This window comes from Rosa rugosa, chromosome 2 (genome assembly GCF_958449725.1).
Source record: "Rosa rugosa chromosome 2, drRosRugo1.1, whole genome shotgun sequence".
Taxonomy (NCBI): Eukaryota; Viridiplantae; Streptophyta; class Magnoliopsida; order Rosales; family Rosaceae; genus Rosa; species Rosa rugosa.
In genome coordinates this window covers 65,798,127-65,940,443 of record NC_084821.1, presented here as the reverse complement: position 1 = coordinate 65,940,443, position 142,317 = coordinate 65,798,127, and the positions used below count along the sequence as shown (strand labels likewise).

Genomic DNA, 142,317 nt, shown 5'->3' with positions numbered 1-142,317 from the left:
CTGTTGATTCTGGATTAATGTCTCATTTCTTATAAATTCCATTATTGTAGTCTTCAGAGAAACGTGAAAGGAGACAAATATTGGAATGAATATAAACCAATTTATCAGCTCTTTCGGCATTCAACCTATTTCTCTTAACACTGTGAATGTATGAATACGTACTCCAATTCCTTTCGGCAGATGAACTTAATATTGGTTGAGCTAGTACCTGTTTATATGTAATATCATGTGAACAAAGCATACATATATCAAGTTAGAATACTTAACAAAAGAAAAAAAAAAAAAAAAAAAAACGGCACGTTTTTATATATGTTAATAAGAACCTACAGTAATAATTAAGAATACACACGGCAAAGTTAAAAAAAAATAAAAAATAATACCAATAATAATTAAGTATGCAGCACACGGCAAAGCCCAAAAAAAAAAATATAGCAATAATAATTAAGCATGCAGCATACTGCAAAGCCCCCCAAAAAATAAAAATTATATCAATAATAGTTAATTATGCGGCATGTTTTAATGACAATTATAAATGAACAGTGTCCAAAGATTAATAATAACAAAGAATTACCTTTTGCGCCACTTCTGCTAATTGTGGAACTTGTGAACCATATGTTGACCACCAACTAATAGCATCCATAGTTACAACATCTGTTTGGGCAGCTTGTGTAGCAAAAATACCCTTTCGTTGATGAAAAAAGGCATATTGATTACGTAATAACTCTGCTTCTTGTGGGTCTTCTGCTATCTTATCAAATGCTTCCGTGAGAGATGTAATCACTTCTATATCTTGATTAGGGCTTTTTCAAGTTAATCCTCCCGGTGCTGGTTTGTTGAGATACTCTCTATCATAAAATCTTGGCGTTAGAGCAAATCCAACACAATGGATAGGGTAATTCATTTTTTTCCACCTTTGGAGCACAATATCTTCGACTTGTGGAAAACATTCAGAGTACAGCCCGGTCCTCATAACTTCTTTTATTTCTCCAAGCATGTTGTCCATCATTTCATAAACTTCACCCATTTTTTGACCATCGCCATCACAATATTTAATTAGAAAATATATTGGCTTTGTGATATTCACTATAGCTATCACATTCTCCCAAACATTGTCTGACAACATAGCTAATGCTATGTCCTCCCCAAGTTTTCTTTTCCCGGCATCTAAAGTCTTCAACCAATCTTTCCATTTTTGAAGAACAACCGTACTTGCTAGTGCTTCTTTGCAATCAATAAGTCGCTTCAACAAGATATAATGTGATGCAAATCTAGTTTTCGCTACTTTTTTCAATAACTCCAATTTTGATTGACTTTTGAACATGACCAAAGCATGTGAGTGGTTCAAAAAGAACTTAACATACAATACTGTTAATGCTCAAAGTTCGGCAGTAGCCGAACCTTCGTTTAACGCGGGTCCGGTGGGCGGACCGCTACTCTGAGAACTTGGTAGTCTTCGCTAGCTGTCAAACGAAAGACAGGGCGTCAGAGGGAGACCGCGTTGGGCGATCTTCTCTTCTCCGATGCCTAAGTCAGTCAATGTATATAGACAGCATAACAATAAATGAGTAGTAAATGTGTAATTAATGAGGAGAGATGAGAGAACCTTTTATATATAGGTAAGGAGAGAGCTGATCTTCTCCTTGTTTTCGATGTGGGATTGATGTGCTTCAATTCCCAGCGTCTGGAGCTTCTGATGCTATCTTGGCGCGGCGCGTGGCGGCGCATCAGCGGTGATCTGGGGGCAATCCGGGGCTCAATCGGTAGTCCGCCTGGCTGTGTTTCCGTAGGTCACTCCTTTGGCGGGAGTCTGTACCGCTGGCGGTACTATGAGTGTGGCTCATTATAGCTAATTATGCTTGCAAATGCACATGTAGGTACAAATACTTTTTCCAATATTGTAAATTTCCTCAAACCATTCAAGCTCTTTTGCCAAATCTTTAAAAATCAGATTCAAGGTATGAACAACACAAGGAGACCAAAAGATATGTTTATATATATTTTCAATCTCTCTCCCAGCAGCTTCACAGTTTGATGCATTGTCAGTGACTATTTGGAGAACATTTGACGATCCCACCTCTTTAATTGCAGTAAGCATAAACTCAGCAATCACTTCACCAGTTTTTTGTATCCCAGAAAAATCTTGAGCATAAAGAAATATCGCTCCTCTACTGTTTGCAGCAATAATGTTGATAAGTGGTTCATGCTTCACGTTAGACCATCCATCTGATACAATCGAAACACCGTGAGTAAACCATGTATCTTTAACATGGGTTAATTCTTTTTCCAGACTTCGTCTACACTCATCAAGCAAAGTAGTTCTTGCAATTTCTTTTTCATAAGATGGAGCCTTATAACCCTTGGGTCCATTATTTATAGCTGAAATCATCTCATGAAACTGGGGATTTCTCAATACATTAAACGGAATTCCATTAGCGCATAATCCTCTCATCACCTTCATATCAACAGAATTTTTATCTATAATCTTGAACATATCATCAAGAGCAGTCGCGGTGGATTTTTTTGGTTGCTGCCTCAATAGTGTTGAGTCGATGACAAAAAAATTCACCGCGACTGCTCTTGATGATATGTTCAAGATTATAGATAAAAATTCTGTTGATATGAAGGTGATGAGAGGATTATGCGCTAATGGAATTCCGTTTAATGTATTGAGAAATCCCCAGTTTCATGAGATGATTTCAGCTATAAATAATGGATCCCTAAGCACCGGTCCAGAAGACGCCGGCTAGTTAAATATGCACCACTTCTGTAGTATCCGACGGTCAGAAGGTAAAGAATCTCTCGTTGATCCAAAGGGGAGTTAGTATTTTTGGCCATTGAATTATTAGCTGCTTGTAGCAGCACGTCAATTCCACGCTAGCTGCACATCTTCACGTTGCCTTAAGTGAACAACTGCCCAAGATAACCTCATTATGCTTTTGCTCTTGTGCTCCTCTGTGGATTCACGTTTGTTCATTGCCTCTGCAACTTCTCTCTCATATATGGATGATGTCTCGATCGCACCATGGGATGTGATCTTCTCCGGAGCTGAACAAGTAACCGACGGACTCGAAAACGTTGTTCATCATCTCTTCCATTTATCGATTCTCATAGGGACGAACGACTTTTGGGACGACGGTTTTAGTAACTGTAGTACATCTTTGACGTCCTATATTTATATATTTAGTAATACCTATACCAAAATATAGGAGGACCTGATTTCCTAATCCTTGCAGGAAAAGAAAATGCTTCTCCCACTCGATTTTGGGCGCGTTATATTCGTTCTTGTTTAATTAATCCCAACTTTTTGCCCTCAGTTTCAAATCCTTGAGGGAGAAGGTTTTCTTCTCCTACTCGATTTAGGGCTACCTAAAGCTATATAAACATATTTGTAATATTTCTTGCCCTCAATTACTACCAATTACTTACCCCATTCTCTTCATTCACTGATCTTGAACAATTTGTTGAGGCTACCATGTCAACCATCAGAGAAATATTCTTTACTTATTCCGATGCACGGCAAACCAACGAAAACACTGAATCCTACCTCGCCCACTTACTCTTCTTCAATCCACAGGACATAGTTCCCATCAGATTCAAGATTGTGGAGAAATTCAAAAGCGGCTGTGTCTCAGATTCTGAAGATGACGATCCTGTTTCTTACCCAACAGACATTTTCTTCGAAGAGATAGGATCCATAGTTGCAAGAGAAGAAGTCACTCTAGATTATTCTCTCTCGAGTCTCAAGCAAAAATCTGAGAGGAGTTCGCATAAGGAACACTTCGGCTACATTCTTTCCAGATCTTTGGGTGTCTCGGAAGAGTTGCATCCGCCTATCATTGAGAAACTCTTTGAGGTAGTTGATGATGAAGACGCTGTGCCCTTGCTTCCTATTGAAGTGGTTATCACTAACGTGACTTTGGCTTTGACTTCAAGGTGGTTAGAGAATTAGCACTATTTCCAAATAAAAAGTGACGGTCCTTAATTTTCATTTCCATGAACATATTAAGATTGTTAATTGTTGGTTAGTCAACAGTGTACCTACAGAAGGAATGAGTGTATTGGGACTTGGTAGTGTATAAAACTTTAGGGTGTTTCTATTTAGGGTTTTTGTCCATTTACCCAATTTCTAGGGATTTTTTTCCCACTAACCCCATTGAGTTTTTTTAATTCCCTCTTACCCAATACACTCTAAGGGAGTCTTCCCTAATACCCCATTAAGATTTTTTTTTTGTTTTTAATTTTTTTTAATACCATTTTACCCCTCACCCCTTATTTACTTAGAGAGAGAGAGAAAATAGAAGAGAGAGAAACCATAGGAGACTTCGCCGGAGCCCGTCACCGGTCGCCTGAATCCGGTCGCCGGATTCCGGCCAACTTTCGCCGGATTCCGGTCACCGGTCGCCGGATTCCGGCTAACTTTCGCCGGATTCCGGTCACCGGTCGCCGGATTCCGGCTAACTTTCGCCGGATTCCGATCACCGGCCGCCAGATTCCGGTCACCGGAATTTGTTGAAAATCTCACCAGAAAGGTTTTTTGGCCCCCAATAGACATCTATTGCCCCCCAATAGACCTCTATTGCCTCCTATTGCCCCCCAATAGACGTCTATTGCCCCGATAGTCTATTGCCCCCTAATAGACGTCTATTGCCCCCCAATAGACGACTATCAGCCATGTATTGCCCCCCAGTAGACGTCTATTGCCCCCCAATAGACGTTTAGATTACCGAAATGGTAATTAATCTTCCTAAAACTACACAAATAAAACTTTGATTAAAGAAAAAAAACGAGGAGATTACATCAATTCAAAATGTCTATTGCCCTGCAATAGACGGCTATTGCCCCCCAATAGCCATCTATTGCCACCCGATAATTTTTTTTTTCTCTTTTTTTCTTTCATTCTCATTAGTCAACCTGAAGTAATTATCATTAAATCACAAATAAAGGTAGAAAATGCTAAACCATCATGACCATAGATGCTAAATTTCTGCTTGAGGTTGTTTTCAATGCTCTTCATATTCACCAGTGACTGAGCACAAAAGATGATTGCTAGCCATGAGCACAGCTTGTACTACAGATCCTTCAATCAATCGAAGACTCGGTAATCAAAACGAAACGAATTAGCGACTGTAAACCATGCACATGTAGAAAAATAAACGAGGCCTGAGCCGGCTGCTCCGCCTCTGCCACCTTCAAGCTTCGGTCTCTGTCCTCCTCCTCCATCCTCTTCACCTTCAACTCGGAGCCTGCAGAGCTTGTCGACCATAAACTCCTGGCCGCCGTCGCCGCGCGATTCTGCTTCGTTTTGCTACGAAACGACGATGCAGTGTTTGAGGTCGTCGTGGATCTGCACCTTCACCGATGTATCACCTCCGGATGACGATGAGCTCCTCAACTCGGAGCCTGCAGAGCTTGTCGACCATAAACTCCTGGCCGCCGTCGCCGTGCGATTCTGCTTCGTTTTGCTACGAAACGACGATGCGGTGTTTGAGGTCGTCGTGGATCTGCACCTTCACCGATGTATCACAGCCGTCGAGTCATCCGGAGGTGAAGGCGGTGCGCTGACCGAAAGTGTGTGTGTGTGAGAGAGAGAGAGAAAGAGAGAGAGAGAGAGAGAGAGAGAGAGGAGGCAGAAGAAATCGCCGGTGAGGGAGGAGAGAGAGAGAGAGAGAGGAGGCAGAAGAAATCGTCGGTGAGGGAGGGGAGAGAGAGAGAGAGAGATAGGAGAGAGGGGCATTTGTAATTCATTAATTAGATAGAGGGTAAAATTGTCAATTTACCTTTAATTGTGTTAGTGGGAATAAAATTTTGTTGCTGGGGTAAGTGAGATAGTTTTAGAGTATTTTGGTGCATTGGGTCAAGGACCCTTCTATTTAAACCCAGCAAATTTCTTAGTATACCCAGCAAATAAAAAATTCTCCCATATTTTCCAACTTTGCCCTCGTTATAATACACCCAGCAAAGTTTTTCTCGTCCTCTTCTAGTTTAATTTGATGCTAGTGCATACCCAAACAATCATCATTAGGTTTGCTATTAATTGTTTGCCGACGACGACTTGAAACAAAAGAAACACCGAGATTGAGGCGTTCCTATTGCCCTTGAAGTCTTGAACTGAAACCACCGAGGGTCTTGAACTGATCTTTCCCAGAAATCCATCAACACTCCATTTGGTGAAATTCTCTAACTGAAGTAAAAACAGCCATGTTTCATGTTGGCATGATTTCAACAGTTGAGTAAATTCCAATTAGCTTGTTGAGGATTTTCATTGTTTAGGTTATTTTCTCTAGATGAAAGAATTCCATGTCAAGAGGAAAATACCATTTGAGATCCAATTGATCAAAAGCGAGTAATAGTGCCCACTGCCCAGTAGCAATCAATTGCAACTATATAAGAAGGAACTCTCCATAAACATCTAGATGCAACGAAGCAAACTAAGTTTCATCAAGAATCAAGTGGGCGTATGATTGCACTGCACTAAACTTTCATTGATGAAAATATATATGTCCATCCAGTTTTGGCCAATTGGAAGTCTGGAACTATTAATCTATATTTATGGGCCAATGATCGGAGCCTCGGAGGGAGAACACAAACTGTGGTTCTTCGAAAGAATTGAAGCTATGTGGAAGTGGAATCATGATGATGGAAGTTGGTGCTGGGTTCTATTAGGGGTAAAGTTGGAAATAAATGGTAAACTTTTGTGTGCTGGGTATACTAAGAAATTTGCTGGGTTTATTTAGCAAGACCCAAACTTTAATGGAGTTCGACTTTTATTCAGTTATCTCTTCAAAGATCCAAAACGCGTGTAAATTATTTGATTATAATCTAAAACTTTTTATTATTATTTTTTTTTTTTTTGAGAATAAATAATTCCATTAATAACCAAACAGATTACATAACATTAGATCCATAGTTACGGGACCGTCAACATAAGTGACTTCCATGAGCCAAAAAGGCTCAACCCCTAACCAAATTTTACGCTCATACCCTCGAGCTACAATGAGGAACCACCTAACATATACCGATACAACCCAGTCACCAACATAACGATGAACTGTTTCCACCCGTTCGGACACCGCGATCCAAAACTGCCAGACCACGTGTAAGGGTGATTCACCATCACGTTGATAACCAAAAAGCACCGACAAAAGTCCAGACCACGACACACCCATGAACCCAAAACAAACTAACCCTCGCTCAATTGAGGAGGGACTTATTATACCTAAACAAAAACCAAAACGGAAAAAACCTAACCAAAAACCACCAACTATAAGTAAATAACAAGCCCAGGCCCAGAGAGCTAAGGCAGCCAAGCCCCACCTCGTTAGCCCAGTCCAGGAAGGCACCTGAACCAACACGCCACCATACTCGCCGCTCCGCCCCCGATGTCGGACCTCAACCATCTGGGAGCCATCTCCGCCGTCGAACCACCGGCCAAGACTACCCACCCACTCCACCACCCCAGCCCCACACATCCTCACTCCGGATATCAGAACCAAACCGGACCGACCTCCGATCCCAACCGGTCCCAGCCAGCCTGTCCTTCCGCCTCCCATCTCCGATCTCCCACCTATCCATGGTAGCGTCGCCGTCAGTCCCACTGCAGCGCCATAGAGCCAAACAACATCGATCCCACCTAGCAGCCACCAACCCGATCCACGTTCAGCCGCCTCCTGCACATGAGCACGACGAGAAAAGCAGCTTCCCAACCCTAGCCACTGAGCCACAAGCATGCCAACGAACCAGACCACCCGTCCGGCCGCACGCACCGTGCACCGGCGAGGCCAGAGGCCAGCGCCAGCGCCGAGGCACAGCCGGACAGGCAAGAAGGACCACGCGGCTCCCAAGATTTTTCTCTCTCTAGGGTTTTTTCTCTCACCCGGTGTTTGAACAATACTAGGTTTTTTCAAAAAAACTTTTTATTATTTTGTCAAGTAATTTGTAAGAATAACATTAGTAATACATGCTTCACATTGTTTTTCCGATTGATCTTTCTCACTAAACTATAAGTTATGAAAATGTTGAGGTATGAGATGAATGGTATAAGATAATATGCCACAAAGCACGTACGTCTGATCAAAGAACTAAGAACAGTGAAAAACACTTTAAAGAATCAAAATCTTATTAGCAATGTTTGGCAAAAATATAATTATAAATGATTTATGGATTTTAGAAGATGAAGTCTTCTAATATGAAGAAAGCACTCGAAATTTTAATAAACGAAACTAGTTCGATCTACTTGAAGAAAAACACTTCCAACAAAAACAAACCCAAACCTACAGCCCATCATGTCAGCTAATTAATTTGATTTATTTATTTTTTAATTGCAGGTGTGATGTCAAACTCATAAATCAGTTTTTATAGATCACCACCTTTAATTATCTATACTATTATTAAGAGAAGAGAGCTTGCTCTCCAAAACTGAATTTTTTTACCAATTTAACCTTTATATATTAAAAAACTATGAAATGTAATTAATCAATAAGGATAATATGGTAAATTTAAAATAGAAAAAAATTATTAAAAAAAAAAACAGAAAATGTGGTAGTTGTACGGGAAGTTTTTCCACTACCTTTAACTTCTCTCCACACACATAGTGGGTGGGCCCTGCTAGTATCAATTAAAGGGAGAATTCTTGGGTACCTTGGTGTTTGTCATACCCTCATTTTGTTAAATATTTTGGACTATTGGATTAGTAATATATCCAATGGTTCAAAATATTTAATAAATTGGTAACTTGTTTAGCCCTTAGCCTTTCTAATTATGCTACTCATTTCCAATAAGCAAAAATGTTAACACAAACTACTAATTGAATTGAAAACAATAAAGATAGTGAAAACAATAAAGCCAATTAATGTTTGATTATCAATTGACAATTATGATTTTTCCTTTTTCAAAAAAAAAATTAAAAGAACCTTCTATCCTAAGTTCACCGAATTACTATTAGTTAAATAGTCTATATTACTAATTAATTTTTTATTCAAAAAAAAATTAATTTTATTATTAGTGAATTAATGTTTGATTAATGCTTGTTATTAATGGACAATTACACAATTGAAAATTATGTTTTTTCCTTATTAAAAACAAAACCTTCTAACTTACGTTCGTAAAATTAGTATTAGTTAAGTAGTATTTATTACCAATTAATTATAGGGCTAATTACTGTTTAGTACCCTGTGCTTTTGGTCCAACATCAATTCAGTCCCCCGACTTCCAATTTCATCAAAAACACCCCCACACTATTATTTCTCCATCCAACAGGTCCATCCGTGATAAATCAGTCAATTTCAGCCGTTTAGGTGCTGACGTGGCGATCCAACTCAGCCCAGGTGGGGCCCACACGGAAGTGAAATTCCCAAACTGACCCTGGCCAACCAAATATGAAAAAACCAAAATAAATTCCAATCTCTGAGGTTGGGGAGACTCGAACCCACACCAACACCTTTCATTTGCAAAGGCCCAACCACCCGACCACTTGCATGGTATTGCAATATTACAAACGAAAATAATATATGTATAATAGTTTAAAAAAATCTCCTTCTCCACCCACCTCTCTCCTCCTCCGGCGACGCTCGCGCTTGGTCCGCTTCAAGACGACGAGAAAGAAGCTGTTGGTCTCGCGACAGATCACGCTGAAGTTGATCTTGCTCGTGATGGGGATTCGCCGGTGGGATTCCGGCGAGGAGATGAACACCGAGAACTGGTTCGGTAAGATTCCGATCTTCTGGCTCAGAACCGCTTGAACTCCATCGCTGGGTAAATCACGACGTCTCCGATTTCCGACTCGCTCTCGCCGTCGCAGAACACGACCGGAAAAGAGATGCCTCCGATGGCCTCCATCATCTCTGGCACGATCGCTGGCGTGATGACGTCAGATCCTGAAAGCGTCAAAGTGGAAAGGTGTAGAGGGTAGAAGAAACAGAGAGCGATTTGATGGTTTTTGGTGCGAAAGGGTCGAACTGGGTTGCAGAAGAGGAGAGGAGGAGAGAGGTGGGTGGAGAAGCAGAGTTTTTTAAACTATTATACATATATTATTTTCGTTTGTAATATTGCAATACCATGCAAGTGGTCTGGTGGTTGGGCCTTTGCAAATGAAAGGTGTTGGTGTGGGTTCGAGTCTCCCCAACCTCAAAGATTGGAATTTATTTTGGTTTTTTCATATTTGGTTGGCCAGGGTCAGTTTGGGAATTTCACTTCCGTGTGGGCCCCACCTGGGCTGAGTTGGATCGCCACGTCAACACCTAAACGGCTTAAATTGACTGATTTATCACGGATGGACCTATTGGATGGAGAAATAATAGTGTGGGGGTGTTTTTGATGAAATTGGAAGTCGGGGGACTGAATTGATGTTGGACCAAAAGCACAGGGTACTAAACAGTAATTAGCCCTTAATTATATCATTAGTAGTTTCCTTAACCAAATATAATTCTTTTTACATGCATTTTATGACAACCACAACAATTAGTGTAAAAATAAATAATATTTGTTTTAAATGTAGTCAAATGAGAACCTACTTTAGGACTTATTTACTCAAATGAGAATATACTTTACTCTAATGAGAATCTATTACAATTATCACTTTTAGGACTTAATTACTCAAATGAGAACCTACTTTACTCTAACGAATACCTTATTTACTTTAATGAGGATTTTTTTTCTAATTACCACATGTGTCGTCACAGTGGTTACATGAGTCCTCAAAGTGGTAAATATTATATAAAATAGAATATGTATGAGAAATGTTAATGTCCATAGCTTTACCCGTCCTCATTTGTGTAATAAAGGTCTCCCTTGCGTAATGAAAGTAATATATTGTGTAATGTCCATCGTCGAATTAGTAATTACTTTTAATCGATGTAATTTACCACAAATTCCAACAATTGATGAAAAAACGAAAAAATTTGTTCTAATTATAGTAATTACTCCACCTAAACTAATGTACTAATTTATGGACAATTTAACAAGTATGACAACAAATTTGTTGTCAGAGTGGTAAATCTTTATGTTTTTATTATTAATGAAATGATTACGACATTGACTACACATTTTACCATAATCACAACAATTGATGTAAAAGCGGTAACTTTTGTCCTATTTATAGTAATTACTCAACCTAAACTAATGTACTAATTTATGGACAATTTAACAAGTGCAACAACAAATTTGTTGTCAAAGTGGTAAATCATTATATTTTTATCATTAATGGAATAATTACTCAATGACTACATATTTTTCCATAACTCGCAACTATTGGTGTAAAAGCGGTAACTTTTGTTCTGATTGCAATAATTCTTCAAAAACTATACCATTCACAAGATTACCAACCATTTTACAATTCCGACAACATTTGTGTTGTGAACATGGTAAAATTAAAATTAGACCAAAAGATACGTAACAACTTAGTATTGTAAGGAGCTTCTCCACTTGATAATCAAGGTTCTAAATTTGATAAAAGTTGTCCAAATAAGATATTTACATCTTTGACTACTCAATTACAATAACCACAACAACTGTTGTCATAAGTCGTAATTGTAGTTCAACTATGTGTAATTTTTATTTTAACAATACTTGTTACATGATTTTTAACAATGTTACATATCAAGAAAGAGTGTGTTGTTAATATGATAAATTTTATTTTTAAAAATGACACATGTCTATATTTAATTGGGTAACCTGTTGACCAGTTCAGTAGGTTTCCACTATATTAATTTACTAAAAGTAAAAAAATAAAGGTATGGCATACATCAAGGTACCCAAGACGACCCCCAATTAAAGCTTTCCAAAGTTTCAAGTTTTAACAACTATGTTTAGGTAAACTGACGACTGCAGTGAGATTTTGATATTGCTAACGTCTGGCTTGCTGTCTTTGATCTAAAAAAATGTTCCAAGTTGTTGAGATGTTGTGCTCTAACTATTATAATTTTGATCAATCTTTTCTCTCTTTGTTTATATTAAGACTTATGCATGACTCTAGATCTCAAAGACCGCAACGGGTTCAATACAAAAGGAAACAAGTAATTTCCTAATCCTTGCAGGAGAAGTAATCAAGGGCTTATCCTGCTGGCTAAGATTAATAATTAACAGACGTTATTTTCTTCTATCTATTCTCTGTATCTTCTAAAGTTCATACTTAACTGAGTGAATCTGTGTAATTAGTACTTGTGCTTCTAGCTTATATGATTGACCTAAAATTGATGCGGATCTCCCTCACCAACCAGATGATCTTTATCACCAACAATGAATTACATAGGCACTGAGGTATGAATTGAATGCTACTTGCTAGCTAGACCCACGGACAAATGATTCATGTGGCACCGATATATCCCATCAAAGAGACTAATATCAAGTAAAAACGTTTAACATAAAAGTTGAAAAAAAAAAATTCTGGTTATTATTACAAGCACTAGCAAAATCTTTCGTCGTGAAGCACTTAACATACGGTAACTTTGCGCTTACAAAACAAAAACACTTTCAACAATAACTCTCATCCCATACAGCCCTTAATCTCGTTCATTAGATTTTTGGTAATTGTAGCTGGGATGTCAACTCATAAATCAATTTATTTAGCATCATCATGACCCTCAGATTAATCAATGAGAACTTTTGGAAAGTTCCAACAACTCTCTTTAGCAAAAAAATTAGTGCTACCATGATATTGGAACACATGCATAAAGAATCAAATATGATGGTAGCCACGACCTTCCTATGATTGCATACAGCCATACACGTCCTTATCATAATTCTCTTAGTTATTAACCCAAGCCACCAATCCCAAGCTTTTATTTATATATCATTATCTCATTCTCTTTTTTCAGTTTGTATTATTGTTCTTGATTCTGTTTTTGCAAATGTCTGCCTGCTCTGAGTCTCAGCAGGTATCTTCTTCTTCTTCCCAACATTCAAGTCCAATGATAAGAGAAGTGCAGCTGGTTCCGAAATCGACTTCGGATCGTCTTCTCGAGAAGTTCTTTGATGCTACACAGTATGACTTTGATTATAATGAGCAGAGTGGATTGTGGTCTCCCCCTGTGCAGCGTAGTGTGTTCTTGAGTTCACAAGGTAAAATATTCACAGAAAATGAAATGCATGCCAAGCTTACAACTTTAATGGCTGCTCAAGCTCGTTCTACAACAGAGAACAAAATTCGTTGCCGAGTAAGTTCATTTCTAACTACCCATTTCATCTAGCAACAATGTGTGTTTTGTAATTAGATTCCTTTGAATATGAAAATTTTGATTTGCTGTAGGCATTCTGGTGCTCTTGAAGCATATCTTGGAAGCCAGCTTAACCTTATATTGAAGAGGATTGCAGGTCAAGACACAAGTAGGTAGCAAACAAGAATTAAGAAGATAACATGGGATCCTCAGAAATTTAGAAACCCAATTGTAGTTTCTTTCCTCTTTTGTCATGTAAATTGCTCGTTGTTCAAAGTTCTAAAAAGGAAAATGATAATCGAGGGTGCAAATATTTTGTCATCGACCCAATTGTTTTCTATTTGCGGCTTGTTCAAACAAAGTTTCTAATTAGCTAGTGATTCAGAACTACACAAATTTACTGCAGATTAGTGAAGGAATGATGGATGTGGTTTACCAAGAAGAAGATGTACGTCTGGTAGATGCGTATTAGCTACTATGTCAGCTTCATGATGACATACAGTAGCCCCAAATTTGACTACGACTTGTAGGGAGGTTGGTGTTTGCTCAATTCAAATTTGCAAGGGGAGAGTGGGAACTTGAGGGCAGGTTTCCCCAAAAATGTATTTAGTGATGTCAATGTCATGATGCAAATTTTGACAGACTCGGGAGACACAATTAGCCAATAGAAAATCACAGCTCATTCACAGACTTGTGGGTCCTTCACAGTAATATAGCAAATTAAAGGGAATATTTGTAGCATGCACTCTAGAAATCTGGAACATGATGTCCATATCAGACTTATTTCGGAATCCGTTTGATTCGTCAATAGTGTTCCCGGATATTGATCGATTCTTTACCATGTGGGAACAGTGCTGTTTGTGCTTCACAGACTTGTAAGATTACCTTTTTTTTTTTTTTTGGTCGAAGGGATGAATCAATTAAGAAGGCACAAGGCCGCAACAACAGCTTGTAAGATTACCTTGTGCAGAAATTTCCAGTGGAGATGCCCTGTTTTGGTCTGACAGAGAAGTTAAAAGGTTGAGTCTACATCAAATCAATGCTTACATTGCACAGAGAATCAAACTATGCGGCTCTTCCCATTCACACTTTAGCATATTAAAATTTTAAAATTTACAAGCTACAATGTAAGAGAAAATACAGTAATTGATGCTAAAACTATCAGCTGACAGCTGGAAACCCCAGGAGGCCTCAACCTACCACTTCAGTGCAGGGTATCCCTGAGATTTTAGGCTAAAGGCCATCTCCAGTAAGGAGGGGCTATATTGGGTCCAGGGCTATAATTTAGCCCCCCGAAATATTATTGTTTATTCATAAACAAGTGAATCATCTCCAGTAAGGGAGGGCTAAATTTTAGCCCTTTCAAGTATTTTATGATTTTGGGTGTGTGTGTTTGGTGGGGTGGTAAGGCTTTGGTCTCATATATAAGAGGTCAGGAGTTCGAGCCCCATCAAGGGTGGGAATGGGGTGGGGTTTTTTTTAAAAAAAAAAAAAAAAAAAAAAGTATTTTATGATTTTACATTATGTTTTCTAATTTGTATGATTTTATTTATTTTAATAATATTATAATTTAGACTAAAATTAATTGTTGAGGAAAAAATTAATTTTTAAGATGTATATTTGGATGAGGTATTTATGTTGTATTATTGATAACATTTTTGAATAGATGTTTTAAGTGCCACGTGCCATTTCGGAAGCAAATATGTAGATTCCCGATTGAATGATACAAAATATTACATAAATAAATATTACATTAACTTCATTAACATGATACAAAATAAATAAATTAAAAAATACATGCACTTAAAAGAAACTAATTTATATAACTAAAATTCATCTTTATAAAATATAATATATATATATATATATATATATATATATATATATATATATATATATATATATATATCTATACTATTATTAAGAGAAGAGGCTTTGTTAGTCAAAACTAAAAAATTTGACAAAAATGACCCTGAAATATTAAAAAACTTTGAGAATTAATTAAATCACAAGGGCAATTAGGACAATTACAAATTATATTTTTATTAAAAAAATATATAAAAAAATCTCATAACTCACTTTTGTCTCCCACTAACTTCTCTCTACAATAACTGTTTTAATCCATTATCTTTTTTTCTTTCTGAAAAAATAAAAATAAAAATACTTCCACATGCAGAGCATGTGTGGAGGAAGACTAGTATAATATTAAGTCATGCTTAATTACATACCGTTGGATTGCAAATGTTATTAATTATTGACCATTGGATCAAACCATGCATTGCCCCGCACCCCTTAATTGGGCTGATTTCCGTGGGTCCCACCAAGGGCTAAAGGGCCACCCATGGGCTAAATGTAGCTCTCTCCACCCCCCTCTCCACCTCTAGCCTTTGGACCTTCCCTTGTTGGAGTTCATTTTTTAGCAAAAAGGGCCAAAGGTTACCTATAGCCCTCCTTATTGGAGATGGCCTAAGGTCATTCTATATATTTTCATGTACTATTGAAAATTGTACATGTTCTTCTCATAGTGCTTTCGCATAATGAATGAATCTAGTGTTGTAAGATAATTCAATGTGATTTCACCTGCAGCACTCACAAAAGATTTGTATGCGCTATATATAATGTTTCATAACTAACAGAAAATGTTCACCCATTTGAAAGTGGCACGGGAAATTATTATATTTCACTTAAAACCTTTAAAGTCGAAAACAGAGAAGGGTAGGTATAGCAGTTAAAGAAAGTTAAGAAACTCAAAGCGCATTTGACTGATCAATATATATACGGATCAGTCAAAATCAAAGGCAAGATCAAGAACTAACTTGCATTTACAAGGAAATGACATATCTGTATTTTGAATCATATAGGTTCAAGAAAGTATCTAAACTCAATTTAAGGTTTCATTTGACACTACAAATGAGAACTAGCGCAGTTCTCTCATTTTGGTCGATCATTAAGGTTGTTTTGTTTGGTCTCAATTCTAGATAGGCATGAACTGAGCTAATTTCTTAATAGACCTTATTACTTAAATCCAAGTCTTATGTTCTTTCTTTCTTCTGAAAAATCTAATGGTCAATGTACTTAAGTTCTTGCTGCGTACCATAACTATATCAGACTCTTCTCGAGTGGTGAGTTCTTAATGTGTTCAAAGTTTAGAGACTCGGTGAGTGTTAATGATATATTTCTGCATATTTTTTTTTCATCTGCAATCACAGTACTGAGTTCATATTTGATGACTGAGAGGCTTTATCCCCTGAATTTAAGAAACTATTAGTTTTGATGTTTTGCCTCACATAATACTATCAAGATGTCAAAAAAAAATCAAAAGAGATGCATATACTGAATATATCATGTTTCTTAACAGAATATGTTCACCCTTTCAAAAGAATGAACCTATTATTTCATGTGAAAACCTTTTAAGTCGAGTCATTGTTTCTTACAGAACCCTATAATCTTCTTCAGTTATATGTTCCTCTAGAAACCTCTTCCTTTTCCTCCTGTAGGGGTATATATACACCTGCAATCAGAGACAAGGGTAGGGAGAGGAGTTAAAACAAACTCAAGAAGTAAATTGCTGGTATTACAAGGAAATGATATATCTGTACTTTGATTGATAAGTATCTAAATCCTAAAACTAATTTAAGGCTTTATTTGACAGTACACATGAGAAAAATATCTGTCAGATTTTCTTCTCATTGCTGAGAGAACTACTATCTTATAGAATAAACATGTTTAGTCATATTTAGCTCCGTAATACTTACAGGTTAATGTTGAACATAGCTCTATGCATATTGCATAAGCATTATACTGGTACAGGATTTTGTTCTAAGACTTCTTTTCCTGTAATTCCATCCTTCAAAGTTTTAAAGTAAACATCGTAGTCCTTCTCAGGGGGTGGATTTTCAGGGTCTACTGTAAATGGCTCGCTAAATGGTATAACACTTTTAACCTGCAAAAGGAGTAGTTATACACACATGACATTGTCCAGACTCTAGAAGTTTGTGACTAAAAAGAAAGAAACTGGTAATTGATCGAACTCCAAAAGCAAATTAACAGACAAAGTACGGGATACAAGTCAAGAGTGTAACCTCAAATGTCTTGCCAGTAGCATATGGGCTTTCTAATGCAGCAACACAAATTTGAGCAACCTCTTCTCTTGATATCTTACCCTGCATATAATATAACACATATTATCATAACATTAAGGAAAGCAGAGTATTAACAATTATATTCTGGCTAAGAGAGCATTCCAGAGTCTTTTAAAACACTATTCCATGGATGAATAAACTGAAAAATGTCGTTCATCAATTCAGTGAACCATTGAATTGTTATTCCCTTGATATCTTACGTGCATATATATATATATATAACACATATATGCCATTTCATTACCAACAGAGCATTAACAATTATTTTCTGTCCACGAACCAAAGAAATTCCAGAGTCTTTTGAAGCACAGTTCTATTGGATATTTTCAACATGAAAAATCAAATTGATATGAATGTTCACCAAGTATACAAGCAATCAGGAACACAAGTCCTCCATTTACCGTTATATTGTCTCCTTGGTCAAAAATGAGATCTGCTCCAGCAGGCTCCTCAGTTAATGCACAAGGCCTCACAATTGTATATGGAATTCCACTTTCCCGAATTAAATCCTCCCCCTGTTACTGACAGATGTAAGAAAAAGGAGAGAAACAAAATCTGAAACTTTTCTTTTTATTTAATTGCAAGAGTCAGTTTGTGACATGTAAACAGCAATAGAGTACTAAGATGCAGTAAACAAATAGTTCGCATTGGTTTAGGATAAACCTTCAATTTGAAAGTCAGGATAAAATCCAATTCCTTGTTCAACCGCACAGCAGGAGGTTGTTTACTTAGATCAAGTCCAGGTCTTTCAGGCCGGGTAACTCCTGCAGAGCCTACGTGTACAAACCTACATGTGAACAAAGGAAATGATGTAAAGAAAGAAGCAGAACCAAGCTGATTATGTTCAGCCATAAGAAAGTAGTTCAACACAAAGAAAAAGAGTGTCAAACCTGGGAGTTATAGGATCTTTCAGATATGCCCTTATGCTTGAAACTGGGAGCTTAAATTCCCCTTCCACAAAAGTAGGATTGAGTTTTCCATCATATTCAAACTTGCTGAACATAAGCTGCAAAAAAAAAAATTTGCATTTCTCATTGATAAACATGGAATAAGATCTTAAAGTGAGAATGAATGAGAAAAAGTGGCAGTAGAAAATTGCCTGCAGTGACACAATATTGCTCGGGTCAAATGGTGGTGCATCTGGTACAGTTTTTGCACGAAAAATCGGCCTCAAAGAAGAAAATGGAAGCCGTACCTGAAAAAAATGATAAAGAGTTTGAGATTTTATTACATTTGCAATATTTGATTTTTGACAATCTTGTAATCTGAAACAATTTCTAACTTTAATGCAGGTTGAAGTGTTCAAACATGATTCAATTCATGAAAAAATGTCCTAAAACAGATTTTGACAAACAAATCTGGACTCATATATCAACCCACTTTTCATAATGCAATTTCATTAGAACATAAATATCAGGTTTTGAAAGCCAATCAACTTGGAATTGTTTGCGAAGAGAACATTTTGTTACTATGATTATAAGAGAAGTCTTAAAAACCCAAAAGTTGAGAGGACCATTGTGATACTCACTGTCTGCCACTGGTCTTTTACAGTGTCAAAGCCTGCTGTGTAACCAACAGTATCCCAATCACCACTTGTCCGAACAATTAGTTTATAACAACGACCATCACCTTTAAGGCGCAGCTCTAAACCATCATATGCAGAGAGATCCTCAGGTGTTGATAGATTCTAAAAACAAGCCACAAGTAAATTAAGGAAAGCAAGCAATTTAGAATATCTTGTATCTTGACTGCCAAACTTAATATTACACTTGACAAGGACTTAGTAACTTCGGATGTCAAAAAACATTCATGACTGGGTAAAAAGTTCTAACAATCAAGAGAAAGCATCCCTGTTTACCTTTGTTCTGATGCTTGTAAACCCACCGTTATTTGCAGTGGAAACAACTCCTAAAGGAGACGTACAAAATATATTAAATGTTTGAGTTGATGCAACCCAATATGAAAAAAATAACTACTAACTACAGTTTTATAGAATCACCAGTAAGAAAACACTAGACAACCAAAAGTCTAGAGTTTACAAGGAACAGACCTTTAAAAAGTCCAGTTGGTCCACCATTTTCACTGCCATTTGGGTCGATCAGAAATGTACTTTCACTCACTCCACCCATCACAACATCATCTAAAGCTCCCCAAGTCAATTCCCTATAATTATTACCTGAAGATTAGAAGAAAGAAAATTATTAATTTTTGTTATTGGGTCAGAGAAAAGAATCATAATTATTTTTTTTTTGTATGTTTTTCCAAAGACGTTACAAGCATAAAAGATAAAACCAAAAATTTCAGTTCATTTTGATATATCAAATACTCGACTGTAGAATCCCATAGAAAAGTCAGTGACTTGTGCTGGCCAGACCAATATTCACATTCTTTCCTGGCTCAGCCAAGGTGTCTATGAATGACTGTTTAGATAATTCATCTTATGGAACTGGTTAAGCTTGATCTTACAATTTAAATTGTCAATTAGTGATTCAATTCAAAAAAGTATTCTATTTGATTCCAAGTTATTTGTACAAAAACTACTGGAAATGACACAGCATAGGATGATGATATAGAAGAGAGTACCTTCATATCCAAATAGTAGCTTTCCATTTTGAAGTCCAACACTTTGTTTTAGAGCATTAATCAAATTTTTCATCCCAATGTACTCCACCTTTTCAGGCGAATCTCCCTTGATCTGGTTCAATCAATAAACCAATGCTTCATAGTTACTAAAAGAAACTTACAAAATTAATGGGAATAGAACACTTCAAGTTCTAGTTTAAACTTTATACAAAAAAAAAAAAAAAAAATTCTGACTCCAGAGACAGAATGTAAGCAATCAATTCTTCCCACCTCTGGTTCAAAGAACTTGATACCCTGCAGCACATTAATTTAAAAGTCAAATACCTGCTTAAGATCAAAAAAAAGAAAGAAAAAAAAAAGCATGGAACATATGCTAGGATCTACGGTGTGAGGAATATATGCTAGGCAAGCTTATAATTTAACTATAGCCAACATTAGAATATGTAGAAGTTAAAATGGAGTTTTCTCATCTCAACAATGTCTAGAACATACTTGGCTGTATTTTTGCCTGTCAGGAGTGTCCCCTTCCTTTGGACCAACAATGACAGAAACAGCATTAATCACTCTCCTGACTCCTTTGAAGTACTCGGGGATCAAAGTACTCTCCTTAGTAATGTCTCCAACAATCTGAGAGTTTTGCAGGAAAAAAAAGTAGTCAACGTTAAATGTAACAGATGAAGCCACAACATAAACCAAATATGAATCACACAACTAAATTCCACCAAGGAAACTGAAGAACATAGGTTGCTAGCTCACCAAGTCAATGTCCGGGCCTAACATCTGTCTTGCTTTCTCTTCATTTCTAACCTGAGAGAATAAAATTTAAGCAGTAAAGGTCATTTAAGTGTGAATGAAATGAGATGGTCGCGAGTCGAGATATCATGCAATAAGTATGCTAAAACAAGGTAAGAGCATAATACCAATACTCGAACTGGCATTCCTTTCTTCCTTAAGATGTTGACTACCCTTCGACCTACACCACCAGTTGCTCCAGCCACTAGGACAGTGCCAGAAGTTTCCATTCTCTTTACTGGTTCACTAGGTGACGGGTTGGATAGTTTGCTGACTAGAGACTCAATGATCTTCACAAATACCAAATTTTTGTTAGTTGAGAGACATGTTTATCTTTCAATTTCTAAAATAAAGTCAAAAACTTTAGTAGTATCCAACCTTAGCAGGAGAGGGGGGTTCATTGAAGAAGAATAACGTTTTCAAGAATCTACCCAAGTCCCAACCCTGACTTCCAGATTGTGCTAATATGGATCTTTTCGACGTTCTCGGAGGGAGACGATCAGAGTTTAGTTGGTTGAGGAAGGTCTGCGGTCTGCCATTAAGTTGAAGAAATGGTTTAGGAAGTGAAGGTTTGTTAATCAGTTTCCTACCAACAGGTGATGAAAAATCCTGCAACCAAACCATCATTGGGTTATAACAAGTAAAATCACCAACTAATACTATTCTCCTGCACTAGTTTCTTTTTTCCCAGTATAAACAATTCTAGGCACAATTCAATGAAGACCCATATCAGTTCATCCTCAGTCTTTTCACATAAACATGCTCATTCACAACATCAAATTCCACTTGGGTTGCTTAATAAAGTATTGGCAGGGTTATTACATAGCAAATAAAGAAACCCACTTTCCCAATTAGATAGACAACCAGCAATGAACCAAATTGGATTAGAGTACCCAGAAACAAAAATGGCTAAGCTTTGTTGCTACACATGCTTATTAATCATTGATTCTACTAAAGACTACAACTTTATTGAACGTTTGCATATAGAAGATGAGGATTAACACTGGCAGTATGTAGTTACCTGAAGATTGAGAGCTGAGGAAGATGAGAGCTTAATGACACCAAGTTCCATTTTCCAGGAGAGTTAGAAAATACCTTCCAGTCTCTTCTGGGTATTTATCCTGTTGCTGACATTTGGGTTGGAGTAAATACCGACCACATACTAACAGTCAGTTTGACAGTCATGAACTTGGAAACGACTCCTAGTAGAAGCCTAACGCAATATGGTTCGCTCATTGAGCCATTGCTATTCAGTTAAGTAGGTTGGTACGGATATTTTAATCTCCACTAGAACCATAAACCATGAGGCCCATGACACATAAGATTTGAATGAACAGCCCTTGCGATGTACTAAGGCATAAAAATCAAACTCAGCCCAGACAACAAAAACTCATTCACCCAGTGGCCGAGCCCAATGGGTATTGCAGTCATACTCTGCCTGTGTAATTCACAGTGGAAATGATAACACGACGTGAAGTAGCGGCACTAGATAAAGCAAACCATTACTTGACATGAACACGAACGTGACACACAACTATAAAGCACGAATAATAATCAGGTTGGATTGGTCTGAAGCCTAAGCGAATCCGATATTGATGTTGACGTGATGAAAAAGTCTTAACTAGTATTATAGACAACAAATGACTACTTCAAATTCAGGAGGTGACTAAACTAGTTAATTGCCAACTTCAAACCATATGTCTCGAGACCTAGACCCACTAGATTAGTCACAAACCCTGAAATCCATCCACCTGCAATCTGGATTAGTTTCTGTGTGAAAAGAGAGGCAACATTTTCCTAGCTTTCGGTGTTTTTTTTCCAAGAGGAAACAAACTCACGTGTGCATCTGCCTCCCTAAATTGTCATATATGTATTTAGTGCCGCTGGCCACCATTAATTTCCAGGCCCTCTTGGATCAAATGTCAGAAATACTACAGTTCTGGAAAAGACCATTCTTGTTGAAATCGAGCGATGCAAAAGTACGTACTCTAGGTAGCTCATTGTATACTGTATAGTACATTTTGGAAATCTAATTGGTCTTTTAGCAAATGGAATATTATTAAATGACTGATCATGCTGAATTCTCTTATCCTATGAGTCACGCTAAACAGAAAAGATTAATTATATGAGCATTGTTTGCCTCGTGCAGAAACTTTATTGAATTTACATTGGTCAAAGAATTAAGATATATCAGATAAAAGTTGTCTAAATTAGACACCTGAGCAGCTGACACTGGTGAATGGTTTTAGGGTTCTCTGTTGACATTCTGCCCTACAGTTTCTTCTTTGTTGGGGACGTTCATGCCGACACTATAGGAAATTCAACTCGTTGCTTTGATTTTCTTTTGCTTTTGAGCTTATTTTTCTGCATAATGTTGGCAACTGAAGCATGTTTGGTTTGTGCTTGGTAGCAATTAAGTCAACAATATTGACATGGTTTTGTCTGTAATGAACATAGTATCATAGGTCCTCATATGGGAGGCCACGTACTGTGATTTTCTTTTTTTGAATCATAATCGCTTTGTGAATCATGCATATATATAAGCAATGTCGGAGAGAAACTACGTGATCCGAATTAAACTCATGTTTGTAATCAATTGTAAGAAAAGTGAGTAGTCATCCATCGGCAGATGAATGGTAAAGTAACGTTTAATTAATACTAAAACGTATGTTGTGAGAAAATCAAATCTCATTTAAATATATTGGTTTGTTGACGTGTGTGTCGAGAGCGTGAATTAATGTTGAACTCGCCAATCGGCTTTGCATAACAAAGTGATATCCAAGCTCAAACAAAGCTTGAGATTAGTGTATCTTGTAATTAATTTGACCGTTTAGATCATGAGGTGATGTTTAATGTGGCATACCTTGTTCTTATTCATTTAATTCTTGTCATATAGGTTGATTATAAGGCTTGCATATGTTCATGTTTTTCCATAATGTTTAAATAAACTATTAAACCCATCAAAACTAACAATATTTTTTTTTTTTATGAGAATCAAAACTAACAGCTCATAAAGGTCCTACAAAACCAAATAAGAATATCATATCTAATTAGGAGTAACAAGTAGACCCGTGAGGGATTGTCGATCACCAAAAATTTTATGAAATCTTTTGATATCTTCTGGGCATGGTTTTCTAAAGTTTCTCTTATAGTTGAAGTAAGAAGAAGAAATTCGATTAATTTACGAAAATGAGGGTCCATCTAATGTGTCTCATTTGATAGTTGTTGTTGACTTTTTTAAACAAAAACACAAATGAATCCCATACACTACGTACTACGCGACCATACTTTGTCCACGGTGAACGATATAGAAATAATACAAGGTCAAACACTCCAATCTTGTCAATGCCCTATTTGTTAGTGCACTACAATCATTAAGAAATAATTGTTGGATTACAAGAAGCCAAATCTGCACTCCCTAACTCCTAACCACTTCTTCTAAAAACTAACATGGAAGAATTTTGAGTATTCTCTTTAGTCCTATGGCATCCTAGGTACAAGTTATTTTGGGTAGTCAACTTTCATAACCATGTTTAATAATAAGAATTAATGTTTTTGTGACTCTAAATTGAAAAAGACTAGTCCACGTCTAGCATAGTTCATTGACGCCTTGTGGTGCTAAGATATGCTTGGACATAGTGACGGAATTTGATTCTTTATTTTCAATTATTATTCCTATTTTATATGATTTGTGTAACTAAACAATATTTTAAGTGGGTGATTGTTGCATAATAACACTACAAACTTCATAGGTAACCAACATGTCCCATGGCCTCTCCGCAAAAGCAGAGTCCCACAACCGCGTATCAACGCCTAATTTATTTCTAGCTATTAAGGGATCCCTCAAACCGAATAAGGGAATTGTTGTACTATATGTATTTCGTTTAATGCAATTTGTTTATATGTGAGTCATTATAATAGAAATATGTTAGGTTTTTCTAATTTTCAGTTTTGTTAATTTGAGTTATTTAGGATAACATGATAATAGCGTTACTCTTTACGCCTTCTCTACCTCTATTCGCTTTGAAGCCACTGCTACATGATCTTATTTCACCTTATCAAAGTGCATTCGTACTTGGGAGGCTTATCTCTGATTCTCTGATAATTCTCTAGCTGCTTTCGAGATATCTCATTTCTTGAAGAGGAGGAGAAGAGGACATGTTGGCTATGGGGCTTTAAAACTCGACATGAGCAAAGCTTATGATCGAGTTGAATGGAGTTTCTTGGATAGGGTTATGCAGCAGCTTGGTTTTTGCCCTAAATGGCGTGGTTGGTTGATGCGATGTGTGACGACTGTCTCCTATTCTTTTGTAGTGAACGGGACTCCTAGGGGACGCGTCGTCCCATCCCGGGGTCTAAGGCAAGGAGATTCCATCTCGCCCTATCTTTTTCTTCTTTGTGCGGAGACTTTATCCAGGTTGATGCTAAAGGCAGAAGACATGGGCAACATTCATGGCGTAAAAATTTGCACAGCCTATTTCTCATCTTTTCTTTGCTGATGACTCCTTCATTTTCTTCAAGGCAGAAACAGATGAATGTGCTGTTTTAAAGAGATTGTTTGAGCAATACGAAAGAGCTTCTGGTCAGATGATAAACTATGACAAGAGTTGTGTTTCTTTTAGTAAGAATGTCAAAAGAGCAAAGCAAGATGAGCTGGCTGCAAGTCTTAGGGTTCTGCGTGTGGACAAGCATGACAAGTACTTGGGTTTACCTACGGAAATTAGCTATTCCAAATCTGAGGCTTTTAATTTCCTATCAGAAAAGGTTAGAACACGCATGCACTCAGGGTTGGAGAGCGAAGACTTTAAGTGCTGCTGGCAAGGAGATCATGATCAAAGCGGTTGCGCAATCTATTCCAACCTATGTTATGAGCTGATTTGAACTACAAAAACATTTGTGCTTGGAGATGCATAGTCTGATGGCAAAGTTTTGGTGGGGAGATAAAAGCAATGATAAGAAGATACATTGGCTTGCTTGGGAGAAGTTGTGTGTACCGAAGGCAGAAGGCGGTCTTGGGTTTCGAAACATGGTGCAGTTCAATCAAGCTCTACTTGCATAGCAAGGTTGGAGAATCATCCAAAACCCAAACTCTTTGTTAGCAAGACTATACAAGGCGAAGTATTTTCCAAATTGTGAGTTCATGGAAGCTGAGGCAAGTAGTGGGTCTTCTTATGCATGGAAGAGTATTTTGTTTGGAAGAGAATTGCTACGTAAGGGACTTAGGCTACAGGTGGGAAATGGTAGTCAGATTGCAGTGTGGACGGACCCATGGTTGCCTTTACCTTATACATTCAGACCTATCTCACTGCCAATGGAGGGTTTGGAGACACTTCGGGTGGATGAGCTTATTAATCAAGAGGAGAATGAATGGAATATGTTCTTGTTACAGGAGCTTTTCATGCCTCTGGAGGTGAATTTGATAGCAAGTATTCCTCTTAGTTTGCGGAGCCCAGTGGATAGGTGGGTCTGGCATCATGATAAAAAGGGTATGTATGCTGTTAAAAGTGGTTAGCATGTTGCTAGAATTGTGGACGGTGCTACTGATCGTGCATCATGTTCTACTGGTCCAGTTGGTTTAAATGGAAAATATTGGAAGCTTGTTTGGCATGCTCGGATTCCTCCCAAAGTTCGGATGTTTATTTGGAGATTGTTAAAAGGCATTCTTCCCACAAAGCATGAGCTTCGCAAAAAGATGGTACTCCCAGACTTTGAGTGCGTCTTTTGTCATGGTGCTGTTGAGCATGGCCTACATCTATTCAGAGATTGCAGCTATATTGCATGCTTTTGGGCTCTTGGAGAGCTGGGCTTGAAAGTTGTTGATGTTATGGCTGCAAGTCTGGAAGAATGGGTGAAGAATGTAATTGATGTACTTACTGAGCACCAACGTAACCTTTTCTTTGTCTACTTGTGGGTTATATGGACAGAGCGAAACAACTTGGTGTGGAATGGTAGTGTCTTCAATGCGTACAATGCTGTACAATGGGCGTCCACGTTTCTTGGTGAGTATCAACAATTCCACCCAACACGGCAGAAGAAGTCGAGAAGGACACGAGCTAAGTGGGAAAACCCTCCTACGGGTAGACTTAAGATCAACATAGATGGCAGTTACATGCCCGAGTTTGGTGATGGTGGTATTGGTGTTGTGATACGTGATGACAAAGGTTCGTGCATGGCAGCTATGGCGCGATATTTTCCTAATGTCCTTTCTGCTTTCCATATGGAGGCAGAGGCCTGCAGGGCAGGTCTTCTCTTGGCTATTTACCAAGAATGGGACGAATTCATCCTTGAGAGTGATTGCTCACTGATGGTGGCTGCATTGAATCATAATTTGGAGGACCGATATGAAGTTGGGCGCATTATCGATGATTGTAAGTCATATTTGACATCATTACACTCAATTAAGATTTCTCATGTCTTCCGGGAAGCAAATGGTGTAGCTAATAGATTAGCTCATCTTGCTAGTTCAAATTTTCTTAATGACGTATGGTTAGAGGAGGCTCTTGTTATTATTCAGGATGTCCTCTATGAGGATTTTTGTAATTGCACTCGAGGTCAAGGCCCTACGTCCCCCTCGACGCATAATTTTAATTCAATAAGACAGGCGTGGGGATGAGACTCCCAGCTTGGCTGGGTTCCAAACCCCTTAAAAAAAACAAAAAAAACAAAAAAAAAAAATAATAAATTTCTCTCGTTTGGTCGAGAATTTACTTCGGTGACTGTTTTTTTTTTTTTTATGATTTATTCAGTGCTCTTAGTTTAGAATTTAATTTTCAGAATTTGAAAAAAAAATATTGAGTAGGGAACTCTAAATTCACGTTGTACTAATTTTAGAGTCTAAATTCACATTGTACCATTGTGGGTACTACCACTAGCTTCTTGTCTACGGCCGAAGGGTATGTACCGGCCTATTCTGGCTTGTGATGCAATATATTGACACCCGATTTAGGTTTGATTAAAAAAAAGAGTCTAATTCAAAATAATCAACTCTAACCACTACAAGTGGTCGAGTTGGTAAGAACCTCCAGGTGTGGAACCCCCACACCTGGGTTCGAATCCCGCCAACGCTTATTAGATCGAGTTAAATCTCTAAGAGCTAGGATGGAGGAAGCGTTCTGACATGATCCCCACAGATTAGTGTCTGGGCCTAAGAAGCCTTTGACTCTTTGAGGAACCGTATGATCTCGATAAAAAAAAAAAAAAAAATCAACTCATGATCCCCACCGCGGATTAGTCTCTGGGCCTAGGAAGCCTTTGAGGAATTGAGAAATGATCATTTACCCAATTTCATCTTAAAAATTAGGGCTGGGATCGGTTCTGTTTTTGTGTTTTTTTTCAGGAACCGGAACCGGAACCGGTAGCATTTTCCGGTTCGGTTATTACACTTTTGCATACCTGGAACCGTATTGGAGCCGAACCGATTTTCTCGGGTCGGTTCTGTACTGTTTTCGGTTCCTATACACAGAACCACATATGAAGGAATGGTGGAGATCAGAAATGGGGTTCGAAGCACAGACCCATAGATGAACTGGGTTTTCTGGGTTTTGCAACTTTTCAAACACAGCCACCACCAAAACAGCAGCAGCTCGCTCTGACGGCAACCTCTTCTCTCTTTGCTCGTTCTGGCAGTTAGGATCCCAAACGTCGTCATCTTCCTCTTTGACTCAGAGACTCAGATCCTGCAGATCGGCGTGGACGGAGATCGTTGCCGTCTCTAAGAAGCTGGGAACCGACGGTGGTGATGAGTCGGCGGCAGCGGCGTAGTCTCTATCTCATCGAGGAATCCTATGTCTCAGTAAGAGCAGGTGACAGAGACATCTTAGACTAAGTAAGAGACAGTGATGACTTCTATATCTCAGAAGAGTCGGAGAGTTTTTGAGAGAAGAAGACGATGAGAGAAGAGGGAAATTAAAAGAAGAGTCAGAGAGTTTAGGGAGAAGAATAAGAAATAAAAAAAAGTGATGGAGGAGGCCGAGAAGAAGAAAAGAGAAGAATAAAAAATTAATAAGTAATGGAGGAGAGAAGAATAAGAAATTGAAAAGTGATGGAGGAGGCCGAGAAGAAGAAGAGAGAAGAATAAGAAATTAATAAGTAATGGAGGAGAGAAGAATAAAAAATTAAAAAGTGATGAAGGGATGCCCTACACTTTACAGCAAATTGGGGATGAAAAAGTATATATATTTTTTCGATTTGGGGGATGAAAAAGTGTTGGTCGTTTCAACACATGTCGGATTACCTGTGACTTGGTGTATTTTAGGGAAATAAGCTCAGGCAAGTATCCAATTATAAGATGACATATATACTTCGGTTCTGCATAAATTTAAAAAATGAGAACCGGAACCGAACCGGTTTCGTTGTGTGAAAAACCGAACCGAAAAAAATGTGTGTTAATATGTTGAAGAACCGAACCGAACCGGATTTTTCGGTCCGGTTCGGTGCCGTTTTATCGGTTTTTCGGTTCTAAGTCCCAGCCCTATTAAAAATTGCCCACTTGCTCCACTAACAGTTTTTTAACCCCATTTACCCAAAACACTCTAAGGGATTATTTCCTTAATACCCAATTAATTCTTTTTTTATTATTTTTATTTATTTTTAGGACTTTTTTGCCCTCTCCTTCTTTCTCACTTAGAGAGAGAAGTCATCCTCCACCTTGCTGTGCTCCGGTGACCAGTGGCCTGCCGCGGTCTCCGGCGACCGGTGACGAGTGGCCTGCCGCGGTCTCCGGCGACCGGTGACCGGAGTCCGGCGTCCAGTGACCGGAATCTGACAACCAGTCACCGGAATCCCGAATCCGACTGCCGGACTGTTTACCGGATTCCGGCGTCTGATTTTATTACCCCCCAATAATCATATTATGACCCCCCAATAAACCTAATTATTTTGGTTAATGAATCTAGCAGCATTTTGTTGAAATGACCTGTAATAAATGAACCACAGTTAAGACATTATTGCGGGGCAATAATCTGTCTATTGCCTCCCAATAGACCACCCCAAAAATCACCAGTTTCTATCATTGACAGATTATTGTACTTTAATAAACTCAAAACAACATAAGACTTATCAAAGCTCTAATTTCAGTGATTAATTAACCACAGTTAAGAAATTATTGGGGGGCAATAATCTGTCTATTGCCCCCCAATAGACCACAGTTTTGACGTCGTCTGAGACCTGCAAACTAAGCCCAGACCCAATTCAGGCGTGGAGAGCTTCCTAGACATCTGACGAATAAAACCGGCGAAGCCCAGAGGGGTTGGGATCGTGGAGTTGGATGGCGTCATCCTCTGGTTGTCCGACGGTGGGACAGAGCGGCGGCGGTGGAGGCCATCATCGACGGTGGAGTGGTGGGCGTGGTGGCTTAGAGAGAGAGAGAGAGAGAGAGAGCCTGAGACGAGGTTAGAGAAAAAGAAAGAGAGAGAAATCGATGAGGGGGAGGAGAGAGAGATATGAGTGTAATTTGTTATTTAAAATGAGGGCAATACTGTCAAACACTGTTAGATTGGGTAAATGGGGTTAAAAAACTCTTGGTGGAGTAAGTGGGCAATTTTTGGACTAAAATTGGGTAAGTGGTCACGGCCGCAAAAAAAAAAATCAACTCTAGTCTAGACTGTCGTAACTTATATAAGTTATAATTAGGATATTGTTTTAGGGAAACGGTAATTAAGAGAGAATTGTTGTGTATGTACTTTCATTGATAATAGGGGCCTCTTTATATAAAGGATTGCAATGCATAGAATCCGAATGATACAAGGAAAGGTAATCATACATTGAATAGGAATCTCTAAGATTCTTCTAGTTAAACCCTATTACCACTAGGTCAAGTAACCTAGAGTTTGGGCTAGACACATAATCTGGATTTCCTTAAACACTCCCCTTGTGTCGCCCAAACGTGGTGCTTCTCTCGTTGCCTCATTAAAAACCTTGCCGAGTAACAAAAACCCAGTGGGACAAAAATAACCTCGGTCGAAGGGGAAAAAGAGCACAACACACCCTTCACGTTTCGAGACTATACATGTAGACATCTCCCCATGATGTCTGCAGCTCCCCCTGATGACTACGGTCATGGGAGTTCGGATAACTTCCGCAAATGATGCTACCAACATGTTTCTCGAAAGTGGAATTTAAGCAATGACTTAGTGAGCAAGTCTGCCACACTGTCCTCAGATCGAACATAGTTCATTTTGATCTTGAGGAGAGTTTGTTGTTGCTGATTATTCTTGGTGTTGTCGCTTTTTGATGTAGCATTGCTTCATTTGTTTAAAACAAGCAACATTATCCTAAATGCTCATAGGCTCATCAGTGGTGGACTTCAAACCACAATTGTTCGAACATGCGTACTTATGGATCCAATCCGTATACATTCACGAAGCTCTTCGTGAAGAGCGAAATATTTGCATGATTCGAAGATATAGCAACAAGGGTCTATTATGTAGACTTCCAAGATATCACAGTCTTTACCCATGGTGAACACTTAACCAGTTTGGGAAGACATTTGTGTGGGTCAGAGAGATACCCAACATCAGCAAAACCTTCCAAAACACTTATGTCGTTTTGGGGTGGGGATAGTGGACGCAAGCCAGTGTTGGCGGCGTTCCTGGTGTGTGATGGGTCTGAATCCATCATATCTCTGTAGGGATAGAACAAGCCCATATCAATCGTACATTTCAAGTACCGAAAGATACCTTTTACACTAATCCAATGGTGTCGCGTTGGCGCAAAGCTATATCTAGCTAACAAGTTCACAACATATGAGATGTCCGGTCTTGTGCATTGGGGTAAATACAATAATGCGCCTATTGTACTCATGTAAGACACTTCTGCCTCTAGCACATCTTCGTCATCATCCTCCAGGCGAAGAGGATCCTTTTCAGGATCAAGACTACGAACCATCATGGGGGTGCTTGAAGGTTTGACCTTGTCAAAATGCCTAAGCATCTATCAACACGATGCTCAAGTTCCAAACTGAGACATAATCGTGTTCTCCCAAAATCCTTCATCTCAAACTCGGATTTCAAGTGTTCAACGGTTTCCCTTAACTCTTTAAGGGCTTCCAATGAAGATCATGTCCAACATGAATCGCGATGGAATCCGAAATTTGTTATGGAAACGCGTGGGCATATCCCTTCCCAATCAAGTAGTCATTTTAGTGAGCGTTTCAACCTCTTTGTAAAAGTGCTCTGTGGTCTAGAGCCACTTGACTTGGGTAAATGAAGTTCACCATGAACCTTCATGTATATTCCGTATCTAGATCCCCATAGAGATACGTAGTGACCACATTTGTAAGCTGCATAATCAGTTATTCGGAAACTACCAAACTGACAGGGTAGTGGAGTGCAATGACATCCATTATGAAAGAATATGTCTCATCGTAGTCGATTCCAGGGCATTTTATGAGAAGCCTTGCGTCATAAGGCGAGATTGCCATCTCTTTTTCTCATCACGCTTTCTAACGAAGACCCATTAGTCAATAAGTTTTATGTGAGGAGGTGTTGGCATCACTGGCTCAAAGACCTTCCTCTTCGTTAGAGAATCCAACTTAACCTGGATCGCATATTTTCATTTAGGCCAAATTTCTCTACGTTGACATTCATTCATCAACGAAGCGTGATTTGATATCATCGGACTCAACAAACTCATGCGCGACGAAATGCGCAACTACATCATCAATTATGATGGAGTTTCTATCCCACGTCTCATGTACACTAGTGTAATTTTCATAGAGCTCTATATTCTCAGGAATAGGTTCTGACTTTGAGGCGTCCCCCAACGATAACCATAACCCAGAAGATACTCATGAGACGGATTTGAGTCTTCATGATCAAAGGATTGGAATGTGCCAAAGTATCATTCGAACACACGGGCCTCTCACGCATCCTAGCTGGGGCCATGACCTGTAACGCTAGAGTGCCACACTCTTTGGCATTGGCGCCATGCCTACCTCCGTGTAGGGTGGCGCTACGTCCTCTCGTAGGGACGTCCTTCCTTGCAGGCATGTTTGCAGCATATTTGTGTGATTTCGTCACTTTAGTAGGGATCGAGATGAGACATAGTGGGGACAGACAACGACAATTCCTGTCGTTCCTGCTGAACATCTGTGTTCTTATCTCTCCCTAACGATGGGAAGACTGTCTCATCAAAGTGACATCCGCAAATCTAGCGGTAAGGAGATCGCCTAGCAAGGACATAAAGTGGCGAACGATTGTTGGAGTCTCAAATCCAACGTAGTTGCCCATTCGTCTGTGAGGACCCATTATAGAGCGCTGTGGCAGCGCAATTGGCACATAAAGGCACACTCAAATATGCGTAAGTACGATACTTGTACCCAGTCACTAGCTGTAACGCAGAGGTAGGTTAAGTGGCGGTGGGTCGTAGACGAATTAGCATAGCTGCATGCGATATTGCATCACCCCAAGCGGATATAAGGAAATTAGTGCGCATTACCAATGTCCGGACTACCATCGTAGTCGTTTCCGCGAGACCAATTGGGTGTGTTTACGGGAATATAATGTCCAACATTAGTCCCAATGCAATAACCATCGAAAGTCTTCGATGTAAACTCTTTAGCAATGTCAAATCCAATTGACTGAATAGGATGATCTGGGGAGTGAGCCCGTTGTTATATGGTATATGGTAGGAGTGTAGAATAAGCAGCTTTTATAGGTGGACAATGGCACAACACGTGACCAGCGTGTTTGCGTGTCAACCAACATCATGAGATATTTAAATGTCCGCAGGTTGGTTGAATCAATCCACAGAATCCCTACGGATTCGATGTAAGAACAGAATGAGTATTTTCATATCCTTTTCATAGGACGGTCTCAGTCCTAATTTCCCGAAGGAACAGGCTTTGCAAAACGAGCGAGGGGCCTTAGAAGCAAGCAATGAGGATGTTGGTTGGATCCGAGCGTCCGTAGCGCTATTAGAAGCAAAATGTGTGACTACATCACCCATCATGGCGTTGGAACCATGGAAAGTGGCATCCATGGCATCTTGACCATGGGGAGAATCATCCTTGGCGTCATGACTATAGGAAGGGACTTCCATGGCGTCATGGCCAAGGGTAGCGCCATTTATGGAGTTGTGACATGGGACTTGGGCGGCCCTATGACGCCCCAAGATGGCTGCAGCGCCAGATGCTGCAATTGTTGCGGTCTTGCTAAGTCTAGGAATCAATTTTCGATTCTTGCTTCTTCTCACTCTGAAGAATGGATGTCCGTGTGAAGTCTTTAGTATACGGAGCATCATATCACGACCAGGATGTCCTAGTCGGTCTTGCCAAAGCCAGTATGTGTCAGAATCCAAGAGATTTTCTCTCATAACTTTATTGAATTTAATAGGTTGAATAGTGACATGGAGTACACTAGAGAGACACATAAACTTCTCTAAGATGCGCATTTGTTCGCAATCATTAGAGGTATTGCAAAGGAACTCATTTCCGTTCTCTACATGCATTTTCGCATGGAATCCGTTGGTTATTCATAGGTGCGATTTGCCCTAGGAGCGTAGAGAGTTTCTGTGACAGTAATCAAGGTGCCATTTGGCAGGGGGAACTTGGGCTATTCCATGTCCTTGAATTAATATTGATGGCCCGGCCATAGTAGTCACAAAGTCAATGCTCAGAATCAAAATAGAGTCATAATGAACAGAACTCGAAATTTTATTCATAAGCCAACAGAGTACATCATTGTCTCTGAACCATTAGGAGAATCTAACCCAAATGCAAGCTAATGAAAAATGGCAATTGCACATTACATCTCTTGGAAAAATAAAGACTTAAATAGAATTGGCGATCTATCGATCCCAGCCAAATTTGTAGTCTTCAACCCTTCACTCTAGATCATCTTCTTGATCTTCTTGTTCCACATAGTGAGCTTCTCTTGCTTCACAATATGCTTTGTAGGCGGTGACAATTTCTTCACGAGCTCTACAAATGTGTGCCCAATGATCAGACACTCCACATCGAGAACATACATCTCTTTACTCAAACTCCATTGATTGAGGAGCTTTGAAAGCGTCCTTTAGATGGCTCTTAGTGTTGGTGGCGCCACCAACATGGCCAGAGGCGTTGCCTCTCTCTCTCTTTCCACGTTGACCTCTTCGGTTCCGTGTTCGCCTATATTGGCGGTTACCTTCCCAAGTAGAGCGATTATATGGACCAGAACGTCCAGAAGTATCCCTAAGGTTAGGGTTTCGCTCTTGGCGCCTTCTCTTAGGGGCGTGACTATAATTGGATTCCGAAATAAGCTCTGTTTCTACGGATCTCGAATTATAGTTCTTCGCAAGGATGTTGTCATGCTTTTCAGCGACATTCATAGCTCCAACAAGCTCATGAAACCTTGTGATCTGTCCTGCAGTAACATCGATTCGATAGTTCTTAGCAACCATCAATGCAGAGACGGGGAAGGTAGAGAGAGTCTTCTCAATCAACATCGCATTTGAGATCTCTTTACCACAGAATTCCATTAAGGATTTAATGCGAAGTGCTTCCGAGTTGTAGTCAAGAACTGACTTGAAATCACAGAAGCGGAGGCTATGCCATCTCACTTCTAGGTCAGGAAGTAGGGAGTCACGGACGTTGCCAAATCTTTCTTCGAGTGAGACCCACAGCCTTCTGGGGTCTTCTTCATTCATACACTCGTACTGGAGCGAATCATCCATATGACGAGTCATTAGGATGGTGGCTTTCGCCTTATTTGCCTCTAAGGTTGCTCTATTTGCTTCCAAAGCTTCAGCTTGCTCAATAGTTAGCACGTCATGACTAGGCTCGAGAATCATATCCAAGATTCCATTGGCCTTGAGATGCTGGCGGACATCATGAACCCACCTGTGATATCCAGAGCCAGTTGTTCCCAATGGAGCGAAGTCCAGTTTGTTCAGGTTACTCATCCTGAAAGAGAACAAGAAATTAGGGTTAGTTTCGGAGCGAAAAAGGCTACCACGAAAACAAATAAAATTTCTGAGCGTAGTCGCTTTTAAGAAATTAGGAATTTCCGAGCGTAGTTGCTTCCAAGAAATTGGATTCCAAGAAATTGGATTCCAAGAGGGGTTGGATTAGATCGAAACAATGATGTTTGAGGTCGATCGTTTTCTTCTCAACAAACTCTAAGTTTGGAGGACTCTACAAGCTCCAAGCTTGGAGTGAGCACGAACCCCCACAGTTCGGCTATTAGTCTCCCCTATGAAGAAGAAAGGGGGGGGGGGGGGTAGAAGAAAGGATGTTTGAAGTCCCCGAGAAAAAGAAGAAGAAATTGAAAAACTTCAAAAACGGGAACTTTTAGAAAAGTTTACCTTGAAAAGATGCCGGAATTCTTGACCGGAAAAGGTGACAGAGATGGCCGGAAAAAGTTTGCCGGAAACTGGTAGCCGGCGGTGGTGGCCGGAGCTAGGCAGGGCTGCTGCAGGGGCTGTGTAGGGCTGGCAGGCAGATGCTTGGCAGGTGCTAGGCAGCTGTCGGCAGATGCAGGCACAGGGGTGCGCAGGTGTCGGCAGGTGCTCGGCAGGTGTCGGCAGGGGCTATGCGAAGCTTTCGACAGATGTCGACAGGGGCAGGCACAGGGGTGCGCAGGGCTCGGCAGGTATCTCGGCAGCTCTCGGCAGATGCAGGCACATGGCTCGGCAGATCTCGGCAGGGCTCGCAGGGGCAGGCACAAGGCTGGGGCCGGTCCGATTTTTTCGATGGCCGGTTCAGGGGTTTTCAGGCCGGTTCCGGTGGTTCCGCCGCCGGTTCTGGGCTCCTTGGGACTAGGGCTTTGATATGTGGGGCGGTGGTTGCAGGATTTTGAAGGTTACGAAATTAGGGTTTTCAGGATTAGGGCTTCGTGCTCATAACGTGTTCTAGGGAAACGGTAATTGAGAGAGAATTGATGTGTATGTACTTTCATTGATAATAGGGGCCTCTTTATATAGAGGATTACAATGCATAGAATCCGAATCATACAAGTAAAGGTAATCATACATTGAATAGGAATCTCTAAGATTCTTCTAGTTAAACCCTATTACTACTAGGTCAAGTAACCTAGAGTTTGAGCCAGACACATAATCTGAATTTCCTTAAACAGATATGTTATAAAAACCAAATATACAATTATCGTAAACTACCTTATTTATAAGATTCGAGTGGAACTTTTAGATCATTATATGCCTAAGATTACGAATATCTGCCGACTAAAACTAGAGAAATGGTAAAGTATTGGACGACATGTAGATGTCGTACATGGGGGTCTAATTTGGCATTGTGATTAATTATTAAACAAGTTCTTATGCAAATCCCACTGTTTCCGTTATTTGAGGTTGAAAAGGGACTCGAGGAGAGTTTCTGTTCTTGGCATCCGATTAATTTTCTGTTTAAATTCTGTCGATTCCCCTTGTTGTGAAACCATGTTTTGGTTTTCTTGTTTGCTTCTTTCGAAAATGATGCTGAATGTTGATACTTGGTAACAACTGGTACTAATGGCGCCAAAAATTAAAATACTATCTTTTTTTTTTTTTTTTGAAAGGTACTATCTTTTTTTCTGAATCCAAAGAAATAGTCAAGGTCATTTGAGTTATGGTTAATGCAAAACAAATTAGAGAGACAAAGAGAGGGATATTGGCTTAATTAATTAGTACATAACAGGTGCTCTACTGTTAATTAATATAAGCTCCATTTGGCATTTTATAACTTGGCAGCAGCTGGCTAATCAATTCTTCTGAACAGATTTTTCTTAATTACGTATTAAAGGATACTGAACCAACAAATAGAGAAGGGTTTACCCTGTATATATGCTTCAATTAAACAATTAATTTTTACTACTGTACATAGGAAAGACATGCTTGCACGTCAAAATGAGTACTAAATTAATTTTCTGGTGTGTGCGGAAAGAAACCTTTATACTGTATTGAAAGAGAAGGAAATCAAGGAAATATTGTTTTTCCATTGTTTTTCTACCATGATTCTCAGAGTAAAAGATATGTGGAAAAGAAAACTCTGTTCGAGGTTGGATGATATCTCGTCTCTATTTATGAATTCAAAAGCTTAAGTTATGTTATATGTAATATATTGTATTGACTTTGTATGGTTGTTTAATCTAATATTCTCTCAAAGATAAAAAAGAGTAGCAGATCAATAGAACAATTAGCCAGACCAAACCCTTTTTAACATTGCAATGTGACTTTGAGACCATTGACATTTAGGTAAAGTGGCCTCATTTTCTTCTCTTATAGATTTCATACAAATTCCAATTCTAATCTTTTCCACGTAAAGAGAGAGTAGCATACTTTTCTCGTTTTCTTAGGGGCCACTTGGATCTTATTTGTGTTCCTCAACTTCACGGCTTTGACTTTATCTTCCCATCCACAAGTTTCAGCTAGCTTCAGCTCATTCAATCAGCTTCAAAATCACAAAGCTAGCTTGGATACTACAAATTAATTAAAATGACAATAAATAAAAAGAACTAGATTTTGGACTATATTAATCAATTACAAATTAGCCACAGTTTTTCGATTGCTTAACGTATCTTGGGATATGATTATGATTGCATCGGATTCAGTTTTTCCAGTACAAATGATCTACGAATGGCATATGCTAACTCCCTTGCATGGCCATTAATTTGCACAAAGTAGCTTTATATGAATCAGCAATTCTCAAATTTAAGGCATTTATTATTCCACTTGATCCCAACAAGTAATTAAATAGAATGGATTCCACTTAATCCCAACAACTGTCTTTTACTAATTTTGGTATGAAATTAAGGTTCATGAAAATATATTTTGATACTATAATCCAAAAAGAAAATTAGAGCAGTAATTAATGTCGCCAGTTACATAGATTAGTCAAACAGTCTAATATAATTACTTGATCCCAACAAGTAATTAAATAGAATGAATTCCACTTAATCCCAACAACTTTCTTTTACTAATTTTGGTATGAAATTAAGGTTCATGAAAATATATTTTGATACTATAATCCTAAAAGAAAATTAGAGCAGTAATTAATGTCGCCAGTTACATAGATTAGTTAAACAGTCTAATATAATTACTTGATCCCAACAAGTAATTAAATAGAATGGATTCCACTTAATCCCAACAGCTTTCTTTTACTAATTTTGGTATGAAATTAAGGTTCATGAAAATATATTTTGATACTATAATCCAAAGAGAAAATTAGAGCAGTAATTAATGTCGCCAGTTACATAGATTAGTCAAACAGTCTAATATAAGAATCGGCCAAATTGGTCTGACCTTCTTACGCTCACCGTATACTTATAGTTCAAACAAATGATTCATTCATGCCTAATCCATATAACCCAAAAACAATCCATAAATATCGTCGTCGATCTAAGATCTTCTATAAAACACTAACATCATCCTCCATGAAGCACCTCAATTGGGCCACCTATAACACCAACCATGTTAGGTAACGAGATATGACGACACACTATCATATAAATCAAAACCAATGCTATTTTCTTCGCGCCTCACGCTCTAAGGCGCGCCTGACGTGCGCTTTTTAAAACATTGATCAAAACTCTAAATCCAACGAGCTCGAATATTTTTCAGACTCGGGAATTAGGTTACCCGGTGATGCAAAAAACCATAAACCAGGATGACACTGTCGAGAGCACAACAAAGCATAGACAATGACCCATTGGTCTAACAGAATAATTGTAGTGGACTAGAACGCCGGTGGTGAAAACAAATAGAGGCGATAATGACTATCACCAACAAACATTGTGAGAACCCCAAACTATGCCACATTGTTGCAACATTTTGAAAAGAACAAATGAAGCAATATATATAGGTAGCTACCTTCCCTTCTAAGGTTCATTGTGTCATCTCCGACTTTTTACAGGTGACCACACGATTGCTTATTTAAGTAATTTTATTAATCTTATTCTATAATATATAATTCACAATTGTTTTTATCAGACATGATAACTGAGTCATTGTTAATTTTAATAATCGTTAGTCGTTTTAACAAGCTAGTGGGTATCTAGTTAGTTTAATGATGTTTCTCTTCATAATAGTGAGATTACATTAAATAAGCGAAATTTTTTTAGGGTCCTTGACCCCAAGCACCAAAATAAACAAGAATTATCCCACTTACCCCAGCAACATATTTTTATTCCCAGCTACCCAATTTAATGTAAAAAGACAATTTCACCCTCAGCCAAATTAAACAATTACATTATGTCTATCTCTCTCTCCTACCTCTGATATGCAAATTCTCTCTCACCTCTCTCTCTCTCTCTCTCTCTCTCTATTTCATTCCTCTGATTCTGCACTCTCTCTCTCTCTCTCTCCCTCCATAAACCCTAAACTCCGAACACGGCAGAGACGCCAATTGCTAGTGCCTCCACTCCACTTCCCCCGCCGTCGTCGACCAATCCGTTCGCGAGATCTGCAGCCTCGTCGCCGAAGACGTCTCCAAAATCGATGTACGCCGTGGCTTGATGGCCGGAGCTCCAGTCCGCGCTCGAAGGTTCCAGTTCGAAGTTCGTCGACCTTTTCACTGCAGGAAGGTTCGAGTTTGAAGTTCGTCGACCTTTTCACTACAGGGTTTGAGCCTGGTTTGATCGAGTCATCTTCTGCGTCGTCGTCGTCATCTTGTGGGTACAGATCGATCAAAAGACATTATGATGGAAAAATCTGAAACCGGGGAAGACAATGAAGAAGTAAGGGTTCTGGTACGGGGTCTCCGACCAGGAAATAAGAGAGAAGAAGAGGACGGGGTGCCCAGAGCATATTCTGGGTGCCCAAATAAGTTTTTTATATATATATATTTTTTAAGTAATAGGGCAGGAGGAAAGAAACAAAAAATTTTGAATATCTATCGGGATGGCAATAGACGTCTATTGGATGGCAATAGACGTTTTAAATTGATATAATTTCTTCATTTTTTTCTTTAATCGAAGTTTTATTTGTCTAAATTTAGGGAGATTAGTTCCTATTCTGGTGACTGAAAGTCCTATTGGGGGGCAATAAACATCTATTAGGGGCAATAGACTATTGGAGTAACAGACGTCTATTGCCCCCAATAGACGTCTATTAGGGGCAATAGATGTCTATTGGGGGCAAAAAAACATTTCTGGTGAGATTTTCAGCAAATTCCGGTAAGCGGCAGCCGGTGACCCGATTCTGGCGAAAGTTGGCCGGAATCCAGTGGCCGGTGACCAAAATCCGATGGCCTGTGACCGGGCTCTGGCGAAGTCTCCTATGGTTTCTCTCTCTTTCTCTCTTTAAGTAACAAAGGGGTGAGGGTAAAATGGTATTAAAAAAAATTAAAAAACAAAAAAAAAATCTTAATGGGGTATTATAGCAACTCCAACAACTTCCCTATAATTTTTGTATAATAGGGAAGCAAAAGTCAAAGCTTTAGTATCTTTTTCTTCTCCAACTCCAATAGATTCCCTATTTTACAGCAATCTCTAAAATCTCCATATTCTTCCTTAAATTTTTAGAGATTGCTGTAAATATAGGGAATTTGGTTTTCACTTTCCATAAAATATGGATAGTTATAGGGAATCTGTTGGAGCAAAAGAGGCTCATTTTTCCCTAAAGTAGAGAAAAATCAAATTATGGGGAAGCTGTTGGAGTTGCTTTTAGGGAAGACCTCCTTAGAGTGTTTTGGGTAACAGGGAATTAAAAAAACTTAATGGGGTAAGTGGGAAAAAAAATCTCTAAAAATGGGATAAATGGACAAAAACCCATTTTTTTAACATCACGTATTTTTACTATTTTTTGAAGAAAAAAACTTATTAATGATAGCCGAGCCACCAGTATAGCAGCTAAGCCGACCGAAGAGCATTATTTGATGGGAGGGTTCGGTATTTGACGGTGGCGTATATGGAATATGCATATAGTCATGACTTTGACGGTGGCGTATATGGAATATGCATATAGTCGTGACTCATGAACTTACCGAGAAAGAAAAACATGGGCCGGCGGCTTAGCTCACAGTCACCGGACCAAATACCCCTCCACGCGGCGCTCTGATAGGTCCACAGTATCACTATGAAATGAAATTAAATTTTACGTCACATTACTCTGACTAATAATGCGACTAATTAAGCGACTTCATATACTTAGTAGTCCAATTCTCCCTTCCAATTTTGATCTTTGACTTGGCCAACACCAAACGTGATCCCCAAGCTGCTCCCTCGATCTGTTTCTCTCTCTAGCCGCCGCCACGCGGTCGCAGCACGTTAGCTTTCTCTCACTTGCTTCACCTATATATGCGGAGCCTCCCTGCTGCCTAACCCCAACAAACCACCCCCCATTTCGGCATTCGAAAACCTTGAAACACCAAACACCAGACCCTCAGTCCCTCTCTCTTCTCTCTGTCTCTCAGTTTCTGCACTGTTCACAATCTCCATGGCTCGCCTCAGCGCTTTGGCTTTCGTTTTCTTGACGGTGTTTGCCTCGGTTGTGTCTACCTTAGAAGGAAGAAGGCTTTTCGACACGAATGAGTACCAGTTCAAGAAGAAAGCTGCGTCGAATTCGTTGGATGGATCTCTGTTCCTGAGTGCCCTTCCGAAGGGTACGGTGCCGGGTTCCACCCCAAGCAAGAAGGGTCATGCGTTCGTCGTCGACGAGAAGCTCGTTGCTCGGAGGCATCTGGTTGGCAACGATCGGTTTCTGCAGTCTGTTCCCAGCCCAGGCGTTGGCCATTAGTACTACTACTACACCAGCCGGTTTTATGACTTTATCAACCATATATTTTTTCATTAGTTTCTATACAATTTTGGGGGTTTCTTTAGCCGTTTCTTTAGTGTTGGGTTTAGTTGAGAATTTCAGCGCAGTTGTTTAATTGCAATGTACAGACAGTGTAGTAGTGATTTCTCTTTCATCTCCTTTTAGTGGGATCCAATTTGTAACTTGGATCCCCTTACAATATTGAAGACACAGTTTACAAATATTTGTAACCAAATTTAACTTTGCTCTTCTTCTTCTTCTTATTTTCTTTCGGTTCAGATATATGAGTTCATTCTCGATAAACAGTCGCCGGCAAAATTTATCCTCAATCCAAAAGAAAACTAACAAGCGAATCATGATCTAGTAGCTCTTAGTATTTTTACTAAAAGTAGAGACAGTGACCAACATTAATTTTCAGAATTTTCTTCGCGATTTGGCTTGCATTTGGTTAACAGGGTTGGCATGTAGTTAATTAATTAAAGTCCTACGTTACATGTAATAGTACCTAAAATTACTACTGGAAAAATATATAAAAGATCATTTGGCCATGTGGGTTCTCCATAATAATTATGACCCATCTCTTAAAAAGAACTGTAGATTCACTTTCATACATATGCTAGCTGTATTCTATCTGGGTTGGTGGAGCTTCAATTCTTAGAGAACAAGGCGGTTTTGTCATTAATTCTTGTACTCATTCGTAGCAAATTGTTATAATCATCTTCTGCTATTGGGAAATTTAGCGTCTTCTAAACTAGTACAAATTAATAAAGCTTTCCTTGAATAAATGTTGAATTAAAATAAAGCTTTGCATGGACCATGTATATATGGCATTGCCATTTGGCTCCCAACTCTAAGGCAAGAGGCGCGTTTTTGAGAGTTGTCATCACAAAAGCCAATTGACTGATTGTTGTTGATGGTTATTGCTTGCTATAAAACTTGCGTAAGTATAGTCTAAAATCTTTAGTTCTTTACAGAAAGATTTCAAAAAAAAAAGAGGAAGAATTCTTTTAAAAATTTTAGGAACAGACTAGGATAAAACTTGTTAATTTGTTATGACGCTCCCTAATTGGTTGAGCAAACTGTTAAGAGCAAGTTCACCTGTTGGGTCACCAGGTCACCTATTATTCACTGCTTTTATGTGTTATTTTGCCCTCTAGGTCACGAGTACAGTGTATTTCGTTCCCTGGGTCACCCTGAATAGTGTTATGGGTCACCGTGGTAACCTGCACAGTGTATTTCGTGCCCTGGGTCACGGGCACCGTGTATTTCGTGACCCAGAGAATGAAAATATACATTAAAAAGCAGTGAATAGTAGGTGACCCAACGGGTGAACTTGCTCTTATGATCTCGCACGAGATAAACTAATGAGAGTGACGTCGACATAGCTTAGAATTACTTTTCCATAATAAATGTGCACATTTCAATGATTTCATGTTTTGAGATTCATTAAGGTTAGTGAGTTTACTTATGATCATCAATGTTAGTGAAACTCACAAAAGAGAGTAAGAGGAGATTGGTGCATGTACTAATGATCAAATGTTATTACCATGAGTTATAAATTCAATGAATGTGATTCGTAATGTTCATGCATAATCATGAAGTCTAATGATACAAGTCTTTACAATTATAAGTGGGATGTTCTAAGTTCGATCGATTCAAAAATGACCAACCATTGTGTAAATATAATTCACAATTTACTTAATATGCAAGACTTTATTGAGGTTTAAACTTATGTAACTGCATATTCTTTCTAACCTATGAAACAAAACAAATAATAAGAACTTATTTAACATGTAGATTAACAATAGAAACCATCAATTAATAGTACGTGTGTGTTGTGTGTGTGTGTATATATAAAATTAGACTTATATATGGTCAGAGCCCTTTTAGTGAGAGATTTTTTTTTTTTTTTTTTGCCATTTTAAGGGATCGATTATTAGACTAACTTTTTGATCACATATCGACATATCTACCATTTAGGTCTATATGGGTAGATCACTTCTGTAAATTTTCAGCCAAATTGATAATCGTTAAGGCGTTTATAATTGTGATTTACAATTATAAGCATGAACAGTTGAAGTTGGACAGATTTGGTTCTTTCATTGATTTAATCTAATTTGATACCTTAATGGAGTCCTAAGAATTAGACGGTCGAGATGCCGATATGTGATCGAAAAGTGAGTCACGCAAAGAATTCCTCAAAATGACCAAAAAAAAATAAAATCTCTTAATGGAAGGGCCCTCTTTATATGGTAGTTTATAACTTCAAACATACATAAGTAGCTAGAGCTACTTATGGTAGTTTATAACTTCAAATATACATAAGTAGCTAGCTAGCTTCAAGACAAGATTGATGCATCACTCCAGTTTTTTAACCGTCAAGATTGACTAGGATCAACCCGAGAAACCTGATATATATGAGAGCCTACATGCATGTTTCTCTCATTATCGATGACCATCTTATCTTTTAACTTTCAAATCATGGATTCTCTATCTAAGATCAAGTAGCTAGGTCACATCTCCTTCTTTCCACAACCATTATTTCTTCTAGCCTTCCTAAAAAGTAGAACAGGGATAAAAAATAATCAAACTAAAGAAAGGAATATTGATCGATGAGTAGTCACATTCCAAAGTTTGGCAGAAAAATTCATTTTGGTCCATCTTCCACCAAGACTTTTCATGATCCTTCTGGACAGAAAAGTTTCCAAATAAGAAAAACCTGTTAACCTTCATTTTCAGTATGATTAGACTAATTACCTCAGTCATATATTTTGGACACGACCGACACCAAATACATAGAACAAATCCTCCTAAAGTAGTTCATTTTTGTGAGCAAGCCATATTAAGCCTCTCCATAATTCTCTTTAATTAACCTCTCTCCTCGTTTAATTGGTCACAGAATCTTTTTTTTCTTTCTCTCAAAGCAAGTCTAGCCAGCTGAAAATTTCGATCAATGAATCAAAAACATGAATGAATCCACATCAGGCATAACGTACAAGAACGAACTAGCTAGCTATAAATAACTACAAGAGGAACCTATAAATTCCCCCCCCCCCCCCCCCCCCTCCTTTTCTTCTTTCATTTTCCTTCGCATTGTGAAGCTGATGGAAGAGAAACCTACAAACTAGAAGACAACTTGGCTTTTCCAACAAAAACACAGAGGCTCCACAGACCGCCCAATACTAAAATTATTTAATGTTGGAACTCCCCAAATGTACGTGTGGTCTTTGTGATTTTGGGCACTGATTAATTGGCTTCCGTTTTCCCATATACATTGCAGAGATGCTCAAGTTAATTTTACAGTCACAAATAATATAAATAGATGGAAGGCTCTGGGTTTCAAGAAATAATAATTATATAGTTTCCAATATTAATTATTGTTAGTCACAAAATCAAATGGTTTTCTGTCTATGAACATCACAAAATGAAATGGTAATGGTGTATGGAGTCAAGTAATGGGTATTACGTGCTAAACAAGTCACCTACTTGTCTTGATGGATCCACTGCCATCGATCAGGATAGCCTTGGTGCGTGGACAATGACTGGTTAGTGGGTGACCAGGATTCCTCAAACATAGGCAGCGCCACCACAGCCCACCCCACAAAGATCTTTTCACGGTTTGACTTCTAAGTTTTGATATTATTTGAAACTTAATTTCAGTGAAAGTTCTGCAAAGAAAAGAAAACTTTTCTTGCCATGTCTTCGTCATTTTGTTATGTTCTCTGAGGAGTGTTGAGAATAAGAGGCTTATTTGATTTGATATTCTCAACAGAGTAACCTCATTTGATAATCTGAAGCACCAAGTTCAATTTGCCCTTTTGTTAATGAGGTAAATTAAGAGACGTTAGCTACAGTACGATTAGAGCTGTGGGTAAAATGGTGCCAATGAAAATGCTGGCAAAAATTCTAGTTAAATGAACAATTTGTTAGTTATCCGAAGGTCAAGTGATCCCTCGATCTTATGCTTTGTTTCCATTAATTCTGTTCCAACAAAAATATAAAGAAAGTTAAATACAGAAAATTGCTGGCATTACTCTCATATCTTAATCTTTATTGTGTTCTTGTATTATGGCCGTGTTGCTTGGTTTGATGAAGATTAATTTCTTTCCATTCATCATATTTAAAGTCGAGCTCTTCACCAAGTGACACCAAATCAAACAGCCTCAAAAATGCAACATTCTTTACCAGTCGAGCTCTTTTTCCTTCTTTGGTGACACAGCAAAAAGCCCAATACAATCAACCCAGTGATTAGTAGAAACCTTCATGATATTCTTACAACAAAGAAGAAGCCCAATCTCCTTCAAAAAGAGAAGAAGCCCAATCCCCTTCAAAAAAGAAGAAGAAGCCCAATCAAGGCGTGAGTACTGATTAATTCATCAGCTACTCCCAACACAGAGGCTTATATACGTGTTTGGGGTTTAAGAAACAAGAGAGAACAATTAGGTTGACACGTACATGTCTATATTTCATTTTCAGGTGTCGATTTCCATTATATTCTACTGATCATATTACCTAAAATTATGCTACAGTTAACTGTTCATAAACAAGCATCTTCTTCAAGTGTAGGGTGAGTGAAAATTGACGTTGTTTATTGTACGTATACCGTAGCATATATTGTTTCCCATGCCAATTGCAGCATATACGTATATGCAAAGTATTCACAGTGAGATCAGCACAACATATATGCAAAGTATACGACAACTTTGGAGAGATAGCCTACTGTAGCTCTTTTGTTTTGTTATTGCGCAGTTTAACTTTGAGCCAGCTTAGTCTAATTTCCTAAGTGATCATTATGTATCAAGAATTAATTAATGTATACATAATTAGTTAAGAATCGTACAATGACGTAGCCAGGAATTGAAAATGAGTTGGGCTAATTTTAGCTATATAAAAATTTGGTGAACACAACCATCGTCTACCATCGTCTGCACAACAAAAGCAAGGTATTCAATTAACCTAAGATATTCAATTAGCCAACTAAACAAGTCACCATCTGCACAACTAAAACAAATGGCTAGTATATATATATATATTGATACCAGCATATATAGCCTAGTTGATGAAGAAAGTCAATGCAGCCATGCAGGCCTGATTCAATTAAAACAGATAGGCTATATATTGATACCAGCATATATAGTTCAATTATAGAAACAATCATAGATTGTGGGCACAAGTCAGACAAAAACAATCATAGAAACAGGAGGAATTGATGAAGCCATGAAGGTATTCAATACAGGCCTGATTCAATAGTTCAATTAATGTATTCAATTCGGCAATTCCTCTAAGTGACTAGCCGACTAAGCCTCTAAGGTATTCAATTAACTCCAAAAGAAGACAGAAGAAGAATCGATTAAGATTTAAGAGGACCTTGGGCTCTAGAAATAGGAGGCGTGGCCACGTGGAGCGGTGGAGGTGGCTCGGTGGAGTCTTGGCGGGACTGAGCGTTTGAACCTCAGAGTGTAGCCATGGCGTCGCGGCGAGGGACAGAGGGAGTCATGGTGAGGGACTGAGGGAGTCGCGGCGGGACTGAGCCTCAGAGGGAGTCGCGGCGACTGCGGGAGTGATTCTCACTATCGCAGCTGCTGCGGGAGTGATTCTCACTTCTCAGACGGTGATTGAGTGTCGAGACCTACACCTCGAGACCTACCCTAAAAGACAAAAAAACTCTAATAATTAATGGAACACAATTATCGGATCCGATTGGCCTGCAGCCTAGCAGTTAACCACAATACTAAGTGCAAAACATGCATATTTCCAAGGTACTGTTGATTTTCCATCTCCATTGCTCCTCGACAATGAAGCCGGCTGCATTCCAACCAGTCTTTAATTAGCGTATGCATACATTGACCTATCTCTGTGCAATAGTCAAGTCATTAGGAGTTATTGTGAATTTGCGAGGGATAAGTTATACGAGGCATGAGTACCACACAAGGCAACTATATGAGAAAGATCGATTTACGTCGAGGCCACAGCCAGCCACACAACAAGTTCAAATAACAATGGAGAGAACTACTCAGTTGCTCTTGTCGATCATCTTGTTGCTGTTGCAGTACTACCATTGTATCATTTGTATGGCTAGCTTAAGTGCTTAACCATCAGAACAGACTAACAATCTCACACCATGCTCTTCTAGCTTCCTCTCAAATCCCACATCACCAGTGACCCCCACAACATGATCTACAGTAAGGTATTAAAAAGCGTGCCTCAGGTGCGACTTGAGGGGTGCAAGGCGGGATTTCTCCATCAAAACGCCTGTGTTTTCACGGCAAGGCGCAGAGGGGTACAAAACGCACTCTTTTTCCCGTAAGGCGCAAAAAAGCGCAGAAAACATGATCAAGGCATACGCGCCGTCTGGTACTCTGGTGCTGCTGGCATGGCCTGCTGCAGATTGGAGGATTAGAACTTCTTTCTCTCTCCTTGGTGCAGATGGAGAGAAAAATGCAGAGTCCAGTACCTCAATACTCCGATAGACGTCGTTAAGGATCTTGGAGCTACTAGAAGGGGAGGACCAGATATACTCTCTCTCCACGGTGGAGAGAGAGGCTCTTATGTCATCTCTATTTGGGGAAATCAATCAGTTCATGGACTTTTAAATTCAACCTTATCCTATTATCCTATTTGATTATATGTTTATCGTTAGATGCTCCACTTATATATATACTAGCCTTCCTGCACGCGCCCTGCGCGTGCGGAAGGGCCGCGCTCGCGCGTGCGTTTAGCATTGTTGTTCATTATTGTTCTGTGGCTAATATTTCTCTCGAGTAGTATTGACTTTATTGATATTCTCGCCTTGGTGAAAGTATAGAGAGATAGAAAGCATCCACACACTCCAATAAAACCCGGCAACTATTCGTCCAGTTTCTTTTTTAATATATAAAGGAAACAAAGTATAATAGAAGAGGAGGACATCAGCCTTACCCATTATGACAGAAGAATTTCAATGAACATATCAAATGCCATCAGTTAACAGAATACACATAAAACGTGCTGAAAAGAACATAAGTCCATTTCTGTATTGTCTAATCTATCAAGTAGAGACAATTCGATAATATCTTTCACAGTTCAATTGTAACATCTCAAAGACTCAAGCACTTTTAGTTTATTAAACTACCAAAAATCAAGGCCAGGCCTCAACTTTTCACATACTTGATCCTCCCGAGATCTTACTTTCAACTTCGTGTTTTTTCACTCACTGACTACTGCACCATTGGCTGTTGCCCTTTCACCCACGGTACAATATTTCACCTTCCTTTGCGGGTCCAATTTTTAGTGTGAAAAGGAATTCACAATCGTCAAGAACATAACCATAAAGGAGGAGTGATATTTGATCAAAGTGATCAAACAACATAAACTGCACATCAGATACACCATAAAATGACCGAAATTGAAAAAAAAAAAAAAAAAAAAAGGTTTCCGACCTCAAAATTGGTTTAAGAGAGTTGTTCAAACATAGGGATTAATGGAAAAAAATAACTGCATAAATCAAATTTAATATGCATAAGCTACCTGGTCTCTTCGTTTTCCCTTCGGTCACCATTTGCTCTTCTAAAAGCAGTTGAAATTAAACCACTCCTAAACATGTGTAAAGTACTCATATTGCAGTACCCTACTTAGGGGTTCTCACACATTCTTCTATCTTTTCTGATTTGTTAACCAGCAAAATAGTAAAAAAAAATTAGTCAAGCAAAAGAAATATGCATTGAATAAACTAATCATAGAGAAAGAATAAATAACCTATGAAACCAAACTCAATGAACCTTATGCTTCAGTTGATTCAAGTTCCTAGGACAACTGGATTCATATTTGAATTGATATCCAAACAAATTCTTTAAAAAAGATTTCATGATCGTTTTTCCTTTTTATCACAATTAAAAGTGCAACACAAAAGATTAAAACTGAAATTCTTTGTTGACCATGTCCACATACATGAAAATTTTCCTTTTCATCGATATCAAATTTCACCAGCAAATTCTACATACTTGGAAAAAGATTTTGGATAGAAAGAAAGAAACAAAAACAAAAATAAAATACTGTGAACTGAAGAGAATTTCCCTAAACTTATATTTTCCATAGACATAACAAAACTGATGTTTGCTTATTCACACCTTTCTGGTTAGCAAAACAGAAGGTAAGGAAAAGGAGCACCTGACATAGCAACAACGTACTATATCTGCATAACCCACAGTACTGACACAAAAAAAAAAAAAAAAAAATTGGTGTAATGGAGAACATATTCAGTTGAAAGGAGAACAAAAGAAAGAAACTAAAACACACCTGAAATCAAATTACTCACAGAATAGTGCAAAGTTTTCAAGAGAGACTTATTCCTTACTCTGGGCTAGTTATCTGGTTTCCTCCTTTTGTATAAACCGTATGGGACAATTGAAATTGAAATAGAAATTTAAAGGAGCAGTTACCTCCCACATTGTCAATGCACCAAGAGATGAGGTAAAGGCAACCATACCAAGAAAATTAAGCACTATAGAGAAGTTTAAACGAAAAGAATCTGATCCAAAACGAAACAACAATCCTGGTAAAAGGAAACAAAGTTTATAGAAGAAGATTATAAAGCAGGAAAATAAATAATGAATTAATGATCAAAATATCAAACATGAGAACTCACTAAGCCACTGCTGGCCATTGTACTATTGCTCAAACCCATTCTCTCAACATCAATTCCGGTAACTTATCTAAGAAACCAAACTAAACCAAACATATGGGCCAGAGAAGACTCACCTGGTTTGAAGTTTGAACCCCTTATCTTCAAGACATGAAAAAAAAAAAATTAAACCTTCAATTGCAGGAATCAAACTTTAATCTGCAATCTGCACAACTGCATAAGCATGCCTTACCTTTGTATATTTCAAGTCTTTCTGTTTCTGTTTCGGTCATGACCCCTGCAAACATAGACGAAGAAAATCAAATTTAATCCAAACAAATCAATCTCATGCTAAACCAAACAGTATAAAGTAAAAACTCAACCAAACAGTGACGTAAGGGCAAGAATTAGCTAAAATGGGTGAGAATTTGTTCAGAAATTGAGATCAAATTGGAAAAATAAATTACAAAAGTATAGAGTTCAATTTAATTTGCAGAAACCTACCCGGTCTGTGTCCTTGTTCAATTTCTCAATTGCTCTTCTGTTTTCATCAGCGGCCTCCACTCGCTCTTTGTACGAAACCGCTATGGGCGGTTAAAATTGAACGTGGGTGAAGGCGTGAAATCCGTCTCCTACTCCGCTCCATTTTCTGCTCTCCCATGTTTTCACATCTTTTTCTAATTTTTAATTTGCTTTTATTTTTTTTTAGATTACCATGTTAACCCTCGTACATATTATTTCCTTCAATCTATTTTGTCTCTGGTATGGGCATTTTCGACAGTTTAAATTTTGGTGAAGCTTTTGACACCAAATCAAACGCTTCCATTTCTAATAGTAGAGATATAGGGTTTTTGTCTATTTACCCAATTTTTAGAGATTTTTTTCCCACTTACCCTATTAAGTTTTTTTAATTCCCCATTATCCAAAACACTCTAAGGAAATCTTCCCTAATACCCCATTAATTTTTTTATTTTTTATTTTTGAGACTATTTTACCCTCACCCCTTTGTTACTTAGAGAAAGAGAGAGAAAATAGAAGAGAGAGAAACCATAGGAGACTTCGCAGGAGCCCCGTCACCGGCCACCGGATTCTGGTCACCGACCGTTGGATTCGGGCAAACTTTCGCTTGAATCCGGTCACCGACCGCCATAAATGTTTATTGCCTCCAATAGACTTATACTAATAGACGTCTATTACCCCCCAATAGACATCTATTGCCCCCCAATAAAGGGGCATTAAACCTCTATTGCCCCCTAATAGAACTTTCAGTTGCCGAAATTGGAACTAATCTCCCTAAATTTAGACAAATAAAATTTTGATTAAAGAAAAAAACAAGAAGATTACATCAATTCAAAACGTCTATTGCCCCCTAATAAAACTTTTTCTTCTTCTTCTTTTTCCTTTCCTTCTGGGCTTTTTGCTCTCATTTTACCAAAAAAAAAGAACTCTGTTTTTTTTTCTTCAACTAGCAAAGAATCATTTCAGTTTCTTTTTTTTTTATTAGAGGCTCTAGATTTTAAAATAAAAGGAAAGTTTTTGTTGATACAAAAAACAAAAGGAAAGTTGTTAATCCAAAGCTGGACGTTTTTTTTTTTTGTATAACAATGCAAAGCTGGACTTTATGCATCGGCGCCGAACAAGTTAACAAACATGATACCTTCTATAATTAATTATAATAAAGCTGTAGAACATTGGACTAAGGTCTCGTTTGGGATTGCTTCGCTTTTAAAAAAATAAGCTTTTGTTCAAAATTTTAGATTTTATTGTGTTTGGTAAATAAATAAAAAACAGTTTTAATTGAAAGTTATAGGTCACTGGCAGCAGATTTTAAAAGCAGCCTAGAGGTTGCTTTTAGAAGCTGTTGTGGATCAAAACACACTCTGCAGTTGTTTTATGTACTGACAGCACTTTTAAAAATATTATTTACCAAACATCAAACTGTTTTAATTCACAGCTGATTATTCTCACAACACAGCAGCATCAGTTTTTTTTAAAAGTCACAGCAATCCCAAACTAGCCCTAAGAATAGAAGAGAAATCGAATACTTATTGGCTATAAAACCAGCAATAAGATCTGATCTGATCATCGCTCGTTGCCTCGCTCAAACTGAATCTTAGTACCAAAACGATGAAGGCCTATCCAACTTTGCTATCTGTCTTGTTGATTTGTGGATTACTACTAACACAGTACTCTAGAGAGACGGCGCTGCACGGAGCCTCAACAACGGTGTGGAGGAGAGAGACAAAGACTGCGTGGAGCCTTTACGACCGCGCGAAGGGTAGAGAGAGTCAGCGCCGCCTCGACGGCGAGGAGGAGAGAGAGAGAGAGAGAGCTTGGGATGAGAGAGAGAGATGAGAGAGTGGTGCGGTTGGAGTTTATTAATTATATTGAGGGCAAAATTGCCATTTCACTTTAAATTGGGTTAGTGGAAATAAAAATTTGTTGGTGGGGTAAGTTGGATAATTTTTGCTCATTTTTGTGTTTTGGGTTAAAGATCCTATATATATATATATATATATATATATATATATATATATATATATATATATATATATATATATATATATATATAATGTGTATTAATTCATGATCAACAAGGCTGACCTATATATATTTGCTAGTTAGGTATGTTTTTTACCATCCACTTATATATCGTAAGGCTTACGCCTTAGTGAGGCTTTCCCGAAAACGCGTCGGTTATGCCTCAACGTTTTAAAACAGTATTCTACACAACTGGTCGACCAAGATATCTGTTTGCAACTGGGTTGGAGTTAGTCGCGGCTTTGAACCTCTCTTTTGTGGCTCTCACATGCACCCTTCCTCCCAAGCTAGGTAACCTGTCATTTCTTGTTGAGTTTCTGATCATGAATAACAGTTTTCATGGTGCAAGGAATTGGATTCAACAACTTCGTTGGAGCCATTCCGTCATGATTCGGATCCTTATCCAAACTTCGTATCTTCTTTATGTATGGTAATCAGTTTTCAGGTTCCTTACCCAATGATATCTTTAACATATCTACACTGCAAGAAATTGATCTGAGAAACAACCAACTATCAGGTACAGTACTATAATGTATGTTTCTCTAGCTACAGTGCATTAATGATAATTTATTGACTTTAAATTACAGATTATGTATGTTTACTCTTATTTATTTGAAAAATTAAAATTCTCTCCACATCTTGTATATAATTTCTTCTTAGAGCAACAATAAATTTTTTTTTTCCTTCTCCAAGACTCCAACAGCTTCTCTAGTACTTTCTTAACTTTAGGAAAGGAAACTAGATGTCTTGCTTATTGTTGGAGCAAAAAACAAAAAAGGGGCCGTGACCACTTACCCAATTTCAGCATGAACATTGCCCACTTACTCCACCAAGAGTTTATTAACCCCATTTACCCAATCTAACCTATAGTGACAGTATTGCCCCCTATTAAACTCTATCCTCTCAGACTCCCCTTCTCCTCTCTCTCTCTCTCTCTCTCTCTCTCTCTCTCTCTCTCTCTCTCTCTCTCTCTCTCTCTCTCTCTCTCTCTCTCTCTCTCTCTCTCTCTCTCTCTTCCTTCCCCTGCCAAGCCGACTCAACGACCACTATAAGCCACGAAGATGCCGAGTCCACCAACCACCATCGGTCTCGAAGATGTGAGTTCACCACCATCTGCGCCGGACGACGAATGGACGTTGATCGATAAGGCGGTCGGTTGGGGATGGAGATCTCGGCGTCATGGAGATCTCCGTGATGCAGGAAATCGTTGCTCCCTTCTGGACGAAGACGACGACGATGATGAAGAAGAGAGGCGGCGACGAAAAGCTTCAGAGGTCTCACCGGCGCTGCCTTTGTTGGTGATGTCGTTCTTATCAGCTATTCCGGCGCCTAGGAACTCGGCGACTAGGTCTGTTCGACGGCGTCGGTGTGGATCCGGAGACGTGGGTGATCCGATATGGCAGTGGAGCTGTAGTGCGTTGCTGGGTTTGCAGGGGCCGCGCGGGGATGGGCTGCTGTGTCAGTGCTCGGTGCAGCAGCAGGTGGTGGACGTGGGGGTAGTGGGCTGTCTTGGATGAGTTGGGTGCCCAAGCGACTGGGTGCCCTTAGCAATTCGATGCTGGAGTCGCCGGAGGAGTGACATGGATTACTCCGGTTGCTGCGTTTTTTTTTTTTTTTAAGAATTGTTGTTCAGTTCATTTTTTTGGCAAGGAACATCATTTTTTTTTTTGAATGTCAATTGGATTGGAGGCCAATGATCTACTATCTGTTCAACAATGTGAGTAATCTGACATTGCAATGTAACTGTGGGGTTTGTTTGATGGTCTACTGGGGGGCAGTAGACACATTATTGGCCCCCAGTAGACTTTGATACGATGGACAGGGATCACTATAGTGTGGTGTTTTGATAAGTTACATGTTGTTTTCTGTGTATTAAAGTCAAATTATCTGTGAATCCTACAAAATGGTGCATTTTTGGTGGTCTATTGGGAGGCAGTAGAGACATTGGACTTTGTATTGGGGGGGGGCAATAATATGATTATTGGGAGGCACTAATATGATTATTAGGAGTCAATAATTTGATTATAAATTGATCAATTGTGCCTGTAGTGTATTCATTTTGGTTTTGGGAGTTCATACAATTCACTGGACGGCAATAACATGATTATTGGAGGCAATAATATGATTTTTGGGGGGCAATAATATAGTTACTGGTATTAGTAGGGACCGGTCGCCGGATTCCGATCACCGGTCCCCCGGATTCCGAGGCCGGCCACTAGTCACCGGAGTCCGGTCACCGGAGTCGGCGACTGCCACTGGTCACCGGAGCTTAGCAAGGTGGAGGATGACTTCTCTCTCTAAGTGAGAAAGAATGAGAGGGCAAAAAAGTCCCAAAAATAAATAAAAAGAATTAAAAAAGAATTAATTGGGTAAAGGGGAAATAATCCCTTAGAGTGTTTTGGGTAAATGGGGTTTTTAAACTCTTCGTTGTGCAAGTGGGCAATTGTTAAGCTAAAAATGGGTAAATGATCATTTCCCCAAAAAATCTCCGGCCTGTTGACAAGATGGAGAGACAGAGAGAAAAAAAAAAAAAAAGCTACAGTAAATGAGAAGAAAGCCTCTAAGAGCAAGTGCACCCGTAGTCAAGAAAAGGCAAAGTCGAGAAGTCAAGAATTCGACCGGTCAAGTTACTATTCACTGCCACTGGACATGGGTTTACACCCGTTGTTTTTCTTGCCCGGTCAACACTGTTCATTATTATATAATTTTAGGGGGGGTCTCGAAAATCGACTTTTTACACATATATAATTTGGGAAAACTTCCTTCATGAAAGTTATAGAGATCGTCGATATGAGTTCGTACATATGTGGAATGCAAAAATCGGAGTTTGTATGAATTTATTATGAATTTTTGAAATCTGAAAATTTTCTATAAATAGAAAAAAAAATTATATTTTATTTCAAAGGCAAAAACTGATTCACACGCAAGAAACAACTGCGCTCCCCCATTGGTCCGTGGAGAACACGCCCTCAATCTCTGCGCAGTACCTCTGACGTCAGCCACGAGCTGCTTCTCTCCAACCTTGCAGCAGCCCAAGCCTGCGCAAGAAAAAAGGCAACGGCATGGAATTATTCTTGCCCTTGGTCAAAGAAAGGCAGAGTTTGCCTGGTTGAATTTACACCGGTGGAAGGGAGATTTGACATTTGACTGGTCACCACATCATCATTCCATGGTTTTGCCCGGGCAATCCAACACCGGTGGACTTGCTCTAAATGTCCTTGTGAGCCCCGGACATTCAAAAACAATCTAATCATCATTGACGATTGTGTTCAGCAATAATCATCATTTTCCTTCTTCTTAGGAAAATGGCACTCAACCCTAGCCGCCACCGGCACGGGTTCCAATGGCGATCTCTAGCGCCAATAGCAACTGTAATCGGTGTCGTTTCTTTTCCCGGCAGGGGGAAGAGTGTGCGCTGCCCAATTGGTATCGAGGGTTGGCCCTTCAGGCTGAGACTCGGGTGCCAAAACCCAAAGTGCGTGGTTGCGCCGATTCCGAAAGCTGGGGGCGTGCAGTGTGACTGGTCTCGAACGATGGTGCGATCCAAACAAGGTTGGATGGTGGGAGCGGGTAGTTTGACCCTCCGAGACATGATAACAGAGATCAGTGGCTCTAATGGGGCGAGTTGAATCCGGCCACGCAGGGGCCACTTAACGGATAAGCCGGGATGGCTGTTTTTGTAGATGGTGGTCGAAAGGGGCTGGGTACTGGAGCCAGTGCGTATTCGATCGTGGCAGATGGTAGTGCGCTGTTTTTCCAGTGCGACGGAGAGGCCCAGATCCATGCCTCACTGTCTGTGGAAGGAAGTGCGTTGCTCTGCTGAGAGAGTGGCGGCGATAGGCGGTGTCCACAGACAGCGGCGGACGCAGAAATTTTTGTGAGTGGGGGCAAAAAACAAGGTTGAACAAACAAATATAAAATACTACAATGAATGAAGCATAATTTTTCAATCTTTCGATATTGATAATATTTTCAATGAATATATATTTTAACTTCCTAACAGATAAAATAACTTTAAATCAATATATTTTTTGATATATAGTTTATTTCCATCTATTTATTGTAAAGTACACTCGCTATATTTCCTAGCAAAACCGAAAAAAATGAAAATACAAAATCAGCGTGCATTAAAAAATAGTAAAAAATATTTCAAACTAGTCATGAAGATTGGATTGCTCGTGTAAGTTTCCAAAGGTATCAGGCAAGCACGTACCCTAAGCTAGCTAGCTAGGCTAGCTTGATGAAATTTTCATTTGTAATTTGTTGTTGGAAAAGGCGCGCCTTGTGGAGTTGTGGGTATTAATGTAATGCTTTGTTCAATTTGAACTTGGTAATGCAGAAAAAGCAGCGAACCTTCCCGTGTAAGATTATAAAAGCCAAATGCTTGCATTCATTTACACGTGTAAGTTTCTTTAGTTTAATCGTTGTGAGGCAGCAGATTACACTTCCTCGGGGGGCATGGCAGCATATTCCTCTTCCTCTGGGGGCAAAACCAATGAACATAACATACATATATCATATATGAAGCTGCTGAGCAAATGAAAAAAATCCACTGGGGGCAGCAGCCCCCACTCGTCCCAACGTGCGTCCGCCAGTGTCCACAGAGATGTAGAAGCGGCAAGGAGTTTGGCGGGGAAGAGACCAAATCTGGGTTGGGTGCTCATATCACTTTCGTGGCCCAACTCGTATTGGAAGCCCAATTCCGTCTGCGGCCCTATTTGGTTTTGGCAGGTTACGGGCCTAGGCCCTGTTGGACTAACTAAAGTAGCAGGAATTGTTTCAGAGTGGGTTTCTGCTACTACAATGTGGGCTACTGCGCGGCCCGCACACTTCGGGTTTCGCATTTGGGATCCAGGAGATTTTGGTTTTTTATACTTGGCCTATTTACTATGTCTTAGTGTTATCATAGTTTATAAGCTCATGAGCACTGAATGTCTAATGAGTGGTCTGTCCCTATGTACTTCTTGTCTGTCTTTAAATATCAGCGGAAGGGTATGTAATGGACATTCTGGCTTAAGTATTAATAGCAATCATTTATGGATTGATTAAAATATATATATATATATATACAGTCCGGCTACACTAAGGATGTCCTTACCTAGCCTTAGGTACGGATTTCCGGTTTTCACCCACTTTCCGATCACATTTTCACATCTTAACCGTTCAGTTTTTAGGTCCTAATGTATAGATCACCTCTGTAAATTTTCAGCTAATTTGGTGATCGTTAAGGCATCAAAAACTGCAATTTACCATTATAAATACAAACGGTTCCGGTTCGACAGATTCGGTCCGTTCGTGTAAATTGCAGTTTTGGATGCCTTAACGATCACCAATTTGGCTGAAATTTTGCAGAGGTGATCTATATATTAGGACATAAAAACTGAACGGTTAAGATGTGAAAATGTGATCGAAAAGTGGGTGAAAACATCAAATCCGTACCTAAACCTTAGGTAATGACATCCTTACCTGAAAAAAATCCTATATATATATATTCACATTAATAGGTAGAATACGTAGAGAAATCAGAAAGTCAACAATGTTGAAGGAGATAATTAAATTACAGTTAGTCAAGGAATATCATCTTTTTTTTGCAAATTAAGTTATCAGTTAGTCAAATTACATGAATTATTAAGGTTATCATCCAGCTCAGCTCAAGGCCGGCACATTATGCTGGTTAAGATTTCATTTCTATATTAGTCATAATTTCCTCGCGCTACTATTAATATAGTTAGTCAAGGAATGTATTTTCACAGTTTCCTAGTGATGTATGATCTATTCCTCACTTGTTTTCTTCTTGGTTTTCAGTCTAGAAAAACAATTCCACACATTTCGATCTCCATCTCCATCCACATATATCATATATGCGTACGATGGAGAGAACTCGATTCCTCATACTATCGATCACACTGTTGTTGGCTAACTTATTAGCAGTAGCAGCACAAATGAATGTCAGCACAGACCAGTCTGCTCTTCTTGCTCTCAAAGCCCATATCACTAGCGACCCTCAAAACATGATCTTCACCAACTGGTCCACCGCCACCCAACGCCACCTTAGAGTTGCGGTCTTGAACCTTTCTTACTTTGGTCTCACAGGTACTATTCCTTCAGAACTTGGCAACCTATCATTTCTTGTCGAGCTGCACTTGAGAAATAACAGCTTCCATGGTACTTTGCCTAAGGAATTGGCTCGTCTGCGCCGGTTGAAGTTGATTAGCTTGGTATGGAACAACTTTATGGGAGCCATTCCATCATGGTTTGGGTCCTTGTTCAAACTTGAAAGCTTCAATTTGTTTGGTAATCGGTTTTCCGGTCCCATTCCAGCTGCTGTCTTCAACTTATCTTCATTGCAAGTACTTGATCTAAGCTATAATCAGCTATCAGGTATGATACCAACATATTAACTATTGGGCATGAATGTTTTTAACACCTTGTAAATGTCTCGGGAACGTTGAACAGAGAAGATACAATTTATCGATAAAGATATATTTATCCTGTTCACTTAACAGTTTGAGTTGACTTCGCATGAGAGGGTTTGAAATTCTTCACCTATTTGATATGATTTTGGGTCAGATGCTTAAATATTTAATTTTTTGTATAATAAAGTGGGTGAATTTTTTTATGGTGGCAATATAAAATACCTGATATGTGAGGTTCAAGACAACACGTGTTTCATGTCACCCAACTTAAGTTACACATTCATGTGAGGGACAAAGTTTATGGCTTCTCTATCTACTTATTGCCGGTTGATTTGGATGTTTAGATTTCTTCATCGATCCACGTTTCTTAATTGAGTTTATGGTAGTGTATATTCTGCCTATTCCGTCAATATTTTTCTTATTTTACTTTGGTCTCACAGGCATTTTTCCTCCGGAGCTAGGTAACCTGTCATTTCTTGTTCGTCTGGCCTTCACAAATAACAGTTTTCACGGAACCATCCCCCAAGAATTGGCTCATTTGCACCAACTGGAGTTCCTTAGTTTCCAATACAACAACTTTCTAGGACCCATTCCATCATGGTTTGGGTCCTTATCGAAACTTCAAACCTTTATTTTGCGTGGCAATTAGTTTTCAGGTTCCATAACCGCTGTCATTTTCAACTTATCTGCACTACAAGCAATTGATCTGAGAGATAACCAGTTATCGGGTACATATATACATTGTTACATTACACACTAGTCCTCCATAATTAGTGTATATATATATATATATATATATATATTTTTTTTTTTTAAAGATGATCAAAGGATTTCACTCCTACCCCCATGGTGACTCGAACCCATGACCTCGATCTTAGGTAGTATATTCTTATATATTAAGCTTATATCTTATTAACAGGAAGAATACCAAGAGAAATCGGAAACTTAACTTTACTGTGGGTGATATACTTTGATGGTAATACATTCACAGGTATGACTGAGATCAGCTTTGTTGAAGTGCATAACTTACTGGATCATTAACCATGCATAATGCAACTTGTTTATTCATTTAGCTTAATATTATACCAAAAAGAATGGTTTTTTTAGCAATGCAGAGTTACATGATTGTGTACACGTTGATTTTTCAGAAATTCCCAACGAGATTGGCTCTTTGAATAAGTTGGAGTACTTGTTTGTGCAAGAAAAGGCTCTAACATGCACTATTCCTGTGACTTCTTCAACATGTTTTCTTTGATTATTTTGACCTTACATAGAAATAACTTGAATGGTAGTCTACCTGACAATCTATGTGAACACCTTCCGAGCATTCAAGAGTTAAATTTCAATTACAACCATTTCGATGGTACACTTCCATCCAAATTATGGCAGTGCAAACAGCTTATTCACTTAAGTTTGTACGGAAACAATTTTAGTGGTGTTTAAGAATAAAGGATTCGAGAGAGATTGATGAGAGAATTGTATTTAATTATTGAGAATAGGAGCTCTATATATAGGGATTACAAAGTACATGTTCTAATGGTACAAGGAAAACTATTCCGAATAGGACTAGGAATTCTAGAACATTCTCTCCTATTACAAACATGGAACTAATCCTAGTTTGATTAGGCACACATAAGTCGATTTCCTTCAACACTCCCCCTTGTGCAGCTCAAACTTGGTGGTGACGCTTTATCCGTTGCCTCGTTAAAAACCCTGTGGGACAAAAACAAGCTCGAGGAGGAGAAAAAGAGTACAACACGTCCTTCATTCTTCGAGATCGAACATGTAGACATCATAACTCCCCCTGATGTCGATATCTCCCCCTGATTACTGCAATCATAGGAGTTCGGATAACTTTCTCAATCCGATACTCTTCACATGTTTCTCGAAGGTGGATTTAGGTACCGACTTAGTGAATAAGTCCGCTACATTATCCTCTGATCAAATTTGATTCACTTCAATCTTTAGGAGTGATTGTTGTTGCTGATTATAAAAGAACTTAGGCGATATATGCTTGGTGTTGTCGCCCTTGATGAAACCTAACTTCATTTGCTCAATACAAGCTGCATTATCCTCATAAATGCATGTAGGTTCATCTGTGGTAGACTTCAAACCACAACTTCCTCGAATATGTCTAATTACAGACCTTAGCCATATACATTCACGCACGGTTTCATGTAGAGCAATAATCTCTGCATGATTTGAGGAAGTAGCAACAAGGGTCTGCTTTGTAGACCTCTAAGATATCGCAGTGCTTCCCATGGTAAAGACATAACCCGTTTGGGAGCGACTTTTGTGAGGGTCAGAGAGGTACCCTGCATCAGCAAAACCCATCAAAACATCATTGTCGTTTTGATGGAGGGAAGTAGGGTGACGCCGACCACCTTGGACGGTGGCGACGCCGGCGGTGTTAGCATGGCCGGTGGCAATTTTCCTCTTGGGGTCCAGTCCCAATTTTCAGTCATTCCTATTCTCTCTGTAGGGATAAAATAGGCCCATATCAATCGTACCTTTTAGGTATCGAAAGATTGTCTTTACACCAATCCAATGGCGGCGTGTTGGCGCAGAACTATGTCGAGCTAACAAGTTCACTGCGAATGAGATGTCTGGTCTTGTGCATTGAGCTAAGTACAATAATGCGCCTATTGCACTTAGGTAGGGCACTTCGGCCTCTAATAATTCTTCGTCTTCATCCTTTGGACAAAACGGATCTTTTCTTCGCTCAAGACTACTACCAATCATGGGAGTACTCACTGGCTTTGCTTTATCTTCATTAAAGCGCTTTAGAATTTTCTGAGTATATGCAGACTGATGGATCAAAATCCCATCACTACGGTGCTCGATTTCTAAACCGAGACAAAACCGTGTTTTTCCAAGATCTTTCATCTCAAATTCGGATTTCAAATATTTAGCAATTTCTTTTAACCCATCTAGAGTTCCAATTAGGTTCATGTCATCGACATAAACTGCTACAATTGCAAATCCGGAACTTGTTCTTTTAATGAACACGCATGGGCATATTTCATTGTTAATTTATCCCTTCCCAATTAAGTAGTCACTTAGATGGTTATACCACATCCGTCCGGATTGTTTTAATCCATATAGTGAGCGTTTTAATCTTATTGAAAATGCGCTCCGTGGTTTAGAACCACTTGATTTGGGTAATTGAAGTCCATCTGGAACCTTCATATATATCTCTAAATCTAGATCCTCATAGAGATATGCTGTAACCACATCCATAAGCTAGCTGCATGTCAAGTTTTTCGGAAACTACCAAACTGACAAGGTAGCAGAACGTTATAACGTCCATTACGGGAGAATACGTCTCCTCGTAGTCAATTCCAGGGCGTTGTGAGAAACCTTGAGCCACGAGGCGGGCTTTATATCTAATCACCTCATTTTTCGCATTACGCTTTCTAACAAAGACCCATTTATGGCCAACAGGCTTTACATTTGGGGGTGTCTGCGTTATAGGCCCAAATACCTGTCTCTTTGCTAGTGAATCCAATTCAGCCTGGATCGCATCTTTCCATTTAGGCCAATCCGCTCTTCGTTGACATTCTTTGACAGAGCGAGATTCGATATCATCATATTCTATAATTCCTTTTGCAACATGATATACAAATGCATAATCAATAGCAATAGAATTTCTATCCATCATCTCATGTACACTAGTGTAATTCATGGAGATCTCCCTATTCTCTGGAATTGGTTCTGACATTGGAGTGTCCCCCAATGATGTCTCTTGGACATAACCATAATCCGGAATATTCTCATGAGATGGATTATTTACATCGATGATTAATGGATTATTTTGTGCCAAACCCGCTTTCTTCCTTGGGCGAGAATCCATCGAACTTATGGGCCTCCCGCGCTTCCTGGCAGGAGCCGTGGGCCTAGCCACTGCGTCACCCATATAGGGGACGTTGGTGCCATGCTCAGGTTCCCTTGAGATGGCGTCATGTCCTCTAATTTTAGGGACATCAATCCTTGCAGGCACGTTTAAAGCAGGTATATGTGATCTCGTCACTTTAGCGATATCAGAAAACGCATCAGGCATCGATTCTGCTACGTTATGAAGATCGAGAATTCTCTGCACTTCAATTTCGGACTGTGCGGTTCAGGGATTAAGATGAGACAGAGTGGGGACAGACCTCGACAATTCCTGTCGTTCATGTTGAACATTTATGTTCTTATCTCCCCCTAACGTCGGGAAGACTGTCTCATCAAAGTGACAATCCGAAAATCTAGCGGTAAAGAGATCGCATGTCAAGGGTTCTAAGTAGCGGACAATAGTTGGAGAGTCATATTCAACATAAATGCCTAATCGTCTTTGAAGACCCATTTTAGTGCACTATGGCGGCGCAATTGGCACATAAATTGCACACCCAAATATGCGTAAATGTAAGACATCTGGCTCATACCCAGTCACCATCTGGGACGCAGAAAAGGGTTGAGTGGCAGTGGGCCTCAGACGAATAAGCACGGCTGCATGCAATATTGCATAGCCCCAAGCAGAAATAGGGAGATTGGTGCGCATTACCAATGCTCTAGCAACCATTTGTAGTCGTTTAATGGCGGCTTCTGAGACCATTTTGGGTGTGAACATGAGGAACTAGATGTTCAACTTCAATCCCAATGGACATGCAATAATCATCAAAAGTCTTTGATGTAAACTCCCCAGCATTGTCTAGTCTTATAGACTTAATAGGATAATCAGGGTGGTGAGCCCTTAACTTAATAATTTGTGCTAGGAGTTTAGCAAATGCAACGTTCCTTGTGGACAATAGCATGACATGTGACCAGCGTGTCGATGCATCAACCAACACCATAAAATATCTAAATGGTCCGCAAGGTGGTTGAATAGGTCCACAAATATCACCTTGGATTCTTTGCAAGAATGGTATACTTTCTTTAGTGTCCTTTGTATAGGATGGTCTCGATCCTAATTTTGCTAAAGAGCAGGCTTTGCAAAACGAATGATGGGCTTTAGAAATAACCAATGAGGATTTTGGTTGAGCCACGAAGTCACAGTTGACTTTAGAAGTAGAATGTGGATTCAAGGGGGTATGTATGGCGTCAAAGCCTTTCTTGGGCAGCAGGGGGATGGCGGCGCCGGCCTGTGAAGGCCGGTCTTGCAAGGGGACGGCACCATAAGGCGCAGGTAGCCCTATTTGGTCCAAAATTCGAGTTTTACTTCTTTTCGTTTTGAAAAATGGATGTCCGTGTGAAGTCTTTAATATACAGATCATCATATCATGACCTGGATGTCCCAAACGGTCATGCCAAAGCCTATATGTGTCGGAATCCCATAAGTCATCTCTCATAACATGATTGGATTCAATGATGCGAATAGTGGTTGCATACAACCCACTAGATCGACAAATAAGTTTCTCTAAGACTCTTTTATGTCCGTAGTCATTAGAGGTGATGCAAAGGAACTCTTGTCCATTCTCACAATGTGTTTCCACATGAAAACCATTGGCTCTTATATCTTTGAAGCTCAATAGGGTTCTTCCAGCCCTAGGAGCATAAAGAGCTTCGGTGACATTTATATTCGTGCCATTAGGCAACATAAATTGGGCTGGTCCTCTACCATGAATCAATTGTGATGATCCAGCCATTGTAGTCACAGAAGATCGAGTAGACGTCATCCATAGAAAGAGTTGCCTATTTCGAAGAATAGTATGTGTAGTTGCACTATCCACGAGGCATTCTAGCTCTCTGGGAAACATACTGAAAATAATAAAGTTTGAAACTAAAATATATTCAAGACATTGAATAGAATAAATCAAGACTTTATTAATAAAATAGCCAATGATTACATCAACGTTTCTTGACCAAAATCTAATCCAAAAGAAAAAACAAACCGTAGACAAATCATAGTCACTCAATCCGTTCGGTAACTCCAATTTGGTTGTGACCAGGTAAGGTAAGGCGAGATTTTGGTGGAGCATTACTCACTTTTAAAACCGTTCTCTTAGTTCAAACATTTCCTAGACATCACAATTACTCTTGGATGAGCCTAGTGAGAAAGAGTTAATACAATAAGTCATTTTATTGATTTAAGGCATAATTGCCATTACATAATTCTTGGAAAAATAAAAGACTATTCTAAATAAAAATCTGCTCCATTTTGTCTTCATCGCCAGATTTAAAGTCTTTTTGAACTCGATGTTTGATCACCATGATGCGGCTACCTTCTTAGGTACATTGCAAATTCAGGTCCATTGATCAGACGTTCCATATCAGAAATAGACACCATAAAGAGGATTCTCCCTTGATTGAGGTGTATTGGCGCAATGTGCATGGTCCCTAGGACCGGTGGCGTTGGAAAGTGATGACCATGGCCAACGTTGGCTCCATGGTTTCCAACCCTTCTTCCCTCAAAGTCACGGCTCCTACCGTCGCGTGATTGTCACCTTGGGCGATTACCTTCTTGAGCATTTCGATCGTATGGATTATGACGTCGATGGCGACTTTCTCTAGCCATAGGACGATGCTCTTGATGGCTATCTTGAAACCTATCAATTTCTCTTTTCACAAGTTCGTTGCCATGTATTTCAGCATTGGTCATAGCTTCAATAAGCTGTTGAAAACTTGTGATCCGTCTTGCATTTACATGAGTCTAGAATAAATCAGAGGACCTCATAGCATAGACAGGGAAGGTATTGAGGGTTTTCTCAATCAATTGGTCTTCTGTGATCGTCTTTCCACAGAGACGCATCATTGATCTGATGCGGAGAGCTTCCGAATAAAATTGCATGACCGTGTCAAATCCAGAGAAGCGAAGATCGTTCCATTTTGCTTCTATATTCAGAATGATGGAGTCACGAACATTTCCATAACATTCACGAAGCGCTTGCCAAAGCTTTATAGCGCTATCCTCATTTATGAACTTAAACTGGAGGTCACTATCCATGTGACGTTTCATGAAGGCGAGTGCCCTGGAATTATCGGCCTCAGTTTGAGGGTCTGGAGTTGTTGCTGTAGGACAAAGCTCTTGGATTGTATGCAATAAATCACGGGCAATAAGGTGGATCTCGACATCAACGGCCCATATTAAGTACATTTTGCCTGCATAATCCAATGGAACAAAATCGAGTTTGTTCGTGTTTGACATTTTGAAAGATGAAACACGAACAAGTTAGTTTCGGAGTCAATGCTTCCACGAAAACTAATAATAAGATTTCCGAGCTATGCTACCAAGAAATCGATTTCCAAGAATTTTTGGATTAGACCGAAACAATGATGTTTAGATGGTCATAAATCGATGCTTACGGACGCTCTTAGTCCGAAGCTTACGAACACTCTTAGTCCATAAAATTTCGATGCTCACTAACACTCTTAGTTCGCGGTTTACGAACGCTCTTAGTTCGTATAGCGTGAATCCCCACGATTCCGCTTTTTCAAGAATCGAACCCACATTATAAGAAAGGTGAGATGTAGAAGAAGGGAGGTTGCAAGTCCCCGAGAAAAAGAAGAACAAAGTAAATTTCAAAAGCAGGAACTTTAATTTTAAAAACTTACTTGTTTGTTTGGAGCTTGAAACCTTGAAATCTTGAACTTGTAGTTGATGTAGCTTCGGTGGGAGAGCCTTGGGTGGCTTGGTGGTGTGCGGCAGGTGTGTGGACAGCAGCAAGCAATTGCTGCCGAAGATGGGGGCCGACAGTAGCACTAGGTGGAGCGGAGGGGTTTGGTTGCCTTGCTGAGGCGCTGCAAGAGCAGCAGGCGCACGGGCGCGCAGGGAGGGCTGCGGGGGCAGCAGGCTTACGGCAAAGCTACAAGGGCAGCAAGCGGTAGGCTAGCATGAGCTAGGTGCAACGGTGGTGAATTTTGGTTTTGGGTTTTGATTTTTGTGGTTAGGGCTCGTGCTGATAACGTGTTTAAGAATAAAGGATTCGAGAGAGATTGATGAGAGAATTGTATTTCATTATTGAGAATAGGAGCCCTTTATATAGGGATTACAAAATATATGTTCTAATGGTACAAGGAAAACTATTCCGAATAGGACTAGGAATTCTAGAACATTGTCTCTTATTACAAACATGGAACTAATCCTAGTTTGATTAGGCACACATAAGTCGATTTCCTTCAACAAGTGGAAGCATACCCAGAAATATTGGAAACTTGACCTATATGCAGGAGATATTTATTGGCAGCAACAATTTGACAGGTACGGATATAATCAATCTCTATTCGCATTTTATTTTGGTGTTCCTATGAAAGAGTGTACTAAGCAAATTATTTTCTGAAGAAAACAAAGAATACCAAGCCTTCAAATTAAACTTGGGTTCTAAGTTCTGACATTGGCGCCTGCAGGTACTATACCACATGAGATTGGTGATCTTCCAAATTTAGAGCATTTGGTACTCGAGGAAATTAATCTTAATGGCCTCATTCCATCCAACATTTTCAATAGGTCCACGATCAAAGAAATGTTGTTTACTCTTAATCAGCTGACAGGTAGCCTCCCAGTGAACCTCGACATTGGCCTTCCGAACCTATAAAAGCTCTATTTGGCAGGGAAATATAAACTAAAGGGAGCAATACCGAAGTCCATCTCCAATGCTTCTAAGCTCATAATCTTAGACTTGGGGAGTAATTCATTTTCCGGCTTTATTCCTACCACGCTCTGTTCATTAACAAACCTTCAGATGCTTGACTTAGACTCGAACAATTTGACCATTGATACCTATACTCCAGAAGCAAACATTTTCTCATGTCTGCCGAATCTTAGAAATTTGATATCATTGCTATGGTCAAACAATCCATTCGGTAATAAGTTTCCTGCTTCCCTTGGGAATCTCTCCACTTCACTTCAAGATATGAGACTAGAAAATTGCAACATGAGGGGTAACATGCCCACCGATATTGGAAACTTGAGCATGATACGCTAAAATCAAGCGTTCAACTTAACCCTGCAAGATGTAGTCGTTAGCAATATAGAGTAAGCAAGGATCGTTCGATGCCAGAGATTGAGGGTAACTATATAATTCACACAAAATAAAACTAAGTTAATTAACACACAAAACAAATAACAAAATCTGAAACTACACAAAACAAAAACGTCAAACACTAGAAAAGAGAGAAAAAGATGGCAGGAAACAGAAGGGGATAGAAAGGTGCGTTGTAATCCTAAATTGAAACAAATTTGGGGTTTTTGGTTTTTTAATGAAAATAAAAGAGAAAATAAAAGGAAAACAATTTTGATTTTTGGTTTTGAGAAAATAAGATGGAGAAGACGTTAGAGTCTTGGAAATCCATCACCAATTACTTTCGAACAATGTTAAGTTAACCTGGTTTCAATTACTATGGTGTGAACAGAAACCAACCAAGAAACAAGTCGAAGCAGATCATGTCCCTTATTAATGTTTCCCTAATTACTTAGTATACGTGAACGCACAATAGCTAAGCCTATCAAACATGCAATCAAGGTATAGAACGTTATCCTATCAACAACACATATAGTGTCAACATATTTGAAGCATTAAGATCTCATGGAAACGATTGGTTATAGAGTTGCAGTCTAGTGTGGAATGCCTACCTAGCATGCTCTTCTAGTTGTTTAAAACATCAGCTTTTGTCCAAAGCCTTGCATACTTGTGGATTAGAAAACAAGACGATTAGGTGAAGGGTTAAATACTGCTTACTCCCTATATTTATAGGGTTTCATCGTTTCAGTCCCTGACCTTTGAATTTCACCTAAAAAGTCTCTGAACTCCCAATTTCCTCCCAATTGGTCCCTACCGTCAAACATCCATAAAAAACTCCGTTATCTTCTCCTAAAAAGTCTATTATACCCTCATTTACTTTAAAAATATATATATATATATATACTTCTCTTCCTCTCTCTTTTTTTTTTTTTTTTCTTTTTACCTCTTTTTCTTCTAGCTCTTTCGCCTCCTTCTGTTCATCTCCTTATCAAGATGGTTCCAATCCACAGACCTTCAAGAGGTGAAATGAAAAAAAAAAAAAAAACAGAGAAAAAAAAAATTAAAAAAAAAATAAAAAGTAAGTGAGGGCATAATAGACATTTTTGGCAACTTTAACAGAAAATTTTGACGGCAGGGACCAATTGGGAGGAAATTGAGAGTTCAGGGATTTTTTAGGTGAAATTCGAAGGTCAGAGACTGAAACGATGAAACCCTATAAGTTAGGGGTGGGTTCGGTACGGTACCGGATCTTGAAGCCCAATACCACGTACCGTACCAAACTAAGTTGGTACACAAAAAAGTCTACCATTACCAGCCACAGAAGTCGGTATACCAACTTCTCGGTATACCGATATCTCGGTTCGGTTTCGGTTGGTTGGGCCTAGTACCGAGTTTAAAAATGGGCCAGATTTCAGCTAAGGCCCAACTAAAACTTTAAAATCCCAAACCTGTCAACAAATGAAAAAAATGCAATCCTCATTCCTCAAATCAATTCAAACTCATGCAGCTGATCCGACCAAGTATCATTTCAGGATTGAACAACTAAGGTTAAATATATATGACCGCAGCAACAAGGAGAAAAACACCATTCTCATCAGCATTATCAATATAAATATAATTGAATTCATTAAGGTCGTCGAATTAAGGATAATCAATTACTATGACTGTTGACCCTTGGTAGAAGTAGAACCGTAGAACACATTATCATTTTTCTTTAATTTGTTCGATCGATATACTACAGAGTACAGAAGTGAACTAAAATTAACACCAAATTCTAACCATGATTCAGAGAAGCTCAACCAAAAATCCAAAAGGGTATTCCAATTCACAACACCCACCAAGCAGAATCAAGAAAAACAAATCCTGAATCTAGAATTGAATCAAAAAGATCAAGTCTTTGGATATCAAACTGGTATAAAGGGGACAAAAAAACACAAAAAACCCAGAAAAAAGAAACGTACGAACTAGCATCTTCATGAGTCAAACAAAGCTCTGAGCAGCAAGATCGGCGGAGATTTCTGGGTTTCGACCCTTCGAAGGAGAGGACGGAGAGGCGGAGCCTTCGAGGCCTCGAGGGAAAGAGAGATGGGCTGTGCAAGATCGGCGGAGATTGCTGGGTTTCGAGCCTTCGAAGAAGAGGGCGGAGAGGCGGAGCCTTCAAGGCCTCGAGCCCTCGAGGGAAAGAGAGATGGGCTGTACAAGATCGGCGGAAATTGCTGGGTTTCGAGCCTTCGAAGGAGAGGGCGGAGAGGCGGAGCCTTCGAGTGGGAACTGGATTAGGTTCTGACGTTCTGTACTCTATAGTCGTATACTCATATTTTGGAGAGTTCAAGTCTAATCAACGGTTATAATAAGATTTGAAATCAAAGATCAACGGTTCAGATCGATAGATATAAAATATATTTAAATAAATAAATAATATATATAATATACGGTACGGTACGGTATACCGTATTTATCTGAAAATCAATACCAGTACCGTACCATTATCACTAAATCGGTTCGGTACTACCGTACCAATGTCCCGGTAACCGACATAGTTGGTTACCAACATTGTTGGTTCGGGTGGTAATCGGTTGGTTGGTTTGGATTGGTAGAATTTGTCAGCCCTACTATAAGTATAGGGAGTAAACAGTATTTAATCCTTAGGTGAATTATTTTCTAAACCTAGCTCCAATTACATGCATATATCCTAAGTGTCGACCCATAGAACATAAACACATAAAAGTTTTCAATCAAGCAGAAATAAACAACCAATTCACACCAAAGATCAAGAAACTAGATTTAAACAAACATATGTTCTACATAATTGGGGCTTCAAACCTCGCCCCTAACAGAAATAACTAGCCACACATCGTCTTAAATTCAGCAAATAAAAACATGAGTATTGAATTACAAGAGGATAAAAACCGTAAAAGGGGAGGGTGAAGGCCACAAATTCACTTTTAGGCTGCCCTTGGATGCAAGAACTCCTTCAAGATGAAGAACACGGCAAGACTTGATGGAAGATGGATGATGGTGCACGGTTTTGCTTCTTGAAGACTTGGGAATTTCAAGACTTTGTGAACTAGGGTTTGGGGCAGAAGATGGCGCTGTAGGGTGGTACTTTTCAATGTATTCAGAGCCTCTATATATATGATGAGCGCAGCCCAAGTTTCCTTTTCCAATTCTGCTTTAAAGACCTTGCCTAGTTGCTTGAGGATTCCTTCAATTGGTGCACAATTAAATGATTTTCAAGCCTTAGTAATCTTCCCAAAATCTTGCGAAATCATTGATATTTGCAGCATCAATAACCTTCCAAAAATGCCCAAGAAATCCGTCCAAAGAAGAGTCTCGCCCAAAATGCCCTGTTTTGACTAGGATTCAATTTCTGTCTCTGAAGCTTCCTTCTTGGACAAGGAACGACTTCCTCTTGCCAAGTTTCTAGATGGTTTTTGACTCCTACGTGTTCTATGACATCACATATTCTAGAATAATTAATAAGCTTCTGGAAAAACTCCAAGAAAGTCGCCGAAAAAGATCTCCCAAAAAGCTTCATGAAAAGCTGACAGTTTCTGTCTTATCGGGAAGCTTAATTTGAATTTGATTTCCTGCTGCCTCGTTGACGATTTTTATCAGTTATTTGGCTCCTGTTAAAGTATAACATCATGTCTTCAAGGATCGCTGTCCCTTTCTGCAAAGGTGCAGCTGGCAGAATGCAAGAATTGCTCCTCAAAACCATTCCCAGAAAGCTGATTCTGAAACTGCAGTTTTCTTCTTTGCAGCAACTGTTTTACACAACGTTTTCCGTGAACTTCCCTTGTAGTTTCCGGCCAAAAGGGTGATTTAACTTGGTCCTTTGCATCAGTAATTCATGATCCATGGCTTCGTTACTCCTTTTAAGCTCCTATTTATCACGAACTACTTCACGAACTACCTAAAAAGAAAACAAATTAAAACTGACTTTTTAAAGGAAATAGCTAAGAAAAGTGAAAAGTATAGCACATTATATTTGTCTCATTTTATGCTCCTATCAGAGCAGCTTGGCAATCTTAAACTTGGGACTCAATCAGTTGAGTGGAGCAATCCCAGCGTTAATAGGAAGACTTCGGAATCTCCAATCTTTGCAATTGAATGATAACAAATTGAAATGATATATTCTAGATGAACTTTGTGAACTGGACAACCTAGCTTTTGCAAGGTAATCAACTCTATGGTTTCTATCCCTTCTTGCTTGGATATTCTTGCAGTTGCTCTGAGAAGTCTATCACTCCGGTCCAATTTGTTGAATTCCACAATACCATATACCTTGTGGAAACTTACATACATCTTGCACTTGAACTTGTCATCCAATTCTCTGATTGGATCTCTCTCAGAAGGTATTATTGGTAGCTTGAAAGTTGTGATAGATTTAGATTTATCAAACAACCATTTATCTGGTGTTATACCAAGCAGCATTGGGGGTCTTCAAGATTTGGTTAATCTTTCCTTGGCAAGAAATCATTTACAAGGCTCTATTCCTAGCTCTTTTGGCAACTCACTAAGCTTGGAACGCTTGGATGTATCCAATAACACTGTCTGGAGTAATTCCAAAATCTCTAGAAAAACTCTCACATCTCAAGTATTTGAATTTGTCTTTGAACAAGCTCCAAGGAGAAATTCCAACAGGCGGACCTTTTAGAAACTTCTCTGCTCAATGGAGGATGCCTAGATAGGTAGCAATTAAAGCAGATGGAATTCAATTCCTAAAAAAAGAATTCGAATGGTTTATGCTTGTAGCCAAAAGATGAGAGAAGTAGAACTAGTATGGTTGCCTAGAGATTCAAAGGTATGCCTCATTTTTAGCACCAACTCATCTTCTGGTAAATTTTGCAGGAACCCAGTTGATGGACTTCTGTGTGAGGTTGATAGCAAGAACCAGTAAACCTCAAAAACAATACTTTGCCCCAAAAAAAAAAAAAAAAACCTCAAAAACATCCACATTTTTTAAAATATTTTTATGTACTTATCAACTTGACACAAATATCCTTGAGAGTTTGTGACCATTTATGAAATTCTCCCTAATTAATTTTAATTAACAATCAGTCATTCTAGGAGACCTTGTTTAGAAAATAAATTAAATATGTTATTTGATGAAATCTTGTTTGACCTTAATTTATACTGTTAATTATGATGACTTACCACAATTTATTACAAAAGGGTATAATGGGCATGAAAAAGGATAAAATTAGTCAGACAAATTTGAAAATAAAAGAAATTGTATGTGGCATATGAGTCACATGACCGCAATTAGCAAAAAGAATATGTCCGGATTGCATTCAATATAGAGCTTGATTTACTTCAAATGAATTTGACACAATTTAAGTTCTAGGTTCTTCCCTCAAATCTTCGTGTGGTACTCCGTAATATAACGATAGTTTAAAGCAGATTCAGGATCAGAATCAAGTTAGTTGGGGGAGTAAGTTGAGGATAAAGTTTTTATTCTATTCTGCTAGTTCCCTTCTAGTTGCACCAAGCCGAAACTTAATGATGCCACTGGAACAAAAGTCACCATTAGATTCAGACAATGAACATTCCTTCATGGGCAGTGCTAGGGGTAGATTTGTAGTCTTAATTTAAGTGGCATTCCAAGTCATGCACAAATTAAGGGGGAGACCATGAAAATATTGAAAATCCTATTACAAATATTAAATTTTATGCAGTTGTTCACGTAAATACTCATTAGTTACTAACTTATAATGTAAACCCTACATCTATATAAAAGATTTGGTTGAATAATACACTTCAACTTCCTCCAACCTATTATCTCTTTATTCTCTGTTTTTTTTTTTTTCCTAAATAGAAGTTCATTGCATTAGAACAAACGGTCGAAAGGCCAGGGTCTACATACACTTAATTAAAGACATAAACGTTGGCGAGGTAACAACCAAATTCCTATTTAAGCACTGCATACTCATTACAAATCTATTTGAGTTTGCTTTTTAAGCGAACCTATCACAAAGACTAACTCTGTGTCTTCTACGGAAAAATCATCAACTAGGCCTCCATCCACCTATGTGCAATTGTGGTATGAAATAGAAATCTACTTTCCAACAAACAAATAGGAGCCAATTTCTCATCCATAAGCCGCTTGAAATACACCAGTCTAACTCAAGAATCAAGATAATTATCAATTCCACCAAAATCATGATATGAACTTAACTGGCACTTTAGAGACCGTAAAAAGCCTAAAACCACCCAAGTATGTCAAATTCTCAGGTCAGGCCAACCCAAAGCACTAAGTAATGAATGAGGGTGTCAAGGCACCCTCCAACTTGGCCCAATTCTAAAAAGAATCAGACCTACTCAAATGTGCCCAAAAAAGGCTAAGCCCACATAGCCCAGGCCCAGAGGCCCAAACCTATGCAAGGAGACTGGCACCAAGGCCTGGCCAACCACAACACGAGCACACTAGAACAAACCCAATCAGAAAACTCAGCAACCCGACTCGGACGAAGGCGCCGGATCCAAACCACCATGATCTCAATCTCCTCCCCGAATTGTAGAACGTCGATCCTCAAGACCAATCAGCCGTCACTGATTCACATGAGCTGACAGAGCAGTGAATTGTGCCAACCAGGATTTGCCCTGCCTCTAAACAAGCCGGATCGTTCCGACCTTCTGCCTCCACCAAACATTGAAAACTGCTTCTCGCGACCCACGACGATGAGCTGCCGGTCGCTGCCATGCTCTACTCAAAACCCTAGAGCTCTACTCTTTTTGTGGATTTTTTAAGTGTTGTAATATTATGGTTTCTCTATTCTCTCTCTACTTCATAACAACTACAAATTTTTATACTAAATTTGAGTAAAAAGTTATGTCATATATGATGTCATGTCAATTCTAACACAATAATCTTCAACATTATAATGTAGGGTTATTATCACAAATGGTACCTGAACTATACCTCAATCTTATCGATGGTACCTGAACTTCAATTTTGATCACAACTAGTACCCGAACTTTTCGATTTCATTTTAAATGGTACCTATAGCCACCTCCGGTCACTATTCTGACTAAAAACGGCATGTAAGGCGATCATAGTGATGATCTTTGATGATTTCAAGGGTTGAGATCATATATAGTGATGATCTTTTTGGTAATAGACTTGCCTTGAACTTGTTTTTTTTTTTTTTTTTTTTTTTTTTTTTTAAAAATTGGCTTTTTTGGCCGGAATAGTGACCGAATGTGGCCTTAAGTACCATTTAAAATGAAATCGAAAAGTTCGGGTACTGGTTGTGATCAAAATTGAAGTTCAGGTACGATCGATAAAATAGATGATAAGTTCAAGTACCATTTGTGATAATAACCCTATAATGTATTATTTATCACAATAAATGTAACGCAAATTGGTATAAAAGTTTGAGATTTGTACTCCAAATTAAAATACTTTCCAAATATGAGAACCATTAATTCAAAACAAAAGCTAGACGTCTTTCATTGTCGAAAATGAAGTCCTACTGTACTATGAAACTCTTTAATTTCAACTCCGAAAACGATAACATTAAAGTCCTTCATTGTCGAAAATGAAGTCCATTAAAGTCCTTCATTATGACACCTTCTAATTTCAACTCCGAAAAGATACCATTAAAGTCTTGTCTACTATTACCATTCTCCTTGTGAATCTCTGAATTTCTGGCTGATGATCAACTATCTCTACATAGTTGCCCATCTATCTGTGTACTAGTTAAGTCGTCTTGATATAGAGTTTTCATATGCTGAAAAGTCAGGGCACTAATTTCAACTCTGAAAATGATAACATTAATTCATTGTCAAAAAAAAAAAACATTAATTCATTGTCGAAAATGAAGTCCATTATGACACCTTCTAATTTCAACTCCGAAAAGATACCATTAAAGTCTTGTCTACTACTAACATTCTCCTTGTGAATTTCTGGCTGATGATCAACTATCTCTAAATTTTATTGTCAGAGCTCTAAGTTTATATCTACCATAGAATTAAGAGGCCCCAGCCACCTACATAGTTGCCCATCTATTTGTGTACTAGTCAAGTCGTCTTGATAAACTCATATGCTGAAAAGTTAGGGCACATTTTGCTCTGTTAATGAGTAGTGCGTGTGTGTGTATATATGGACATCGAAGGCCAGTTTCTCTTGTAATTAACTCTTCTTAGTCTCGGTTACAATTCCAAACATTTTGCATATCCATCTCTATCTCCATCTCCAGCCACATATATTCACACAATGGAGAGAATTACTTGGTTCTTCCTGGCCGCGGCTAGCTGCTTAACCATGGCAGCAGCACAAACCAATAGTAATCTCACCACAGACGAGTATGCTCTTCTTGCTCTCAAAGCCCGTATCACCAGTGACCCTCAAAACATTATTTTCACCAACTGGTCAACCACCACCCCTGTTTGCAACTGGGTTGGTGTCACTTGTGGTGCACGCCATCATCGAGTCGCAAGCCTGAACCTCTCTTACATGGGACTCACAAGCACCATTCCTCCGGAACTTGGCAACCTTTCATTTCTTGTTAGGCTAAGCTTTAAAAATAATAGTTTTCACGGTACCTTGCCTCCAGAGTTGGCTCGTCTACGGAGATTAAAGTTCATTACCTTTGGTTTCAACAACTTTATGGGTATCATTCTGTCATGGTTCGGGTCCTTATCAAAACTTCAAGCCTTTTATTTGTATGGTAATCAGTTTTCGGGTTACATACCCAGTGCCATCTTCAACTTATCAGCACTCGACGTAATTGATTTGAAGTATAACCAGCTATCAGGTACGAACTAACATACCAACCATCAAATTATCTGTTCATTATGTACACCTCATCATTAACTTGTAAGATAAGCTTATATCTAATTAATAACTACAGGTAGCATACCCGCTGCCATCTTCAACTTATCAGCACTCGAAGTAATTAATTTGAGCTATAACCAGCTATCAGGTACGAACTAACATACCAACCATCAAATTATCTGTTCATTATGTACACTTCATCATTAACTTGCAAGATAAGCTTATATCTAATTAATAACTACAGGTAGCATACCGAGAGAAATCGGAAACCTAACAGTGTTGAAGGAGATATACCTTGATAGTAATAATTTCAAAGGTATGACATAGATCGACCAATTTTGTTGAATTAAATGGATTTGAAACTTTTGATTATCATATATCTTATAGATGAGTTACATGTGTTGTTTATTCAGAACTTCCGAATGAGATTGGCAATTTGGATCAATTAGAAGAATTGTATGTGCAAAACAATGCCTTACAGGGGCCTCTTCCTACGGTTGTCTTCAACATGTCGTCTTTAACAATTTTGACCTTCTTTGGAAACAACTTGACTGGTAGTCTTCCGGACAATATATGTCAATATCTTCCGAGCATTCAAACCTTGAGTTTGTCAAAAAACCAACTTGTCGGTCCACTCTCATCCAAATGGTCGCAATGCAAACAACTTCTTTCATTAGAATTGGGGATGAATAGTTTCAGTGGAAGCATACCCACCAATATTGCCAATTTAACCCAAATACAGCAGATTGTCCTTAGCACAAACTATTTGACAGGTACTTATAATCGCAGCATATAATATTCAATAATCGCTTTATACTGTTCCTATCATTTTTTATTTCTCAAGTAATTACAGTTGATAAAGAAAATAATTTTCTAATTGGCCAAAATTGTTATTTTGAAAACAAAAAGTTTTCATCAATCAACTGGTAAATATATGAACCGATTATAACATTATTGAAGAAACCAAAGAAATGAACATACCTGGTGGTTAGATTCCACTGATTCATATTGTATACACTATCATCCAAAAAAAATGATTTGGAACATCTATAACCCACTGAATATGTAGCACAAAATGATTTTGAGTATCTATAACCTAAAGAAATATATTTAATAATAATAATTAAGGTGTTGATATAATTGTGGCAGGTACTATACCACATGAGATTGGTTATCTTCCGAATTTAGAGACATTGGGCCTCGGAACTAATAATCTCAATGGCGTCATCCCATCTCCAATTTTCAATATTTCCACTATAACATCATTAGATCTTACTGCTAATGATCTCTTAGGTAGCCTCCCAACAAAGATAGGCCTTGAGCTTCCAAACCTAGTAGAGTTCTCTCTAGGAGGAAATAAACTCAGCGGAGTAATCCCCAAATCCATCTCCAATGCTTCGCAGCTCACGATGATAGATCTGGGAGATAACTTCCTTTCCGGCTTTATTCCTAGCACGCTATGCACCTTAACAAAGCTTGAGGTGCTTTCCTTATTCCAGAATAATTTAACCCTTGATACTTCTATTCCAGAATTAGATATTCTCTCTTGTTTGCCAAATCTTAAAAAATTGGTAGAATTCCAAATCCCAAACAATCCATTAAATGCCAAACTTCCGATTTCCTTTTGGAATTTCTCTACATCACTTCACATTGTCAAACTAGGGAATTGCAACATGAGAGGTAACATCCCCAATGAGATAGGCCACTCGAGCAGCTTGATACTCTTAGATCTGGGAGAAAATGAACTAAGTGGATCAGTTCCGACCTCAATGGGAAGATTACAAAACCTCCAAATTTTGGATTTGAGTGGTAACAAATTGCAAGGACACATTCCAGATGAGCTTTGTCAACTGAACCATCTTGGTGAGTTATCTTTGTATGGGAATCAACTTTCAGGTTCAATACCTTCATGCTTGGGTAATCTAACCGCAACCCTAAGAAGTCTATTATTAGGATCTAATATGTTGAATTCAACAATACCATCTACCTTGTGGAGACTCACATATATCTTGAAATTAGACTTATCATCCAATTCACTAATTGGACCTGTCTCGGAAGCTGTTGGTAATTTGAAAGTTGCCACACTTATAGAGTTATCAAACAACCAATTATCTGGTAGTATACCAAACAGCATTGGGAGCCTACAGAATCTGGTCCATCTATCCTTGGCAAATAATAATTTACAAGGACTAATTCCAAGTTCAGTTGGCAAGTCGATCAGCTTGGAATTTTTGGATTTATCCAAAAACAATTTGTCTGGAGTGATTCCCAAGTCTCTTGAATCACTCTCATATCTCAAGTATCTGAATTTGTCTTTCAACAAACTCAGAGGAGAAATTCCAACAGGCGGGCCTTTCAAAAACTTGTCTGCTCAGTCTTTTGTTTCAAACCATGGACTCTGTGGTGCATCCCAATTTCATGTTCCACCATGTAAAAGGAAAACTAGCAGATCTATCTTGAAATATGTCATTCCAGGGATCTTGTCACCGATGCTTCTTTTAACCATCTTATTTTGGATGGTCATGTTATGCAGAAAAAAGGATGTGGAAGCTCCAACAGAGACCGCTGTTTTGGCTCAACTTGGATGGAGAAGAATTTCATACAACGAACTTGTTAGTGCGACAAATGGATTCAACCTAAGAAACTTACTTGGGAGGGGGGGTTTTGGCTCAGTATATAGAGGAAGACTCTCAGATGGAATAGATGTTGCTATAAAGGTTTTTAATTCAGAGACAGAAAGCGCATTTACAAGTTTTGAGGTTGAATGTGAAATGCTAAGCAATATTCGTCACCGAAATCTCGTCAAAGTCATTAGTTGCTGCAGTGAAATTGATTTCAAAGCTCTTATACTGAATTTCATGCCTAATGGGAGCCTGGAAAAGTGGTTGTATTCTCAGAATTGTTCTTTGAGCATGCTGCAGAGGTTGGATATAATGATAGATGTTGCATCGGCATTGGAGTACCTCCATCATGGTTATGATGTACCTATTGTCCATTGTGATTTGAAGCCAAGCAATATACTACTAGATGATGATATGGGTGCACATGTTTCTGATTTTGGCATTGCAAAATTCCTAAATGGAGGAGATTCTATGACTCAAACCATGACCCTAGCCACAATTGGGTATATGGCTCCAGGTAATGTACTACTGCTAGTTTATCTTTCAATTTTTTTGTATGTGGTCCTTAACCGTGAAGAGATCTAACTTATGGTTTTCTTTTGATTATATATATATGTATATATATATATCAGAGTATGGAATGGAAGGAAAAGTTTCGAGAAAGGGGGATGTGTATAGTTTTGGTATTGTAGTGATGGAAACATTCACAAGAAGGAAGCCAACAGATGAAATGTTTGTTGGGGATATGAGTTTAAAGCAATGGGTTGCGAATTCACTATATCAAGATGCAATAGTTGATGTTGTTGATGCCAATCTACTTGGGACCGAGGAAGATCATGATTTTGTGGGCAAGAGAGAATGTTTATCATCCATTATGACATTAGGTCTTGGTTGTTCAGCAGAATCACCAGAAGAGAGGATAAATATGCAAGAGGCTCTAGCCACACTCAATAAAATCAAGATCAAGCTTATAGGGTAAAGCTATGGTATGTTAACATTTCTCATACATCAACTATTTTTACCACTTTACACATTGTAGAATTTTCCCAAGCTTATAAAGGAAGTTCCAGGAAGTATGCTGCCAGACGAGTGATGAATTCTATAGACTATAGCATATCATATGGCATTTGACTCTGTCCTGCTTCGTTCAAACTTGCAAAAGTGTATATTGTGTGAGATTTGCCAGTTGATGTAGTATAATAGTAATTCCAGGATATGGCTTTGTATTTTATCAGCTGTTGTGAACATACATTTTCTTTGAATTCTGGCATCAGTCAACCGCTACACACGAGTAGAGTACTGACTGAAATTATTCTATGCTTGAACTGATGCATGCAATAGTAGATGGAATGGTAGATATGTTACTGCAGGTAGACTTTCCCATCTTGCAAGCATAAACATCATTGCAGAGGAATAGGCAACACAATTACCTATCCATTAAGAGTCTAAGTTTTATATTACAATGAATTGACCAGGATCCTTCCAACTACAACCACAATATATCTTACAAAAAACCCCCAAGGCTTTAGTATATACTAGATAATCCCGCCCGCGCAATGCCGCGGGGTTGTTTGCTTGCTAAGCTTTATACATTCTTTATACAAATATTTACATAACCAGCACTGATTTGTGACATGGCAAAGAAGCACCCGAACTAATTGCTCAAACTATTGGAGCTGAGATAGAAAAGAAATTGGATTCAAATACTACCTTGCAAAAACCCCATTACTCGTTTGTGACATCAACTAAAATACCATGCAGAAAACCTACTTGTTGAACAACTCAACCCTGTATTCCATCTCCTTCTCTGCCATTCCAAAAATTTGCACACAATTATTTAAAAAGCATGAGTTCCAGGACAACAACTCAATAGCAAAAGAGTACCAATCCATCTCTGAGTAAAAATAAACCATGTTGTCGCCTACTAAACTCTTAGGAAATACCTTTGTTTCATTAAGATCAAACACTCATCACTGACCAATCAGACAATATGCCAAAATTGATTGCACCCAAATTGACAGAAAACAGAGGTTCCAAATACCCACTCAGAATTTCAATACCAAAATTCCAAAACTTTCCCAAAGATCCAATTTTTGGCACACCTGAATTCCTTTTCACATTCAAACATGTACAAAGGAAAATCAATGAAGAAAAGGGTATGTACCTGTTCCTTTTCTCATTATTAATTACGTATTCATAATTGATTATAAGTATACAAATAAGATGTATTACAGTTTTTTGAGAATCGACACGCATTTTTCGCGCCCTTGGACATGATGGCATAGCTGAAAAGAAAATTAACAAAAATTAGCATACTTGAAGAGCCGAAATGAAGGAAAAAAAACTATTAATACCAATGTAGATAACTTATTATGAACCAAGTAATTCATTAGATCCTTTATCTAAATTATTGAAATTAATTTTTCATATATAACAAAACTGTAAATATTGATAACGAATGCATATAATAATTACCAGCGGTATCAGGTACAGCGTCTGTAACACCAACAACAGTAGATGAAATTGAATGCTCAACCATAGTGGAATCACCAGCTCTTTGCTTTTGTCTTTTCCTCCTCATATTCGAGAAATTCTCTTGACTACTTTGTGAAACGCTGAGTTCATCTTCACTTCTCTTTTCACCCAAAAAAATATATTGTTTATTTCTTCCATGTCGAACCGCCATTTCTGTACATAAATGATTAACTAATCATACATCATTCATAAATATTCTATAATATGACGATTAATTTTTGGAGAACTACTATTTCTTAGGCGAAATGCATCAACACAGAACTTCATTTACGATCACATGATCCTGTGACTTTCTGCAGTAAATAAATATACTCAGACTACCCGGATATAATGATAAATGAAATGTGTACTATCAACATCATTATTCCCATTAGTTAAGAAACTGTGCTCACTTTTGAAAAAAGAACAGCAACCATTAAAGACAATTTACATAGAAAATTTCAATAGCTGTAAACAAACAACCTGGAATATTTATATCTAAAGCCGAAAGAGCTAAAGAAGTTGACAGCACACTGTTCCTTAGATCTGCAGAATAAAAGGAAAGTATTTACTGAATATCATAATACTTTAGATGCACAAACACAGAAGATTCTTACAGAACCTAGGATACCTAGCTACCTAGATGGTGATCAAAGTAAAAACATCATCAACTGCTGTAAACTTGAAGTTTACAGCTCAAACATTGAATCATGGTTTATAGTGAAGAAAATCAGTAACCAATGCAAAACTCTAGTATTTATAAAGATAATGATTAACAAAGTATTCCTTCTTTTAAGATTTGGTTTATATGACTTGGATATATCACTTGGATTACTCTTTTAACATTTTCTAGAGATCATGCCAGAAAAATCCAAACAGAACAGCAATAATTTTTAAAATTAATTATAAAGCTGCCAAAAGTGAACACAAAGCTGCTCGAACCAGAAGCAAAAGGCTAAAAAAATATAAATAAATAAATTGACACACCAAAAATCTGGCACCTAGTATGAAAAGAAAAATATGCTGTTTTCAGAGTTTTACTTATTCTTAAGAGCTAAATGAATTAGTTTTAGGTAGCGTCCTGAGAATTGTGTTCTGATCAGCAAAGTTTGTTTCTGATGATATGTAAAGAATATCTATGCTGTAAAAGAACAGAAAATTGATTAGTTCTTTGAGTTCCAACTACACAAAAAACACAAAAAATCTAACTTCAGCGGGGTTGTTTGCTTGGTAAGAAAAAAAAAAGCTCGAAAGGCTATTTGAAAGAAAATATCCAGATTTACCAAATTGACAGGGTCATGGTTATTTATTATCCAAATTGAAATGTTTTCCATAATAGAAGTAAAGGCAAAAACCAATGCTCTCTAATGAGCACATAGAATGCAGACATGAAGGGCGGAAAATCATAACGAAGGGAATTAAAGGCTTGGTTCTATTATCTAAGCATTAAAGTGAATGTATAAAGTTTATGAAGTTTATAAAGTTTATCTAACCATTAGAGAGCATTGGATTCTCTAATCAGAAAAGATAACTTTAGATCTCTATCAAAAGTGGATTTTAAGTTAGTGAAGGTGCATGGTATACTAATAATCTTATTTCTCGCCATGTCTGTTAATAGGAATCAATATTAACAGTAATGATTGATGAACATCTCCTCTGACTAACAACCTGCTAGAAATGCTTGACGTACATATCATTGTAAAAATCTCGTTTGAGAAGCATGGAAAGCACAATATGGACTGTCATAAGAAGCTCCCAACAGCAAAGTAGAAAGAGCAACTTAGTATGACAAAAAAACTAACAAATGACAGAAGAACACGGCAAGTAAATTAATCACTTTGAACAAAGCAACCAAAGAAGAGAAAATGGCAAAAACAACAACACTTAAGAAAGAAACAAACAAAATCACTAAAAATTTGTTTTTCATTACTATAACTTGGTAAAGCAAATTTTGAGAAATGAGAGACTGAGTTATGAGATCAACATAGTGATATTTGATCTTGTGTGGATTGAAGAAACGAAGAATATATAATCATGACGGAGCAAGAAATGAAAATTACCTATACTGAAAGAAAGAATTGGAAAGAAGGAGATGAGGATTCACCTCAACTGAGGAATTCTGTAATCGAGTCTGGGTTGGCTCTGATGTTGATCTCAGAAGCAAATGAAGAAGATTTGAACCCGGCTAGCAATTAGAGATTCAAGATTGAACCAAAGTCGATCGATCTCTAAACATACCCATTACCAAAACAATGGAATAAAGCCCGATTGCATCCATCAAAATCAAAATCAAGCACAACATCAATTTCAAAGAAAAGATCCAGACTTACCAACGACACCTCAAAAGAATGAACCGAGCGGTAGCAAGTTTGAGATTTTGAGCAGGAAACGGATCTCTATCTCTTTGGTTTTGGACTTGTGCGCGAGCAGAGCGAGAGAAATTTGTTGATTCGAGCGGAGAGCAAGAGCGATTTGGACTGGGTTCTCACTGCGACTGGCGAGAGAAAGCGATCAGACTATTTACATGTAGGGCTGATGGCAGCTTCGTAATAAGAAAACAAACGGGGGCAAATGGGTAAATCAATACGGACGTTACTGTTCACGGGGAGATAGCGCTTTAGTATAGGCAACTAGTTAGAAAGACCCGCGCGATGCTGCGGGTTTTTTAGTCGCAATAACTTGGTGTAATGTTGCAAAAAAAGTAAAAAAACCGAATGAGAAAACAAAGCAGAATAGTAAAAAAGCTTTTACGTATATTGATCAGTAGATATACAAAATGTCTGCTGTTTTGGTCAATTGTTTTTCAAGGACCGTTAGCATTACAAAAAACATAGAGAATGATCCTTATCGAAAAAAGTTACACAGCTTGACAAAAAGCATAAGATTGCAAAGCAGAAGTGGCTAGGTAAGGTCTTTTGTGTCAGATTGAACCAATGTATTTGTGCTGGTCTGATCTGATAGTGTTGTTTCATCTTCATAGTTGTTTCTGAAATAAACAACTAAGATTGGCTCATTAACTAAGGGATGACTAAATTGAACGGACAGAGTAGATAAAACGCAAAAACTAAGTGGAAAAGAAACTGCACACAATGAATATAGTCCTGAAATTAGAATTGAAGCGAAAATTTTAAAACTTGCCTTTTTGGGTTCTTGCTCGGTTTTGCTTTGAACAATTCCTTCCTTTCCGGTGATCATCTCTTTAATTTTAATTTTTTTTTTTTTTTTTGGAATGAGCAATACAACCAATGATAGCTGATATAGCCACTATCAATTCAAATGTCAATTAATTCCTTGTCTTCAAAATCATGCATAAAGGCCACAATTTTGTTTAAAAACCTCTATGAACTCCTACATCTGCAACAAACCGCCTGATCCAAACTTACCTGCCTAGCAATTTTATGGGACATAAAAACAATTACAAAAGTAAGGTTGATCTCAATCATTATATAATCCAAAAAATTTTGATCTCATAAGCTTTGGAATGGTGGCTGGAAATAATTAATAAGGGCTAAATACTGATTACTACCCTGTAGTTTGGGTCCAAAATCAATTTAGTCCCTGAACTTCTAATTTCATCAAGAACACCCCTGCACTTTCAATTTTGATCTAATAGGTCCAATTTATTAGTCTTCCGACAATTGAGTCATTTAACTTGTTGATGTGGCTCATATATGGCCTATGTTTTATGATGTGGTGTTGAGGTGACCTGCATAGTCAATTTAGGAGTGAATCCCACTATTATAAATCTATCAAATAAATAATTTTTCATCAATTAATCCAACTATAACTTGAACCCATAACAAAATATTAACGAATTGGACCTTTAAGATCAAAATTGAAAGTACATGGGTGTTTTTGATGAAATTAGAAGTCTAGGGACTGAATTGATTTTGGACCTAAACGACAAGGTAGTAACCAGTATTTAGCCCAATTAATAATTTAGCAAATTTTATTTTTACATACTCTTACCCTTCTTGACATTGTAAAGCTGAGAGTGCTTGTTTCCTCTAGGTGCTCCATTACCTGTTGATGCAATCCAGGGGGAGAAATGTACATGATGCTTAATAGAATCGAACTCCATCCTGCCACCTGGTGATGGATGCCTTAGATCTTTCCCTAGAAGAATAGACAAAGCAAATCATTTAGACCCATTTTTGATGAAATACGAAAAGTCATTGAGGTAGTATAGAGGGATTAATGGCTGATCGATTCATATGAAAAAGCAATGCTTCCCAATGTCATGAGGTATATCCAAACAAAACAAAAATTTGGGACAGTAAAAGTTTTTGTTCAAAGATGATCAACTTAGTTTGTTTACATGGTTTTCACTTTTCAGAAACGTAACTTATCAATGTGTCTTACTACCATGTCGTGCTACTAAATGCAACTCAAAGGGAACCCATAAGTTTTTAACTATCAGGTTAAAGAGTCTTTTGACATTGCAGTTGACCACCAAACTTACCAAGTCTGATTTAGCATTGAATCTCCATAAGACTTTCTCTTAAGTGGGTAAAACTAAAAAAAGCTTCAGTTTAACGGTGAGTTCGATAATGCAATCTTCAATCTCAGTGAAAGCATGTAAAAGAGATGACGGTTAGACAGAGGGGCAGAAATTCTTGAAAATTTGACTCTTGGTTCCCAAAGCAAATAACATTGAAGGTAATGAGGTTGCAGTACAACATGATGTACAAAATATTCGCATGGGATCTTTTAGGAAAAGAATCATATAAAGGCATCCATATGAGTTTGCTTGACTGCCTTAAAATTATGAGCAGAATCCACCACACACTTTTTTTTTTGGGTTTTTATCCATTTACCCCATTTCTAGAAATTTTTTTCTCACTTACCTCATTAAGTTTTTTTAATTCCCTCTTACCCAAAATACTCTAAGGAGGTCTTCCCTAATACCCCATTAAGATTTTTTTTTTGTTTTTTAATTTTTTTTAATACCATTTTACCCTCACATTTTTTTTTTTTAATAACCTCACCCCTTTGTTATTTAGAGAGAGAGAGAGAGAGAGAATGGAAGAGAGAGAAACTATAGGAGACTTCGCCGGAGCCCGGTTACCGACCGCCGGATTCCGGCAAACTTTCACCGGATTCCGGCCAACTTTCGCCGGATTCCGGTCACCGGCCGCCACCCACCGGAAAGATTTACTGCCCCAATAAACATCTATTGCCCTCAAATAGAGGGGCAATAGACGTCTATTGCCCTCCAATAGATGTCTATTACCCCCCAATAGACGTCTATCAGCCATGTATTGCCTCCCAATAGACGCCTATTGCCCCCCAATAGAACTTTCGGTTGCCAGAATATGAACTAATCTCTTAAAATTTAGACAATAAAACTTTGCTTAAAGAAAAAAAAAAAAAAAGATTATATCAATTTAAAAACGTCTATTGCCCCCAATAACTATTGCCCCCAATAGACGTCTATTGGGGGGTAATAGACATTCAAAATTGTGTTTTTTTTTCTTTTTCTTCTGTTCCATTACTTAAAAAAAAAAAAAAAAAAAAAAAAAAAAAAAATCGTGGTGACTGTGATTCGATTGCCCAGGAATGTGTAGAGAAGGTCACCACCAGAAAACAAAAAACTGCAATTCAACAACTGACCCTTCCCTATCTGGCCTGCCATCCAACCCAACTCCGGCAGCCCCGTCCTCGAAAATTACGGGTTCGCCCTCCCCAGCCTCACCCACCGCTCCTTCCTTGCTCCGACCCAGACCTGGTCGGGCCGGATCCGGGCCCATATAGGCAGCTCCCACTCGACCAACCACTTCTCCTACCTCACCAGCGACTGCGGCAGCAAGCTAGAGTGCAATGGCGGCGGCGCAGCCCCCGCAACTCTTGCCCGGTTCGTCCTCCACCACGGCCCCAACGACAATGGTCTACGGCGTCAGAGAGAGAGAGAGAGAAGTTGAAAAAGCTCCGGCTGCTTGACGCTTCCATGAACCGGCTGACGGGGCCGATTCCCGACGAGTTGACTCGGCTGGAAGGCCTGAATCTTTATGAGAACAACTTGAGGGGAGCTTGCTGGCGCGCATTGCTGACTCGCTGAAGCTGTACGAGCTCGATGAGAGAGAGAGAGAGAGAGAGAGCGAAGAGAGAGAGAGAGGAGACAGATCGATCTGCCGGAGGGAATGAGAGAGATAGACAGTGGCACGATGTAATTTCTTAATTAGATTAAGGGCAAAATGGTCATTTGGTGTTAAATTTGGTAGATGGGAACAAAAATCTGTTGCTGGGGTAACTGGAATAACTTTGGCTTATTTTGGTGCTTTGGGTCAATGACCCTTTTTTTTTCATATTGACAACAATACACATCCAAAACAACCTCGAAATGAAATGTCACTTTGCATATTTAATGTCTAGGCCAAACCGTATCCCAAAAAAAAAAAAAAAAAACAGAACATAATGCTGAAGGTTTAAAAAATGGGTCCTTGACCCAAAGCACCAAAATAAGCAAAACTTATCCCACTTACCCCAGCATCAGATTTTTGTTCCCACATACACAATTTAACACCAAATGACCATTTTACCCTCCACCCAATTAAAGAATTACAACTGCGCCACTCTGTCCACTCTCTCTCTCTCCCCTCGGACACCGATTCTCTCTCTCATTCTCCGATCTGCGTTCTCTCTCTCTCTCTCTCCCCCTCTCCCCCTCTCCCCGCCCTGCAAAACCCCAACGCCAACTCCGCCTACTACCAGAGTCGGGCCGCCTACCACGGCGTCGTCACCAACTCTCTCTCTCTCTCTCACCGCCGTCGAGCACGACTGCAGTCGCCGTCAAACGATTCCGATTCTGAACTCGACCGCTCAGTTGCCATCGTCGTCAACCTCAACAACTCGGCCTCCAACTCCGATTAAGACTTCGACCGCTCAGCCAACGAGGAGAAAGCCGATCTGATCATCTTTGGCTAGGATTGATGAGGACCACATCTCCATTTGCAGCCTCGATTGCACGATCGTTGGCAATCGTGGATGAGGAGAAAACCGGATTGATCGACCTTCCCCTATAACGACTCCGTTTTCACTGAGGAGGATTTTGCTAGCATTTCGAGGATTGGAGAGAGCAGCAAGCACAACCACCGGTGACGTCTGGCCGGATTTCTGGGTTTTTGCTTCGATTTGGTGCCCAGAGTATTTCTCTGGGTGGCCAAATCAATTTTTCTCTTCCGTTTTTTTTTTTTTTTTTTTTTTTTTTAAGTAATGGGGCAGAGAGAAAGGGAAATTTTTTTTGAATGTCTATTGGGGGGCAATATGCCTTTTTAAATTAATATAATCTCTTTGTTTTTTTCTTTAATCAAAGTTTTATTTGTCTAATTTTAGGAATATTAGTTCCCATTTCAGCTACTGACAGTTCTATTGGGGCAATAGACGCCTATTGGAGGGCAATACATGTCTGATAGACATCTATTGGGGGGCAATAGAAGTCTATTAGGGGGCAATAGACGCCTATTGGAGAGCAATACATGGCTGAAAGACATCTATTGAGGGACAATAGACGTCTATTAGGGGACAATAGACTATTGGGGCAATATACGTCTATTGGGAGGCAATAGACGTCTATTGCCTTTCTATTGGGGGGTAATAGATGTCTATTGGGGGGCAATACATGGCTGATGGTCGTCTATTGGGGGCAATACATGGCTGATAGTCATCTATTGGGGGGCAATACATGTCTATTGGGGGTAAAAAAACTTTCCGGTGAGATTTTCAGCAAATTCCGGTGGGCGGCAGCCGGTGACCAGATTCCGGCGAAAGTTGACCGGATTCCGGCGACCGGTGACCGGATTCCGGCGGCCGGTGACGGGCTCCGGCGAAGTCTCCTATGGTTTCTCTCTCTTCCATTTTCTCTCTCTCTCTCTCTCTCTAAGTAACAAAGGGGTGAGGGGTAAAATGGTATTAAAAAAAAATTAAAAACAAAAAAAAAATCTTAATGGGGTATTAGGGAAGACTCCCTTAGAGTGTATTGGGTAAGAGAGAATTAAAAAAACTTAATGGGGTAAGTGGGAAAAAAATCCCTAGAAATGGGGTAAATGGACAAAACCCCTTAAAAAAACATGAAAATACCTCTTCCATCTTGCCTTTGTCTCCGGTGAAAAACTTGTATCCACTAAAGATAAGCACATCCCATCCAGTCAAAGAGACAATTACAAACTGAATGACTTTCACCTGATGCGTTAACAATCAAATACCAGATTCATGCTCTTCCCATCCCCTTGTCCCTCCTCTCTTTTGCTGTGTATCGGCGGAACCCACATATTGTCTCCTCTCCTTTCCTCAAGAGTAAACCTCACTTGCAAAATCAACATGTAACCACAAATAAGCACGAATCCAGATAATCAAGCAATATACAGATAAGAAAAGGCACAGAGCAAAAGTTTTCTGCATCAAATCCAAAGCATCACCAATAGTCGTACTTTCATGATGCAACAAATCTCCACATTTCCCTGGCTTTGCTTAGCATAACAGATGTCTGTCACAAAAGACAGATTTCCTTCAACTTGTTTGCTCTATGCATTTAGTAAGAAGCAAACCTCATTCACACGCAGATCCACCAATGTTTTTAGCTCTGCTTGTCTAAGAAGCGCATAATGCCCTTTTCCAAGGAGACAACCCAATAGCAGATTGATCCATCAAGTTTTGGCTGTTGTTTTTAGCATTCTGTATCCATGTAATTGGCTTCAAGATCTCATTCTATATAATCTAAATACCAATGAATTGATCTTTTGAGCTTCAGAGCTGCATACTCGAAAACAAAAACATGAAAAGAATAACAAAAGTGGCTAAATGAAAGAATAGTCAGACCAAGTACAATATGAAAGCAATCTTGTACACAAAAGAAAAAGAGATCAACTTTGCCATGAAAGCTAAAGAATTGCTGGTACCTAAATAAAACATTACATACGAATAAACACAATTAAAGAAACAGAAAGCATAGATGGACTTATTTTGTTGGTCTTTACCATCTTATTAGTTGATACAGAAGAAAGTTATTATCAAAACTCCAAAAGCAAGAGGCTGATAATATTATGGGCTCAAGCAGAGTTTATATCAGTTTATCCCATTGCTCAGTTTATTCCATACTATTACATACTGAATCCCTAAACTATAACATCCCCAACATAATAAACAAACTAATACCCAAGCTAAACCTCATAAAGCATCAGTTTAGATTTTGAATACCAAAATGCAGGTCCTATCACTCTAAATCTATAATACATCTGATTTGAACATGGAAACAAAGAACACAAATTCATTGCAATCCCAACTGAATTGTGCATTCAGATCAATCAAATTCAAAAGGACATTAGCTCAGACAACGAAACCATTAAATTGGATGGTCCTTGAAGATCTAAACATAATCCCATACGTTTCTCCATATATAGGTCCATTGATCATTTGTTTTCAAAATTTTTATGTAGTGATCAGTAATTATAAATAACAAAAAGCATAGCATATACTTGTAACAATAATAAGGCTTTATTCACTACTAGCAAAACAACAATTACCCACGGATTTTAATCTGTGGGTAATAAAACTTTTTCACACGGAAATCCGTGTGAGATAGCTTTTACACACAGTACATGCACAGATTGGTGTTACCGTGCGGTTTGGAGGGGGGGTAATGCTCATCTGACACGGATTATGTTGTCCGTGTGAAATACTTACGTGGGCCCCACTATCTTTCCATAAATATAAATTACCGTAATGGAACACAGTCCGTGTGAACAACTCCATTTCACATGGATGTCTGTAGCAAATGTTTACATATCTCACACGGATTTCTGTGTCAAATATGTATCTATCTCACACGGATTTCTGTGTCAAATTTTTTACCCTAACTTTCACTGATTTCTGTGTGTAAAAGTGATAGCATTTATAAAAAAAAAAAATCTGCTAATTAATTAGGAACCAATTTCGTTAATTTTCTTATTATGCTTTATGTTCTGTTTTACTTAATTAAAGTTGACACAATCAGATCAATGACTCATAAAATAACAATAAATTAAGAAAAGAATATGCGAACTTATATTCATAGTCATCATATACAAATAGTTTCTTAATTGCAAATCGAAAAGGAAATACAATATCCTAGAAGTTATTTATGGACATTAGTTCCTTCACCACATGTGCAAAAGAAACTTCCTAAAAACAATGAGCGGGTGTGTTGAGGTGCTGGTGTTGCATCTGAGAGTGGAGGAAGTCTGAACTTCGCTTTCATAATCTTTTTCCTCATCAAGTTGGTGACAATTGAGATTCCATCTGCACCATAAAAATTCCATGAAGAATGGAATCAAACGTTATGACTAATAAAGATGTATATAGCTGCCCACTACAATCAAACATCAATAAATTAATAGCACAACTTCATTGCAACTTAACAACCAAATTGCAACCCATATTTTCAGAAAAAAAAAAAAAAAAAGATGCTGCAATATTATCCCTTGCAAAGTTCCTGTGCCTAGCGGCATTTAATTATTGGACAAGGCCATTACTTACCCTCTCTTCTTCTCAAAGAAGCATAACACAAGGGCCCCTGCTGAAATACATTTATCATGTTTGGATTTATAAACTTCTACAACCCAATTCAATCATCAAATCAACTGAAGAGAACCAAAAGTATAAAACCCAAAGATAATAACGAAAATTATACCTGATTCAGGGAGTACTTCGATATCGAGCCCAGGAGTACTGCCTATAAACACCCAAAAGGCGAAAACCAAATCCAAAATTCAATCCATAAGACACTCAAATTCAGAAATAGATGAAATCCAAACTAGTAACACAATTACAGAAAAGAATGATTACAAAACAGAATGACTGATTTCGACATAAATGGAAGAACAAAATGAAAACAGAATATATCGATGCTCACCTCCGTTTTCCAAGTAAGACGACGTCGGTTTGAGAAAAAGCGCAGGGTCCTTCACGGGTTGTTGCCGGAAGTCAAGGAGGCTGCGTTAAACTCGTCGGAGGTCGGTGAGGTCTGTGATGGTGGAGGTGAGTCACGGTGGTGACCGGAAGTGGGTGTCGGAGGAGAGAGAAAACAGATCTAGTTCCTCTGTCCTCCATTAAACCAAAACAATTTGGAGATGAGAGAGAGGGAGGCAGAGAAGAGGAGCTGGGATATGAGAGTGAGGGGGAGCAGAGAGAGGGGGAGGCGGAGAAGAGGGTGGGGGAGGGGGGGCAGTGGGTGGAGGAGATGAGAGAGAGGGAGACAGAGAAGAATTCGGAGGAGGCTTTTCAATTAACCCAATCTGGTTTTAAGCAGCAGTGATGCACGGAAATCTGTGTGTTTATAATATTTCACACAGATATCCGTGTGAAATACATTTAAATTTATTACAGATATCCGTGTGAATTTACTTCAGTAACTCAATAGCTCTAGATTTGGATCAATTTGTTGGTTATAAGCGGAATTTCCACGGAAATCCGTGTGAAATACATTTACCTTTGCTACTGATATCCGTGTGTATGTACCTCAGTAATCCACCGAAATCCGTGTGTAATACTACTAGGGGAGGGAAATTGAATTTGTTCCAAAAAAGTGAGCGGGAAAAAATTTACCACGAAAATCAGTGTGAGATACATATATATTTACCACTGATATTCGTGTGTATTTATCTCGGTAATATATAACTAGTCATGTTAATTATTGTTTACACAGAATTCTGTCTCTATTCTATTTTTTCACACGGAATTTAGTAGCTAATTTTTCTTTTCACACAGATATCTGTGTCTACATTTCACACAGATATTTGTGTGTTGCTCATTTCACATAGAATTCTGTATTAAAAACTTATTGTAACGGAATTCTGTAGCTGATAGAGTTTTCACACGGAATTCTGTAGCTAATAGAGTTTTCCACACGGAATTCTGTAGAAAATGGTTCTTTTCACACGGATTTCCGTGTTAACATTTCACACAGATATCCGTGTGTGTTACTCATTTCACACAGATGTCTGTACCAAAAACCGGTCAACCCTTTAAACGCTTCTACTTCCCAAAGGGGAGCCGACCCTTGAGGAGATAAAATTTCAAAAAAATTTACATTAGTTGATATAGCTTCTACCCATGAGAGCATGAGAGTTTACAGATCAAAAAAATAAGTTACGAGCGATCGGTTATGAGCATATTAGTTTTATGTAATATTTAAGGTTTATGGTTGACCTACTAGATCGAAACCCAAACGACGACGAAAATAGCTGAAATTTTGAACACAACCATTTATTCTTATCATGATAACATCCAACGATCGATTTTGATAAAGTTTATTTCCTATGCATTGTTGCTTATGGAATGTATACTTTTTATTATAACTAATAAACTAGTTATACCACATTAGTAGACATATAAGAATTTTGTGCAATCCAAAAAATAAAAATTGAAAATTGATAAATTTGACATTACCCATATATTTATAGCGTATTAATAGGTATAGTGTAAAAAAATTAACTCAATCCGTCGTTATTTCAATATCAAATAAAGTAGTTAACCTTATATACACCTATACTTCCCTAAGGGGAGTAAAACCACAATGAGATAAACTTTTCAAAATTTTTACATTATTTGGTATACCTCATATTCATGAGAGTATGAGAGCTGACAGATCGAAAAAATAAGTTGCGAATGAGCGGTTATGAGCATATTAGTTGTATGTGGTATTTAGAGTTCTGAGTTGATCTAGTAGATCGAGACCTAAACGATAACAAAAATAGCTGAAATTTTGACCATAACTATTTATTCTAATCATGAAAACATCCAACGGTCGATTTTGATAAAGTCTATTTCCTCCACATTGTTGCTCATGGAAGGTATACTTTTCTTTACTAAAAACTTATTGTAACAGAATTCTGTAGCTAATAGAGTTTTTCACACAGAATTCTGTAGCTAATATAGTTTTTCACACGGAATTCTGTAGCTAATGGTTCTTTTCACACGGATTTCCGTGTTAACATTTCACACAGATATCCGTGTGTGTTACTCATTTCACACAGATGTCTGTACCAAAAACCGGTCAACCCTTTAAACGCTTCTACTTCCCAAAGGGGAGCCGACCCTTGAGGAGATAAAATTTCAGAAATTTTTACATTAGTTGATATAGCTTCTACCCATGAGAGCATGAGAGTTTACAGATCAAAAAAATAAGTTACGAGTGAACGGTTATGAGCATATTAGTTTTATGTAGTATTTAAAGTTTAGGGTTGACCTACTAGATCGAAACCCAAACGACGACGAAAATAGCTGAAATTTTGAACACAACCATTTATTCTTATCATGATAACATCCTACGGTCGATTTTGATAAAGTCTATTTCCTACGCATTGTTGCTCATGGAAGGTATACTTTTATTTACAACTAAAAAACTAGTTATACCACATTAGTAGACATATAAGAATTTTGTGCAAACCAAAAAATAAAAATTGAAAATCAATAAATTTGACATTACCCATCTATTTATAGTGTATTAATAGGTATTGTGTAAAAAAATTAACTCAATCCGACGTTATTTCGATATCAAATAAGTGGTCAACCTTATATATACCTATACTTTTTCACACAGAATTTTGTAGCTAATGGTTCTATTCACACAGAAATCCGTGTGCAAAGGTTTTAGTTTTTACACAGACATCAGTTACTGTTGTTTATTCACACGGATTCCTGTGTGTAGTCTCATTTTCACACGGAATTCTGTAGCTCATTGTTCTTTTCACACGGAAATCTGTGTCAACATTTTCACACGGAAATCCGTGTGTATTACTCATTTCACACAGAAATCTGTATCAAATACTTATTATAACGGAAATCTGTCACTCCGTAATTCACATAACAAACAAAATTAATGATCCCGAAATAAACTAATTTCGGATTTTCACACAGAAATCAGTGTGAATTGATCTGCACACAGATATCCGTGTAAAAATATTTTATCATGCTCAATTATGTTCTTTTGACACAGATATCTGTATCAAATACTTATTGTAACGGAAATCCGTCCCTTGATAATTCACATAACATAAAAAAATAATTATTTCGAAATAAACTAATTTATAATACGTACAGAAATCAGTGTGAATTGATTTTCACACATATATCAGTGTGAATTGATTTTCACACATATATCAGTGTGAAAATGTTTTAGTTTTTACACAGATATCTGTGACTGTTGTTTATGCACACGGATTTCCGTTGATATTGTTATTGTATAAATTATTGTGGGCCCGATTATGCTCATTTCACACGGATTTCTGTTAGTATTTGTATTTCACACGGATTTCTGTGGCTTTTAACTACAGTAAATCCGTGTGTGTTGTTATTTTGCTAGTAGTGATTGCTGGAGATATTGGTTTAACAGGTTGCTATATCTCTGTATTTGCAAAAAAAAAAAAAAAAAAACCTTTGGTAGCGCCTAGTGCTAGCCTTTTTCACAGTTGATGACTTAAATGATGAGTAAACATTCCATAAACTTGAGATAGGTTAACACTGTAATTTAGGGATGCATGCACATTGAGAAGTCCTGTAGGTAGAAAATTGAAAAATTCTTACCAAGATCTACTTGATGCTGGGATCGGGTCAGGTGGACCTGCATTATATTTCAACAAAAGTTATCAGCAATAGCACTTTCATTTCAACAAAGAATCATGCAATAATAAACGTCAACTAAAAAAAAGTTACTGAAAAAAAAAAACAGAAATAAAAAATCTGCAAAACCAAGACTTTGATCAAGTAGAGAATGGACTGACTGATCACTGAAATCACTTTAATTTAATAGTTTAAGCTTTGACCTTAAATTCCAGCCAGCATTGGACCTGTTTTTCTAGAAGGAGAGGTTCCCGAATAGGATCAATACTTCCTTTCTTTGTTTGTTCCCAACCAAATACTCCTGAGAAGATTGAACCTCGAACAATCCTACTTTTCCTTTTCAGCAAATTAAGAACATTAGAGGGAATTACTTCAGACTGCAATCAACACAAACATTATTGACAAAGAAAAAAATTACCAGCTAAAGAATTCTTGCGCTCCAACCAAATAGTAAACAACTGCAAGACAACCATAATAAATAGAAATCAGATAAATTGAAACTCTTCTGAGTCAATGAAGACAAAAGAAAATATGAATTCACCCCCAAAACTAATTATCTTTGATGCCTGATGAAAACCCAACCTCGTCAGCAAACGACAGCCAAAATCTCTGCGCCAAAACAGCTGAAATCGCCGGTCATGCAAACTCCTGGCCCTCTCTCTATCCCTCTCTTTTTATGTCTCTTTGGATCAAATCGATACTGTACCTCTCTCTTTTAGGCTACTGATCGAACCCTGTCTCTTCGTGGCAACAAAACAACATGGCAGATGACCAGAAAGAGACAGCACAACACTCCAGGGCAATCGAGATTTACTTGAGACATGCAGGGGTAAAGTCGTCAGCACACTATTTATAAGGGGAGTTACTGTTCATAAGGGGGTTGCATCTTTAGAAGAGAGAATTTGGAGCTAATCACCACCGGTTGACTATTTAAGTAGTTAACTGTTAATTAGCCAACACTATGGACTTTTGAGTTTTAATATGCAGAGAAATCAAAGAACTTTAAATCAAGCAGTCATATAGAAAATAGCATGATCAGCCAGGGATTTAGGTGATGACATGTAGAAAGAGAGGTTTTCTTTGTCTTCGATTATGAGATTAGCTCTTTCTTGTTTTGCAGACTTACCAGAAAAAACTATAAAGAAGATGTTGCGGCAATGTAACATCAAGATCAAGTTTTTGAAGAACGCAACATTAGGTTTGGCGTATGAACAGTCATCTTGTCCAGCAGACCTTCAATTGGTCGATTTCTATAAAATTAACCACAATCTGATCAACGGAAAATTCTACAATGTGTTAACGTAGGACATGCATACAATTGCCTTAAAAGTGGTAAAATGAGTCCTCAAAATAGTAATATTAGTCCTCAAAGTGGTAACATGAGTCCTTAAATTGGTAAATTTCCTTAGTTACCACATGAGTCCTCAAAATAGTAATATTAGTCCTCAAAGTGGTAACATTAGTCCTTAAAGTGGTAAATTTTCTTAGTTTACCATATGAGTCCTCAAAATAGTAATATTAGTCTTCAAAGTGGTAACATGAGTCCTTAAAGTGGTAAAAATAATTGATGTATGAGAAATGTTAACATACCATAGCTTTACCCCTGATCAACTGCAAAACTTGCATTTAAACCTCAATTATATGTAGCCAGCCCCTAGCTTTGTGCGTCATACTTGAATTTTTGAACCTGAATTTTGAGTGGAGTTCTAAGAAGAAGGATGTTTAATATCTTGTTAGGCATTCATCATTTCTAAAGTAATCAAGGAAATTATCACTGCATGCGGCCATGGGCCAATTAATTACCAGAATAATTACATTAATGCGTCACACTACTGAGATTCCGACTTCTAGAAAAGATTCAAAACTTTAAATGATGCATTTCATTTTTTTTTTTGGTAATTACGCAAACTTCTTTTGTCGAAAGGCAATAATAGAATCAAATCTCATTACCTTTTTTTTTTTAGGAATCGATACTCATTATTATTTTTTTCTTTCGAGGAATCGAATCTCATTACTCCCAACACAAACAACAGGAAAATAAACCATTTTACATGTAAATGAGTAACTTTACAGGAACTTCACGCCTAGAACCAATTAGAGAAAGAATGACAATTGGGAAGAAACGAGGGTAGAATTAGAGATACAAAGAGCACGTACAGTTGCTGACAAGAAGAAGATTGGATCTTGGCTTACCAAAAGAGTGGCTAGCTAGCTAGCTCTCTATAGTGAGAAAGGCCTTGTGAACACATCAAATACTTCACTTGAAGTTAGTTGTGGTTCTTGTATGACGGAATCCGTATCAATACAATCCTTAAGGACGGTAGATTGCATTGCAATTAACAAGTTGCCATATGTATTTCCACACCCACGATCAATGGCATCGATGAAAGCCCAAGTCATGGCACCCCGTGGGATTGTTTTCTCTACAGCACACTGATGATCATTACATCCACTAAAGGAAATGACCTCTCCACCTTTCGTTCCTTTCCAAACACCAGCTTTTTGAGGTCGTCTATGGTCCTTCCAGAACCACCTCTGGCCGCTTTTGTCTATTTTGCAGAGAAATGGCAAATCAAGAACAGTACCACTGTGGCAAGCATCCACAATAGCATGGAGCTTGACACCGCCCGGAATAGGTCGGACAATCATTTCATTGATCTCATCATCAACGATCACTCCCTTAGTCTCGTAGTCTAAGGGCAAAAGTGTCTCGTCTAGTTCGTCCACCTCGTCTCCTGTGTTGTCGGGCTGTTGATCACCATGACCGGCAAAATAAAACACCAACGAATCCCCTGCTTGACAATCTTGCACAAGCCAACGCAGTGCTATCGTTATATTTATTTTGGTAGGAGGCTGATGACCTCCTTTTTCAGTGAGCATGCGAATGGAAGACGCAGGGAATTTGAACTCCCTGACCAGCAAATTCTGCATTGCAATCGCATCATTAATGCAGCCCTCGAGCTCCATGTTCTTCCCCATTCCCTTATAATTTATGCCACATATCACGGCTCGCTTGCGTTGGCAAGGCAACCGAGAAGGCGGAGGAGGGCGGTTGTTGTAGGAGAAAAAGGAGAAGGCATATGACAGGGAAGGACGGCGGTTGTTGTAGGAGGAAGAGGAGAAGGAGTATGACCGGGGAAGAGGAGGAGGAGGAGGAGGACACCTTGAGTTGGCAAAGCGCAATGCGCATCTGGAGCAGCATACAATCTGAGAACCTGTAGGTAACTGCAGATATGTGTTGCAGTTTGAGCAGCTTACAGGCATGAACATGGTGATTGGTGAATTGGTAATTAGATGTTATTGTGATTTCTAAGAATCTTGAATGAAAGATGAAGCTAGGTGATGTGAAGAAATGGGTAGGAAAGTGTGGGATTTTTTTTTTCTTTCTTTTTTTTGAGAATTAGGAAAGAGTGGGATTGAAGAAAGAATAAAAAACGGAGAAATTATGCAAATATGGAGTTTCTTTATTCACCATACATATTCATCCTCAGAAAATTACATTTCTGTTTCACGAAATGCTTTGTCCAGCGCTTCCTAATATTGAAGTATCTCCTAAAGTCAATAACATTTAATTTTTTTTTTTTTGCTTGAATAACATTCAACATTCATTGTAAGCAGTTAATTATTAATGAAGTTCTTATTTGATCAAAAAAAAAACATTCAACATTGTTCTTTACTTTTGCAAATACTCTTTTATTGATGTATAGATATCAAGGGAAAATATTAAATTGGTGCGACAAAAGGATTCTAGGGAATAGGAAATGGATGAATGTGTTTTTGAATTGTCCAAATTCTGGAAGTATAATTCGAAAGATGTTGAGATTGCGATACATCTATCTTATATACACTTTGTCTTCTAAATATAATATTATCAATTAGGTAACCAATTATTTGCCAAAACCGAATGCATAAAAATGGATACGTCACCTTTCAGTAATAAAAAAGAGTAACATTCAATGAGGCCCCAAACATCTTTCAGAATCTTTCAATTTTAGAGATACATTAGACTACCTACGAGGCTACGAATGAAGTGCATTATGACATAAGACTATTGAATTTTATGTATATTTCTTATAATATCAACAAAATACTTTTCAAAAATTATTGCGAAGTTTTTTCTCTAATCAAAGAGAAGAGTTTGCCCATAGCAAATAATAAAATCAAAGAAACGTTTCTCTTTTTCTCAGAGATTATGCTATGCTCCTTCTCCTTTCAAGTTAGATGCATGTCTCTTCTCGTTTTCCAAAAAACAATCATATATGAATGTAGGATTAGGTTTTGACTTTTGCCCCACTGTTTTAGTAAGATTTGTTTAATGTTTCGGAATATTGAAGTTTGAGAGTCGTTTGATTAGTTCATTATGAAAGGGAAAATATAAAATAAAGTGTAGCTATTCTGGCCACTTACCAAAAAGAGAAGAACTATCTTGGATGCTGCTGCTTTGTTTTTGGGATCTACTGTGAGTTAGTTTATAGTTGGGGTGGAGCACGAAAGGGATCATGCTGCTACTTTGTTTTTGAGATATACAGTGAGGAGTTTGGTGGGAGCACGAAAGGGATCCGAGCAGCATCTTGCAATCACACAACTTTTGTAATGAAAAGTGATTCAACGTACATAGGGGGAAAAAGCAACTATTTGGTCACATCCGAACCTACTTTTGATTTATTCACCCAAAAAAAAAACATAGTTTTGATCTAATTAGATCCTCATGGCCCAATCAAAGCGTGAAAAAAAAAATTAACTAGAATTGTGAAGCTAGGTAGAAATTAACTAGAATCAAAGTTAACCACGATATGATCAACTACAAAACCTGCATTTAAACCTCAATTATATAACCCTAGCTTTGGGTGTCTAGGGATATTTGAATTTGTGAAATCTCAATTTCAGTGAAAAGATCTATGTTTTTCTTGCCGACATCATTTCTAAAAAGAATCAAGTAATTACCGCACCGGCCACAAATTACTAGTTGTACAATAATGCGTCAAACTGAAGTTCCAAAATTAGCAAAGTCTGAAAACTTGAAAAAAGTATAAAGTATTTCATACTTATGTAAGAGTTATTTTTCTTGCAAAAACTTTTTTTTTTTTTTCTTTTCTTTCCCGGAAGGGGGTTTCACAAGTTTTGAATCTTTTGATGTTGAATGTGAAATGCCAAGTAATCTTCGTCGTCGAAATCTTATCGAAGTCATCAGTTGTTGCAATCGAATCAATTTCAAAGCTGTCGTACTGAAGCCTCATTCTCATTATAATATCCCCATTGGGGACTAATTCAAATTATATAAGATTTCTAGCGCTTTTCGGCAAAACCCTAGAGAGAGAGCCTCCCTCTCGACCCGAGCAAAACCCTAGTTACGTCCGTGCGTCCCACGGCCACCGTATTGAGTCCGTCCTCCGGTATCTACCGCGCTGGGGCCCTATGCAGAGTTTCAAAATCCTAACGTGGAACTGCCGGGGTCTTAACAATATCGAGACCCAAGATGCCCTAGTTAATATTGTACGACAGCGAAACCCCAGTATCGTTTTTCTGTCGGAAACCCTAGCTACACCAGATCTGCTCAATGATATTCGTCGACGTATAGGGTTTGATGGTGTACTTTGTTCACCAAGAGAAGATGATTGTCGCGGCCTGGGACTCTTCTGGAGGAATGAGATCCCTCTGCGTCTCCGGAATTACTCGGCCAACCACATCGATGCAGAAGTAGGAGTGGTTGGCTCAGAAGGTGTGTTTCGTTTTACAGGCATATATGGTGTGGCAACAACGGCAAATCGGAGTATTACCTGGAACCTACTTAGAACCCTAGCAGCACAGGTTCACATCCCCTGGTTAATTGCGGGGGATTTCAATGAAATCCTGGACCTGGCAGACAAGTCGGGTGACCCTGCTCGGAGTGTCCACCAAATGAACAGGTTCCGTCAAGCTCTGGTGGATTGTGGTCTAATGGATATGGGGTTTGTGGGTTCTCGGTTCACATGGGCCAATCGATTCACCAAAGAACGCCTCGATAGGGCATTTCAGAACTTCCAGTGGAGAGAGTTGTACCCTTTTTCCCCTGTGATCACTCTGCCTCTAAGTCGCTCGGATCACTGTCCTTTACTCCTTGAGACTAATCCTGATCGGCCTCCAGTGCGTCGCCCTCCTCGGCGTTTTCGATTTGAAGAAATGTGGCTGAGTCATGCAGACTGTGAGAACGTCGTCAAGACAGGTTGGATGGTGCCTACCACGGGTGCGTCGATGGCCCAAGTAGGTCGCAAGATAAAAAAAACGGGGAACTTGATTCTCAGTTGGCATGAAGGGGTTTTCCAACAACGACAGGTTGAGATGAAACTAATTCAAAGCAAGTTGGATGTGATTATGCGAACTGACCACCAGCATTCCCATTTTCAGGAGATCAGGGGCCTCCAATTTAGGTTGAACGAATTACTTTCGATCAATGAGACATATTGGAGACAACGCTCCAAAGTCCAATGGCTTCGGGAGGGTGATCGTAATACTAGTTTCTTTCATCGAAGAGCATCGAATCGAAGAAGTAGAAATCGTGTCAAGGGTTTGATGATCGAGGATGGTCAGTGGACTAGTAAACCTGGCGAAGTAGAGAATATTCTCCTTAGGTATTATGAGACTATTTTCCGTGCTGAGCAGTCTGATCCGGTGGCTACAGGTATGATACTGGATAGCATTCAACCTCGAGTCACAGAGAATATGAATGCAGAACTCATGGCTCCTTAATCGGATGATGAGATAAAACGAGCCTTGTTTCAGATGCATCCTTCCAAATCCCCAGGACCGGATGGCATGTCTCCCTGTTTTTTCCAGCGTTTTTGGGATGTGGTGGAGTTCGATGTTTGCAAAGCAGTCCGTGAAGTCCTTAATACTGGATTGTTTTCTCAGGAATCTAACTTCACCCATCTTGTATTAATTCCGAAGATCAAAGAGGCGAAGTTTGCGTCCAATCGCTCTCTGTAATGTGGTCTACAAAATAGCTTCCAAAGTGCTTGCTAACAGGTTGAAAAAGCTTCTCCCAAGTATTATTTCTCCACTCCAAAGTGCCTTCGTCCCTGGTCGACTCATCTCGGACAATACTCTTGTAGCCACGAAGGTAGCACATTTTATGAAAAAGCTTCGCCGACAGGCAGAGGGCTTCTTTTCTTTGAAGTTGGACATCTCAAAAGCCTATGACAGGCTTGAGTTGTGTTATCTGGAGGCTATTTTAGTGAAACTTGGTTTCTGCCGAGCTTGGGTGGATGTGATCTTGGCTTCTATCAAGTCAGTAAGTTACTCTATTCTCATTAATGGTAACCCTACTGGCTTTATTTTACCAACAAGGGGCATCAGACAAGGGGATCCCCTATCCCCGTACCTATTTATTCTCTGTGCAGAAGGTCTTTCTGCTTTAATTTCTTCAGCTGTTCAGACTGGGACAATTCGGGGTCTTACCATGTCACCTTCTGCCCCAACTATCCACCACCTACTGTTTGCTGATGATAGCTTTCTGTTTAGGGAAGCTTCTATTCGAGAATGTCAGGCCTTTAAGAATATTCTCTCAATTTATGCTCGGGCTTCAGGTCAGAAGAATAATCTAGAGAAATCTAGTGTGGTTTTTAGTGGTAATGTGGGACTCCAATTACGAACTCATCTAGCCTCTATTCTCGGTGTTAAATGTGTTAAGGAGCATGGTCTGTACCTAGGCCTACCGATTCACGTGGGGCATGAAAAAACAGCTATATTTGCTTACTTGAAGGAGAGGCTCACCAAGAAATTGATCAGTTGGAGATCCAAGATTCTTAGTGCAGGGGGTAAGGAGCTACTTATTAAAGTTGTGGCTCAGGCTTTACCAAATTATGTCATGAATTGTTATCTGCTCCCCAAATCCCTCTGTGATGATCTCCAGCAACTATGTGCCCAATTCTTTTGGGGAAGCACTGATGAAAAACGTAAGATACATTGGAGGTCTTGGGAACGCATGTGTATTCCAAAGGAACATGGGGGTTTAGGCTTTAAACACCTTTACGCACACAATCTAGCCATGTTATCAAAGCAAGGTTGGAGGCTTTTGTCCAACCCTAACTCCCTTGTGGCTCAGGTGTTCAAAGCTGTTTACTATCCTAATGGTTCTTTTCTCACGGCTAATTTGGGAGATAGGCCATCTTATTCTTGGCGTAGTATCCTGGAGGCCAGACCAGTAATCCAAGCTGGCTTATTTTGGCGAATTGGTAATGGGATTTCAGTTAATATATGGGAAGATGAATGGATTCCTAATGTGGCTGCCCACTCCATTGTTAGACCATCGGACACTGTTTTTGAACTCGTTTCGGATTTGATTGAGGTTAGAACTGGGTCATGGGACCAAGCGACTGTTCATGCATGTTTTGAAGTCGAGATTGCCATGCACGTACTATCCATTCCTCTCAGTCGACGGTTCGGGCCCGACAAGATTGCTTGGAAGTATGATAAGAAGGGTTGGTTCTCGGTAAAATCTGCTTATATGGTAGCTCGTGAGTTTTCCATTGGAAACGTATTTGCTGCTCCTTCAGCTGGAGATCCATATGTTCAGCTCTAGAAGTCATTGTGGAAGGCCAAAGTTCCAAATAAGGTGGCTATATTTGGATGGCGTGCCGCCCATAACCTCCTTCCCACTAGGATGGCTTTGACAAGGAAGGGGTATACAGGTGAGATCCGATGTGTTGTATGTAACCAAGCTGCCGAGTCTATTGAACATCTCTTTTGTGAATGCTCAACTGCTCGGGATATATGGAATGTTCCTCCTTTCTCTATTTCTCCTTCCAATTTACCCTAGAAAGCATGGCTATTGGAGAGAGCAATCTCGTTGTCTTCGTCTCTTTTTGACAAGCTGCTCATTCTTTTATGGAGCATGTGGAAGAACCGCAATGCCATCCTATGGAGGAATCAGTCCCAATCTAGCTCAGGCCTAGTGGCATCCGCTCTAGCATGGTATGAGGAATATTACCTTCAAGCCAATTTGGTAGCAAGTCCGGTTCGAGGTCGACAGAAGATAAAGAAGCAGTGGGATCCTCCTGTTGGAGATACTGAACGTCGATGGGGCTTTCTTACCAAATGTTCCATCTGGGGGTACAGGTGGAGTTATCCGTGATGCGCAAGGGCACTTCATTGCTGCTTTTGCGCATAAGGTGGAGTTTGTAAGCTCTTCTCTACATTCCGAGCTGCTGGCCCTGAAGCATGGTTTGCAGCTATTGCAAACTCTGGAAGTCACAAACGCTGTAGTTGAAAGCGATTGCCAGATAGCAGTGGTGGCTGTCCACAATGAACTGGAGGATTTATCCCAGCTCAGTGCTCTGGTGGCCGAAGTGAAAGGATGGCTAGCTGCTAATGCAGGTATCTGTATTAGGTTTGTTTCTCGGCAGGCCAATACAGTAGCTCATAGGTTAGCTAGTCATGGCTTTGAGTCTAATGTCAATCATGAATGGTTTGTAAATGCTCCAGACTTATTACTGGATACCCTCATGTACGATTTGAATCGTATTCATTAATATAATTCCCTTTTCCTCAAAAAAAAAAAAAAAAGCTGTCGTACTGAAGTACGTCCAATGGGAGCCTTGACAAGTGGTTTTATTCTCATGAACAGAGGTTGAACATGATGATAGAAGTTGCATCGGCTGATCGGCATTGGAACACCTTCATTATGGTTATGGAACACCTATTATCCATTGTGATTTGAAGCCCAACAACATATTTCTAGATGATGATGATATGGTTGCTCATGTTACTGTATTGCAAAACACTTGAGCGGAGGAGATTCTCTGAATCAAACTATAACCCCAGCCACAACCCAAAATTGGTTATATGGCTACGGGTGATGTTTTTTGTTTATCACTTGTCTTGAATTATGTAGAGGTTCAATTTCCTTGATTTTAGTTTTTTTTTTTTTTTTGTCATATATATTTATATATACACACACACATACATATATATATAAAATCCACATATACATTGCAGAGTATGGAATGGAAGGAATAGTTAGGAGAAGAGCTGAAGAGGGGATGTGTACCGTTTTGGTATTGTACTGTTGGAAACATTTACAAAAAAGAAGCCAACAGATGAGGTGTTTGGTGGGAACTTGAGTTTGAAACAATGGATTGCAAATGCACTATCTGCGGATACCCTACTTGAAGTTGTTGATGCCAATTTACGTGGGACAGAGGAAGGTCAAGCTTTTGTCAGCAAGAGGGATTGTTCATCATCCACTATGAGATTGGCTCTAGCTTGTTCTGCAGATTCACCGGAATAGAGGATAAACATGCAAGATGCTCTAGCCGTTCTCAAAAAAATTAAGACCAAGATGCTCTAGCTTGTTCTGCAGAAGCTGTGCTGCCAAACCATCGTCATGTTCAGCAAACCCTCAGTTGATTAACTCTTGTAGCATATTTCATGGCCTTTACTTCAGTCCTTGATTGATGTAATTAAGACAAACTATTTCATATTATCTCTACACTTTGTTAAAACATGAAACTATTAATTCTTTCTTAGTGCTGATGTAACCCTTTATCAAATCATAAACGACAATGTTAAAGGGTATCAAATATTGTTATTGACATTCTGTTTTGATACTTGTAAGTTGTGAATGCTAGCTTCAATGCCAAGTAATAAATGGGATACACAGACCATATGACTAATCCAGAACCAAGACAAAAGGCATTAGGTATAACAGACTGAGTTTAGTTACGTGTATATAGAAGAGGATGGAACAACTTATCAAATTAATCCAAAACTATACTATACTAAACCAAATTAAATCAAGAACTAGCTAGTAGCAAATGTCTTGAGGAATTAGGTGTCTTGTTGGTCCTGTGGCTTGGACCAGAAGGTGGGATTTTAGGACGCCTTGATAGAACATGAGCAGGATCCTGAGAAGCCACTTCCACCTTGACCTGGTGCTGCAAATCTAACAGCAGCAGTCTGTTATTCACAGCTGGTGCACTCATCTCTAAAGCGCCTAGACCTTGTGTTCTGTGATCAGTTGGAGCCACCGGGTAAGTTCTAGTTGCTGATGTTATGGCTACCAAAACTGAGAGAGAAATCAAAACTTTGATGGTGAAGAAGCAACATGGTTTCTGACTGAAGGGGTGCATGACGAATAGCCAGCAAGAATTGGTTTAGACTGAGAATCTGAGATAGTGAGGACGATAGGACACCATCAATCGAAGTTATATATGTGTACAATTGCATGCATTATGAACATGTGGTTATAGTGAAATGAAGCATCACATATTACTTTTTGGATAGATAGATTTTAGCATTGATATCAATGATGATATTTTGGAAAGTTTAAGGAATAAGAAAATTTCGTCGGCTGGATTTTCTGTCCATGATATTCATGTTCTTGTAAATAAAAGCTTGTTGACATTGATTTAGTCCAGTTTGATCTCCTACCTACCAATTTCTCCAATCATATGTCATACCTTTTCAGTTCCATGATATGGAAGAGATGACTATTTGAATGATGAGCACACTTCGTTGAGGATTTTGTCAACTTATAAAGATTTCAGTAGTTCATTTAATGAAAGAATATCCTACCATTTCATCATTTCGACATTGAAAGTTTAAGTGAGCTCCACTATCTCACAAAAAGGATAATGAAAATGGGTTTTCTTTCGTCTACTAATTATTAGATCTCAGCTTTTGGAAAAAGCTCATGAAGGATCAGTTTTGGAAAAATTATGAAGTGTAGCTATCTAGATTGGATTACAAACTTTTGGCATCTAATTCTGGTAGGGCAGATTACAACTTGGTTTTTGAGATTGAGCGTGAAAGGCGTTTTTCTGAAACCAAATTCAAGAAAGAGGGCTGGTTCAAAACTTCAAATAGGAAAACATCACATTCACATGCTTTTGGGAAGGTGAAGCACTATCAGCAACTACTACCCAACCCACCCAAGAGGTGGAGCACGAATTCTAATCCAAGGTTATAAAATGGAAATCTCAAGCAACTATAGGACCAATAACCAATTCATGAAATGCTTCTTTAGGACAGATTCAAATTCATCCTTTGTGAGCGTATCCAAAAGACTATTTGTGAGCGTATCCAAAAGACTAAATATGTAAATTATTACAAACTTCCCAACGGGCCTATTAGCTCAGCTGGTTAGAGCGTCGTGCTAATAACGCGAAGGTCACAGGTTCGAGACCTGTATGGGCCATTTTTTCACATTTTTATTATATAAAAAAAATTATTTCACCTGATTTTATTGGGTGGCTCACTGGCTCATGTAAATTTAGATCCTTTTTTAACTCAATTGTCAGGGATCGATACAGTTTTAGGTGATCAGCTTGTGAGATCTAGAATGACTACAACAATATTATTTGATTAGTAGAGGTTATGAGAAGATACAATTTCACATATATATATGGTTGTTATAGTACATAATTCATTAACGAAAGTCTTGAACACTAGGGTTAGACACACAGCCTTGCCTTAACTTTAACCTGCATGGGTCTGCCTGATGGCCAAGTACTTGCTACTCCTACATACTAGGTTGATCAAGGTCCGAACGAAGACGGTTGGCTCCTACTCGTACAAGAAGAACAATGCAATGCAACATATAAGTATTCGGATTTTCTTCTGAATGCGTGTTGAACACTCTTCCATGAGACCTGACACGGATAATCAAAAGACTTAACTCACATGTTTATTCCTTTTTTCATATGAATATAGCCAGCAGGTGAAAATATTGCCCATCAAAGTGGAGGAAAAGAAAAACTTACTTTACGTGGTCAGCCATATAAAAATCCAGTGGGAAACCCCTGCATTATAATGGAAGGGGATATCCACGGAGAGAAGTGGAATCCACACCAGAGCCCCGCTCCAATGCCACTCTCCCAGTCCGTGCAATCTAAAAGTAGTAAAGAACTGTTAAGATCTAGGAACTAAGAACCATCCAAGAACTCGGCAACCAAGTTCTTAGACTATCTGAACAATAGAACCCTGTTGGAAGAATGTCTATATGACACATAATTGGAATTTGCATCATCTGTCAATGAGAGTGCAGCTTCCTGGCATTAATTGAAACTATCATTGAACACTCATGTGGAAACCCAGAAACAAGACCATGCAACAAAAGCATGAGCGTTTAACAATAGTTTCAATTAGTCATTGGTTACAACAACAAATAACGAAAAGACGAACCTCGCAAAGCCCATAGGGCTCTAGTAACTTCTGCAGTGCAACCATTTTATTCAAATCGCCGGTAAGCTGAAACAATTATGAATAGATGGTATTAATGATATGTTGTGAAACAAAGCAATAACAGATGCTAAGTCCCTAGTTCATGTAGTCAGTTCTGGAACTTGATTAAAAATGCTTGAGCCGTAACCCCAACTAATACCAATGATCAAAAGGCAAAAAACGCTTTCTACCCTGCTGGTAAAATTGAAGTACTGAACAAGCACAGTATGTTGACTTGAAGGAAGGAAAGAGATTCAACCTCAAGAGTAATTGTGTGATCAGAAACTGACTTGAAGGAAGGAAAGAGATTCAACCTCAAGAGTAATTGTGTGATCAGAAACATCAACGGCTTTAGCACGGAAAATGCCAGCAATATCAAGAACATCCCTTCTAGCAGTAGTGTTTACAGCAATCTTTATTAACATCAACTCTCGCTCAGCAAATGGTGAGTGTGTAATATCCCGAACCTGGAGAGATAACCACCATTTTCTATCATCCAAAAAGGCATGAATAAATTCTATTTTTTATAAGCTTAGACACACTACAGCTACTCAAAATTGAATTCATTAGTCCATTAATATTGAACTGAGAAAGGATGGATGACAGAGAATATAAGAACAGATTGCAATGCATTAATATAACATTCGACTTCCCAAAAAGGAATTCCAATTTAACAGTGTACTGGGGTTTTATAGTACCCTCTTAATACTTTGAATGTTTGAAGATGGTCAATTCATAACTACAAATGAAGTATGCAAAGTTTTCTAGTAGCCACTATGTATCAAAGTTTTCTAGTAGCCACTATGTATCAATCTTTTTCTCTTTTCTGGAGATTAAAGTCTTCCCCAAAAACAAATGCTGTAAATCCACAATGAGCTTGCAAACATGTAAGTTCAGAAACATCACCTCATGAAGATCTATTAACTTGCGAAGTTGCTGGACCAGCTTGGTAATTGAGTCATCAGTACCAGGAACAACAGTTGTAATGCGAGAAAGCCCTTCCTTCTCAGAAGGCCCCACAGCTAGACTCTAGGAGTATGAAGTGAAAGCCAATAGTCACAATGAGGAGAGGCCAAAGATAAGCAATTTTAGAAAGATAAGCTCAGCTGAATCAACTAACCTGAATGTTATAACCTCTTCGAGATATGACTCCTGTAACTATGTTCAGGACTCCAGGTACGTCATTCACAAGCATACACAAAGTGTGTGATTGAACACCACTTGACTGTAATAATAAATTGAATAATACAAATGTTTAGGTTATAATGGCACCGATTTGTAGAGTTTACACATGAATTAAATATTTTATGCCAAAAATCTAGGTAAAGAAATCTATTTGGAACCTTGTACGCCTCATAAAATAAGATTTTGTTACTTAGAAGTGAAACAAATAGCCATCCTCTTAGGAAAAATTATAAGATGAAATTACGACATAAAGCACTTAAGGTTGTAAGATAACCTACATCTTCATCATAGAGAACACCCCAATGAGCATCTAGTACTTGATTTGAAGGAAAGTCATCATAGGGCTCCACAGGATAAACATCACCCTTCAATAATGAAATGAGATTTGCTTACGTTCAATCCAAAATTCAACATATCAAGAAGCTCAATCACCTATTAAATGCCCTAACATCTAGAATATTAAAAATTATTTGAAATTTCAAACCGTTACATAGTTAAATTACCTTCTTTAAGAGACACAGAAATTTACTAAACAAAGTAGGTATGCTTTATTGTGCATCATATAAATGTCATCTCGAATCATATGCCAAGTTAGTCAATTTAATTGCATGTGAATCAGACACTCACTATATGATGGGAGAATCCCTTTCAGTGTCCTATAAAATGGTTCCATAAAACTCATTTATGCATGCATGGGAAGAAAGTAACAGAATAAAAATCCCCTCAATAGGTAAGACATATTTAGGGTCTCCTTCCAGAGAGGACATCTTAAAAGGATATATACCTGTGAGGCAATACTAGCAGCACCATTGGCTGAATGTTTTGGTTTCACTGCAACTTCATCATCAGACATTGTCCTTTCAAGATCAGGATAAGAAGCTGCAGAAAATCTCCAAAAAGGAGCTGTCTCACCCATCTTTTCTCGTCTCAGAGCAATCTGTCAAGACAGTCAAATTGCAAACTCAATACAAAGTATGTACATAATGTATTAAAAACTCAAGAAAAAAAATAGTTCTTCAGTTCAGCTACAGTATTAACAGATGCATACACACACAGATAAATGATAAACATGCCAATGCAAATATACAACTTGCCTTTCCAGTTCTTGCAAGTTCTTTGATTCCAAATTTAATCAAGTTTCTTTGAACAGCAACCATTTTCCCAGGGTCACCAGTAACCTGAGACATCCACAGAGGTGTTAGAGCCTACATGCCTAAAACCAAACACAGTCAAGTTTATTGTCAATTACCACAAGAAACGGAAGTGCAATACACAACTGGAGGATGAACAAAGGATCTGACAACATTTACCTCAATTGTCAGTGAATGTTCAGAAATGTCCACAATTTTCGCTCTGAAGATGTCCACTAACCATATGATCTAAAAAATTGAGAACACAAACAAAATGAGGTGCAAGGATTTCCCAAGATTTTTAGTGTCTAAGAACGGTGCATCATAGCTGTCAAACTAGAAAATGACCGTTGTTTCTTCAAATAATAATCACCTAGAAGGCTACAACAAATGAAACCCAAACATGCAGTAATAATAACAGCTAGAATACATGCAACGGTTGGGCACAAATTTCAATAGACTTACCTTGGTTATTCGTAAATAGAAATAAAGCAAGGATATAGTGGGGGGCAGTTTCTTGGAAGGAATCAGACTAATTATCTCACAGACTCATACATGATTGTGCCAATAGGAGACTGTTTATCCAAACATTTTTTGAATGATTTGAATTTTTACCTCTGCACGGTTGCTTGGATCTGCATTAAGTTTGATAAGCATCAATTCACGTTCTACTTGTGGCTCCCTTGAGATATCTTCAACCTGACAAAGTAGAACTATAAGTGAGGATGATGCAGAAGCAAGCACACAACGGATCTCAGTTCTTGAAATCAGATATATAAGGATTAGTAGGCATTGATTTTCAATTGTTTGCTTTGTAGTTGGTAAATTTTAAGCCTATTAATTCACTCTAAGGAAAAGGATTACTCATTAGCTGGAACAGAAAACAGGTGGAGACCTAGCAAAACCATGTTAGATGTTTCTATGTCATGATCTCTCACCAGTTGTAGCTCATAGCATGCTGTTTTATCATGTCAGAGAACATAAGTGTACGATCGCCTACAGCACTTGGATGCAAATATTTAGTAAAAGTAAATTTTGTTGGAAGGACAATAGACAAGCAGAATCAGTTCCTAATAAATTGAGTTTGTGCATGCTATCCCTTTATTATTTCAAGCATTTGAATCCAAATTTCACATATTTATATTCTTTAGCCTACGCATACCAACCCTTTATTATTTTGAAACATCCACCACATGTTTGTGGTCCACCAGCAATGAAATATAGATGGTTGTGTTATCGATATTATTTGGTTTAAGCATAATAGAATTATAGGTTGAATTTCATTCAGTTTATACCAAAAATTAACAACAGAATAAAAATAATTTAACTTCATATCAGATGAATATGACTTTTGAACAAGACCAAACTGCCAATTTTCAATTATAAATTTCAAAAGGAATACCATAAGGTAAGATCTCTAAGGAATTATAAAGTATAACCTTTATCACATTCACCAACTTGTTGAGCTGTTCAACAACTTGCCGCAAAACATTTTCAGTGCCTGAGACAACTATGGTAAAGAGAGCCCTGTCCTTGTTCAAGCCAACAGCAAGGGACTCAATATTGTAACCCCTCCTGGCAAAAACCCCTGCTATTCGGTTTATAATTCCACTCTCATCACCAACGAACACTGAAATCGTATGGCGTTTCACCCTGAAATGATATATAATCTGAGCTCACAACTTGAAATAATATATGTACACATCAGAAATTTAAAGAAGACTTTCTCAATAGCCTATTCAGATTAACATTCATGGCTGCATGACAAAAGTGAAATGGAGTTTTATGCAGGTATGACCTGGAATTCAGAATCAGTACGTGGGGAAGCCTAATCAGCCCAATTGACAGGTTTAAATTCCAAGGGGAATTGACAGGATACTGTCAATGGAATCAATACCCTTATCCAGGCTCACCAACTAGAGTTCAGGTCTATAACCTGAGACTTACTTATCTACACATAAAATTTACAAAGGATCAAATACACACAGAGTTGCCCTTTATAGTAATCCAACCACCACCATTTTCACTTTTGCTACTCACCTCCCAAAGACAGAAAGGCAAACTCATTTCTACACTCAATTGGCTCATTCCTTGAAATAAACTTCAAAACTGAACAGTAAAAAATTGATTCTTGTCTCCACCAAAAGTAAATCCACCAACCTTAAATTATACAATCTAACTACCAATTTGAAAAAGTCAACACTTTTTCACAAACAGCAACAACAGAATATAACAAAACACCTCAATCAGGTAACTGATGAAACAAAACCCACTAAACTCAGCTCAACCCAAAACTCCCAAGACATAAAGGAACCCAATTTCACCCAGAAAACTTCACCAAATTCACTACAACCAAAATGCTCAATACACCCAAAGCAAAACCCAGAAAGAAATGAAAAAAAAAAATCACAGAGAGAACAAAGCTAGAATTGAACACAAAACTCACTTAGAGCGAGTCAATGAAGGCGCAGGGTCAGTGACAGACACAGCATTGTTGCTGCTAGCAGAGACCACCAGCTCCTTAGACGACTCCAAAGACCTCAACTTTAGTGGCCTCTGATGGCCAAGGTCGAAACTTTTCAAGAACCCACGTCCCAAATCGACTCCGAAACATGGTTTCTGGGTAAGGAGTGGAGTTGAGCACGGTGGTGGTGATGACAAAGAAGCCGCCATTGTTACCGGGTTTCCAAGAAGAGTAAAAGCTGCGGACGGCGCTTGGTTTAGACTTTAGAGGGAAAGAACCACAAGGGGCACAAGTTAGAAAGACCACGTCTTTCGCACACAGTGTTTTAGCACGTGGTGTTCGTTTGGACACCACCTTAAACGCACCGCTTTGTTGTTCATTGAGGTTGAGGTCCTTGAGGATTTAATTGTCAAATCATTTTAAGACTGTGTCTCATATTCTTCATAATGATTAATGATCTTGACATTGTAATAGACTAATAACTATAACAAATTACATATAAGTTATTGACAAAATATGACTTAACAAATACATCATTTAAAGATTGAATTAAACATATAAGGACTAAATCTTACAAATAAGGACAATGTGCTCTCCACTTGCCACATGTCATGAGTTAATTTACTTTTTTACCCTTAACTACTTCTTTTGACTTATAAATTCCTTTATAATGATTAAATCTTACAAATAAGGACAATTTGCTCTTCACTTGCCACATGTCATGAGTTAATTTACTTTTTTACCATTAACTATTTCTTTTGACTTCTAATCCTTTTATGTTATTTTTTTTTTTCTGAGAAACATAAACGGATTATACTTTTTTTTTTTCTTGAGAATAATCCGTTTATGTTACTTTTTTTTTTCCTTGAGAATAATCCCTTTATGTTATTTCATAAGATCTCACTCTCCTACTGCTCTCATCTCATCGCCTAATCCTACTATTGCACTCGTCCAATCCTGCTACTGCACTCATACTCATCAAGTTCTGCTACATCACTTGTACTCGTGTCCAGTTCTGCTACTAATGTTCGGCTACTGCACTCGTCCAATCCTGCTACTGCACTCGCTGCACTCATACTCCGTCTAGTTCTGCTACTGCCCTCGTACTCGTGTTCTGCTACTGCACTTGTCATTGTCCAATCCTGCTACTACACTCGTCCAATCCTGCTACTGCACTCGTCTAACCCTGCTACTGCACTCATCCAATCCTGCTACTGCACTCGCTGCACTCATACTCGTCCAGTTCTGTTACTGCCCTCGTCATCGCCTAATCCTGCTATTGCACTCGTCGAATCCTGCTACTACACTCGCTGCACTCATACTCGTCCAGTTCTGCTACTGCCCTCGTCATTGCCTAATCCTGCTACTGCACTCGTCCAATCCTGCTACTGCACTCGCTGCACTCATACTCGTCCAGTTCTGCTACTGCCCTCGTCATTGCCTAATCCTGCTACTGCACTCGTCCAATCCTGCTACTGCACTCGCTGCACTCATACTCGTCCAGTTCTGCTACTGCCCTCGTCATCGCCTAATCCTGCTACTGCACTCGTCCAATCCTACTACTGCACTCGCTGCACTCATACTCCGTCCAGTTCTGCTACTGCCCTCGTACTCGTGTTCTGCTACTGCACTCGTCATCGTCCAATCCTGCTACTGCACTCGCTGGTGTTATTCATTTTACAAGGATTCCTCTTTGTTTGTTTATGCCTATTCACAGAGAACTCAAGGATTTCAATTAATCAAAGTGAGTACAGCAAGAAACCAGTACTTTAGTTACTTCAAAAGCATGTGGGAATAAAATTTCCGTGCTTACACACAATGTATACATATACTTACAACTTATGTCCAGTATCACAATTAATGGTAAACCAAGTATACTGGCTGGAAACTGGCATATACCAAATTAACTAACAATCTATACACTTCCATCTCTTAAGTTCATAATCTTACTAAGAGCCACTGCATTTCTTAATTACCAACAATTATCAAGTAACCGCTACTTTGCAAAAGGTACAGCATCCAAATTCCAAATATCTTTCTTTCCCCTTCTTATTTCACGTTTAAAGACCAATTTAGTCAATGCATATACTGATATACAATGGTTCTCATCTTTCTATATAATCACTCTTAATTAAGATTGGATACCAAACTACCATTCTCTGTGAAATGAACTCAAATAAGCATGTAAACCCATTATCATTGCGCACAAACAACCATATCTCACCAAAGCCAAAATCTTTAAATAAAACCCAGCTGACCTTGACGACATAAATTTCAAACCCAGCACCTTCGTTGTACATCCATACTTTCCTGCATCAAACTTTCATATTCATTTTTTATAATAATCATGAAGAATCAAGTGTCCAATTCTATAATCAAAGTAATTGCCAAACTTTGTTAATTTTTCAACAAATATCAATATCTACATGTCGAGATCATTCCCAGTATAGAGAATTGTACCTTTATGTTGCGTAGTCCGAACAAACCAAAACTTCCCAGCCCTTGTTCTAATTCCAACACAACTTCTATCAATCTCTAGTCTGCCCGCATCTGGCCAACCGATTAGTTCACATTGAAAGCAAACGGGCTAGCTATTCTTCTTTGATAACTCGACCAGAGACAAAGCAAATTCTCCGATTTCCATCAAGTTCTTCAGCTCTGTGAACCAAGCATTATCCAGTATTAATCCATGCCCAGAGGAACAAATTGAGGTCGGAAAAGGGCCAACCAAACCAAACTGTCACTATGAACAGCGAACAATACAGTCGAGGTCTCCCAAATTCCAAATCTTCAAGTATAAACCAAAAGCTGTGTTCACCCACAGAAATTGGAGTAAGGGCTTACCTTATCGACCTTCATTGAAGCCAGATTCAAGCTGAGTGCTGTTGCTTCAGAGATTTTGCAATGCGTTTTGGATCCGTCGCTGGAGGTTTTAGCGTTTCTGATTTGAGGTTTGCGTTTTGCGTTTTGAGATTTCAGTTTTTGATTGTTGTGGATTATGTCAGTGGCATGCGCGTAAATTGTGATGAAAATTGGACATTTTAGTCATTTTCCATCAAAATTCGAAGCCATGCCTGCTTTATTTGGTTTTGGGCTTGGGCTTGTGTCCTTATTTGTATAAAACTATTTGAAGGTGGGTTTTCTGTGTTTATATCTTTGGTCTGGTGCTACTGTGTAATTTTCTATAATAACTAACAATTGATGAAGTTTTAAAATCCTTTGAATTGATCTTACCGGTATTTTGAGTGATATCTAAAATATCTTTAAAGATATTTCGCAAGTAACCGAACTAGTAGTGAATGTAGTTATTACAAGTGAGTTGAAAATGATTGGTTATGACTAAGAAAGGGATTGCTACACATCTGGGAAAAAAGAAAAAAAAAAACAAAAACAAAACTTTAGATACAGAGGGGAAAGAAATTGGTGGTGATGATTGAGATTTAGCGCACTACATAAGCTGGGGAGTGTATGGACACTGAGAAGATCACATAAGCAACCCCAGAACAAAAGACTATGGTCATCACCCACCCACACATGAACTTGAATAGGAGCTTCCAGTTCACATTCTGCAAAAATCAAGTTAAAGTTTGAGGATCAAATACTATCATTGAACTTTTGATTATGCATATATATCGCAACTAATTACAATATGCATACCGATAATTTGGATTATGTTTCATAAAGGTTCAGGTAGTTTTATAAATTATTTAAAATTTAATTAGTATATCATTTACTTTTATTAGTTTGTTCGACTTAAAAAAATTATAATAGTCTAATTTCCCCAACCAGGTGCATTTCTGTGCAACAAAATGGCTGGCGTTATCTAAGCAAATTTAATCTTTTAGGACATTTAGGTACAATTATTGGCTAAATCAGTGAACTGAAACTACAATCTTAGTGGTAGTTATCCTAAACTCATAATTTAGCCTTAAGAACAAACAAGTAGAAGATTAAACTCACCCGAGGGTCATCTGCAATCCCAACTCCTACTAAGGATCCAACCAAAGCATGAATGGTTGAGACAGGAAGCTTAATCTTAGTGACAATGATGATTGCTGCCACAGTTGACAATTGTGCTGCTAACCCTCTTGAGTTGCTCATATAAGTCAGCTTCCCACCCAGTGACTGAGTCACCCTAAACCCACACAGAAAGAAACCAATGGCTGCACCAAATCCACCAATTGCCTTGAACCACCAAGTCACATGGATTGACCCCTACAATATGATTGGTCAACATGATGCTTAGTTATATGATTAACAGCATGATGTTTATTAGCTCTGCATTGCACTGAGGAATGACTTAATTCTACTCACCACATGTTCCCCATTTCCAGAATATTTTTCTCTATTATGAAAAACATCAAGAATAGCTCCATATGGACTAACAACAGCAGCAACTTCATTAGTTGATTGTATAAGCCTGCACATCAACATCATTTTTAAGGTTATAATGAAGTGTAAAGTTTGTGAGAATCTGAATTCCGCTGATATTTTTTTTGTATTGATATTGTGCTTATGTCTAAAACTATGTCGTTTGGATTGTAATAAAACAGATGTGGACTTACGCAAAGATGCACGAAGCTATAAGATGGGGAAAACTGAAGAAATCTTCCACATCATCATATTTCTCGGCTAGAGCATGGCGAATGAGGGTATGCCTGTCATATTCCATTACCTATTTCCATTGCATGCATAAGCATGAGGGTTAGCATAAAATAAGCATATTCTGTGGCCTCTCATGAGATACATGACAGGTTACTTGGTCAAAACTGTGACCTACAGACCACAGGTTTCAACAAATATTCCAATGGTCCATATTAACAGTTCGGCAAGGGAAATTTTCTGAGAGAAAGATTTCATATGAAAGAGGACTTGAGGAGCAGGAATGCAGGACTTACAGGAGAAAAAAATGAGTTTGATGAACCTGTTAGAAACTGGAAGGCATTCCCGATTGGTGTTGCTTTCTCAATCTTCTGAAAGTTCCTTGTGTGACTTTGAACCAACTGATTTGGTGTAGACTCAAGCAACTTTCTAAATGAAGTAGATTTGTCTATATTAGACTGATCTTGAGAAGCAGGAGATTGATCTTCAGCCAGCTTATTTTCGGGTTCTTGGACTAATGTGTCCGGTGAACCCCAGCTCCTCTCGTCCTCTTCATACACCGTGTCAAGGACTCTCATCTGCATGAAATCTTTCAAGGCTTCTTCAAACTGAGCTTCATCATCAGCTGATTTTGTGTCATTAAATGTTGGATCTTGGCTTTCTATGCATTTACTTTTACTATGATCTGAAGATTTTGTCATGTTTCTCTTCATGGTCTTGTAATTTTTGACTGCTTTTAGTTTTTTCATAGCCAAAGGAACCACAACAAGCTGTTACATACACATTCAGACATTGGTCAGGAACACTAGTAAGAAAAGGCCCCCAAACAAATACATTAATTGTTATAACATGTTACCAAAGATAATAGAGCTCCAATCAAGGTGGCCACTGTAACTGCAACAATCATCACCCAACTATAAAGAGCTATCATATGTGGTAACACCTGAAATTGTCAAAGCACAAAATCATGTAAGAACAAAGAATAATAATATGGAGATAACAGTGAAGCAGGAATATATTTGATACAGGTATTGGCCTGGGGTAAAAGTAAAACAATGTGAATGATACTTTTATTCACAATTCCATTGTTCTCTTTGGTAGACAAAAATTGAAGCAGGAATATATATATATATATATATATATATATAGGATTTTTCTCAGGTAAGGATGTCCTTACCTAAGGTTTAGGTACGGATTTGGTGTTTTCACCCACTTTCCGATCACATTTTCACATCTTAACCGTTCAGTTTTTAGGTCCTAATGTATAGATCACCTCTGCAAAATTTCAGCCAAATTGGTGATCGTTCAGTTTTTAGGTCCTAATGTATAGATCACCTCTCCAATATTCTCTTATCTGAACTTGGTGACTTCATGTGACAGCTTTAGCCTTTAAGTGAATGTGGTAAAGTCAAGACAGATAAAAAAAATTGCTTGAGCTACAAGTATGATCTATTATGTTACATGTAACATTACTGTTAAATACTTGGGAAGATGGTTTAAATTGAAATTTCAAAGGCTCTTTTTATCATGCAAGAGTAATGAAGAATTCTTAATATATAAGTTTATAGTAAGAAACCTGATACATGAGAAAGAGGCAAAGCAGTCCAGCTGAAATTCCATAGTCAATTGGGAGAAAAACAAGAATCCTTTTTTCGGCATTTTCATGGCGAAGCAGAGAAACCTTCATGAGAGCAAAAAGGAGGAATGCGCATAGAAAGGCAATTAATGGAGCAACAGTCCACTCAAGAACAATCCAAACAAGTCCTCCACCAATGAAATTGTGGTTCTGATTCTGCATTGATTTACCATTGAGCATGTGAATCAGTGTCAACTACAACATTTTCATTATCTAGTTAAATCCATGTCTGCATTACCTTATTCCACAATGGTATGTAGCCAAAACCTTGAGTAACAAGTATTGTTCCTAACAAAGCACCTTGTATAGATTGCAGGGATGAGACTGGTAGCTGTAAATATGTAGCCAGAGCAAGCCAAATTGCTGACCAAATTGCCGCATAAAGATGTTATATGAAATAAACTTCATAAAGTTTTCTACTAAAAACAACATGACTTGAAGTATTATAGTAATAAGAAATTCATGTAGTACCTGCAGTGATGAGAACAACTACCAGACTCCACATCAAGAAACCTTCACTAGGCTGATTTTCCTTGAGAAACTGGGAAAACAGTGAACTCCATTAGCGAAATAAAACCAAAATTTTTATGAGAACTTAATTTTTAGGCCAAATTTTTTGTATCCATACATAAGAAAATAAGGCATTGACAGTACTGGTGGAACTTGCAAAGGCTGCTCCAGGAACATAAATCACACAAGCCATTACAAATGCCTTTAGAAGAGTCAAACTCCCTGATCCAATAGGCGTCGAGAACTGAAATTGAAGAAAAAAACCTGTTAGAGGTTCATAAAATGGGAAACTCGTGAAAACCAAATTCCATGTAGAGTGTGTTTTGTAATGATTGAAAACAATATGACCAAGTTTTGGTGAATTCACTACATAAGCTCCTGAACATGATCATTATACCTAAAGATCATCTAAATTTTGTTTATGAAGCCACTAACCGGAGCTGGAAGATTGTTGGCACCAGTAAAAAATGCCATGAAAATTGCAGCAAAAGCTGCAAATATTGGTATCCATCCATAAGTCTCCTTCCACTTCCCCACAATTTTGATGGCCAAATCAATAGAAACTTGATCAGTCTTTGATGACATTTTGACTCTCTATTAGTCTCAGTTGGTCAGAGAACTATGACCAAGAAGGATAATAATAACATAAGTTTAGTGATTAACACTGTTATTGGCATTGGATTAATCTCCAACTGCATAGGTTGTGCTGTTTTTTCTAGTGTTGTGTAGCATCTTCTCTTGTTCTGGTTGTCCTTCGACATTGACAAGTGTGTTGTTTTCCTTGTCATATTCATTGGCAATATTCTTCTTTGTTTGTCTTGTGACCAAGTAGTGTGGAATGTGGATGTAAAAGATATCAACTTTTTCAATATTCCCCACTTTCAAGGACTGCAATGATGCTCAAGTAAGTAACTTCTATGAAGGTAGCCTCTCTCTTTCTCTAAGAAATAGTCATATACTATATGCTGTATGGTTCAAAGAGAGAGACTCTACTTGAGCATACAGATGCACAGTTGTATTTATTCTATTTGTTTTAATCTGTTTGGATAGATTCTACATGAAAATACAGATCGATATTCACTTTTGAAGGACAAAGGGTTTGGAAAGAGCACTGACTAATCTGTCATCAAAACACAATACAATATCTATACATTACATAGTGCGCGCGCGCATTATCCTATCTAGAACGAAGTTTCGCTTTGAAATTAGGGAAAATTTTGCAAATAGTACACCAAATAAAGGCCACTAATAATTTTTTTTTTGAATAATGGGGTTTGGAACCCAGTCAGGCTGGGAGGCTCATCCCCACGCCCATATTATTATTTATTATATTTTGCCGCATCAGGGGGGACGTAATACCTGAACCCTGAGCGTTCATAGGCATAGTACAATTATCCTCATAGAGAACATCCTGTAATAAACCAGGTGCCTCATCTAAAATAGGACCAATAGAATGGTCTAAGCTAGCAAAGTGCGCTAATCGATCAGCCACACTATTTGCTTCACGAAAGATATGCCGAATTCTAATAAAATCAAACTCTTGCAAATAACCCTTGCAGTCATCAAGAATGCGGCTTACCTCAGAGGAGCCCCCACCATGATGAGTCAAAGCAGCGACCACTGTCGAAGAGTCGCTCTCAAGTTCCACCACCTTCCAACCTTGGCTAATAGCCCATGCTAACCCTACTCGACAGGCCTCGGCCTCCCCATGCAGAGCAAAACCCATATGTGGAACAAACTTGGACCACTAATAATTCTTATACATAAAGTTTCAAACCGAGCATTTCGGTACACGAAATCTAAAGTCCTACCCACTATCCGTACACGCCGTCAATGACGCCGTTAATTTGAGGGGTAATATGGTCTCTTCAGATTTTCACTCTGAGCACCCGGCTTCTCTCTCTCTCTCTCTCTCTCTCTCTCTCTCTCTCTCTCTCTCTCTCTCTCTCTCTCTCTCTCTCTCTCTCTCTCTCTCTCTCTCTCTCTCTCTCTCTCTCTCTCTCTCTATGGGCACCCATCTCTCTTCCCCCCTCCCAATCCCGATCACCTCTGCAATTCCAACCATTACCATCAATCCACAGCTTTTCACCTCTACTGAATCAACAACCATTACCATAATTCTCCCAATCCTGATCCAATTGAAGCTCAGATCCAACAAAAAGGTCCAAAATCGGAGCCACCCTTCCGGAATCTCCAGCTGAACCCTCTAATCCCAATCCCAGTGTTCAACAACAACTCCAGGTTCTCACCGCCTCTTCCGGTCTTCCCCGACCCGAACCCGACTTGCTCCGCCACCAAGCCTCCCAAGACCTCGACCGCCACCTCGCCAATCGCTTAGTCACTGCTTCCCGGCCTCTATGCGCCGTAATCGACTACTAGATCGTAATCCATCTCGTAGCTCATCATCCAAAACCCCAATTCCAATTCCAATTCGAAATGAATCTTTCTTCTTCTTCATCATCAAAACCAATCATTCACACACAGAAACCCGTCCAACTCAAACACGATGGATTTCGAAGATGAACAGTACCTGAAGCAAAGACTAGAAGAATTGCAGAGAGACGTCGCCACCGTCTTGAAGACCCACTACACCTCCCTCTCTTCCGCCTTGCCCTAACCCTAATTTCCAACCCAGCCGAGAAGAACCAATTACTCAATTACATTCCCGAGGCCAAGAAGGTCGTTCGTCAAGAAGACGACCTTCCCAATCTCCCGTCGCCGAAGCAAGGTTTTAGAGAATTTCAGAGCTGCGAGGTGGAGGAGATGCATGCGAGTTTGGTGGGTGCGGATTTAGAATGTGGAGGAGATGCGGTGGTCGCCGGGGTCATAGAGAGCTTTCTGGGTATGTGGAGAGAGAAAGAGAGAGTGTGTCTGTGAGAGAGAGGAGATCCGGTTTTTTTTTTTTTGAACAAAAAAAAAAAGGCAGAGTGAGAGAGTACTAAATTACCCTTTGATAAATAATTATTACATAAGAGTTAACGGCGTCATTAACGGCGTGTACGGATAGTGGGTAGAACTTTAGATTTCGTGTACCGAAATGCTCGATTTAGAACTTTATGTATAAGAATTATTAGTGGCCTTTACTTGGTGTATTGTTTGCAAAATTTTCCCTTGAAATTAAAGTGTGCATTTAGAGTTTACGGTCACTTTTCAGTCGCATATCCACATGTTGACCATTCAGTTTTTGGATACTAATGTATAGGTCATCTCTGCAAATTTTCAGTCAAATTGATGATTGTTAAGGCATTGATAACTGCCTTAAAGCTAGTACGGTTTAGGTTAGACAGATTCAGTTTGTCCATTGGTTTAAGTGAGTTAGATACCTTAACAATCATCAATTTGGCTGAAAATTTGCAGAGATGATTTATACATTAGTACCTAAAAACTGAACAGTCGAGATGTGGATATGCGACCGAAAAATGACTCTAAACTGTAAGTGAGCACTTTAATTTCAAAGTGAAGCATCGCTCTGGATAAAATATAATATATATATATATATATATATATATATATATATATATATATATATATATATATATATATCTTATATAATTAAGCCAATTCTTGAGAGAATAGTTAAATTTTTGAAATACCACATATGTCCTCACATAATATAAATACTAAATACTAATAAACAAATTATTTCAATATGCGGATAAGATAGTCAATAGACTATATCATATATTTGAAAAATTTACGATCCCTCCCATAAAAATAAAAAATAAAAAAAGGAGAAGATTCTCCAAAATCAGGAGAGAAATTGCTGTAACTTTTTTAATTAAAAAAAATAAAAGTCAATTGACAGTGTTAAGGGGCTAGTAAAAGAACATTCAAAGATGCATTTATATGTAATTAACCCTATATATATATTACCCCAATCTTCATATATGGATTTGAGGGTTTCTGCTTTTCTACCAAAATCACTAATTAAGATTGCATGGTTCATATAGAAAATGTTTTGAGGCAATAGAGATCGGAATGTAGGAAATTTTAAATGTCTCATTGTACTAGTCAAATAAAAATCTAAATCTGGTGTTGATATTGTGCTTATTTTCAAAACTAGATCGTTTTAGAATAAGAGTTTCCTTTCAAAAACCAAAATTACATATATTAGACAGACATGAGCACAAAATCAACATCAATATCGGAAAAACTCAGTGGGAGAAACGGATAGGCACACATAATTCTTCTTCTTTTTTAAGATAAAGACTAATCTAGTAAATTTCAATCACATTCTTCCTTATTGTACACACGTCAGTTAATAGAGCTAATGAACTATAACCATCGAAAGCTCCTTCAGACCAATAACAAGGCAATAACTACTCTTTGAGATCTGAGGGACTCGTTTCCTTTGAAAACTTGCATCTCATCGAAGACTCACCATATACGTGGAGTTTACAAGAGTCACCGCTGCCATCATCACCCATTTTTCACCTTATCCGTTAATTTTTCATTTTTGTATTACTATGGCATCCCAATCAATTTGGTGCATATAAAATTCAAATTCTGATAAAGAGGTCGTCATGCCCGAAGCCTCCATCATGGTTATAACCGCCCTTTTTCCCGCCACAACACGTCAGTAGGCCATATAAAATACGTCCCTCTCTTCTTTCATTGCCCTTTCAGTCTTGCTGAAGCACCTCTTTGATCTCCTTCAACAGTCCAAGACTCGGAAACTAATTCTCCATAGATTTAAATGAAGACGATGGGTGAGATTCTCCATGCCCGCGACGACTTCGACATGCAACTGATAGGGAAATTCTTGAGCTTCGCTTCGAGAGGCGACCGAGTTGGACTGAACCAGATGTTGATCCAAGGCATATCTCCTGATGTGCAAGACTACGATAATAGGACGGCGCTGCATCTGGCGGCGAGTGAGGGTCACACTCCCATTGTTGAGCTTCTCGTGTGCTACAAGGCCAACGTTAATCTCCAAGACCGATGGAAAAGAACTGTAAGAACATATATAGCAATTTTCTTATTACATAATCTCGTATCAATTAAGTCTTTGAAATGTGGAATTCTTATATCACTTTTTACTATTTATTGGGAAGCCCCTGACAGATGCAAGACTCTATGGACATCGAGATATATGCAGGATTCTTGAAGTGAATGGAGCCAATGACTTTACCAGTGATCAGTTGATGGTAATTAATTAGTAAAGTAGTATATATAGTACGTTGAGAAGAGATCGATACTCGATGAACTCAAGTAACTCAAGGCTTATCCCAATAAGTAATTCATGTCCTTATGCGGAAAGTTTATTATCATGTTTACCACATAAAGTTTTTATGTGGAAAGTCCTTAATTTGTTGGACGTTGTAAGTAGTGATCATTTGTGGGAGGAGGAAGGATTCATCAACTGTTTTCATTTTTTTTTTTTCGTTTTGTACACCAGACCGTTCGACACGAACAAGATTCAAATGATGTGAAGTTTGACATGACGGAATTAGATACAGATAGTTCATCAGCGATTCAACAGGTATATAACAAAATATGGTTGATCTAGCATTATCCTCTGTGAAGTATTGTTGTTCCTCCTAGCTAGAATCAGTCTATAGATAACTTCACGAAATTATGCAGGGTTCATTTGGTGAATCTGAAAAGGTGAAGTGGCGTGGAATCTGGGTCGTAAAGACCGTCGTCAAAAAAGACATATGTGCTCCTGTTAGGCCCGACCCTAGCACTGGGCATGCTTGGCGACAGCCCAGGGCCGCAGAGCAAATGGGGCACCAAATGTAAAGCCCAATGTATATTAGTATGTGTGTGTGAGTGATCGATGTGAGGTCTTTCTAGAGTGATAAACACAAAAAAACTGACCAAGAAAACTAATCGTGTTACATTTAATTAATAAAGTTAGAATGATAAACACCCTATACAACCTTAGTGCACTCTTGACAAATTTAGAAACAAAGACTTTTTTTTTTTTTTTTTGAAAGAAAGACTTTTTAAAAGATTTATATTCAAGTTATAGATTGTCTGCCGGGGTCTTGAAAGACTCGGGGCCGGCCTTGGTACCTGAAGATGATTTATATTCTTTTCTATCTCTGCTACTAGATTCAGTTCTTAGTTTAAGTTAGTGACTCTAAGACAAACTCCGAACAATGTTGGATAAAAATGGCTTGCTAATTCTTCAATCTTCATACAGGATACTCTCTGCTAAGGATAATACTCTCTTACGGGAGCTTAGACATCCCAATATATTGCAGTTTCTTGGTTCAATTGTGCAGCAAGAGGAGATGGTTCTAATTACCGAGTATCTACCAAAAGTATGCTGTTAGTCAATTATATTGCTCTTATAAGAATATAAGATGATCAATCTGTCTTTCTCATTATTCTTAATTTTTTTGTATTTTGGTTTTTGTATACTCTAGGGCAATCTCGAGGATATTTTGACGCAAAGAACACGTCTTGATGTGCCTACGGCTCTACGCTATGCACTTGATATTGCTAGGTATAATTAAATTGCTTTTGCTTCTTGCTTAATTTTCAGTAATTGGATTTGGCATTTGAAAATATTCATATCCAATGTTCACTTTTTAGGCTTCTAATAATTCAATAGACATTGCTATCATATAAAGAAGTGGGTTCCAAGATTTAATATGCAAAAATTGGCAGGGGAATGAACTATCTTCATAAGCACGTGCCATCCCCAATAGTTCACAGCCATTTGAGTACCAGGTATACCCTATTCACAGACTCCTCTATTTCTCATGTTTTAATATGCTACAAGAAGTAAATTCCATGAGAAAGTTTTTTTCTCTCCGACTCTCTCCCTTAATTTGCTCAAGCCCCCGATTTTCTAATCTAATATATATGAGTTTACGATGTATATGACATATATGCTTCAATAAATCTGTGATCTGGTATGAAAGCTAATCATATTTTCCGTTTTGGAGTAGAAACTTATTTCAGGATGAAGGTGGCCACTTGAAGATTGGGGAGTATTGGGTTCAAATGTTGCATGAACAAATTAACCCAGATCAAAATGGAAGTATGTGTGCTGCATCAATTTCCATACATTTAGTCTTCAAATTTCTGTGATGTCTTTAATCAATTTCAATTCACAGGGCAAAACAGTGATGGGACACAGGATTTAACCAAGATAGATATTTGGAGGTTCGGATTCATATATTATCAGGTATATAGCAATATGCGTATATCTATGTAAACCAACTTAGCTGTTAATGTTTATCAAGTAATTTTATGGAAATTATTCTATGCACCGACGGTGCAAGTGACCCAACCCTTATAAAATAATCTCAACCCTTGATATTTATTATCAACTTTATTTTTAATAAACAAAAAGTGTATTTAATGCAATCTAACCATTCATTTATGTTGGTGCAAGTGCACGGCGGTGCTTTGAATAATCTCTCGTAATTTTAACATCATTTTATGCCTATTTCATGTGTAATCTACAGATGCTAGAAGGAATGCACTTCCAGACCAACACAAACTCTGATCAACCCGAACTCGTTGATTTTAAACCAAAATTCCATTTAAGTCGATGTTCTAATAGAATTCAAGAGTAAGTGTAAATCCTCTGATAAATCCCCTTATTTTTACTTCTTCCTCTCATGAAGAAATAGTCTTGATTCAGTATTGTTTGAGACGACAAAAATGGTATTGCCTTCGTAGGATAATAGGATATACTTACTAAAATGTGAGGTGGTGCTCTTGTCATTTCAATAAGTTTCTAGAATTGTTAGAAGTTTTCAGACTATCAAAATCGCTTTAGACAGCGTTTGGCAAAAAATAAAAGTACCCTCGTAAATCGGAATAAAGGAAGAGTTATTTATTTATTTTTTTTTTATTTTTTTTCAAGAAGCGGTTGGATTTGTAGTAAAAGTGCTTATAACGCTTGAATTTCTTGGAAAAAAATCTATGTGCTTCTAATAAAACTATTTTCAGTAAAAGCATTACGTAACAAAATCACTTCTACAAAAGCAATCTCAAACAAACCCGTATGAGTTATTTTCATTTTAATTTTGGTATGTGCCTTTTGTTTTGCAGGTTGATAGGGAAATGCTCAGGTCATCCTTCTCGAAGACCCCCATTCGAAGAAGTCATACGTATCCTAGAAGAGGAACTATTGTCTGTGGGTAGAGGTGTGTGTCCAGTTTACTGCGTACAGATGGAGATGGGCAACAAGTGCACCAAATAAGATTTCTGGTTTGTCATGTCACGGTAAAAAAGGAAATTGCACGAATCTAGTGGACCGAACATTTTGTAACTAATACTTTGTATAATGACGAGATAAAAAGGGGTCTCTACTCTTTCGATACTTTTTCCTGAGTGGAAAAGAAAAGAGAAGACTATTCGGAAGCAACTTAGTTTGGTTGAGGAAAAAGTGGGGAAAGTAATGCCAATGTGCTTATGTGCATAATTGAGAGTTTGATTGCTATGAAAAGAAAAACGTGCTGGGTGGACAGCCCCGTTCATCTACTCAATTAGGTAACTAATATAAGAAGATCGGACTGATCTCGATCCGATCATACAAGAAATTATGTAATTCGATAATCTTAAGAAACAGTGTATGTGTAGGTATGTGTTTGTACTTGGTGGTGGTGTATGGTCGTACTTTTTTTTTTTTTTTTAAGGAAGCGGAAATAGGACTAATTCCACGTCCTACCCCAAAATTTTATTAATAAAAATAATAAGGTTACAAAAGAGCTGGCGGACCAAACCAAACCAAGCTCTAGAGAAAAAGAACAAAAGCAAAAGGAAGCGGGGGACTAGGCCAAGACCGCATCCGATACAAACAAAGTAATAAGTAAGACAAAAAATATCAGACAATACAAAGTGGGACTCAAACCAAGAGCCCAAATAAAGTAACTAAGAAAACCGATAGCTAGTACGCGAAGAGTAATCATGACCAAACTCAGAAGTAATAAGGGACGGGAGGGCAATCCACCATACCGCCTTATCATGCAAAGAACCATAATTAGCCAGCTTGTCTGCTACTCTGTTCCCTTCCCTAAAGATGTGTGATACATGGAAAGTCATTTGCCGAGACTTGAGTACACAATTAAACCAACGAGTTCTGAGCCTCCAAGGAATAAGGTTTTCCAACCAGATATGGGTCCAACGACGAACCCAAGCTACCTGAATAGCCTCAATGACAGCCAAAATCTCTGCATCAATGGCACTAGGAACATCAGCTCTTGCTGCAAAGGCACCAACAAAATTTCCCTCTGCATCTCGAAAAATTCCTCCAAATTAACCCAGCCATATTAGAGCCTCTAAAGGACCCATCCGTATTCACTTTTAACCAATGGTCAGGTGGCGGCTGCCAAGTTACAGGCTTGAAACAAGGGGCTCTACACAATAATGGTGAAAGGCCCAATAAGTTGAAGATTGGAATGGTACTAACAGAATGTGGGTAAGCTTTGAAAACCAGTTGCGCAGAGTCTTTCAAATAGAGAAGGAAGCGCTGGGAGAAGCGTCTGATGCAAAATATTCTACAACTATTTCTAAGGCTGTTGCGCTCAGTCCAAGTTAACCAAAGCAAATTACAAACTGTCATCCTCCACAAAAGCTTTGACGCTGCAGATAAGCTATTTAGTAGGTCTGAGGCAAATAAATCTGCCAAGTGTATAACTTGCCTGGGATGAAAACGGAAGAGAGAAAAAAGCCAAGCCCAAACTTTTTGCATGACAATACATTCCATAAATAAGTGAACATATGATTCAGAACTTTTCAGGCAAAGAGAGCATTGAGAACAAAGATGCACACCAATTTTTGGAAATGGTCAGTTTTAAATCTTCCCTGAAAAGCTTGCCATGCAACTAGACTCTTTCTGGGCTGAATAGCTTTATGCCATATTAGCTTACCCCAGTTTACAACCGCGCCAGGAGGAGCCAGAGAAGCATAAGCCTATTTTGCATTCAATGACCCTAAAGCAGTACTAGACCAAATTGCCGTATCTAACATTGCCTCCAAAGGAAACTCAATACCAAGAATTTGATCAGCCGCATCCGAGAAAGTAGAAGAAAAAAGAGGTGGTAAAACCCACTACTTATCAAAGATAAATTTACTTACTTGATCCTGGAGAAATGGAGCCAACTCCGGCTCAATAGCATACATTGTATTCAGTGGAATTCCTAACCAATTGTCCTTCCAGAAGGAGACACTTTCACCATCACCAATTATCCAGCGCACATGGGAAAGAATAGATGGCCATAGTTTCTTCAATCCGGTCCAAACAGAGTTTTTTTTTATAGTAAGAGCACGGAAGCAAGCCTTATCTCAAGAACCTCGCTTTAAGAAAGCTAGCAGATGGAGAGACTCCCATCACTACCTCCCAACCACGTTTTAATAAAAGAGATTTATTCAAGTGGAACAGATTTTTCAACCCTAGGCCGCCCTGGTCTTTAGGAGTGCAGCAAAGTGACCAGCCAATAAAGTTTGAACCTATTTTCAATGGGTCACCAGTCCATAAGAAGTTTCGTGTCCAGCTTTGGACTTTAAGGAGCAAGGATTTTGGCCACTCATACACCTGAAAGCTGTAAATTAATAAACTTTGGATTGTTGTAGATATAAGTTGCAGTCTGGTTGCTTGAGAGAGCTGTAACCCTTTCCAAGAAGAAAGCTTGCATCTGACTTTGTTCGCTATAGCTCTAAAATATATTGCCTTTGGACGGCCTTGAAAAACTGGTACTCCCAAATAAGTGAAAGGCAAAGAGCCCTCCCGAAACCCAAGTAGACGCTCAATTATAACCTCTCTTGGGCGGGCATATTTACCAAGAAACACCAAAGATTTTGCTTTATTAACTGCCTAACTAGAGTTGCAGGCATACTCATTTAAGAAATGCATCAGCCTTTAAATACCCCTTGAACTAGCCTGCATAAATATCATTACATCATCCGCAAAAAGTACATGTGAAGGAGGAGTAACTTTACCTGGGCAGGCCAATCTGTCCAAACGACCTCTGTCAACTAGATTACTTAGACCACGGCTCAACACTTCCTCCGCGAGACAAAATAAGATTGAGGAGAGGGGATCACCTTGTCTTACTCCCCTAGAGCAAGTGAAGAAGCCATATGATTGCCCATTAACCAAGACTGACAGGTAAGCTAATTTTAGAATGCTCTCAATCCAGTTAACGAAAACAGCAGAGAAACCAAATGCCTTGAGAACTGGCAAGTAGCTGCAATCTTCAAGATTTTTAGAAAAAATATTAATAAATAACTGGTAATATTATAATTGAGTCTGTGAGTCAAATTCAACTCAGGACCTTGCACTTACAGAGTAAGCAATCAAGCAACAAATTCAAGAGGTTGATTCTTGGGGTTTGGGAATTATGCGTAACTCAGTAGATGAGCTTTGTATTTTTAGTGCTCTTGGAATCAGCGGTAGACTCGCAAGAACACATCAAAATTGGCATGCTCCTTGTGCTTTTCAGTTAAAGGTTAATACAGATGGTGCTACTCGTGAGATGTCAGGGCTGGAAGGCCATGGAGGTATTTTTCGTGATCACTTGGGCAATTGTATGGGTTGTTTTGCTGGTTCCATAAGTATTGCTACGGCCCTAGAAGCAGAGCTTCAAGCCATTATTCATGCAGTTTCAATAGCATTAGGAAAATGATGGACTTCTCTCTGGATTGAGTGTGATTCAGCGGTGGCAATTTACTTTCTTGCCAATAAAAATTGCTCAGTCCCTTGGCGTCTAAGTAATGATTGGGTCAATTGTTATACCATTCTCTCCTGCAGATTTGATTTTCACATATTTATCGAGAAGGGAATCAAATGGCTAACTGCTTAGCTAATTATGGGGTGGATCATGAGGGGCATTATTGGTGGGATTCTTGCCCTCCTTGTGCTTCAGCTGCTTTTGTTCACAATCTGCAAGGTTTACCGAATTTCCGTATTAGCTAATTTTGATGTGCTTGATAGATTTGATGCAAAGGTGGGCTTGGGTTATGGTGGTTTTTGTTGCATGGTTGCTGAGGCACTATATGTTTGTTCCATATAAGTGGTTGCTGCGTGGTCACGCATATATGTTCTTCTTCTATTCATCAGTTTGTAACTATTTTAGCTTAGTGCTCACTTTGAGTACTTTATTTCATTTTGTTCTCAGAGAGGTTTTGGTTCTTACCCCCCTCTCTCTTCATATTCTTTCTTTTCTTTCATTAATAAAATAAAATAGAGGGACAGGCAGTGGGTTCCCGGTTGCGATAGCCCCCTTTCTTTTGAGATTGTGGATGGGTTCCAGTCACCCTAAATCGGTTGTCGCAGAGGAGCTAATATCGTCTAATCTTTTATTTAATTTATTTAAAAAAATGTCATTAACCCAAATGGTATTGAGCTCAAAGCATATGATAATGATCCAGTGGCCGGGATATGTGTTCAACAGGACTTTGTTTTAAAAAATAGTTGAATAGATTGAATCAAGAACCATATTACCAAATAGTGATCCATAATGAATTTATAGATTAAGATTACAAAACCGAATTCAAATCATGGACTAGTCTGTTTAATGATTCCATAAACTGAATGTGGAAAACGAAAACAAAAGGCAGAGCGGGAACACCAAAAGAGGTATACAGCAAGTGCATCCCTCTGCTATATGAAATAATAGAAATGAAGGTTCCTCATGTCTTCCTGTACTAGACTTCTAAAGGAAACTTATCCCCTCCTCTGCATAAGTCCATCCCGTGATTCCACTGCTGTCATCGCGCTGGTTTGGAAGTTCGATCACGCTTGCAATTAAATATCGGACGATCATTTGTCCAATCCTCTGATAGGAATCTCCTACTGGCGATGGGAAACAAATGTGAATGAAGCAGGCTTCTTATTTTGAAGCAAAATTATCCTTCTTTGATCTGTCATGACTCATGATCATCATACAGCTTGTCAATTGTAGGCGAGATTAGAGCCTCGGCTGCTTGACTCAGCACCAACCTAGGTACACCCAAGTAACCAAAAAAAAAAAAACTAAAGCAATCAGAAATGCTTGACTCAGTCCTAATCAGTCTCATAGAGATAGCTAGCTATGCATGTGCCACAATGTTGAAAGTGAAGAATAACGTAGAAGATGACTATATCAAAAGATAACAAAAAATTGAAACAAGAAAGAGTACGTGTGTTGCGCCTACTATCTATACAAACAAAGAAGTACAAGTTAAAATCAGTAAAAGGGGCACAAGCAGCTAGCAGCCCTAGGTACACCAAAGAAACCCATAACAAGTCCATCAACAAAATCTACAATTAGAACACACCCCCAAAAATGTAAAAGCCAAATTCATTAAAACATATGTAACATGATGAAGAGCAAGTATTCAATTGAAAATACCTGTAGTGGTTTCAAGGGAATTGTCGTCCTTGGACTTAATCTAGTTACAAGGATTCAATTCAAGTTGTTTATGCCTAATTCTGAATCATGGACAGTCATGAAGATTCATTAAGAAAGAACCTCACTTGGGGTCATGCATAGAACATGCATCCCTACAATGTATAACACGAAAATAACAAGAAGCTGTGCATATAAATGATCAATTTTCCATGATAGATCAATAAACACGTACATTACATGAACTATGTGTCACACCCCAAACCCGAGACCAATATTATATTGAAATATGGTACCCGAATTCGTGATGTGGGTTGTTTCAAACAAAACTTCCTCAAAGAATAAATTAAAGTAAGAGAATTTGTAAATAAGTCTGAATAGTACTTTTATTAGGAATTGAAATTATTATTTTTACAATACTGAAGTTGAACAAAAATATATTACATTATTTCTCTTGAATTAGTAGTAGAAAATAAAACATTCATTTATTTAGAGAATCACCCCACTTTCCCCAAGCGTCTACTCGTTACCTGAAAACAAGAAGGTGTAGCATCATGAGCAACACAAGCCCAGTAAGTACACAACTTACATTCTTATATTAATGTGTCTTATAAGAAATCAAACTTGGACAACCAAGTTAAAATGTACCAAGAACCATTTATAAGTTCATACGAATTCTTAAATATGTATATATATACACACAATACACACACACATATATACAAATATACTCATTCGTGTGAATGGTTTATGAGACTGGTAATAAATCACTTAATCACATCTCCTTATTGAACCAACAAATATTGCAGCATTAATATGTGAAATAAACTTTAAGCAATACATGCTTGATTCTCTTTTCACTTAGCACCATAACATATTGATAATATATATCGCAGACAGATATTTGATCAAAATAATATAAGTACACTTCTCTTCTTAGTGAATTTTCGGATTAACTGGTAACAAATCATAAATCCACGTGTTATGGTCCATAATACCAAAACACGGGAAAGCCAGGTTGACTGGTAATAATTCATAAATCCACGTGCTAGGGTCCATAATACCAAAGCACGGGTAAGCCGCAGCATACTAAGGACACCTCCAAAGTATGTATACCCAAGGTAGACACCTCTTTCCTATGAGTATAATAGTGCACTATCTGTAGGGACTAGGTGTCACGCCCCCAAATCCAAGGCCAATATTGTACTGAAATATGGCTCGTGAATTTGTGACATGAGTCAAAACGAATAAAATTTTCTTCTTGAATAAATCAATAGGAAGTAAAAGAAATTATATACATATCTGAATAGTACTTTTATTAGAAAAATCGTTAATATATTTACATAACCGAAGTTAAGCAAAATTCAAATCAGTATAGGTATCACTAGAATATTAGTAGAAAAATATTCTTTTATATAGTAGGTTCATCCCTTTTTCCCAAGCATGTACTCAATACCTGAAAACAAGAAGGTGTAGCATCATGAGCAACACAAGCCCAGTAAGTACACAACATACATTCTTATATTAATGTATCTTATAAGAAATCAAAACTAAACAACCAAGTAAAAATGTACCGGGAACCATTTATATGTTCATACGAATTCTTAAATATGTATATGTATACACACAATACACACATACATAGATACAAATATATTATCCGTGTGAATGGTTTGGTAATAAATCACATAGTCACATCTCCTTATTGAACCAACAATATATTGCAACATTAATAGGTGAAATAACCTCAAAGCAATGCATGCTCAATTCTCTTTTTCACTTAGCATCGTAACATATTAATAATATATCGCAGACAGATATTTGATCGAAATAATATAAGTACACTTCTCTTCTTAGTGAATTTTCGGATTAACTGGTAACGAATCATAAATCCACGTACTAGGGTATGTCTACTATACCCAAAGCACGGGTAAGCCAGGTTGACTGGTAACAAATCATAAATCCACGTGCTAGGGTCCATAATACCAAAGCACGGGTAAGCCGCAGCATACAGAGGACAAATCCAAAGTATGTATACTCAAGGAGAACACCTCTTTCCTAAGAGTATAATAGTGCACTATCTGTAGGGACTAGGGCCCAGGCTAACTCCTCATAACACCAAAACACATTTACCAGTAATTCACTTAAGCACGGGGTAATACTAATCACTCGGCTTCACAATTGTACATTTCAAACATAATCAAATCCTCAAAATACAATCTTTATGAATTATAGATCGTAATATATATGTATATGTACACCCACATAAAGAGACATATACTTAGGAATAATCTCATATGAAAACATATGTAACATAATTGTATAACACAATTAAGTAAATTCACTAGCAAACAACATAATTACAAATAAGCTTATACATAATTAAAATCAAGTAAAATATGTAATAATAAAGCACAAGCATTAAATGAATAACTATACACAATTTAAGAAAATTATATTATAGTTAGTATTTCAGTTCTTATGTCCAAATCCATTGAAGTTCATCAACCGTGTTCATGTTTCTCCGATTAGAGTCATCAAACTTCAAGATGTGTTATATTGTCCATCACAAGTCCGAATTAGTCAAATGAGTACACCATTTCAAAGGGTTTTTCACAAGGAATTCAATGGAATAAGTCATGTAGTCCAGATCAGAGTAATATAGTCCAGAAATGGTGAAGAACCATAACAGTGCAGAAACCGATATTTTTGTTACTGACCTTGGATTTCTTAGTCTTTACGTACAGTTTAAAATTACCAATACCTCTCAAACACTCCAGATCAAAAGTAGAGGTCCTAAGCTTCAAATTGATATAAAGTTTGTAGAAAACGGATAAGAAATGAGGGAGATATGAATTTTTGAAGTTGTGGTGGCTGTATGAGATTTCCAGCGAGTTTAAAAGTTGAAAACTTTGATTAGCCATAACTTCTTCATTTCTTAACCTTTTTTAGTGATTCAAAAGCCTAAACTGAAGAACTTTTGATGAGGAATTTAATACTGTAAATATTTTTGACAAAACAGACTTTGTTATATACGAAAATACAGGTTTGCAGCAAAGCAGATCCTTTTCCATTTTATCATTAATTATGTAGTTTGATAAATCTTAAAGACAAAAGAATATAGAAATGTATTCATGTACTTACTTAAGAAACTCAGAAGGTGAGGTGAAGATTTTGGTCTTGAAACCAAGCTTGGACTTCTTTGAAAAAAAGAATTTCTTAAGAGAAAAATGATGAAGGATTAGTGAGGTGAGTTTTCTCTACAACTAAGGCTTCCTAATCAGTTTTGCACTTGATCTTAAGGCTTGAAGGAAAAAATGATTCAGATCCATGTTTATAAAGGCTAGAAAGATGCATAAAATAAGTAAGTGACTAATCCACTTGTTAGGTTAAATGATTAAAGGAAAAGATAAAATTTTAAAAAAATAATAAAAGAAAGAAAGCATAAATCAGATCATAAAACATAAATCCACTTGCTATATATATATATATATATATATATATATATATATATGTATGTATGCATGCATGTACACACACACATCCATAAACATATATATAGATACACATTTACCTAATTGATAAGTAAAGAACTTTAGTGCTTTGTTAAGGTAAAAAGAAAATATCAATAATTAGTACTAAAATGACATGCATCATAAAAATAATATGGATGAGAGTCTTGAGCTTAATAACAAAGTAAGACATTTCGAATATAACTAATAATATAGTACTCTATAGTTGACACTAATTTTCGGGTTATTACACTAGGGCCCAGGCTAACTTCTCATAACACAAAACACTTTTACCAGTAATTCACTTAAGCACGGGGTAGTACTAATCACCCGGCTTCACAACTGTACTTTTCGGACATAATCAAATTCACAAAATACAATCTTTATGAATTATAGATCGTAATATATGTATATGTACACACACATATAGAGACATATACTTAGGAATAATCTCATATGAAAACATATGTAACATAATTGTATAACATAAAATAAGTAAATTCACTAGCAAATAACATAATTAAAAAGAAGCTTATACATAATTGAAATCAAGTAAAATAATAAAGCACAAGCATTAAATGAGTAACAATACAAAATTAAATTATAGTTAATATTTCAGTTCTTATGTCCAAATCCATCGACCATGTTCATGTTTCTCCAATTAGAGTCATCAAACTTCAAGATGTGTTATGTTGTCCATCACAAGTCCGAATTAGTCAAATGAGTACACCAATTCAAAGGGTTTTTCACAAGGAATCTAATGGAATAAGTCATGTAATCCTGTTCTTAGTCAAATAGTCCAGAAATGGTGAAGATCCATAACAGTGCAGAAACCGATATTTTTGATACTGACCTTTGGTGTTTAAGTCTTTACGTTCCTTGTATTTTACCATTAATTCTCAAACTCTCCAGATCACAAGTAGAGGTCCTAAGCTTCAAATTGATATAACGTTTATAGAAAACGGATAAGAAATGAGGGAGATATGAATTTTTGAAGTTGTGATGGCTGTATGAGATTTCCAGCGAGTTTAAAAGTTGAAAACTTTGATTAGCCATAACTTCTTCATTTCTTAACCTTTTTTAGTGATTCAAAAGCCTAAACTGAAGAACTTTTGATGAGGAATTTAATACTGTAAATATTTTTAACAAAACAGACTTTGTTATATACGAAAATACAGGTTTGCAGCAAAGCAGATCCTTTTCCATTTTATCATTGATTATGTAGTTTGATAAATCTTAAAGACAAAAGAACATAGAAATGTATTCATGTACTTACTTAAGGAAATCAGAAGGTCTTGTGATCAAACTTTGGACTTCTTTCACAAAAAGGAAACTTCTTAAGAGAAATAGGATGAAGGATTTGTGTGAAGAACTTCTAGTTGAGTTTTCTCTTCAACTAAGGGAGTTTTAGATCAATTTTGCATTTGATCTTCAAGCTTGTAGGAAGTATGATCAGATCATATGCTTAAATAGGCTAGAATTAAGCATAAAATAAGTAAGTGACTAATTATTATAAGGTGAGTGACTAGTTACTATTTAGGTTAAATGATTAAAATGATAAGATAAAATTAAAAAAAGTAATAAAAGAAAGAAAGCATAAATCATATCATAAAACATAAATCCACTTGCTAAATATATATATTTATACACACATATCCATATGCACATTTACCCAAATAATAAGTAAAGAACTTTAGTGCTTTCTTAAGGTAAAAATAGCAATAATTTGTACTAAAATAACATGCATCACAAAAATAACATAGATAATAGTCTTGAGTTTGAAAACAAATATCGAGTGTACACAAGTAATACGAACTAACGTATTTTAGAAAGTTTACTAGAACTCTAAAAATTTACCTATATAACTTGTAAGTATAGCATGTGGTATCATCGGTTTCTAAAAAAAAGTTTAAGGTATCTTAGAGTGCTCTACAGTGATACTAAGTTTCGGGTTATTACACTATGAGCGTGTGTGTGTATGTTTTTTTTTCTTCAGGAGAAACGATCAGCATCATGTACCAACATTACTACGTATTGATAAAGTAATCTGGGGTTCACATTCAAAACCAATTAGCAACATGTTTTTTTTTCAGGAGAAACGATCAGCATCATGTACCAACTACCAACATTACTACGTACTGATAAAGTAATTTGGGGTTCACATCCAAAACCAATTGGCAATGAATGGAGTGGCCTAAACCCTTATAAACTCATAGGCAATGTCCCATTTTTTCCATGTGGGATGTGGCCCAAACCTTTATAAACCCATAGCAAGGTCCCATTTTTTCCATGTGGGATGTATATATTCTCAACACGCCCCCCCACGTGTGGCGAAACCCTTATAAACCCATAGGCAAGGTCCCATTTTTTTCATGTGGGATGTATATATTCTCAACACGCCACCACACATGTGGCGAATTTTCAAGCCACGTGTGGCGAAACCCTTATAAACCCATAGGCAAGGTCCCATTTTTTCCATGTGGGATGTATATATTCTCAACACGCACCCGCACATGTGGCGAATTTTCAAGCCATACACGTGGAAACTTTGGGTGACGTGCCCGTGTGGCCGCGAGGCATGCACACGTGGGATAACCCGCTCTGATACCATGATAAAGTAAATTGGGGTTTACATCTAAAACCAATTGGCAATGGATGGAGTGACCCAAACCCTTATAAACCCATAGCAATATCCCATTTTTCCTATGTGGGATGTATATATTCTCAACACGTACATCAACAAATTCATGAGATGAGAATTGAATAAGTTGATTGATTCACACGCAATGTACGTGTGTTTCTAGCCCTAATTACCTTGAAATTAGCGAATACTCAAGCATTATTTCGTAGTATTACTTTGTTTTCTTCATTTGTAGGAAATTATGGTCAAGAGAGGAAAAAGACGAAAGAAGTAGCGAATTTGAGCAAAATGTCAACTTCCGACTAAAGGACAAAAAGTCAAATGGTTGACCATCGGGTCAACCAACTCAACTTGGCCCGATAGCATGAAGTCCAAGGCCCAAGACCAAAGAAGCACACAAGTGAAGACCCAAGCCCATTTGTATTACATCTTTGTATTTAAATTTCAAATTCAAAATTGATGTAATAACAATAATAATTAGTGGACCACACCTCACACACATCACACATGTGGATGGATGAAGATATTTATTTGTGTTCACACTAGGCACACACTCACTTACACTTTTATCCTCCGGTTTTCTTTTTATTTTCCAAAATGTTTTCTAATCTCCTAATTCTCTACATTTTTATTAGGTTGTTTTAGTCTTTTCATTTTACCCTTTTTCTACTTGTTTTTGAGCCCTTGGGTCTAGGGTATAAGTCTAATCTTGACCCTTGAACCCAATGAGGTATTTAAGCACCTTTGCACACACATTTCACAAGCTTAAGACCCATTTTTCTTCACCCTAGGCCTTTTGGCCGAATTTGGGAC

The 142,317-nt window shown here is 38.2% G+C and overlaps 10 protein-coding genes, 6 long non-coding RNA genes, 1 other non-coding gene and 1 pseudogene across 27 annotated transcripts; 7 read left to right on the top strand and 11 right to left on the bottom strand.

Annotated features, from left to right (window-relative positions):
* The window catches only part of LOC133731309 (mitochondrial fission 1 protein A-like), a 3,757-nt pseudogene extending 662 nt beyond the window's left edge, over positions 1 to 3,095 (bottom strand).
* Positions 3,096 to 12,793: 9,698 nt separating this feature from the next.
* LOC133727980 (uncharacterized) lies at positions 12,794 to 13,835 on the top strand. Its single transcript, XM_062155408.1, has 2 exons — positions 12,794 to 13,148; positions 13,241 to 13,835. Exons 1-2 carry the CDS (start codon positions 12,843 to 12,845, stop codon positions 13,256 to 13,258), a joined length of 324 nt encoding a protein of 107 aa, XP_062011392.1. The 5' UTR covers positions 12,794 to 12,842; the 3' UTR covers positions 13,259 to 13,835.
* A 2,617-nt stretch (positions 13,836 to 16,452) lies between these two features.
* On the bottom strand, positions 16,453 to 21,892 carry LOC133729416 (protein HIGH CHLOROPHYLL FLUORESCENCE PHENOTYPE 173, chloroplastic). Of its 2 annotated transcripts, XM_062156933.1 has the most exons (17): positions 21,687 to 21,891; positions 21,044 to 21,274; positions 20,794 to 20,955; positions 20,630 to 20,680; positions 20,366 to 20,500; positions 20,144 to 20,167; positions 19,874 to 19,985; positions 19,341 to 19,466; positions 19,149 to 19,198; positions 18,819 to 18,977; positions 18,390 to 18,485; positions 18,181 to 18,296; positions 17,954 to 18,077; positions 17,692 to 17,805; positions 17,231 to 17,311; positions 16,904 to 17,091; positions 16,453 to 16,659 (listed from the first exon to the last, which is right to left on the bottom strand). In XM_062156933.1, the coding sequence occupies exons 1-16, from the start codon at positions 21,735 to 21,737 to the stop codon at positions 16,945 to 16,947; spliced, it is 1,779 nt and encodes a 592-aa protein (XP_062012917.1). In that variant the 5' UTR covers positions 21,738 to 21,891; the 3' UTR covers positions 16,453 to 16,659; positions 16,904 to 16,944. The 2 variants fall into 2 exon arrangements, with proteins under 2 accessions (XP_062012917.1, XP_062012918.1); XM_062156934.1 differs by lacking the exons at positions 16,453 to 16,659; positions 16,904 to 17,091 and having other exon boundaries at positions 17,230 to 17,490; positions 17,691 to 17,805; positions 21,687 to 21,892.
* A 19,995-nt stretch (positions 21,893 to 41,887) lies between these two features.
* LOC133733152 (precursor of CEP14) lies at positions 41,888 to 42,594 on the top strand. The gene has a single exon (XM_062160763.1). It carries the CDS (start codon positions 42,011 to 42,013, stop codon positions 42,308 to 42,310), a length of 300 nt encoding a protein of 99 aa, XP_062016747.1. The 5' UTR covers positions 41,888 to 42,010; the 3' UTR covers positions 42,311 to 42,594.
* A 6,658-nt stretch (positions 42,595 to 49,252) lies between these two features.
* Positions 49,253 to 51,697, bottom strand: LOC133729415 (uncharacterized). Of its 2 annotated transcripts, XR_009856369.1 has the most exons (5): positions 51,435 to 51,697; positions 51,184 to 51,228; positions 50,437 to 51,092; positions 49,838 to 49,972; positions 49,253 to 49,682 (listed from the first exon to the last, which is right to left on the bottom strand). It is a non-coding gene; the product is annotated as an uncharacterized LOC133729415 (long non-coding RNA). The 2 variants fall into 2 exon arrangements; XR_009856368.1 differs by having other exon boundaries at positions 49,838 to 51,092; positions 51,435 to 51,694.
* Positions 51,698 to 59,341: 7,644 nt separating this feature from the next.
* Positions 59,342 to 61,142, top strand: LOC133731308 (receptor-like protein 35). The gene is made up of 3 exons (XM_062158710.1): positions 59,342 to 59,852; positions 60,807 to 60,878; positions 61,036 to 61,142. The coding sequence occupies exons 1-3, from the start codon at positions 59,342 to 59,344 to the stop codon at positions 61,140 to 61,142; spliced, it is 690 nt and encodes a 229-aa protein (XP_062014694.1).
* A 15,672-nt stretch (positions 61,143 to 76,814) lies between these two features.
* LOC133729413 (probable LRR receptor-like serine/threonine-protein kinase At3g47570) lies at positions 76,815 to 81,454 on the top strand. Its single transcript, XM_062156931.1, has 6 exons — positions 76,815 to 77,585; positions 77,682 to 77,753; positions 77,850 to 77,921; positions 78,019 to 78,378; positions 78,755 to 80,743; positions 80,859 to 81,454. The coding sequence occupies exons 1-6, from the start codon at positions 77,045 to 77,047 to the stop codon at positions 81,203 to 81,205; spliced, it is 3,381 nt and encodes a 1,126-aa protein (XP_062012915.1). The 5' UTR covers positions 76,815 to 77,044; the 3' UTR covers positions 81,206 to 81,454.
* Positions 81,455 to 81,629: 175 nt separating this feature from the next.
* Positions 81,630 to 85,242, bottom strand: LOC133729414 (uncharacterized). Of its 4 annotated transcripts, XR_009856365.1 has the most exons (6): positions 85,071 to 85,242; positions 84,845 to 84,968; positions 83,224 to 83,286; positions 82,702 to 82,914; positions 82,459 to 82,511; positions 81,630 to 82,033 (listed from the first exon to the last, which is right to left on the bottom strand). It is a non-coding gene; the product is annotated as an uncharacterized LOC133729414 (long non-coding RNA). The 4 variants fall into 4 exon arrangements; XR_009856367.1 differs by having other exon boundaries at positions 81,630 to 82,511; positions 84,801 to 84,968; XR_009856364.1 differs by having other exon boundaries at positions 81,630 to 82,511.
* A 233-nt stretch (positions 85,243 to 85,475) lies between these two features.
* On the bottom strand, positions 85,476 to 97,590 carry LOC133733147 (uncharacterized). 2 transcript variants are annotated; one of them, XR_009857514.1, is made up of 5 exons: positions 97,536 to 97,590; positions 97,297 to 97,333; positions 90,817 to 91,488; positions 86,710 to 86,856; positions 85,476 to 85,726 (listed from the first exon to the last, which is right to left on the bottom strand). It is a non-coding gene; the product is annotated as an uncharacterized LOC133733147 (long non-coding RNA). The 2 variants fall into 2 exon arrangements; XR_009857515.1 differs by lacking the exons at positions 97,297 to 97,333; positions 97,536 to 97,590 and having other exon boundaries at positions 90,817 to 92,228.
* LOC133734660 (uncharacterized) lies at positions 92,777 to 93,922 on the bottom strand. Its single transcript, XR_009858485.1, has 3 exons — positions 93,626 to 93,922; positions 93,404 to 93,445; positions 92,777 to 93,012 (listed from the first exon to the last, which is right to left on the bottom strand). It is a non-coding gene; the product is annotated as an uncharacterized LOC133734660 (long non-coding RNA).
* A 7-nt stretch (positions 97,591 to 97,597) lies between the features above and the next one.
* Positions 97,598 to 98,085, bottom strand: LOC133729412 (uncharacterized). The gene is made up of 3 exons (XR_009856363.1): positions 97,915 to 98,085; positions 97,751 to 97,790; positions 97,598 to 97,668 (listed from the first exon to the last, which is right to left on the bottom strand). It is a non-coding gene; the product is annotated as an uncharacterized LOC133729412 (long non-coding RNA).
* Positions 98,086 to 99,383: 1,298 nt separating this feature from the next.
* Positions 99,384 to 100,731, bottom strand: LOC133734516 (metacaspase-1-like). Its single transcript, XM_062162148.1, has one exon. It carries the CDS (start codon positions 100,600 to 100,602, stop codon positions 99,553 to 99,555), a length of 1,050 nt encoding a protein of 349 aa, XP_062018132.1. The 5' UTR covers positions 100,603 to 100,731; the 3' UTR covers positions 99,384 to 99,552.
* A 2,016-nt stretch (positions 100,732 to 102,747) lies between these two features.
* Positions 102,748 to 105,889, top strand: LOC133731307 (uncharacterized). The gene is made up of 2 exons (XM_062158709.1): positions 102,748 to 103,990; positions 104,313 to 105,889. The coding sequence occupies exons 1-2, from the start codon at positions 102,748 to 102,750 to the stop codon at positions 105,887 to 105,889; spliced, it is 2,820 nt and encodes a 939-aa protein (XP_062014693.1).
* Positions 105,890 to 109,430: 3,541 nt separating this feature from the next.
* On the top strand, positions 109,431 to 109,504 carry TRNAI-AAU (transfer RNA isoleucine (anticodon AAU)). The gene has a single exon. It is a non-coding gene; the product is annotated as a tRNA-Ile (tRNA).
* A 138-nt stretch (positions 109,505 to 109,642) lies between these two features.
* LOC133729409 (acetolactate synthase small subunit 2, chloroplastic-like) lies at positions 109,643 to 115,605 on the bottom strand. 2 transcript variants are annotated; one of them, XM_062156928.1, is made up of 13 exons: positions 115,291 to 115,604; positions 114,284 to 114,497; positions 113,460 to 113,543; positions 113,025 to 113,093; positions 112,809 to 112,892; positions 112,499 to 112,651; positions 111,993 to 112,079; positions 111,650 to 111,754; positions 111,436 to 111,558; positions 110,844 to 110,996; positions 110,491 to 110,556; positions 110,070 to 110,197; positions 109,643 to 109,958 (listed from the first exon to the last, which is right to left on the bottom strand). In XM_062156928.1, exons 1-12 carry the CDS (start codon positions 115,515 to 115,517, stop codon positions 110,114 to 110,116), a joined length of 1,449 nt encoding a protein of 482 aa, XP_062012912.1. In that variant the 5' UTR covers positions 115,518 to 115,604; the 3' UTR covers positions 109,643 to 109,958; positions 110,070 to 110,113. The 2 variants fall into 2 exon arrangements, 1 of the variants encoding a protein (XP_062012912.1); XR_009856362.1 differs by lacking the exon at positions 109,643 to 109,958 and having other exon boundaries at positions 110,125 to 110,197; positions 110,789 to 110,996; positions 115,291 to 115,605.
* Positions 115,606 to 116,468: 863 nt separating this feature from the next.
* LOC133727770 (uncharacterized) lies at positions 116,469 to 118,272 on the bottom strand. Of its 2 annotated transcripts, none has more exons than XR_009855351.1 (4): positions 118,153 to 118,272; positions 117,769 to 117,966; positions 117,567 to 117,628; positions 116,469 to 117,015 (listed from the first exon to the last, which is right to left on the bottom strand). It is a non-coding gene; the product is annotated as an uncharacterized LOC133727770 (long non-coding RNA). The 2 variants fall into 2 exon arrangements; XR_009855350.1 differs by having other exon boundaries at positions 117,567 to 117,618.
* Positions 118,273 to 118,536: 264 nt separating this feature from the next.
* LOC133733535 (phosphate-repressible phosphate permease pho-4-like) lies at positions 118,537 to 122,680 on the bottom strand. 2 transcript variants are annotated; one of them, XM_062161163.1, is made up of 11 exons: positions 122,492 to 122,680; positions 122,175 to 122,300; positions 122,018 to 122,087; positions 121,785 to 121,909; positions 121,487 to 121,702; positions 120,767 to 120,853; positions 120,207 to 120,680; positions 119,874 to 119,983; positions 119,623 to 119,728; positions 119,269 to 119,523; positions 118,537 to 118,874 (listed from the first exon to the last, which is right to left on the bottom strand). In XM_062161163.1, the coding sequence occupies exons 1-11, from the start codon at positions 122,639 to 122,641 to the stop codon at positions 118,749 to 118,751; spliced, it is 1,845 nt and encodes a 614-aa protein (XP_062017147.1). In that variant the 5' UTR covers positions 122,642 to 122,680; the 3' UTR covers positions 118,537 to 118,748. The 2 variants fall into 2 exon arrangements, with proteins under 2 accessions (XP_062017147.1, XP_062017148.1); XM_062161164.1 differs by having other exon boundaries at positions 122,454 to 122,585.
* Positions 122,681 to 126,637: 3,957 nt separating this feature from the next.
* On the top strand, positions 126,638 to 130,636 carry LOC133733403 (integrin-linked protein kinase 1-like). 2 transcript variants are annotated; one of them, XM_062161033.1, is made up of 11 exons: positions 126,638 to 127,010; positions 127,111 to 127,203; positions 127,455 to 127,538; positions 127,640 to 127,794; positions 128,205 to 128,325; positions 128,431 to 128,510; positions 128,675 to 128,737; positions 128,959 to 129,050; positions 129,127 to 129,197; positions 129,481 to 129,587; positions 130,073 to 130,634. In XM_062161033.1, the coding sequence occupies exons 1-11, from the start codon at positions 126,753 to 126,755 to the stop codon at positions 130,221 to 130,223; spliced, it is 1,275 nt and encodes a 424-aa protein (XP_062017017.1). In that variant the 5' UTR covers positions 126,638 to 126,752; the 3' UTR covers positions 130,224 to 130,634. The 2 variants fall into 2 exon arrangements, with proteins under 2 accessions (XP_062017017.1, XP_062017018.1); XM_062161034.1 differs by having other exon boundaries at positions 126,855 to 127,010; positions 127,121 to 127,203; positions 130,073 to 130,636.
* Positions 130,637 to 142,317: the final 11,681 nt, after the last annotated feature.

Coding starts and splice junctions, on each gene's coding strand:
- LOC133733535 (XM_062161163.1), bottom strand. CDS start 122,641: ATGTCATCAAAGACTGATCAAGTTTCTATTGATTTGGCCATCAAAATT. Junction 122,301..122,491: donor CCAACAATCTTCCAGCTCCG/GTTAGTGGCTTC, acceptor CTTCAATTTCAG/TTCTCGACGCCTATTGGATC. Junction 118,875..119,268: donor GGATTGCAGATGACCCTCGG/GTGAGTTTAATC, acceptor TGATTTTTGCAG/AATGTGAACTGGAAGCTCCT.
- LOC133729409 (XM_062156928.1), bottom strand. CDS start 115,517: ATGGCGGCTTCTTTGTCATCACCACCACCGTGCTCAACTCCACTCCTT. Junction 114,498..115,290: donor CCTTCATTGACTCGCTCTAA/GTGAGTTTTGTG, acceptor ATATCATTTCAG/GGTGAAACGCCATACGATTT. Junction 112,080..112,498: donor CTGCTAGTATTGCCTCACAG/GTATATATCCTT, acceptor TCATTATTGAAG/GGTGATGTTTATCCTGTGGA.
- LOC133727980 (XM_062155408.1), top strand. CDS start 12,843: ATGTCTGCCTGCTCTGAGTCTCAGCAGGTATCTTCTTCTTCTTCCCAA.
- LOC133729416 (XM_062156933.1), bottom strand. CDS start 21,737: ATGGAACTTGGTGTCATTAAGCTCTCATCTTCCTCAGCTCTCAATCTT. Junction 18,486..18,818: donor TAAAAGACCAGTGGCAGACA/GTGAGTATCACA, acceptor CATTTTTTTCAG/GTACGGCTTCCATTTTCTTC. Junction 18,297..18,389: donor GCAATATTGTGTCACTGCAG/GCAATTTTCTAC, acceptor TTTTTTTTGCAG/CTTATGTTCAGCAAGTTTGA.
- LOC133729413 (XM_062156931.1), top strand. CDS start 77,045: ATGGAGAGAATTACTTGGTTCTTCCTGGCCGCGGCTAGCTGCTTAACC. Junction 77,754..77,849: donor GAGCTATAACCAGCTATCAG/GTACGAACTAAC, acceptor TAATAACTACAG/GTAGCATACCGAGAGAAATC. Junction 80,744..80,858: donor AATTGGGTATATGGCTCCAG/GTAATGTACTAC, acceptor TATATATATCAG/AGTATGGAATGGAAGGAAAA.
- LOC133733152 (XM_062160763.1), top strand. CDS start 42,011: ATGGCTCGCCTCAGCGCTTTGGCTTTCGTTTTCTTGACGGTGTTTGCC.
- LOC133731308 (XM_062158710.1), top strand. CDS start 59,342: ATGGAGAGAACTCGATTCCTCATACTATCGATCACACTGTTGTTGGCT. Junction 59,853..60,806: donor AAGCTATAATCAGCTATCAG/GTATGATACCAA, acceptor TCTTATTAACAG/GAAGAATACCAAGAGAAATC. Junction 60,879..61,035: donor TGATGGTAATACATTCACAG/GTATGACTGAGA, acceptor TTGATTTTTCAG/AAATTCCCAACGAGATTGGC.
- LOC133734516 (XM_062162148.1), bottom strand. CDS start 100,602: ATGTTCATGCCTGTAAGCTGCTCAAACTGCAACACATATCTGCAGTTA.
- LOC133733403 (XM_062161033.1), top strand. CDS start 126,753: ATGAAGACGATGGGTGAGATTCTCCATGCCCGCGACGACTTCGACATG. Junction 127,795..128,204: donor GAGCAAATGGGGCACCAAAT/GTAAAGCCCAAT, acceptor ATCTTCATACAG/GATACTCTCTGCTAAGGATA. Junction 129,198..129,480: donor TCGGATTCATATATTATCAG/GTATATAGCAAT, acceptor TGTAATCTACAG/ATGCTAGAAGGAATGCACTT.
- LOC133731307 (XM_062158709.1), top strand. CDS start 102,748: ATGCAGAGTTTCAAAATCCTAACGTGGAACTGCCGGGGTCTTAACAAT. Junction 103,991..104,312: donor GTCTGATCCGGTGGCTACAG/GTATGATACTGG, acceptor TCTACAAAATAG/CTTCCAAAGTGCTTGCTAAC.